The 142,010-nt window shown below is 38.1% G+C and overlaps 13 protein-coding genes, 1 long non-coding RNA gene and 3 pseudogenes across 28 annotated transcripts in view; 10 read left to right on the top strand and 7 right to left on the bottom strand.

The window, feature by feature from the left end:
• The first annotated feature begins 24,031 nt into the window (after nt 1-24,031).
• LOC135625598 (ADP,ATP carrier protein 1, mitochondrial-like) lies at nt 24,032-31,387 on the top strand. 4 transcript variants are annotated; one of them, XM_065130611.1, is made up of 4 exons: nt 24,032-24,158; nt 28,979-29,504; nt 30,199-30,570; nt 30,821-31,387. In XM_065130611.1, exons 2-4 carry the CDS (start codon nt 28,998-29,000, stop codon nt 31,115-31,117), a joined length of 1,176 nt encoding a protein of 391 aa, XP_064986683.1. In that variant the 5' UTR covers nt 24,032-24,158; nt 28,979-28,997; the 3' UTR covers nt 31,118-31,387. The 4 variants fall into 4 exon arrangements, with proteins under 4 accessions (XP_064986683.1, XP_064986684.1, XP_064986681.1 ...); XM_065130612.1 differs by lacking the exon at nt 24,032-24,158 and adding an exon at nt 24,159-24,290; XM_065130609.1 differs by lacking the exon at nt 24,032-24,158 and adding an exon at nt 24,408-24,687.
• A 542-nt stretch (nt 31,388-31,929) lies between these two features.
• LOC135625597 (uncharacterized) lies at nt 31,930-37,746 on the bottom strand. Of its 2 annotated transcripts, XM_065130608.1 has the most exons (5): nt 37,627-37,746; nt 37,134-37,417; nt 36,839-36,974; nt 33,311-33,472; nt 31,930-32,828 (listed from the first exon to the last, which is right to left on the bottom strand). In XM_065130608.1, exons 2-5 carry the CDS (start codon nt 37,319-37,321, stop codon nt 32,337-32,339), a joined length of 978 nt encoding a protein of 325 aa, XP_064986680.1. In that variant the 5' UTR covers nt 37,322-37,417; nt 37,627-37,746; the 3' UTR covers nt 31,930-32,336. The 2 variants fall into 2 exon arrangements, with proteins under 2 accessions (XP_064986680.1, XP_064986679.1); XM_065130607.1 differs by lacking the exon at nt 37,627-37,746 and having other exon boundaries at nt 37,134-37,616.
• Nucleotides 37,747-37,778: 32 nt separating this feature from the next.
• On the top strand, nt 37,779-40,973 carry LOC103970021 (serine--glyoxylate aminotransferase-like; annotated as a pseudogene).
• A 6,980-nt stretch (nt 40,974-47,953) lies between these two features.
• On the top strand, nt 47,954-49,399 carry LOC135624172 (anthranilate O-methyltransferase 3-like). Its single transcript, XM_065127579.1, has 4 exons — nt 47,954-48,063; nt 48,160-48,564; nt 48,646-48,918; nt 49,010-49,399. The coding sequence occupies exons 1-4, from the start codon at nt 47,983-47,985 to the stop codon at nt 49,370-49,372; spliced, it is 1,122 nt and encodes a 373-aa protein (XP_064983651.1). The 5' UTR covers nt 47,954-47,982; the 3' UTR covers nt 49,373-49,399.
• A 2,847-nt stretch (nt 49,400-52,246) lies between these two features.
• Nucleotides 52,247-53,304, top strand: LOC135625942 (uncharacterized). The gene is made up of 2 exons (XM_065131098.1): nt 52,247-52,624; nt 52,702-53,304. The coding sequence occupies exons 1-2, from the start codon at nt 52,247-52,249 to the stop codon at nt 52,918-52,920; spliced, it is 597 nt and encodes a 198-aa protein (XP_064987170.1). The 3' UTR covers nt 52,921-53,304.
• LOC135625943 (uncharacterized) lies at nt 53,037-60,648 on the bottom strand. Its single transcript, XR_010492208.1, has 3 exons — nt 60,365-60,648; nt 53,299-53,452; nt 53,037-53,176 (listed from the first exon to the last, which is right to left on the bottom strand). It is a non-coding gene; the product is annotated as an uncharacterized LOC135625943 (long non-coding RNA).
• Nucleotides 60,649-61,868: 1,220 nt separating this feature from the next.
• Nucleotides 61,869-63,138, top strand: LOC135624310 (uncharacterized). Its single transcript, XM_065127786.1, has 2 exons — nt 61,869-62,311; nt 62,572-63,138. The coding sequence occupies exons 1-2, from the start codon at nt 61,897-61,899 to the stop codon at nt 62,985-62,987; spliced, it is 831 nt and encodes a 276-aa protein (XP_064983858.1). The 5' UTR covers nt 61,869-61,896; the 3' UTR covers nt 62,988-63,138.
• Nucleotides 63,139-64,881: 1,743 nt separating this feature from the next.
• Nucleotides 64,882-70,989, top strand: LOC135625596 (uncharacterized). Of its 2 annotated transcripts, none has more exons than XM_065130605.1 (5): nt 64,882-65,079; nt 65,241-65,529; nt 65,689-65,824; nt 68,979-69,140; nt 69,624-70,989. In XM_065130605.1, the coding sequence occupies exons 2-5, from the start codon at nt 65,342-65,344 to the stop codon at nt 70,515-70,517; spliced, it is 1,380 nt and encodes a 459-aa protein (XP_064986677.1). In that variant the 5' UTR covers nt 64,882-65,079; nt 65,241-65,341; the 3' UTR covers nt 70,518-70,989. The 2 variants fall into 2 exon arrangements, with proteins under 2 accessions (XP_064986677.1, XP_064986678.1); XM_065130606.1 differs by having other exon boundaries at nt 65,161-65,529.
• A 403-nt stretch (nt 70,990-71,392) lies between these two features.
• LOC103969735 (chloride channel protein CLC-f) lies at nt 71,393-83,425 on the bottom strand. Its single transcript, XM_009383386.3, has 9 exons — nt 82,850-83,425; nt 81,679-82,081; nt 80,040-80,234; nt 78,386-78,840; nt 78,202-78,306; nt 75,945-76,178; nt 75,593-75,814; nt 75,116-75,348; nt 71,393-71,879 (listed from the first exon to the last, which is right to left on the bottom strand). The coding sequence occupies exons 1-9, from the start codon at nt 83,216-83,218 to the stop codon at nt 71,804-71,806; spliced, it is 2,292 nt and encodes a 763-aa protein (XP_009381661.1). The 5' UTR covers nt 83,219-83,425; the 3' UTR covers nt 71,393-71,803.
• Nucleotides 83,426-94,135: 10,710 nt separating this feature from the next.
• Nucleotides 94,136-96,896, top strand: LOC103969734 (aspartyl protease family protein At5g10770). Its single transcript, XM_009383385.2, has 2 exons — nt 94,136-94,286; nt 95,436-96,896. The coding sequence occupies exons 1-2, from the start codon at nt 94,184-94,186 to the stop codon at nt 96,692-96,694; spliced, it is 1,362 nt and encodes a 453-aa protein (XP_009381660.2). The 5' UTR covers nt 94,136-94,183; the 3' UTR covers nt 96,695-96,896.
• A 2,516-nt stretch (nt 96,897-99,412) lies between these two features.
• Nucleotides 99,413-105,837, top strand: LOC135625855 (uncharacterized). Of its 2 annotated transcripts, none has more exons than XM_065130960.1 (4): nt 99,413-99,534; nt 100,621-100,943; nt 101,522-102,674; nt 103,199-105,837. In XM_065130960.1, the coding sequence occupies exons 3-4, from the start codon at nt 101,895-101,897 to the stop codon at nt 105,266-105,268; spliced, it is 2,850 nt and encodes a 949-aa protein (XP_064987032.1). In that variant the 5' UTR covers nt 99,413-99,534; nt 100,621-100,943; nt 101,522-101,894; the 3' UTR covers nt 105,269-105,837. The 2 variants fall into 2 exon arrangements, with proteins under 2 accessions (XP_064987032.1, XP_064987031.1); XM_065130959.1 differs by lacking the exon at nt 99,413-99,534 and adding an exon at nt 99,593-100,552.
• A 453-nt stretch (nt 105,838-106,290) lies between these two features.
• LOC103969732 (chlorophyll a-b binding protein 8, chloroplastic-like) lies at nt 106,291-107,626 on the bottom strand (annotated as a pseudogene).
• A 1,522-nt stretch (nt 107,627-109,148) lies between these two features.
• On the bottom strand, nt 109,149-111,359 carry LOC135625975 (zinc finger protein ZAT9-like). The gene is made up of 2 exons (XM_065131150.1): nt 110,605-111,359; nt 109,149-110,509 (listed from the first exon to the last, which is right to left on the bottom strand). Exon 2 carries the CDS (start codon nt 110,505-110,507, stop codon nt 109,290-109,292), a length of 1,218 nt encoding a protein of 405 aa, XP_064987222.1. The 5' UTR covers nt 110,508-110,509; nt 110,605-111,359; the 3' UTR covers nt 109,149-109,289.
• Nucleotides 111,360-113,146: 1,787 nt separating this feature from the next.
• Nucleotides 113,147-114,625, bottom strand: LOC135625976 (photosystem I chlorophyll a/b-binding protein 3-1, chloroplastic-like; annotated as a pseudogene).
• A 4,437-nt stretch (nt 114,626-119,062) lies between these two features.
• On the bottom strand, nt 119,063-123,964 carry LOC103969731 (uncharacterized WD repeat-containing protein C2A9.03). Of its 4 annotated transcripts, none has more exons than XM_009383382.3 (10): nt 123,755-123,964; nt 122,683-122,784; nt 122,356-122,523; nt 122,191-122,277; nt 121,034-121,168; nt 120,805-120,915; nt 120,576-120,667; nt 120,396-120,501; nt 119,968-120,054; nt 119,063-119,772 (listed from the first exon to the last, which is right to left on the bottom strand). In XM_009383382.3, exons 2-10 carry the CDS (start codon nt 122,770-122,772, stop codon nt 119,359-119,361), a joined length of 1,290 nt encoding a protein of 429 aa, XP_009381657.2. In that variant the 5' UTR covers nt 122,773-122,784; nt 123,755-123,964; the 3' UTR covers nt 119,063-119,358. The 4 variants fall into 4 exon arrangements, with proteins under 4 accessions (XP_009381657.2, XP_064986672.1, XP_018675541.2 ...); XM_065130600.1 differs by having other exon boundaries at nt 122,683-122,787; nt 123,755-123,947; XM_018819996.2 differs by lacking the exon at nt 122,356-122,523 and having other exon boundaries at nt 123,755-123,946.
• Nucleotides 123,965-128,182: 4,218 nt separating this feature from the next.
• On the top strand, nt 128,183-134,589 carry LOC135581364 (zinc finger protein CONSTANS-LIKE 10-like). 6 transcript variants are annotated; one of them, XR_010492127.1, is made up of 7 exons: nt 128,183-128,318; nt 129,413-130,022; nt 130,888-131,112; nt 132,363-132,667; nt 133,832-133,953; nt 134,054-134,130; nt 134,220-134,589. XR_010492127.1 is itself a non-coding variant. In XM_065130599.1 (6 exons), coding segments are annotated over exons 2-6 (1,203 nt in total). In that variant the 5' UTR covers nt 128,183-128,318; nt 129,413-129,473; the 3' UTR covers nt 134,056-134,589. The 6 variants fall into 6 exon arrangements, 2 of the variants coding, with proteins under 2 accessions (XP_064986671.1, XP_064986670.1); XR_010492126.1 differs by having other exon boundaries at nt 134,054-134,134; XR_010492125.1 differs by having other exon boundaries at nt 133,832-134,130.
• Nucleotides 134,590-137,617: 3,028 nt separating this feature from the next.
• LOC135625595 (rhamnogalacturonan I rhamnosyltransferase 1-like) overlaps nt 137,618-142,010 on the top strand; it is a 4,540-nt gene continuing 147 nt past the window's right edge. The window contains exons 1-8 of the mRNA XM_065130597.1: nt 137,618-138,574; nt 139,359-139,426; nt 139,543-139,631; nt 139,752-139,917; nt 140,012-140,301; nt 140,384-140,588; nt 140,671-140,828; nt 141,442-142,010. The exon at nt 141,442-142,010 is cut by the window's right edge and continues 147 nt beyond it. Of these exons, the coding sequence (XP_064986669.1) occupies nt 138,244-138,574; nt 139,359-139,426; nt 139,543-139,631; nt 139,752-139,917; nt 140,012-140,301; nt 140,384-140,588; nt 140,671-140,828; nt 141,442-141,730 (1,596 nt within the window). The 5' untranslated portion in view covers nt 137,618-138,243 and the 3' untranslated portion in view covers nt 141,731-142,010. The remainder of the gene's footprint in view (nt 138,575-139,358; nt 139,427-139,542; nt 139,632-139,751; nt 139,918-140,011; nt 140,302-140,383; nt 140,589-140,670; nt 140,829-141,441) is intronic.

Genomic DNA, 142,010 nt, shown 5'->3' with positions numbered 1-142,010 from the left:
GAGATCGATGAAAATTTTATGGTTTGAAGATGTGTAGAGATGTGTAGAGATCTCCAAATTTATTATTCTTGAGAAGGTTTGAAGAAGGTGATTGTGATGTATGTTTCAAAGTGTTTGACTTTTCGACAAATCGAAGCAGAAACTTGCTACAACCAACGTAGGCTTGATAAGAAAAGAGAAGAGGAATTGAAGTAGAAGAAGTTTTGCTTTGGCTTAATGTTTTGGATCAAATCCTCACATTTGTGATTCTAATGTTTCTGAGGCTAGCGTTAAATGTTTTTGTTGTATAAGTACACTTTGTGTCTAACTAAATGTTGATGGTGATTATGAACATATGTGTTTTGTGGAGGCTTTAAAGGACTTCTCATGTTTAGGATTTTAGAATATTAAGTTTAATTTGTATAATGATACGACCTTGTAATCAATGTTAGTTTTGTGGTTGTATAGATTTTCACACTTGTGGATTTATGATGTGGTTTTCGTTTAGTTGAGTTGGCTTTGGATTTTACCAATCTTTGAGTGTTGTGACGTATGATTATACCTACAAAGTCTTATAAATTGTGGATTATGGGTGTGAATTATGACTTGAATTATTTTTAATTTCCTCAAATTTAGTTTAGATTTTCTATTAGATTGTTGAATAAATTTTAATATTGTGGATTTTAAGAAAGGGTCGCACCTCCTGAATGTGATAATTCGGGGGGCGCGACAGAGGTGGTATCAGAACATTATTTGAGGATCACTGAAAGATATTTGATACATTTGATGTGCCAAATTATATTGAGATTTAGTAAATTAAAAAGCGAGCGATGAAAATATTTTTGATATCTTTCACGAATCTAGGATGCCAAGGACATCTGGTCCTCTTGAGGAATGAAGTCGAATAGGTAGTGAAGTCGAATTTTTAAATTTTAGAGGATTGCTTACTGAGATCTAGGATAAACTGTGTGTTCGAAATAACCCAAATTATGATTTGAATATCATGAGAAAAGGGTATGAATTAATGATATTGATGGCCTCTATCTATGTGCAATTTGATCTATTCAACAAATTTAAAAAGGGCATGTATGAGATCTACATTTAATCTACTTGAGGAATGAAGTAGAAAAGGGATTTAAGTCGAATTTTCAAATATTGAAGGATGACCTTTTGAGTTTTGGGATAGTGTATGTTTTTTAAATGACCCAATTATCAATAACCAAATCCTGAAGCATGGTCATAATTCAAAGTATGTGATAATCTGGATTAGATTGTTGATTACATTTTAGTTTTATTGATTTTAAGACAAGTTCACATCTCTTGTATGTGATAATTTGGGTTGAGTGACAATGGCGGTATCGGAGCATTATTTATGGATTACTAAGATATTTGATTTATTTGATGTGTAAAATTATATTGAGGTTTAGTAAATAATATAGAGATTGATGAAAATTTTATTTGATGTCTTGTAGGAATCTAGGATGTCATCGAAATTTGGTCTTCTTGCTTCATCTTCTCGTGGGTCCTGTTGTCACCTCCATGCTCTCGTTGCATTTCCTCGTGTAATTACATCATAATCAGATTCATGCAAACCCTAATAATAATAATGTCATCAATGATATTATGATTATTAGATGAAAATTATGATTTGATTGTTATAAGAAATGGGCAAGACTCAATGATATTGATGGCCTCTATCTATGTGCAATCTGATCTCTTTCACAAATTTAAAAAGGATAACTATGAGATCCACATTTAATCTACTTGAGGAATGAAGTAGAAAAGTGATTGAAGCCGAGTTTTCAAATTTTAGAGGATGGCCTTTTGAGTTTTGGGATAGTGTATGTGTTCTAAATGACCCAATTATCAATAACCAAATCCTGAAGCAAGGTCATAATTCAAAGTATGCGGTAATCTTGATTAGATTGTTGATTACATTTTAATTTTATGGATTTTAAGATAAGTTCACACCTCTTGTATGTGATAATTTGGGTTGAGTGACAAAGGCGGTATCGGAGCATGATTTATGGATTACTAAGATACTTGATTAATTTGATGTGCAAAATTATATTGAGATTTAGTAAATTATATAGAGATCGATGAAAATTTTATGGTTTGAAGATGTGTAGAGATGTGTAGAGATCTCCAAATTCATTATTCGTGAGAAGGTTTGAAGAAGGTGATTGTGATGTATGTTTCGAAGTGTTTGACTTTTCGGCAAATCGAAGCAGAAACTTGCTACAACTAATGTAGGCTTGATAAGAGAAGAGAAGAGGAATTGAAGTAGAAGAAGTTTTGCTTTGGCTTAATGTTTTGGATCAAATCCTCACATTTGTGATTCTAATGTTTCTGAGGCTAGCGTTACATGTTTTTATTGTATATGTACACTTTGCGTCTAACTAAATGTTGATGGTGATTATGAACATATGTGTTTTGTGGAGGCTTTAAAGGACTTCTAATGTTTAGGATTTTGGAATGTTAAGTTTAATTTGTATAATGATACTACCTAGTGATCAATGTTGGTTTTGTGGTTGTATAGATTCTCACACTTGTTGATTTATGCTGTGTTTTTCGTTTAGTTGAGTTGGCTTTGGATTTTATCAATCTTTTATTGATGTGACGTATGATTATAACTACAAAGTCTTATGAATTGTCGATTATGGGATAGTGTATGTGTTCTAAATGATCCAAGTATCAATAACCAAATCATGAAGCAAGGTCATAATTCAAAGTATGTGATAATCTTGATTAGATTGTTGATTACATTTTAATTTTATAGAATTTAAGACAAGTTCACACCTCTTGTATGTAATAATTTGGGTTGAGTGACAAAGGCGGTATCGGAGCATGATATATGGATTACTAACATATTTGATTCATTTGATGTGCAAAATTATATTGAGGTTTAGTAAATTATATAAAGATCGATGAAAATTTTATTTGATTTCTTGTAGGAATCTAGGATGTCATCAAATTTTGGTCTTCTTGCTTCATCTTCTCGTGGGTCCTGTTGTCACCTCCATGCTCTCGTTGCGTGTCCTCGTGTAATTACATCATAATCACATTCATGCAAATCCTAATAATAATAATGTCATCAATGATATTGTGATTATTAGATGAAAATTATGATTTGATTGTTATAAGAAATGAGCAAGACTCAATGATATTGATGGCCTCTATCTATGTGCAATCTGATCTCATTCACAAATTTAAAAAGGATAACTATGAGATTCACATTTAATCTACTTGAGGAATGAAGTAGAAAAGTGATTGAAGCCGAGTTTTCAAATTTTAGAGGGTGGCCTTTTGAGTTTTGGGATAGTGTATGTGTTCTAAATGATCCAATTATCAATAACCAAATCCTGAAGCAAGGTCATAATTCAAAGTATGTGATAATCTGGATTAGATTGTTGATTACATTTTAATTTTATGGATTTTAAGACAAGTTCACACCTCTTATATTTGATAATTTGGGTTGAGTGACCAAGGCGGTATCGGAGCATGATTTATGGATTACTAAGATATTTGATTCATTTGATGTGCAAAATTATATTGAGGTTTAGTAAATTATATAGAGATCGATGAAAATTTTATTTGATGTCTTGTAAGAATCTAGGAAGTCATCGAAATTTGGTCTTCTTGCTTCATCTTCTCGTGGGTCCTGTTGTCACCTCCATGCTCTCGTTGCATGTCCTCGTGTAATTACATCATAATCACATTCATGCAAACCCTAATAATAATAATGTCATCAATTATATTATGATTATTAGATGAAAATTATGATTTGATTGTTATAAGAAATGGGCAAGACTCAATGATATTGAAGGCCTCTATCTATGTGCAATCTGATCTCTTTCACAAATTTAAAAAAGATAACTATGAGATCTACATTTAATCTACTTGAGGAATGAAGTAGAAAAGTGATTGAAGCCGAGTTTTCAAATTTTAGAGGATGGCCTTTTGAGTTTTGGGATAGTGTATGTGTTCTAAATGATCCAATTATCAATAACCAAATCCTGAAGCAAGGTCATAATTCAAAGTATGTGATAATCTGGATTAGATTGTTGATTACATTTTAATTTTATGGATTTTAAGACAAGTTCACACCTCTTATATTTGATAATTTGGGTTGAGTGACAAAGGCGGTATCGGAGCATGATTTATGGATTACTAAGATATTTGATTCATTAGATATGCAAAATTATATTGAGGTTTAGAAAATTATATAGAGATCGATGAAAATTTTATGGTTTGAAGATGTGTAGAGATGTGTAGAGATCTCCAAATTTATTATTCTTGAGAAGGTTTGAAGAAGGTGATTGTGATGTATGTTTCAAAGTGTTTGACTTTTCGACAAATCGAAGCAGAAACTTGCTACAACCAACGTAGGCTTGATAAGAAAAGAGAAGAGGAATTGAAGTAGAAGAAGTTTTGCTTTGGCTTAATGTTTTGGATCAAATCCTCACATTTGTGATTCTAATGTTTCTGAGGCTAGCGTTAAATGTTTTTGTTGTATAAGTACACTTTGTGTCTAACTAAATGTTGATGGTGATTATGAACATATGTGTTTTGTGGAGGCTTTAAAGGACTTCTCATGTTTAGGATTTTAGAATATTAAGTTTAATTTGTATAATGATACGACCTTGTAATCAATGTTAGTTTTGTGGTTGTATAGATTTTCACACTTGTGGATTTATGATGTGGTTTTCGTTTAGTTGAGTTGGCTTTGGATTTTACCAATCTTTGAGTGTTGTGACGTATGATTATACCTACAAAGTCTTATAAATTGTGGATTATGGGTGTGAATTATGACTTGAATTATTTTTAATTTCCTCAAATTTAGTTTAGATTTTCTATTAGATTGTTGAATAAATTTTAATATTGTGGATTTTAAGAAAGGGTCGCACCTCCTGAATGTGATAATTCGGGGGGCGCGACAGAGGTGGTATCAGAACATTATTTGAGGATCACTGAAAGATATTTGATACATTTGATGTGCCAAATTATATTGAGATTTAGTAAATTAAAAAGCGAGCGATGAAAATATTTTTGATATCTTTCACGAATCTAGGATGCCAAGGACATCTGGTCCTCTTGAGGAATGAAGTCGAATAGGTAGTGAAGTCGAATTTTTAAATTTTAGAGGATTGCTTACTAAGATCTAGGATAAACTGTGTGTTCGAAATAACCCAAATTATGATTTGAATATTATGAGAAAAGGGTATGAATTAATGATATTAATGGCCTCTATCTATGTGCAATCTGATCTATTCAACAAATTTAAAAAGGGCATGTATGAGATCTACATTTAATCTACTTGAGGAATGAAGTAGAAAAGGGATTTAAGTCGAATTTTCAAATATTGAAGGATGACCTTTTGAGTTTTGGGATAGTGTATGTTTTTTAAATGACCCAATTATCAATAACCAAATCCTGAAGCATGGTCATAATTCAAAGTATGTGATAATCTGGATTAGATTGTTGATTACATTTTAGTTTTATTGATTTTAAGACAAGTTCACATCTCTTGTATGTGATAATTTGGGTTGAGTGACAATGGCGGTATCGGAGCATTATTTATGGATTACTAAGATATTTGATTTATTTGATGTGTAAAATTATATTGAGGTTTAGTAAATAATATAGAGATTGATGAAAATTTTATTTGATGTCTTGTAGGAATCTAGGATGTCATCGAAATTTGGTCTTCTTGCTTCATCTTCTCGTGGGTCCTGTTGTCACCTCCATGCTCTCGTTGCATTTCCTCGTGTAATTACATCATAATCAGATTCATGCAAACCCTAATAATAATAATGTCATCAATGATATTATGATTATTAGATGAAAATTATGATTTGATTGTTATAAGAAATGGGCAAGACTCAATGATATTGATGGCCTCTATCTATGTGCAATCTGATCTCTTTCACAAATTTAAAAAGGATAACTATGAGATCCACATTTAATCTACTTGAGGAATGAAGTAGAAAAGTGATTGAAGCCGAGTTTTCAAATTTTAGAGGATGGCCTTTTGAGTTTTGGGATAGTGTATGTGTTCTAAATGACCCAATTATCAATAACCAAATCCTGAAGCAAGGTCATAATTCAAAGTATGCGGTAATCTTGATTAGATTGTTGATTACATTTTAATTTTATGGATTTTAAGATAAGTTCACACCTCTTGTATGTGATAATTTGGGTTGAGTGACAAAGGCGGTATCGGAGCATGATTTATGGATTACTAAGATACTTGATTAATTTGATGTGCAAAATTATATTGAGATTTAGTAAATTATATAGAGATCGATGAAAATTTTATGGTTTGAAGATGTGTAGAGATGTGTAGAGATCTCCAAATTCATTATTCGTGAGAAGGTTTGAAGAAGGTGATTGTGATGTATGTTTCGAAGTGTTTGACTTTTCGGCAAATCGAAGCAGAAACTTGCTACAACTAATGTAGGCTTGATAAGAGAAGAGAAGAGGAATTGAAGTAGAAGAAGTTTTGCTTTGGCTTAATGTTTTGGATCAAATCCTCACATTTGTGATTCTAATGTTTCTGAGGCTAGCGTTACATGTTTTTATTGTATATGTACACTTTGCGTCTAACTAAATGTTGATGGTGATTATGAACATATGTGTTTTGTGGAGGCTTTAAAGGACTTCTAATGTTTAGGATTTTGGAATGTTAAGTTTAATTTGTATAATGATACTACCTAGTGATCAATGTTGGTTTTGTGGTTGTATAGATTCTCACACTTGTTGATTTATGCTGTGTTTTTCGTTTAGTTGAGTTGGCTTTGGATTTTATCAATCTTTTATTGATGTGACGTATGATTATAACTACAAAGTCTTATGAATTGTCGATTATGGGATAGTGTATGTGTTCTAAATGATCCAATTATCAATAACCAAATCATGAAGCAAGGTCATAATTCAAAGTATGTGATAATCTTGATTAGATTGTTGATTACATTTTAATTTTATAGATTTTAAAACAAGTTCACACCTCTTGTATGTAATAATTTGGGTTGAGTGACAAAGGCGGTATCGGAGCATGATATATGGATTACTAACATATTTGATTCATTTGATGTGCAAAATTATATTGAGGTTTAGTAAATTATATAGAGATCGATGAAAATTTTATTTGATTTCTTGTAAGAACCTAGGATGTCATCAAATTTTGGTCTTCTTGCTTCATCTTCTCGTGGGTCCTGTTGTCACCTCCATGCTCTCGTTGCGTGTCCTCGTGTAATTACATCATAATCACATTCATGTAAATCCTAATAATAATAATGTCATCAATGATATTGTGATTATTAGATGAAAATTATGATTTGATTGTTATAAGAAATGAGCAAGACTCAATGATATTGATGGCCTCTATCTATGTGCAATCTGATCTCATTCACAAATTTAAAAAAGATAACTATGAGATTCACATTTAATCTACTTGAGGAATGAAGTAGAAAAGTGATTGAAGCCGAGTTTTCAAATTTTAGAGGGTGGCCTTTTGAGTTTTGGGATAGTGTATGTGTTCTAAATGATCTAATTATCAATAACCAAATCCTGAAGCAAGGTCATAATTCAAAGTATGTGATAATCTGGATTAGATTGTTGATTACATTTTAATTTTATGGATTTTAAGACAAGTTCACACCTCTTGTTTGTGATAATTTGGGGCGAGTGACAAAGGCGGTATCGGAGCATGATTTAAGGATTACTAAGATATTTGATTCATTTGATTTACAAAATTATATTGAGGTTTAGTAAATTATATAGAGATCGATGAAAATTTTATTTGATGTCTTGTAGGAATCTAGGATGTCATCGAAATTTGGTCTTCTTGCTTCATCTTCTCGTGGGTCCTGTTGTCACCTCCATGCTCTCGTTGCGTGTCCTCGTGTAATTACATCATAATCATATTAATGCAAATCCTAATAATAATAATGTCATCAATGATATTATGATTATTAGATGAAAATTATGATTTGATTGTTATAAGAAATGGGCAAGACTCAATGATATTGATGGCCTCTATCTATGTGTAATCTGATCTCATTCACAAATTTAAAAAGGATAACTATGAGATCCACATTTAATCTACTTGAGGAATGAAGTAGAAAAGTGATTGAAGCCGAGTTTTCAAATTTTAGAGGATGGCCTTTTGAGTTTTGGGATAGAGTACGTGTTCTAAATGACCCAATTATCAATAACCAAATCTTGAAGCAAGGTCATAATTCAAAGTACATCATGCATTTTGGTAGCACTAAGATGTGTAGAGATCTCCAAATTCATTATTCGTGAGAAGGTTTGAAGAAGGTTAAGTTTAATTTGTATAATGATACGACCTAGTGATCAATGTTAGTTTTGTGGTTGTATAGATTCTCACACTTGTGGATTTATGATGTGGTTTTCGTTTAGTTGAGTTGGCTTTCGATTTTATCAATCTTTGAGTGATGTGACGTATGATTATAACTACAAAGTCTTATGAATTGTGGATTATGGGTGTGAATTATGACTTGAATGATTTTTAATGTCCTCAAATTTAGTTTAGATTTTCTATTAGATTGTTGAATAAATTTTAATATTATGGACTTTAAGAAAGGGTCGCACCTCCTGAATGTGATAATTCGGGGGGCGTGACAAAGGTGGTATCAGAACATTATTTGAGGATCACTGAAAGATATTTGATACATTTGATGTGCCAAATTATATTAAGATTTAGTAAATTAAATAGCGAGCGATGAAAAAAAATTTTTGATATCTTTTACGAATCTAGGATGCCAAGGACATCTGGTCCTCTTGAGGAATGATGTCGGATAGGTAGTGAAGTCAAATTTTTAAATTTTAGAGGATGGCTTATCGAGATCTGGGATAGACTGTGTGTTCGAAATGACCCAAATTATGATTTGAATATTATGAGAAAAGGGCATGACTCAATGATATTGCTGAACTCTATCTATGTGCAATCTAATCTCATTCAACAAATTTAGAAAGGGCAACTATGAGATCCACATTTAATATACTTGAGGAATGAAGTAGAAAAGGGATTTAAGTCGAATTTTCAAATATTGGAGGATGGCCTTTTGAGTTTTGGGATAGTGTATGTGTTCTAAATGACCCAATTATCAATAACCAAATCCTGAAGCATGGTCATAATTCAAAGTATGTAATAATCTTGATTAGATTGTTGATTGCATTTTAATTTTATGGATTTTAAGAAAAGTTCACACTTCTTGTTTGTGATAATTTGGGGCGAGTGACAAAGGCGGTATCGGAGCATGATTTAAGGATTACTAAGATATTTGATTCATTTGATGTGCAAAATTATATTGAGGTTTAGTAAATTATATAGAGATCGATGAAAATTTTATGGTTTGAAGATGTGTAGAGATGTGTAGAGATCTCCAAATTTATTATTCGTGAGAAGGTTTGAAGAAGGTGATTGCGATGTATGCTTCAAAGTGTTTGACTTATCGGCAAATCGAAGCAGAAACTTGCTACAACCAACGTAGGCTTGATAAGAGAAGAGAAGAGGAATTGAAGTAGAAGAAGTTTTGCTTTGGCTTAATGTTTTGGATCAAATCCTCACATTTGTGATTCAAATGTTTCTGAGGCTAGCGTTAAATGTTTTTGTTGTATAAGTACACTTTGCGTCTAACTAATTGTTGATGGTGATTATGAACTTATGTGTTTTGTGGAGTCTTTAAAAGACTTCTCATGTTTAGGATTTTAGAATGTTAAGTTTAATTTGTATAATGATACGATCTTGTGATCAATGTTAGTTTTGTGGTTGTATAGATTCTCACACTTGTGGATTTATGATGTGGTTTTCGTTTAGTTGAGTTGGCTTTGGATTTTATCAATCTTTGAGTGATGTGACATATGATTATAACTACAACATCTACTACTCCTTTTAATTAGAATAAAATGAAGAAGGAATTGGATGTCCATGAAAGAGGAGGAGACATCAAAGATGAAGTTGGTGGTAGGGCAGTTGAGCGACAGACAGCATAGAGACACTTGCAAGTTGTGATCCATTACACATCGAGGAATGGTGTTTAAAGAAAAAACATGTTATGACCCTTTTTCTGAGCTTTTGAATAATGTTTATTGAGTCTGTTTAGTCCAGTTGTGTATTGAGTCGATTTGGTTCAATTAGAGTCAAGTAGAGGTTTATTTAATATTTATTTATTATTAGAGTTCAAGTCCTGATTGACTCTGGGTGGAACTCTATAAATAGGGATGTAACTGCTTTTTTCAAAAATCTATGAAAAATACTATTTTTGTCTTGTGACAAACCCTAGGAGGCCGATCCCCTCGAAGCGATCAAGGAGGGCCGATCCCCTCGAAGAGATCAAGGAGGGTCGATCCCCTCGAAGTGATCAAGGAGGGCCGATCCCCTCGAAGTGATCATTATCATCCCCATTTCTATCAGAGCATTTTCATTTCTTCCATTTCTTCTACGATAAGATCTTAGGGTCTTATCATTTGGTATCAGAGCCTACGATAAGATTTTAGGGTCTTATCATTTGGTATCAAAGCCTACAATAAGACTTTAGGGTCTTATCATTTGGTATCAGAGCAACGATCCTCGGCGTAACCCGCTGCAACCTTACTTCCCTTCTTCCCCACCACCACTACAAGGCAACTCTTTCTTCACCGTTGTCGCTGTTTCCCCGGCCAACGACCTTCGACCACCGCTCAACCTTCTCGCTGTCTCATCTCGCTCAAAAAAAAAAAAAAAAAAAAAAAACAAAGGAAAAAAGAAAAGAAGAAACACGAGAGGAAGAAGAAGCCGCAGCCACCCCTGCGTCCCCTACTTCCGGCCAGCCCACCCGCCGCTGCTGCTCACGGCCAGCGCCCACCATCGCCCCGCTTCCCGGCCGGCGACCACCACCGCCGCTGTTACCCGGCCAGGAGACGACGCTGCCAGCGTCCATCCCAGCCCTACTGCCGCCGCCCGCCTCCCCTTGCGTCGCAACGCAGCCGCTCGACTCTTCTCCTCGGCGATCGTTGGTGACGCTGCTCCCAGCCGCGCCACCACCGCTGCCTCTCTACCGCAACCCTAGCCGAGCCCCCCCCTTGGGTCGCAGCCGCAGCCGCCTGTTGCCGCAGCCCCTCGTTGCAACGGTTGCAGAAACAGAGTTCCTCTGTTGCCGCAGCCCCTCGACGATCGCAGCCGCGCCTCCACCAGCCGCGCCGCCTCCAGCACTCCTCTTCCCCTCCAGCGCCGTCGCCGACTAGCCGACTCATCACCGCTGCGGGCCACCGTGCGACGACCGCCGCACGCCTCCCAGCAGCCGATCCTCCTTGCTCTGCATCCGTAGTGCCAGAAACAGGGCAACTCACCGGTTGCCCTTGTTCCCAACCGTGACACCGCCGACTCCTCCTTCTCCACCGCTGCCGCTGCTTCTCGGCCGCACGATAACCGCCGCGCCGCCGTTGCCAGCATCGCCAGCGGCTCCGGCTGTGGTGCGATAGAAACAGAGCACCCTGTTTCCCATCTCCAGCATCGCAACTTCCCGGCCAGCGACGACGCTCGCTGCCTTTTTCTCCACCGCCAACGCTGCGCTCCGGCCAGTGACCACCGGTGCTGCCAGCCACCGCAGCCTTCTCCTCAACCGCTCGTGATCCTTCCGGCCGACTCCTTCGGTGGTGCGACAAAAACAGAACCACAATGCAGCAACAAAAACAGTGGCACCCTCTGCTGCCGTAGCCGTCGATTGTAACCACCGTCGTCGCTCCCGGCCAACGACCAACCCCTCGTTCTGCAGCAGTCGCCCTCCAACAGCGAACGCAGCAACAGCAGCAAGTACGCTGCCTTGCCTCAACCCCAGCAGCGCACGCAACATCGATTCCTCTTCTCAACCTCGGTCGCATCAACGCTGCCTCCCCCTTGCTTAGCATATTCTGCCACAACCACAGGTTGCCATCACCGCAGCCTCAACCCCGTTGCTCGGCTTTGGGTCGCAGCAGCTACAGCCACATCAACGCAATCGCCTTCCAACCCCGGCGCTCTCACCTCACGCAGCGATAGAAACAAGGCAGCTACTCTTCCTCCAACGCAGCGACCGCAGCACTGTCCTAGGCATCCACCTCCTCGGTAACTTCGCATCTACAGTGTCGATGCCCTTGACCGACACCAAAAACAGGAGTTGAGATTACAGATTTGCAGTCTTACGCAATGGCCATTGATAACTCGGTGAAAGCACAAATGGAAGCATTGGAAATCAGAATTGAGAATCGACTGCAAGAAACACTTAATGATTTCAAAAAGAGCCTAATGGAGAGCCTCAGCAAATTTCAACAAAATGGGGGCTCAAGTTCTACATTGCACAGATCTGGAAATACTAGTAAAGGGCCCCAAGATTGTGACACAATCTACTCATACATGAAGGTGGATGGACAGCTCTCAAAAATTTGTCAGACTTCTACAGTGTTGGAATATCAAAGCAGGTTTGAAAGATTATCAAATCAAGCTAGAGATTGGTCGGAACGACAACTTCTGGATACATTTATTGAAGGTCTTATTCTAGAGATCCGGTGTGAAGTTAAGGCTCGTCAACCACGCACTATGATAGCTGCGATCTCATTCGCACATCTACATGAGAAAAAAATCAACAGGGAAAATCATGGAAACAGAAGTGACAATCACCAGATGATCAATATGCCACCCACCATATCTATTCCCAACCAAAGCCTTGACACCCGAGGACTAACCCAAGAAGAACTCAAGAAAAATTCAGCAAAGGGTTTGTACTATGATGAAAAGTGGAGTATGGAGCACCAACATAAACAAGGGCAGCATATGTTGATTGAGCCAATTGGAGAGGAACCAAAAGCAGAAGAGTTGGATTCCGATCATGAAGGTATAAATTCTAATGAAGATGTTGAACCTACCGTACATACAATGCATATATTAGCCGACTACTCTAACCTGCAAACTATGAAAGTTGGCGAAACTCTAGAACATCAGCCTATTATAGTTTTGATTGATAATGGTAGCACTAACAATTCTATGGACAGTGAGACTGTTGACCGATTGGCCCATCACATTGAAGACTATGATAGATTCGAAGTAAAGATCATTAATGGACTGATTTTCACTTGTGATAGCAAAGGTTCAAAGATAAAATTGATTATACAGGGCCAGAAGTTTTATGCAAAAATTACTACACTGAAAGATCGACCTGTTGCTTACACTCTCGAAAAGTGGAGACCATACTTACTTGATCAACAGGTTGTGATGCGTTGCAGATAGTCTATGGCTAAAGTGTTGAAAGAGAAGCTCCCTGAGATTGATGCTACTCAGCCTTGAGGACAAGGCTGATTTGAAGAGGGAGGAACTGTTAGGACCCTTTTTCTGAGCTTTTGAATAATGTTTATTGAGTCTGTTTAGTCCAGTTGTTTATTGAGTCGATTTGGTTCAATTAGAGTCAAGTAGAGGTTTATTTAATATTTATTTATTATTAGAGTTCAAGTCCTGATTGACTCTGGGTGGAACTCTATAAATAGGGATGTAACTGCTTCTTTTCAAAAATCTATGAAAAATACTATTTTTGTCTTGTAACAAACCCTAGGAGGCCGATCCCCTCGAAGCGATCAAGGAGGGCCGATCCCCTCGAAGTGATCAAGGAGGGCCGATCCCCTCGAAGTGATCATTATCATCCCCATTTCTATCAGAGCATTTTCATTTCTTCCATTTCTTCTACGATAAGATCTTAGGGTCTTATCATTTGGTATCAGAGCCTACGATAAGATTTTAGGGTCTTATCATTTGGTATCAGAGCCTACAATAAGACTTTAGGGTCTTATCAAAACACCCACTAAAATAACAAAATAAACAGCGGATACCATCCTATTTTAGGTGTTTGGCATCCCGGTTTAAGCACAAACTGATCAATACTGTTTGAAATTTGCGGTCAAAGATAGTACACAAGTCATGGTAAATAATGGTTAGTTCGGACTGTTCCATAATAAATTAAATTTCCTGATGTAAGTACAAATGGGAACGAAAGATGGTGTAAAAGGAATGGGGAATTTTAACTCTCAACAGATGAAGTAGGATGGTAGATAAAGAGAAATGGGATGGAAGATATGCAATATCCAAGTGCTCCAACAGCCAAGGAACTAAAGGTTGGACACCTGCCTTGCATCATTATCCACTTAGTGCAGTAGTATGAGCTTGAAGTGTTGTTACAAACCAATAAGGTACTACACATTTTGTAAAATTAAGCAGTTGGCCTGATATGGTACACTTTGTAAGGATATGCTGTGATATTTGGATGCATGCAGAAAATTGATTGACCAATCACTGAGATAGTTTAAACAATTCCATTTTCTGAAATATCAGAGAACTTTTTTTAAATAAATAATTGGGTGTTTGATAAGATCCTAAAGTCTTATCGTCGCTCTGATACCAAATGATAAGACCCTAAAAGTCTTATCGTAGGCTTTGATACCACATGATAAGATTTTAGGGTCTTGTCATTTGGTATCAGAGCAACGATAAGATTTTAGGGTCTTATCATTTGGTATCAGAGCAACGATCCTTGATGCAGCCCGACGCAGCCTTGCTTCCCTTCTTCCCCACCACCACTACAAGGCAACACCTTCTTCACCAGCCACCCCTGCGTCCCCTGCTTCCGGCCAGCTCACCCGCCGTTGCTGCTCTCCGGCCAGCGCCCACCATCACCCCGCTTCCCGGCCGGCGATCACCGCCGCCGCTGTTCCCCGGCCAGGAGACGACGTTGCCAGCGTCCATCCCAGCCCTACTGCCACCGCCTGGCTCCCCTTGCGTCGCAACGCAGCCGCTCGACCTCTCCTCCTCGGCGATCGTTGGTGACGCTGCTCCCAACCGCGCCACCACCGCTGCCTCTCCACCGCCGCCCGCCTCCCCTTGGGTCGCAGCCGCAGCCGCCGATTGTCGCCCTCCTCGCGGCGACCGAAATAGGGCAACTCACGGATTGCCCTTGTTCCCAGCCGCGTCACCACCACTTTTCCCAGCCGCATCGCCGCCGCTCGATCACCCAGCCAGCGACCTCTTCTCCTTGCATCCCCATCTCGCTCGAGCGAGAAGGACCGCCGGCACCACAGCCGTAGCCGCCGGTTGCCGCAGCCCCTCCTTGCAGCGGTTGCAGAAACAGAGCTTCCTCTGTTGCCGCAGCCCCTCGTCGATCGCAGCCACGCCTCGAGCGTCGTCGCCTTCCAGTCGACCCACCACCACTGCCAGCCACCGTGCGGCGACCGCTGCTCGCCTCCCAACCGTCGCTCCCCCTTGCTCTGCCCCCTTGTGACCGAGAAACAGGGCAATCCTCTTGCTATTGTGAACACCGGTTGCCACCACCGTCGCCACTGCTGCCCAGCCAGCGACGACGCCGCTCGCCGCCCAGCCTGCCACGACTGCTGCTGCCAGCCACCGCAGCCTTCACCTCAACCCCCTCGATCTGCACTGTTGCTGCAGCCCCCTTGCTTTGCATCTTTGCCGCAGCCGCCGGTTGCCACCACTGCAGCCTCAACCCCGACCGCTTCAACGCCACCTCCCTCTTGTTCTACCTCCGCTGCTGCAGTTGTTGGTTGGCATCACCGCAGCCTCAACCCGGCTGCTCGGCGATTGCTTCCTTGGGTCACAACTGTCACCTTTCAGCCTCGGCGCTCTCATCTCACATAGTGACAAAAACACAGGGTAGCAACTCTTCCTCCATCGCAGCCACTGCAACGGCGAGTCCTTTCCGGCGCTGCCCCCAACCACATCACCATCGTTGCCTCCCAGCCCTCGGCAGCAGCGATCCCAGCGACTGCAACAAGCATCGTTGCCTCTCACCAGCGCCTCCTTCCGCAGTGTGACAGAAACAGAGCAACGTTGCCTTCCATCCACGCCGTCGCAGCCATCACAGCGGTGAGCCCTTGGCGGTGCTGCCCTAGCCGCACCACCATCGCTGCCTCCAAGCCCTCAGCAACAACGATCCCTCTACGCAGCGACCGCAACAAGCATCGCTGCTTCCCACGCGGTGACCGCAGCTACATCCCTGCATCCTCACAGCAACCCTTCATTCTCATAGTGTTGCCACCGACTGCGTCACAACAGCAGCACCGAATAGGGCAGTGATTGATGCCCTTGACCAACACCAAAAATAGGAGTTGAGATTACAGATTTGTAGTCTTACGAAATAGCCACCGATAACTCAGTGAAAGCACAAATGGAAGCATTGGAAATTAGAATTGAGAACCGACTGCAAGAAACACTTAATATATCAAAAAGAGCATACTGGAGAGCATTAGTAAATTTTAACAGGTGGGAGCTCAAGTTCTATGTTGCACAGATCTGAAAATATAGGAAAAAGGCCCCAAGATTGTGACACAAACTACTTACATATGAAGGTGGAATTTTCGAGATGGAAAGATGGAGATCTGACCAGTTGGATCTCTAGGGTAGAAAATTTTTTCTATTTTCACAGAACTCCAGAAGAATCCAAGGTGGAAATAGCCTCAATCCAGCTCGATGGAGATGCACTCCAGTGGTACGATTGGTATGAAACTGTTTACGGAGTTCCTTCGTGGGAGAAGTTCAAAAGAGGGCTTCTTGTTCGATTTGGCCCATCCGAATATGAGAATGTTGATGGCCAGCTCATCAAAATTTTTCAAACTTCTACAGTGTTGGAATATCAGAGTAGGTTTGAAAGATTGTCAAATCAAGCTAGAGATTGGTCGGAACGACAGCTTCTGAATACATTTATTGAAGGGCTTAATTCGGATATCCGGTGTGAAGTTAAGGCTCGTCGACCCCGCACTATGATAGCTGCGATCTCATTTGCACATCTATATGAGAAAAAAATTAGTAAGGAAAGATCAGCAAGGGATTTGTACTATGATGAAAAATGGAGTATGGAGCACCGATGTAAACAAGGGCAACTTCTGACGATTGAGCCAATTAGAGAGGAACCAAAAGTAAAAGAGTTGGACTCCAATCATCAAGGTATGAAAACTGATGAAGATATTGAAGCCATCACACATACAGTGCATGCATTGGTTGGCTACACTAACCCACAAACTATGAAAATCGGAGGAACTTTGAATCATCAACCTGTCACTATTTTGATTGATACAGATAGCACTAATAATTTTATGGACAGGAAAGTTGCAGCCCAATTAGCCCACCACATTGAAGGCTGTAATATATTCGAACCTGATGGACAGATTTTAACTTATGATAGCAAAGGCCAGGAATTTCTTGCAACGATTACTACACTGAAAGATCGACCTATTGCTTACACTGTCAAAAAGTGGAGACCATACTTGATCAACAGGTTGTGATGCGTTACAGATAGTCTATGGCTAAAGTGCTGAAAGAGAAGCTCCCCGAGATTGATGCTGCTCATCCTTGAGGACAAGACTGATTTGAAGAGGGAGGAACTGTTAGGACCCTTTTTCTGAGCTTTTGAATAATGTTTATTGAGTCTGTTTAGTCCAGTTGTTTATTGAGTCGGTTTGGTTCAGTTAGAATCAAGTAGAGGTTTATTTAATGTTTATTTATTATTAGAGTTCAAGTCCTGATGGACTTTGGGTGGAACTCTATAAATAGGGTTGTAACTACTTCTTTTCAGTAATTTATGAAAAATACTATTCTGTCTTTGGACAAACCCTAGGAGGTCGATCCCCTCGAATTGATCAAGGAGGGCCGATCCCCTCAAAGCGATCAAGGAGGGCCGATCCCCTCGAAGCGATCAAGGAGGCCGATCCCCTTGAAGCGATCATTATCATCCTCATTTCTCCCCTTTCTCTTCTCCTTTCTTTTACGATAAGACTTTAGGGTCTTATCATTTGGTATCAGAGCGAGGATAAAATTTTAGGGTCTTATCATTTAGTATCAGAGCCTACGATAAGACCTTTAGGGTCTTACCAGTGTTCCTCTGATCCGTCAATTGATTGAACAAACTTTAGTTTTGTCCTAGAGAGAACAAGAATTGTCCTATCTTGACTATTTGGTGAATCACTCAAGCAAGTTCAAATTTTCTACTCGGATTTTTAGAAATTAAGTTTCTATCAGACTATCAAACATGGTTCTTTCGTTGTTTATCATTTTTCAAACCTTTTGAGAGTTAAGGCCTCTTGATACAATGCCAGAAAGCAGAGCAAAGAACTAGCTTCTTCTTACGAGCTCTAGAAATGTGTATATGTGTTTTTAACGGACTTTGTTACTTTTTTGTCTTATAGTTAATCAGACATGGTCATGACACATGAATCTGATTATTTTGTATTTTTTCCATGAAAAGGGTAGATGCTTGAAGCTTTTACTGATGTACTCTAGAAGAGTTCAAAAGCTTTGCTAAATAGTTTGCCAATTTGTCTTACAGTACATGCAAGTATTCTCCCAATACAAAGATATCAAAGTTTTGCACTTTTCATCCATGGCGAATGTCTTCCGAGGGTTCAATGATGAGCTAAGCATTATCATACGTTTTTTTTTTTAGGTTAAAAATTCCTTTTCTATATTACTATTTTGTTCTAGATGATAACGTGATGAGTTGATTTAAGCAAGAGAAGTAAAATTTAGAAATCACGTGAAGAGGTACGTTGGAATGTGGTGCTGCGTGGAGAACCTTGTCCCTAGCCATATATACTATGACATATATTGGGATGAGAAACCAGAATGGAAACCTGAACCACCTTGAACTAGTCAAGATGTTAATCCACCTTGGAATTGAAACATTATATTTGCTTGTCAAAAGACCGTCGTCTGAAGTTTCAGACATAATTATACCTGTTGAAAGTATTATTCATCCTATAAATGAGAATTTTTTTATGTATTTTCTTGCTCAAAAGTTATTTTGTTTGTACGGAATAAAAATCGGGAGGTTCAGTTCCCTGAGGGAGCAATTTTGAGTGTCCATGGTTTTAACAGTCAACTTTTCAGTATTGTGTTTTTATTTATTTGTTCTCTCTCTCAAAGAAGTTGACAACTCAATGTGGCACTTTTGGGACGATGTGTATATTTTAGACAGATGAGGTTTTTAACGTCTTATGTTTTGTTTTTCTCTCTCTCACTCCCTCTCCCACTCTTTGTATATATACTATCATTCATTGATCATTACATCCTACTAATAAATCCTCCTTTTCTGAGGTAGAGGTAATTTGTAGTAACATTAGATGGATTCATATAAAGGATATTGTGTCTAAGAGGGGAGACCTCTTTAGATCTTTATCAACTTTATCTAACATATTTTGGAGTTTTTATTTTTTATTTTTTATGTATCTCATAATTTTTGTGAAGAAAATTGATATGTTGATTGTTGTTTTATTTCTTAATAGAAATTTAATTTTTGAAAAAAAAATCCTCCTTTTAAGTATTACAGAAGATGGGCTGCTCTATTTGGCCATCGGTGCATGTTTTAGTAGATCATGATTTCTTCGATGCTCTAATACTTAGTCTTGCTAACAATCTGATTCCTTCATCTCCCATCATAAGTCAGGTCGTAAAGCAGCGGTTCTAATTCATGTGTCTTAGATGCTTTTCAAAATATCGTTTGGCAACTATGTTGACGTTGATACTAATATAGAATGGTCCTCGTTTGTGGTCGATGATCTTCTCATTCATAACAGGGTTATCTTAGTTATTAATTTCTTATTGTAGCTTATTGACTGCACACTAGCAATTAGTAGTTCATTGCTTATAGCTTCATCAGATGCATAACATATGTGATGACCTATGATCTGTTTGCCCTATTTACTATAGGGAACTCTTTAGAGAAAAGTAATGAGGATAAACAAGCTCGTCCTGAACAGGCATATATTGGTGGAATAGCTTATAGTGGCTATGCACGAAAGGTCATAATTTCCACTAATTCAAGCAAAATTTGGCTAATTCTCTGCATGCATGCTACACTTTTTAACTGGTTTTCAAGATGAACTTTCTTTTACCAAGTTTATAGTCATTTTTCTGATCAATAGCATTACTACCTTGTATGTCTCAGAAATAGTTTCTTCCTAATTGGATTTTCGATCAACGTTCACGCATAGATCTGGTCAGTCAGGAATATATGTTTGTTGATTGGTTTCTTCTTCCTTTCTTCTTTTGATGAGTGTGGGGATTTGGAGATGTTCCCAAATTGCCATAAAATAATTCAAATCCATGGTCGAGTTGGTGAACAAACATGTATCATGATGCATAGTGTATTATATGGGACATTCAATATACGTTCCAAATAGATGTCTTCATTATATAATAGATTATTGATCTAGATGGTGTGGGTCGACATTTGTAATACCCTATGTATGGACCTTGGGTGATTGGGTTTTAATATACACACAACTACGAAATAAGTAAGATGCTCATTTTTGTCCAGTGTTACAGTGACACAAGCTAAAATTTTGAAGCTGCAATATTGAACTAACTGATGAAATGGTATGTAGAAAAAAAAAGGGTAACTTAGGCAAGCATACAGTTGCTGCTTTACATTGTATGTTCACATTATCCCTGGCTTTACAGCAAAGCTTGGTAGTCATAGATTTTTTATCAGTGAATATTGAAATTGTCCCTTACTGATAAATAACAAAGAGGTCTAAATGATAAATCACTTATTTCTTGTTGTTAACCACCTTTCTATGGCCTGTAGTATGTACATGTTGAGCCAGTGTATTGACTCCTGAGCATGTCCTGATTTTTTTATTTGTGATGGTTACTGAATTGAACAATTAGCATTATATTCAGCTTCTCTATTTTAATAGGAAACTTTACTATGTCATCGATGCAGAATGTCTCCTCTTAAGTTTATGGGATGTTTTATATTTAGTTAAATTCTTTTAAAGTTTTGCTATCAACAATGCTTGTTGTGTAATAAACTCGACAAATTTTGCAAGTTTTAAGTTTGGTCAAAAGATTTAGATTCTGCATTGTAGTTGGGTTTTCATTTTAAGCAAAAAGAGAATAGCTTTTCAGTTTCTTGGTTTGGGGTTACTGCTTCTAGGACTTGCACATCTTTCTTGATTGTAGACTTTTCTGTCACTCTAGTCATTACTAATCATAATGTGTTGCAGATTGTTGGAAAAATTTTGCACAAAATGCCCACCCAGCATGGTCATGCACACGCATAGAGGACCATCCGGATTACCTAACGGAGGCAATTAAAGCAGCTGACTTTAATAGGTCCTGTTAAGGGCTCTGCAGAGCTCAGATTTTGATGGTAACTATGAGATTGGTTGTGAGATGAGTATATAATTTACAGGCATGACTGAGTATGCTTGTCAGAACGGTCGTATGATGTGGTGTGCATATGTGTATGATGTTCTTGCTTATTGGAAGGGTTGAAGGAAAGCTCGTATTAGTTCCTTCTAACAGTAGTTGACTATCAGATGTCAACTACGATGAAACCCAGCTTCAAGCTCTCTCTCTGTTTGTCTGATTCCCTGGAATGATTGTACATTTCAAAAAATTTCCCTGCACAATTGACTGCAATAACTAGTGGCACATAATTTGCCTAGGATCTTCGGGAGTGCCTTCCAGGATAAAAATCAGCCTTATATAGTGTTCAACTATAATAGAAAAAACAATTGATGATATATGTTTAGCAAAAGAGTATAAGCTATTTGTTTTTGAACATTTGAAGTGTGGTTTATAAGGGCTAGAACTTGAGGTAAATTTTATTTGTTTATTTTTTGAAGGCTGATGGTGAATATTAATATCATTATGGAGTAAGTGATAATGCGTTAATGAACAAAATCACATAGTGGAAGTTGACCCTAAACTCCATACAGCATTGGTGTTGTTGATCTTATAAATTGGGTGCGCATGCTTTGTTGTTTTATAATTTTAACAAAAAATTTTAATAATTTTTGGAGTGAGTCGATGGAAGACCTTTGGCGATGTCCTTATTAAATTTATTTTTAAGCAAGAGTAGAGTTCTGTATTCTCTTCTTTTTTGAAAGAAGGAAGTTGACAATTTGTGGGTCATTTAATTGGTTGTAGGTTGTCGAAAGATACGATCTGCTAGCCATGCGAAACAAGGAACATTAATTATGTTAGGTTGTTCTTCCCAAGTTAATCATAAGTATAGATAGTTGGTTATATAGAAAAGGGTACCCTTTTTTTTTTTGTCTAATAGACAAGTTGTTGGAGGAAGTGGATATTGATGACACTGGCATGGGTGCAAGTTCAATTTTTATCATGGATGGAATATGGGTTTCTTGGTTGTCTAGACAAATCAAATATATTGTTTATCTAAGAAAATATATATCGGTGGGAAAGTAATTGAAACGTGAGAATAACATTTAAACATTGAAGGCTAGGTAAGGAAAGGAATTTGGGACTTGGATATCTTCCAGACTGTCTCCAAAATATTTTATCATTGTTCCACTCATCAACAGAAAGTGGCCACGTTTGGTGCACTTTCTGAATTCACACACATTAGACTGTCAAATGATATAAGAATGATAATATCACAAGGTTGAATAGAGTTCCAAATAGGAATGCTGCAGTGATTTTTGTGTTAGAAAGATAGGAAAAATTAAAGAGTAAGAAAGAAACATCGTAGGGCAATGATATAGATGAGAGTTAAGACCCGATGCTCCGATAAATAAACCAAGATACATCCTTATTTCTTTTACTTGTTAGTAATCCTTTTGGGAATGAACCCAAACAATTTCAGCTCAATATAGTATTCCAAGACTGCACGATGTCAGCTGGCATCATCTTTTTTCCTGGTTTTAAGAAGGTTGACTTACTATCTAAGAATTGACATCGCATTCCAATCAGTAAATGCATCTAATGCTTAGATCTCTAGATGAGTCAATAAAAAAAACTCTATTAATTGCACGGGCTTCTATTAATATCGGGTCTCGAGTTGGGCCAATGTAGGATGTGCTATCCCTTTAAGTAGAGCGACTCTATTGATGTGCAGTCACCTAGCTCACCCGGGAAGAAACAACGACTTATGTAGGGAAAAATAATAATAATTTAACCAAGTGACGACTAAACATAACATAACCAACTCTATTGTATTTTTACTGTGTCGACACTATCAAACGACGAAGTATCGCCATCGGGCATCGACTAAATGGATATGTGACAATTCATGCACTTGTCATATCTTTTCGCACTCCATTTCCACCGTGCTACGGTGATGATTTTTTTTTGTTTTTACACATATACCTTTTATCAATTTCACAATACTTTATTTATTTTAAAATTTAGATATAAAATAATTTATAGGTGAATATTTTTGGAATTTTTATTTTTATTAATTTATATTATATATATATATATATATATATATATATATATATATATATATATATATATATATAAAGATAAACGATGACATGAATTATCGTTATAAATATACATATAATTGGAATGTGACGGTTGTTATCGTTCTTTGTAACGGTTGCACGTGCTCATACTGATTCTCCACGTTATAGAGAGAATTCAGTTACGATCATCCCGTATATTATATGTCGTTGTAGAGGGTAACACGATCAATTCATGACGATACCGTTATGTCACGTTGTCCGATGATGATTCTGTGTTCGTGATGTCTTTATGAAGACGGAGGAGGAGATTGTATTCCGTTACTGGATCGTTTCGAGCAACCCGGGCCTCGCTCTCATCGACCTGTGATACTAGACACTCCACTCCTATATATTCTCCTCTGTCCTCGTCGTCATATTTCTTGAAACGTCTCGTTTGTTCTGTGTCTTCGCTCTCTTGGAGCTATGCAGTTGCTTCCGAGTTGTTGTTGGTGATGTGATCCGTATCTTTACGCCAGGTGGCGTCCTTCGTGAGGTGAGCGGCACCGCGAGTCGAACATTTGCGCGAGGTAATACGTTCTTCGACCTTTCACATCTCGTCGGTTCCGACCGGCTTCCCCCGCGTGATTGGGTTCCACTGCGTCTCCGAGTGACGAAGGTAATCGGCGTAGCAACGGGTGATACAAGGACAGGTGGTAGACTTTTGGACACTGCCACGTGGACCTTTCACAAGGTATTGGTCATCGGTGCTTTGGTGAGATCCGACGGTAAGCGTATCATGTCGCATAAATTTTTCTTTACGGAACTTTGTATGCACCCACAGAGAAAATAGGAATCAGTGCCATTTAATACGCGAGAGGACCTCTCTCAGCCACGCATTGTCGCCTCCTCTACGCATTGTCTCCGAACAAAGAGGGAGCGGCTTCGGAAGGGTAAAACCTTAATCTCATGTGAATTCTTCCTTGATTTCTGGAGATTTTTGTCTATTTTCATGTTTTCTTCGTTTATCTGGTTGCTGATCGTGTATCTGACCGGATCGATCGGGTCCTGTGTCTTCCATTTTGGTATTTTCGAGTCGCTTTAAAGATATTTTCAAGTGTTTTCTCTACTAAATTATGGATCGGTGTGATCTTTGATTAAGCAATCTGTTAGACAGACATCTGTCCTTGTTTCCAGATCGGTATCATTCTCGTCTTTTTTGTGTTCATTTTTTGATCGATCTAGCGCTGGGAATCTTGTTTTAGAGACGGATATGGTGGGTATAAGGGTTGGTTGTTTAGATCAGGTAGATCTGCAACGGTTTTACGGGTGGCCTTGTTCTATATGCTTGATTTTCTTTGCTGACCGTTGTATGCACCCTAAGAAAAAAGAGGAATCACTGCCATTTAATTTCATCCCGTTCTTGCGTTTCTGTCGCCTCTCTCCTTTGTCTCCGAAAAAAGAGGGTGCCGCTTCGGAAGGGTAAAACCTTAATCTCATGTGAATTCTTCCTTGATTTCTGGAGATCTTTGTCTATTTTCATGTTTCCTTCGTTTATCTGGTTGTACCTGAGCGGATCGATCGAGTCCTGTGTCTATCATTTTGCTATTTTCGAGTCGATTTGAAGACATTTACATGTGTTTTCTCTACTAAATTATGGATCGGTGTGATCTTTGATCAAGCAATCCGTTAGACAGATATCTGTTCTTGTTTCCAGATCGGTATCATTCTCTTCTTTTTGGTGTTTATTTTTTGATCGATCTAGCGCTGGGAATCTTGTTTTAGAGACGGATATGGTGGGTATAAGCGTTGGCTGTTTGTAGTGGAAACCGTTAGATCAGGTAGATCTGCAATGGTTTTAGGGGCGGCCTTGTTCTTTACGCTTGATTTAGTATATTAATCGCATCTGATCTCCTTTTTTATAAGGATTGTAGGCTGTTTCAGGGTTCTGGTTTGCAAATTTGGTCCCTGATAGCTTTTGAGGTGGTAGACATCTCAGATTTGCTTGGGGATTTTACAACTTGGAGCTTGTAGCTTCTCTAATTATGATACGTTTATTGATCTATGACTTGCAGTTTTTTATGTGGCTAAATTTATAGTACATAGACTTGGCACCGATAATGCTGTAGTTATTTACTTCTAAAATCAAGTATTTGTTTTGATGTGGAGTAGCGTGGTTTATATATATATTTGCTCTCTTTTACAAGTTATTTAAACTATTCCATTGGAGATCGTCCATTTTATTTATAGAAACCCATGGTGGTCAGGTTTATGATCTATGAAGCTCTGTATTTTGTGTGATGAAACTTTAAGGTTAATTTTTACCGTTGAAATTGTTAACTGTTGTATTTTATATTCTTGGTCATCTGCAATTCTTCATGATGAGGTATTTAATTTGGTAAACGTTTCATTTGTTTGTGGCTGTTTGCTTTCTTCTCTTCGTGTATTGATTGTTTACTGTATTTTATGTGATTCTTTATAGCACAAATGTCTGCACATTTCCTTTATATAAAAGTACCAGCCTTGTAGGTTGTTCATAAAAATTGTTCAGTTTTGCAATTCTCATGACAATATCCCAATTATCACATTTTTTTTAATCTCATAATCTTAAACATTAATGCCTCTTTTTTAGTCTATTTTTAGTTAATTATGGTATGGTCAGACAAAACTACTTGTATACAGTTAAAACTTCAGTATAAGAGGAAAAATATATTTTCAGGGTTTTTTCTTTTTCTGATTGTTTCCTATCCTCCGACAATCCATTTGTTAGGATTTTCTGGGTATTCACACAATGCTAATATTATAGAAAAAGTACTACTTTACAGTTAGGATTAAATTTAGATTAGGGATTTGGAAAAGGTTGGGAGGATGAAAAGGAGGCACAAAGATCTGTTAAGCTTTCTATTAATATGGTTTCCATGAGGTAAAAGGATACAACATCTAATGTTGAAGTATTATTCAGGATAAAGGAACACTTAATTTGTCATTGTGGTTAATGAAGTTCCAAAATCAACTGTTGTTTAGTGTTTTAAGGATTAATGTATATATATATATATACATATATATATTTCAATCTCACATCTTCTAACACTCTTTCTCACAAATTCTCTTGATCAATATCAATGAAAATCGTTCGGAACATGCTGCAAAGCTGCTAATCAACGTTCAGAAAAGATAAATCCATTATCCCTGCCTTGTTAGGATATTTTTTATTTAAATAGAACTAAATTTGCATTTAGTTCTAACTTAAATATCCTCAATTAGGTTTTTTCCTGATTTGTATATATTTTCTGAGATTTTTTGGGCACTTTGTGGAACTGTCAACATGTCCTGATGTATCGTGTATCGTTATGTCAGCACAGATTGGTACATTCCGGACTGGCCAAAGACCAGCACTGTCAGTCAGCATGAAATTGCAGTCCTTGGATTTAACAAACATTACCAGGATATAATTAATTGGAGTGCTTCACATCTTTGTGGCGTGTACCTTGTTACATCTTTTATTATTCTGTCACTATTTTTTTGTTGGGGATGATATTATGTATATTACCTTGTCGATGATCCCTGTTGGGTATTCATTGTTGCATTTTTAGCTTCATTTGTTCAGACCAAGGTTCGCCGTACCGTACCGTACCGGCGTTTCGACTCGGACTCGGTACCGGTACGGTACGGTATACCGCTCGGTACACCCAGGTGTACCGAGACTGTAGCAGTGCTACAGTACACTGCTACAGTGCTCGGTACGGGCGGACCGGTACAGGGCGGTCCGCGTACCGCTAGCCTGTCGGACCAGTACGTACCGCCCGTACCGGGCGGTACAGTCTGGTACGGCAAACCTTGGTTCAGACCTCTAAAGATATCTACCTTTTTATCCATATGAGTTATAAATTAATAGAGATGCATGAAGCCTACACAAAAATTGTCAGCTGCATCTTCAATGACCCATTGAGTTGAAGAATACAAAGATAGCAAAGCTGCAGCACTAGTTGCATCAGAGTTTTGTAAAGGATGAATTAGTAAATAGCCTTCATGTCTCATAATGTTAACGTTATCATGAAGTTCACTTGGAACTAACAGTAGAGTTGTACTGGAAGAACTGTTTTCTTTTATGATGATTTGTTCCTCCCAATTTTGTTCATGCTTTTACTTGACGTGGCATGTACCTTCATCATCCTGCTCTAGCATTGACATGCTGCTGCATGTAATATGGTGCAATGGCTATGATGGCTGGTGCAGTCTCAAAATTTCTCAAACTATATTTGTGTATATGCCTTTGTGCTAGTATACCATTGGTTTGAACATGTCAGCATGCTAGCATACCAATGGTTTGAACTTTGAACATGTCAACTAACATAGGTTTCAATGGATGAGATTGTCTATCTATAATTTTGTTTTAATTGTGATGCATGACAATTGATTGCTATGATCCTACTTGATGCAATTACAGATAACAAAGGCCATATGGTCTCAAGGAAACTCAAAATAATGGCCGTATGCCATGGAGAAACTCAAATTTTCATAAAGAAGAAGATCATAATCCCATACTGTATTGACTACTGTTATTAGGCTTCCATTTATTATGTTATGCTAACAAAAATACTTATATAGCAAAAGAAAGAAAATAAAAGTAACAATCATTTAATTTTGTTACATTTTCTCTTCCTTCCTTTTCCTAGTCATATAATGTTAATATTCTGTCATATAAATTCTAATTTGATTCTCCGTTGTTGCCATTATGTAACTTGGTTCTTGTATTGTTATTACAATCCCTTAATATTTTACGTAGGAAACATCAGTATCCTGATCTAACTAAAATTTATACAAATCTGATAAAAAAAATCATTTCCTTGTATTCTAATAAAATAACATCGTGAACACTTAGAAAATAGTAAAAACCTATGACTCAAAATTTAACCCATATTGTATTTAGAAAATACAGCAAATTCAGAAAATTTAAGCCTAACACTTCTTGATGCAACCTGGACATAATTAGAATCAGTTAGTATTTCGGCTCACACCGATTGTCACTTTGAGAGGCTAATCATGATGTATAGTTTTTCTTAAAAAAGCAAGTTCCTATTCTGGTTTGCATTGTGTAATCCCATGGTTTTTTAAGATCATCCTTTTTTTTATCACTGAAACATCATGGATAATTAATTTAGCAAGTCAGCTTGCTGAATTGTTGCAGCATACTAGTGATGCATCCATCTATTTATTTGCATGCATATATGTGGTATCAATTTGATGCATATGCATGCATAACAATATGATGCATTTCTTGGGTAAACGTAAGCTAATAGTTGGAACAGAATGACTAAGTGTACTGAAGGAATTAATTTTCTCTTGTTTGACAAAAATTGAGGACCATAAGTTAAATCAGCCTGCAAATATATTTGTTCAGATTGTTGATTCACTTTTTCCAATTTCATTGTCTTATTCTGGTGGCACCAGAATATCTAGTGCTACTTGAGGAGGTGTTTAAAGAGTAGGATTTAAGAGTTCACTATTCCTTGTCTTTTTGATATATTTGATTCAATCAAATACCGGGATATCTAATTATTACATTTTTTATGTCCTCTAATGTACATTGTTTGTTCATCTGACTTCTCTCTAACTCACTACTTTAGACGTGTTGATTCTTTGAAGGAATATTACAAGTTGGTTATTGCTTATGCTTTGAGTTCATATGGCAGTGACTATGTTATATTTATCTTAGTAATGTTGCTTGAATCTTGGAAATCTTTTCCAGAGCTTAATAGTTATTGTTGTGTAGGTTATTTTATCGGCACACCATGGCAGATCAAGTTAATCACCCAACAGTAATGCAGAAAGTTGCTGGCCAACTGCATCTGAGGTCCAGCTTTTCTCGAGATCCACAAGCTTTGAACTGCAGCCTGTATAGCCCCTCTTTGTATCAGAGATGCTTCACAACAGTAAACTGCACAAATGGGGGATTTCAGAATCCGTCAATGGCAGTTTACAGTGGTACCTATGAGCTACCCATTGTAACATCTGTCTCACCTGTTTTTGCCCATGCTCCTGCGGAGAAAGGCTTTGCAGGCTTTGCTATTGATTTCCTCATGGGGGGGGTTTCTGCTGCGGTCTCCAAGACGGCTGCTGCTCCTATTGAGCGTGTGAAACTTCTGATACAAAATCAGGATGAGATGATCAAGGCTGGGCGCCTCTCTGAGCCTTACAAAGGAATATCAGACTGCTTTTCCCGAACAATTAAAGATGAAGGTGTTTTGTCTCTGTGGAGAGGGAACACAGCCAATGTCATTCGTTACTTTCCCACTCAGGTAGACTTATATGTGGTTGTGTTACATATTTACGCAATTTAACCCCAAACATTTGTTCATATAAAAATTACCATAAAGGTGCATACAACTGGTGAATTTAAGTTTGCATCTGCTTCTTAAGGTGTCTGGTCATTAGCAGGCTGGTTTTGGCTCGGTTTTTTATGGCCTTGTAACTACTTTGTTATTGCTTTTTTTCTCTCAGAATTTCTTCTTGCTGTGTCATTATACATTTCTCTTCTAACATTCTTGTCACTGTAGTTGATATTTGTCTGAAGTATCAAAAAGATGATATAGCAAGCATAAGTCTTCATTAACTGTGATTTCTATGTAACTGCCTTACATATTGATCTGTAAGTTTGTCAGCATAGCGGTGGTGACTAAAATTGCTGAATCTGTGTGTAACCATCAAACTTCATGCTGCTTGGTTATGGCTTTTGATGCAAGTCCTACCTCCTCAACCAGTTGTTACAATGTGTCATTGGAACATCAGTCAGTTGAATTAGTCAGTTATAATTTGTACATAAGAGAATGTATAATTTGTCTAGTCAGATTATAATCTATGAAACAAATGGCAATATGTAGAAATTGATTTATTGTTTCACTTTCTGGTATAAAAATTATCTTTCTTACCATCATGTGTATTGTGCTTTTCTATCGCTTTAGTTCTACTTACCAAAGGGTTTATTGCTTCCAGGCTCTGAACTTTGCCTTTAAGGATTACTTCAAGAGGATGTTTAATTTTAAGAAAGACAAGGATGGATACTGGAAATGGTTTGGTGGCAATCTTGCTTCGGGTGGTGCTGCTGGTGCTTGTTCCTTGCTTTTTGTATACTCTCTAGACTATGCTCGTACGCGTTTGGCAAATGATGCAAAGGCCGCGAAGAAGGGTGGGGGAAGGCAATTTAATGGTCTTGTTGATGTTTACCGGAAGACCCTGAAGTCCGATGGCATTGCTGGACTCTACAGAGGATTTAATATTTCATGCGTTGGGATTATAGTGTATCGTGGTCTTTACTTTGGAATGTACGACTCTTTGAAGCCAGTACTCCTCACTGGAAGCCTGCAGGTAAATCTTGGCCTTGTGTGCAAATTCTACTTGCTTCATATTCTATCTTTCGGTGAAATATTAGATGTACCTTTTTTTCGAAACTTGGTTCCTAAATTTTATAAGATAATCTTTAATACAGGTAATACACGGCCTTACTTTTCAGAAATGTAGATATAGCAGTTGGAGTAGACATTTTTTACTTTAAGATATGTTATTCTCTGTTGCAATGGATTTTTTACTTTTTAACTATTTATCAAACTGATTGCAGGATAGTTTCTTTGCGAGCTTTGCCTTGGGTTGGTTGATCACCAATGGAGCTGGCCTTGCATCTTATCCTATTGACACGGTAAGGAGAAGAATGATGATGACCTCCGGAGAAGCTGTCAAGTACAAGAGCTCTCTGGACGCTTTCTCCCAAATTCTGAAGAACGAGGGAGCCAAGTCCCTGTTCAAGGGTGCTGGTGCAAACATCCTCCGTGCTATAGCTGGTGCCGGTGTGCTTGCTGGTTACGACAAGCTGCAGCTGATTGTCTTTGGGAAGAAATACGGCTCTGGTGGTGCTTAAGGATGCATCGTCATTTTTTCTCATATGATGACGATTTTTATTTCAGTATACATGCATCTCCGTGCGAGAAATTCTTGGACGTCAATAATTTTTGGTAGTGGGAGATCCTCCCTACAATTTTCGGGTGGAGTTCTGTTCTCCGAAACCTTGATTAGCCTATTATGATTATTAGATACTGCTTTCGTGAAGTTGCGATGACGGCGGAGTGATGATGTCTGTACTCTGCAAAGCTTTTCCTTGTTAAGAGATAACTAATCTGTCACTTTTCTACATCTTGTTATTTGTCTTCACTGCAGTTTGTTATGATATTGGGAGCTGGATAATTAGATATGTGAAACAAAACAATAGTTAGTTGTCGCCAGGAGTCGTATATTTTTATGCAAACAATGTGAAACAAAACACTATATAGCGGCTTGCAGTGGTGTTTTGGGGAATTGATCAAGACAGATCCATTTCCTCATACAATTACCATAAAGGTGCATAGAACTGGTGAATTTAAGTTTGCATCTGCTTCTTAAATTGCATAAATATGTAACACAACCACATATAACTCTACCTTAGTGGGAAAGTAATTAATATGAATATTCTATTTTTATATGAATCTTCTATTTCTGTAGAACATAATATTTTAATTAAATTAAAAGTAATTAATTTTTCTGTTTGCAATTTGAGGAAAACAACTCTGAGACCATAGTGATGATGATACAGCAGTGATGTGAATTAGACAGGTAATGGGTTATGAAGATACAATCACATAAAATGGATTCTTAGTACTCTGCAAAGTCAGTATGTATTTGTGAGAAAAGATCATCTAAGAAAGCAACCGTGCGCACAAACAGACTTTTACTAGAAAAGCTAGATAGTATCACTACTCTGAGCTTTGCATTGTTTCCTTAAGCCCACCGCTCCAATGAACTGTTGGTTTAAGAGCTTTGCTTCATAGCGACGACACAAACACCGACCAAAATACAGATGCATACACTGCTACTAGCTGGACCTTTCATATAATTTATGATAAAAGCCCTCCAACAAGTCAAACTGATCTCTGACTAGTAGTATTTGACGTTGGTGTGTTCACTGCTTGAGATGTTGCTAGTCGGGCGTGCTATCTTGCATACAGAGATGCCTTTGGGCAATATTAAATCCATAAAGAATCTGATCAAAACAGAATAATTGTGCATATGCAGATTCAACACGATGACATATGACAGGAACATGCTCACCGTCGAAATGCATTGCTCTCATGGGCTGCTGAGCTTCCCTGCGAGTAGTAAGCACGACGACGGACACTCTCTTCTATCGTAGCACTCCCTCCCTTTTCAGCTCCATATATGCTATTTTGGGCAGCAACCAAAAAATTCTTGCCTCTTGAAAAGCTTGCCCTCATTGCTTCTTGGGCATCAGCCTCCGTTGCTCTCTTCAACCGCTTCATCCTTTGCTCCTCGTGGAGTTCTGCATCCAGTTGCATCTCTCTTAGCCGAGCTGCTCTCTCTTCCTCCGACATCTTTGGTACAACCCGACGACGGTTATATCCAGGTTGTTCTCTTTGCCTGTTGGTTTCCCTGTTCTTGTCTTCCATGCCAAGCTCAGAATCAGTATGATGTTGTTCAGATGCAGAATAATTAGACCTTGTACCATCTTTCTCGTGAGTGTATCTCGAATGCCTTTTCTTTTCTTTCTTATCTTGCTTCTTCTTTTTCTCATCTTCTACCTGTAAAATTGAAAAGATTAGTGATTCAATTGAAGATGTGGTATGCTTATAATTCGAACAACAATTCTTCGTTTGTATTCTTAAGCCACATAATCATTTGAGAGACACAGGAAAGAAAAAATAATTTTTAATAGTAAGAAACTTATAAAATATTGATTCTCTGACTTGGGAGGTTCAGTTTGCTGACAGCCTGATACGGAAACAAAGAACAGTGATTCATGAAAAAAGTTAATCTATCAAATAATGGCATGGAACTAAAAGGATGAAAGGGTTTTTGGCCACAGCTTGCCATCATTTGAGCAAACTGTGGTGATTTTGGCAAACGCATTAGCACAAAACCAAGCACAGGAAGGTGTAATTTAATAAAAGAGTCCAACAAAATTTTGAGATCTGATAATTGTAACTATGCAGATTATTTAGAGAAGAAACATGTTTATGGACATTCTAGCATCCATAAAAGGAAAACAGACAAAACCACTTACAGATTTCTGAATCATTGCCATCTTTATGGGATTATTCTTTATTCGAGCAAGTGCTTCCTGCTCACGCTGACGGATAAGGAGCAAAGGGTCAGAGTGAAGTTTCCTCCAAGTATCATTTGCAGACTGAGGCTTATCCTCAAATAGAGCTCCAGGAACGGCAGCCTGACATACATTAAGAACTTATCACATGTTATATTACATCATAGGAACAATGAGGAAGGTGCATAATGAAAACCAAAAAGTATTGATAAAAAGATGTAACGACAGTACAACATACGAGCAGTTAAATTGAGAAACAAGATGACAACATTAAACATTAATATACCAACATATAAGACGGCTAGTTTTAAGAAATGCATAAAGCACATTCCAACTTTTCAATCAAGAAGTGATGCAAGCAAGCAAACAAACAAAAATGAACTATAATAAAAGGCAACAATGGATCTACAGGAATAATGAACACTTGATATTGTGCATGTCTCATGATATAGCAAAGAAACTTTCCACATGTATAACATGGTGGCACAGTATTACACTGCGTCCAACAGCTAGCATATCAAAAGACAGCATGCAAAAGCCTCAATCAGACATATTTAGTAAATACTTATTTTACTCACCTAAATCTACGGTAAAAGCCAACATTGTAACAGTACTCAGTCCATTTCATCCACAAATACAAATGTTTATTTGTGAAAGATGTAGTAAACAAAAGGAAAAATAAAACAGGCTCCAGAAAGAAGAGTATAAAGGTGGGTGTACAATTACAGTATCCACAATGGCATACAACATTTTTAAATATATCTTGCATATATTAATATATGATTTTTCACAAGAGAAACTTCCTATAGTCACACACCCCTATTCTGATCCGCCGGAGGATCATTGTTGTGTTTTCCATATAACAGAAATTGTCTGCTGATGTACCGATAGCTAAAGCAGCATAGCTACAATGGATCAATAATTTTATTCTTAATGAGGTGAAGAGTTGGGACTTGGTAACACCACAGATAGCAAGGAAAGAGACGGGGAGTGCTCTTTTTGCTACTCCTCACCTCAACTAACCTCACCCCTATCCTCATTCTCAGGTGGATTATTGTTATGTTTTACATAAACTAGAAACATTCCACTGATATACCAATAGCCAATATGGCTTATGAGGACTTATCTCCAGGTAAGAAACTGGAGAACCGGGATTTGGTAACACCACAAATAGCAAAAGCTAGCTGCTACTGCACAAGACAGAACAACATGCTATATGGGTTGAGATTTCAAAGATAGAAGTGAAGGAAAGCAACAAAAAAAGAAGAAAGAAAGAAGAGGAAGGACACAAGCACAGAGAAAAAGAAAGAGAAATGTAGCATAATGATGAATTTCTACTGTAAGAAGAAAAATTAGCATTCTGATGCTACTCTTGAGGTGTATTTAGTTCATAATTTTCCTAGTTTAGTGTAGTTGTAGAGCTTGCAAACAATCAAAATATGTTGTTTTAAAAGGAAAAAGTTCATGGAGCACTAGCAAAAAAATGGTTTCTAGCTATCTGTCCTAGCCATTTTTTGCCCATGTGGTCAGGAGTATAGGTTGAAAATTACTTTATCTCTTTACATAAAATGAAAAAAGTTTATAAGAAAAGCATATCTCTAAAATTTTAAGCACTCAAACTCTGGGACACTTCATGCATCTAGAAAATGTCAATCCATGAAGCCACAGTATAGGAGCACATTGCTCAAGTCACATATAGGTGTCGGAGCTTAAAATGATATGTCGAGTATCCTGCTTACCACTGCAAAAAGGTAAAATATTTACTGTTAAACTATTAAATGTGACTGTCAAATATTTTATTTATTATCACCTTGATAATGCACTTACAATCATGTACCAGCCATGATGAATCAACTATCTACTCATGGTAAATTGACATATGCATTTTTTTGTATAATCACATATATTTATCAGGTTTGATCATTGATGACAGCTGAAGTGGCAGTTTCCGAAGATTTTTGGGAACGGTGAACATGATCAAGGGTCAGACAAATCGTAGTGAAACTTAAAATAATTAAGAGAAAAAGGTATGGTGAACATGATCGAGGGTCAGACATATCATAGTGTAGCTTAAAATAATTAAGAGAAAAAAAAACTTGAGCATGCTCAAGTTTGTGATAAAAATTCTTCTATGTTTCACATTAGTTCTTTTATGAAAAAGTAGACAAAAACAAAAAAGCCTCCGCTATTCCAAGTCCATCTTTGAACATGAAATCCCTAAGGCAACTTATCAATATAGTCATTAATATATAATTGGGTTAAAGAATTTTGGCCACCTTAAAATTAATGTAGGTGTTGCCCGAAATTCCATATCTACTGGAGTTCTAAAAAAACTAAACTATTACTAATAAATAATTCGTAAGAGACATGTATGACTGATGTCTTCCGTAGCCAAAGTGATGGAAATTCTTAGATGTTACTGAATACTCTGAAAATGGGTTTTCCTATTGACAAAATTCAACACAAAAAGAAGTTCCATGAAATAAGAAGTGCATCTGGTGCCTGAAGCTCCCAGCAATATGAGGTGTAGGGAAGGGTAATGTACACAGTTGTAGCCCTAAAAATAAAGGTTCCATAAAATAAGAAACAAAAGAGAAAGATATACATGATTATGATTATCATCCAGTGATACTAGAGGTCAGCAAATCATGGTTACAAACTTTTCATATCGTGGTATGATAAAGTAATAACTTGTAGCAAACAGACAAAGCTTCTCATGCTCATCCGATAAAGTTGTAGATTGATGCCAAAGAGAAATCTCTTTAATATAATACTAATTTTATAAAAAAACTCTAATGTAAGATAGCCAAAGAAAAATCCCTTAAATCAATTTAGTAGAAAAGTTCATGATGCATTTATTAACCAGCTATTAGAATGGCATTCATTATTAAACATAACTTAACGTACTCAAAATCGTGAAAGAAAGCTTTTATTTCTAGTAATGCTTATTTGGATTTTTTTTCCCTAGTACTGATTATTAGGTTTAACTAGCAATGATGAAACAATCTCCAAATATCCTGTGCTTCAGGACTTTCTTGCTAGGAACTGTCTGACTGGGCAATTAAAGATACTTTGAGAAAGCATGTATGGCTTTTCCTTGCTTCAGAAACAATAACGTGTAAATAGTAATAGAGCAAAGAGATGATAAACCAGAGGGATAGAAACCAATAAATATTCTTAAGTCTCCATATGATTAAATTTATTGTTGTCTCCACTCTCCACACATGGAAAAAGTATTGTTAAGTCTCCATATGCTTAAATATCTCATTCGGGATTGTGATATTTCTTTGATGCAACCTTCTATAAAGTTATTGTTCAAGTACATGACTGTATTCTGAAGCCCCGTTCAAGATGTAGAAAATTGGACGTTCAATTGATGCCTAACAACATCGCCATCACGATATACGCCATATCTTTATACCCAATCATGATGATTCACAAAAATGAAAATCATGATAAAAGTACATAATAATCCTAAAAGAATTGTACCTTGGAGGAACTAGCCTCGGATGTGGAGGTAGTGGAAGCCGCCGCTGGTGGTGCTTGAAGAGCCTTGAACCCATCTGAGCTCCCCTTTCCCACCGCCAATCCTGACTCGTAGAGAAAATCCAACCTTTCTTGCCTCCTAATCGGATCAATCCCAGACAATAGCACCACGTCAGGAAAGCATGGCGCTAAGAAACAATCAACGAAACATTTTTTTTCCTCAAACAATCAAACAGAACCCTAACCCTAACCCTAAAATCAAGAAACTAAAGAAGGAAACTTGGGGATCGGGGCTTACGGGACGAGGCCGGCCTGTTCCTGGAGGAGGCGGAACTCGGACTTCTCGCGCTCGTCCTGGATCTGCTTGCGGAGCTCCTCGAGCTTGCGCTGCTCGGCCTCATGCTTCTGCTCCGCCTTCCACACGTTCTCGATGTTCCGGAGGCTCCCGGTGTGCCATCCCTTCTTGTTCAGAAATTTCAACGCCATCTAGTCCTCCAAGAACCCCTCGCGATCTCCTCTTGTTCGATCTTTTTCTTGCCCTTGTTGATCTCTCCTTCCCTCTTGTCTTCGATTTGGGAGAAACTAAGGGAACAGGGGATGAGGCTAACTGGGAACACACTTGAAAATATCTTTAAAGCGACTCGAAAATAGCAACATGGAAGACACAGGACCCAATCGATCCGGTCAGATACACGATCAGCAACCAGATAAACGAAGAAAACATGAAAATAGATATAAAAAAAAAAATCTCCAGAAATCAAGGAAGAATTCACATGAGATTAAGGTTTTACCCTTCCGAAGCCGCTCCCTCTTTTCTCGGAGACAATGCGTAGAGGAGGCGACAATGCGTGGGTGAGAGAGGTCCTCTCGCGTATTAAATGGCACTGATTCCTATTTTCTCTTAGGGTGCATACAAAGTTCCGTAAAGAAAAATTTATGCGACATGATACGCTTACCTGTCGGATCTCACCAAAGCACCGATGACCAATACCTTGTGAAAGGTCCACGTGGCAGAGTCCAAAAGTCTACCACCTGTCCTTGTATCACCCGTTGCTACACCGACTACGTCCGTCAGTCGGAGACGCAGTGGAACCCAATCACGGTGGGGGAAGCCGGTCGGAACTGTGTGGAACTCCACAAAGCCTGCTTTCTTCCTTCTTTTTTGCATATGAAACTGCTCCGTCAACAACTATATTTATACCCTTTTCTTGTCAGAAAAAAATTTTCTTAACCATTGTAGATAAATCATTGGCCTGCATCGCATCATAATGTATGTAATTAGATTTTGGCTTTGGCTATCAGTGGATTTCATTAGTTCGATATAGTGGAAGTGAACAAGTGTTTGATTCACGTCATGGGGTCAAATTGATCGAGTATTCTTCCTCGCACTCGTCACAGGCATCACCTTCAAAATTAAATGTTGGGAGGGTGTCTACAAATCAATTCCAAGTCTCGTGCGAGGATCGAAACTGAAGTTTTGGATCCTAAAAGTGAAGGAAAATACTATCGAATTAAGAAAAATCTTATGTTGACGTGATGGGTCGGGTTGATTGGATTATATGTGTCGAGTCCCGATATATCAAGAAAATATTGGATAACATGGATGCAGTCCAAGGCTAGATAAACTTAATATAATATAATACCTCCAAACACTGACTAAATCCAATCAACCCGACCCATCACCGATTATTTTCTTGAATTGGATGGAGGTGGAGTTTCTTGACCACTTCAATTCAATTTCCTAACATGTTCACTGCAATCTAATGGAATTACAGCAAATTTGCTTCATTTATATAGATTAAAAACAGAGCTAACCGTATCAGCTGAATGCTTCTACTGTCAAACTGAATAGATCCAGAAAACATTGTTGGTTTTTCCTTGGCTTCTGACATAACTGCTGCTGCTGCTGCTGCAAACATCTGTGTTCCTTTGTCTATGTATGCCATTTTCTATTGGTCATATGTTGAACATTTGAGATTTTTTTACCAACAAGCATAAGAAATGAAGCGGAGCTCAGCATTCCTGTTGTGATCTTTTGGGTGGAGCTGGGCTGAGGTTGTCTCCATTTAAGCAAAGCCATCTCTCTCCTCCGTGGAAATAGATTTCTTCTATGGACCAGGGAGGAGCCACCTCTTTGTTCCAGGGCCGGTCAACATCCCCGAGCCAGTGATACGGGCAATGAACAGGAACTGCCGCTGTCCCGGCCCTCACAAAGACTCTTCTTGAGGGCGTCAAGAAGATCTTCAAGACAACAACCGGAACCCCCTCCTTGATCCCAACATCTCTGTTCCGTATATCACAAGGATATGCTTCATAAAGATTGGATTTTAGCCAGGAACGGGGGCTTGGGACTCACAAACACGCTATCATCTGGTGATAGGATCGTATCTTTTCTCATCGGCCAGTTTAGCCTTGTGTGGATCGATCAACAGCAGAGCCTAAACTTCAATCTCAATGTCATAGAAAGCGAGTGGGGACGAGGTGCCAATCTCGACGTATTGGCATCCAAACTAGCAGCCGACCCGTCTCATTCCATCAAGGCTGTTTGCATTGTCCATAATCTGGCAGCTGTGAGGAAACTTCTCGGTATGTCCGAGATGCTCCTACTTTTCTGCAACAATGGCTTGAGCTTATGCTAACGCTACAACCGTGGCTCTGCAGATGAGTATGGTCATCCTGCATTGGTACCGGTGAACGGAGTTTCTTCCATATGTTCTCTTGACTTGCGAATGGATGAATGGGGAGTCGATGTTGCCCTGACAGGGTCGCAGAAGGCTCCGTCGATGCCTACTAGGATGGGAATTGTATGTGCCAGTCCTAAAGCCATGGAAGCTGCTAATTCAGCTAAATCTGTGAGAGTGTTCTTCGACTGGAATGACTACCTAAAGTTGTACAAAATGGGAACTTATTGGCCCTACACACCCTCCATCCAACTGCTGCATGGGCTGAGAACAGCTCAGGATCTCTTTTTTGAGGAAGGTTTTGACAATGTGACTGCAAGGCACAGCCGACTTGGAAAAGCAACAAGGTAAACAAATAGTTGAGGTTTCGGAAGAACAAACATGCTACATTGATATACTATAATTGCAGATAATTATTTGCTTAAAAGATGATTGATTATATGCAGGCTTGCTGTTGAGGCTTGGGGATTGAAGAACTGCACACAGGAGGAATGGTGGTTCCACCTAGTATTAACAGCTCTGCTGTGGTGGTTCCACCTAGTATTAACAGCGCTGATTATTGTGAAGAGAGCTTGGACTGGTTACAACTTGATCATGGGGCTTGGCCTGAAAAAAGTGGCAGGGAAGGTGTTCAGGATAGGACATCTCGGCAAGCTTAATGATGTATGTCTTCCTTTCTTCCAGCATGGCTTCTTTTCTTCTAACTAGCATCTCATATATGGAATTTGAATAAAGGTACTTAGTTTAAGAAACAAGAAGCATTTGTTGTGTTTTGTATCTATCTGAGGTTACTTTAAACTCAAATTAAGAAACACAAATTTCTTTAGAGATGGCAAATGGAGATATTAGAGTAAAATTTGGATGAAGTTCACACAATAATTCTGCCAAAACATATTCACTCAGAAAATTTATAACAGTAGCAATAATTTTAACAGTTATAATAACCAGAAGAAGAATAAAATATGATGGCTTTAGATTTGATTGGCATGATAATCATTATGGTAGCACTAGAAAAAAAAAAGGCTTGTTTTGGGACAGATTACATCATATACAGTTTGTACATATTCCTTTAATGCCACAAATAACTGAATTTTCTTACCTAAAGAAGAAAAAGAAGAAAAAAAATTATTTTTTCTGTTTTGAAGGTTATGTTTTGCTGACTATCATTTTTTGTTGCAATTGCTGACTATCATTCATGTTTTGATGAAATGGTACTCAGAGATGTAGGATATCCGGTCAAGCTGGCAAGTGGAGTGGCTGCAGCAGCTGCTTACCTTCAAAACACCATCCCTATGATCCCTTCCAGGATTTAACATCTCATCAATTTGGTTCTATTGATTGACCTAAGAAGAACCAGAATTCTCAGTACATACTTTGGAGTCTCAACCTAAATGTATATTGATAGATATACGATCTCTGTATTTCTTTTACTATTATTCAGAACAATTAATCGTATCTTCTCGGTTCTTTGTGTTTATTATATTTCCTCAACTACAAATTTTACCATGCATGCACATGTAGCCTGCTGATATTACATAAGCTTTAACCAGAGTTTCTTGAATCTTCTTGTAAACATCTCAGAATGATCCAAAGCCATGATTGTGCAGCTAAACTATCTCTAGTATTCAGTGGTGTAAACTTTCCACACAAGTATGTATATTATTGATGTTTCTGAATATTAACTCTTGAGCTGTTTCAGACAACATGCAAGATTGATGCATGTCATTTTCACTCATCCATTATTTTGATGTGAGTTGAGGATTTGCATTAAGTTCCACGTGAAATTGTTTTCGCTGAGGGCCTGCATCACTCTGGAAAGAGAGAGCAGTGGCATATTGTGTCGTCACATGACATCTTTGTCACTGTGATGATGATGGTGACTTGAGATCCACAATCAACCTCATGGCTCCATGGATTTTGTTTTCTTCTCCAGTGATGGATAATAACTCAAAGGGACCTGTCAAAATGATAGATTTAAGATCCACACTCAACCTCATGGCTCCATAGTTTTGTTCTTGTTTTTCCTGGAAACTAATCAAGTAGCTGTTCTTTAATGGCTACTGGATCCAAAGGAAAGAGTAATTTCCCTTATGCCTTCTTCCTCAAAGGGAAAAAAAGGAAGAAGAATCCCTCAATTCAGATCAAGCAAATCAAAGTCTAGAACATGTATTTGATCATTCTTAGTCTAAAAATTTGAAGACCCCACTTTGGATGGATTTCTTTTTGTGCTGGTTTGAAGAAAATTATTCTTTTGCAAGAAAATATAAGATCAAACCCTGTAGGTTTTCTAATCTATATTTTGATTGAAAAAAAGGGTATAAAACTGTTAATCTTACTTTCAATCAACATAATGTTTTAGAGAAAGAAAATAGAATAATCCTGGAGAAGTCACCACGTGCTGAAGTTGCTGACAACTCACTTTAAAATGACTACTGAGAATTAAATATTTTCATTAAATCTGTTTTCCTGTTTTCTTTACCTTATTCCTGAGTCTTGGACTTCCTGCACTAAATAGCTTTCAAAAGCCTTAAATTATCAAACAAGAATATACACAGCTTAAATAGTTCCAAAATCACTGATCTTATTACTGATTCTTGGAATTTTCCTGTTGTGAAATAGTCTTAAAAACCTTATATTAGAACATAAATATACACACCCAAAATTCTTTACTTCATTCCAATACTAAGGTAAGCTTAGCAGAGAACAGACTGGTAGACACCATGTTCTTTGCTCATAGATTCAGTTATGTATCAGAAAGTTGATGTTGCACACAAGTGTGGAAGTCACACCCTCGTAAGCTTACTACTAACTCATTAGCAATTCCAGTGAGGGGTAAAGCTGCATCTACTCTCAACCCAATCTCTCGCTAGAAGTGGCCTTCATGTTCTTTCTCTACCTCTTTCCTTCACTCTAAATAAATCCTCTTCCTATCTTTCTTACGTCTTCTCTAACCCATCACTTAGCCTTCTCTCTCAATTGCTCTGTCTGTTCTAGGCCCGGTTCTTCTGTGTCTCCATTCTCTCAGCCTTTTCTGCTTCTCTCATTTGCGTTTGTGTTCTTGAACGCTAGTGGTCGGGTTGATACCTTGTCCACTGTTTCTGCTTTGTTTTCTGTGTTTGTTGACCTGAAGCTGCCATGTCGTTGGCCACTGGAGAGAGTGCTGAGAAAGAAGCGACCTTGATGGGGAGGGAGGAAGAAGATGGAGATTGAGAAGAAGGTCTGCTTCTCCTTTAACCTCACCTTCTTGCTATAAGTGTGGTCTGATATCATTGTGTTCTTCTTGAATTGATATTGAAGTGCAGGGTGATGACAACCTGAGGCGGTGGAAGGAGCAGCTTTTAGCAAGTGTTGATTTGAGCTCTGTGGGAGGCAGTCATGCTTCCTTTTTATTTTTCTAGCATTGTGTTGTTGTTCAAAGTGCCATTTTGTAACCAAAATTTGGTCTAGTACAAGTGATAAATTGAATGTGCTGACAAAAAGTTGCCTTGTGTCTTCTACAAGCATTTCCTAATTGCTTAACATATTAGGATTACTGAAGTAGATCAAGACCTTTATCACAGTAAATCTTTTTTTTTTCCCAGTGTTTAGTTAAAAATATTTATGTAACAACCATTACTAAAGCTTATAAATATATTGGACTTTTTTTCTAAAAATTTAAGCTTTGAGCTCACAAGTGCCAATGAATCTCCATTTTGTTTATTAATAATGATGTTACTTTCTTGCATCAGTTTGTTGATGACGATGATGGCAAGTGTTATTGGGAGATCAATTACACCTCCCACATCCATAGGGAATGGCCATTGATTTGTTGAAAGTATTACTTCCTTTCTGAAGAATTCTCATGTGTAGTATTCAGCAGTTTGAGCAGAATCCAAAAGGTCATAGAAAGAAGTGCTTACTCTTCTCTTCCTTTTCCTTGTCTTGTGAGATTTCTCGTTTTTATTTGTAGTGCCAGTCTGCCATTCTATTGCGAGTGAAATAACCAATTTCAGCTTCTTACTGTGAGATTATCAATTACCTGTAAATTATTAGTTAACTAAAATTATATAGCAATTCAGGTGTGATGAGGGGGACTTTTTGAGAAGCTCTACCAAGATTTGCCGAGGTAAAAAAGATCAAATCGTTGGATAGAATTGTTAGTCATGTCCAAGATTTGCCAATGGAAAAACAAGACTTGGTTTCACCTCTCTCTCCTCTCTCCTTGTTGTTCTTGGGTTTCATGTTTTGCTTTCTTCAGATGGCAACAAGCCAGCAAATAATCCATGAAAAAAGAAACTTCAAACAAGAGAAGAAAGATATCTGCAGCCCCAAAAAGTACAGTTCAATTGCAAGCAGATGCATGCTTTTAAGTTCCATAAAAGATTTTGAGGGGAAATGCATGTGCATGAGGCCATTCATAATTTTTTTTCCCCCTCTATGATGGTCAAAAGCTCTCGATGAAACCCTAGAAAACATCAGTTGCAAGAAGATGTTTCAGAGGTCAATAAAAAGATTTTGACTGGAACTGCATCTATTCATGAATTGCTTGGTTTCCTTCCAAGACATGGCTACACCTTATATATTTTTTTTTAATTTAATATTTTATTATTTTTTTTGTCAATTTTACCGGGTTATTTTTACAATATTAAGTGTATTATAATAGCATTAATTGTTATAACATTTATAGAAAACCAAATATCTCCTATATCTGGGTAGCACATCATCTTGTCAGAAGAGGAATCTCCCTAAAGTTGGAGGGAACACCGTCCTCGCTCCTTCTCTCTCTCTCTCTCTCTCTCTCTCTCTCTCTCTCTCTTTGTAAATTACTACCGTAATGTTCTTACTGCCTTACGTTCCTTGTCAACATGAAAGAAACTAGCACTCATTTGAGGGCCATCGAAAGTACTACCATTCTCTTTCCTGACTCCCTTTGCCGCCCTCCTCCTCTCCTCCTCCCACTCCTTTCACCCTCACCCCAAATATGAAGGCGGAGGTGGAAGCTCCATCCCGCAACACGCTTCCCCTCGAGGTGGTACAGAACTCTCTCTTCGGTTCTCAGCGACAATTAAGTTCACGAACAAGGTAGGGAATTCTGGTGAAGACTCCAACAGTAGTCGATGGCGTACATGGGAGAGCCAGGCATTTCATTTCTGCTCCTGCTAGTATTTCTTCCTCTCTCTCTCGTTTCTCGTTAGGAGATGGAAAGGCCTGCCTCCGGAAATTTAAGGTAGATGGAAATAATTGCAATAGAACTCGAATGCATTCCAGTGTATATATATCTATCTCTTGATGTAGCTCTTCTTCTTCTTGGAGGAAGTGCAAGTAGAGTTAGATAGTTTTGATATTGTTAGTCATCAGTAAATTCTTGACTTATCTCCACTCCCTTTACACATCTTATATCATTTAATTGAGTGAAGAGATGGATGGAAAAATAGCAAACTAATTCTTACACAAGAATTCTTCTTTGGTCTAATAATTTTGTGAACAAGAATCTACTGTTAAGATGCTGAACTCAGATCATTTCAGCAACTCATGGCATGGAGAAGAAGATGATGCATCATCTACATATCATTTTTACCCTTACAATGTACTTTGCACCAACCACTCTTGTGTTATATAATCATTTGCATATCAACATTAACTCTAAGCATGGAATACTGTTATCAGAATCCAAGGTTGTCGGCAAGGTGAACCCCACATTGGCCAAGAGACCTTGTAATTTGCAATCATAGTAATATGATACATTTGGACTCATGGGACAAGAGTCTGCATCAAAAGTAAACTCAATATTAGTTATCAATCACAAGTAGCTTTTATGGTACCAGTGTTCTTGAGCTGTTGGTTTTGACTTCAAGTGGGCAACGGGGGCAGGATTTGGATCCATTGTAGAGTTTGTGATGGAGGGTTGGCTAGTGACAGGTGAGTGTTATATATATATATATATATATATATATCATCATTTAGGGTTTCATTGTTGGGCACAATGCTTGCAATGTGAATAGTTACATCAAGGACAACACTGTTTTGCATTTGAGGAGCACCGCAGCATCAAATGCAAGGGGTTGTCACCAAGTCCATATGGTATCTTCAGGACATCTTTAGTGAAACAAATGAGAAAATAATATTCATTTTTTTTCGAAAATAATTATGGTAATCCACCTAATTTTCAGTTTCAAACAAAATGATAAGAACAAGAAAATGGGGTCCATGGTGTATGTGTCAACCCCACTCACATAGTTTGAGGGGCATTGGGAATCACTTGGAGGAACAAAATCCAACTTAGAAATAGGACTTTAGACTGGCAGGTTGAGTTGATTGATTATATTCCAACCCAAGCCATGATTTTAAGTAAATTTATGTGTAATAAAAATTTTGATCCAACTCAAGCAGTAAATTTTGCAGGGATTTTTCTTTTTTTATACAAAAACACATATTCATAAAATATGGTATAGTTTTACATTGGTCATTAATAGTCTAATGCAATTCTCCATCTTTTTTATTTGGAATTTGGATCGATATATATATATATATATATATATATATATATATATATATATATATATATATATATATATATATATATATATATAATTTATTTATGCAAGTATGTATTCTTACAAAGTTTGAAAATAGTATATTTGCCATTACAAATTCTAACATAGCATATATCTCTAAATATTAATATCCTTCAAATTCTTCACTATTTTGTTGTGGTCAACATTAAATTTATTGAGTTATACCTAGAAATACAATATCTATAGTGCTCCTAATATTTTTAGCATCATGATGAATTTTTAAATATTATAAATGTAAATTAAAGTATTAGCTAATAATTTGCTTATGATAGTTAAAGAAGGTTATTTTATAATAATATAAAAGTAGGTTATGAGATTTTGGAGGGAAAAAATACTAACTCTATAGGGATATGAGTGATGACCATATATGAAATCTCAAAATAAACGTAAAATACTAATAAAATCATTAAATATTTGAGTTCCATGCGTATACTTGTTTGGAATTGCAAAAATATATCCTAACATCAGATGAAGATCTCATGAAATCTTTATTTACTACAAAAACCTCTATAAGGGGCTTACATATCCGAGCTAGCTTGGACAAGTGACTCACGTTGAATCTAAAAAGCCAAGTTAATGCCTCATGCAACTAGGAAGAATAACAACCCCAACCCTTTGGTCAAAGCACTTAATGTTGAGAAGGTCAATTTCAAAGGTGTTAGCTTGTAAAAATTTGGATAGTTTATCGTAAGACCGTGAACTCAAATCCTATCTTCATCGCTTATCCTTTAAAAAAAAAAAAAAAGATTAACTTCAACATATCAAAATGGAGGACTAAGTTGGGTTCCCCTGTGACTTATCTTAATGATGATGTCTTCCCAATCTGAATGGGTTTGCCAAGATGGAAATTGTCAAAGTGCCATGTCATAACAATTGATTCCTTGACTTCGCTTCCACCGGAAGGTCATATAATAGCATATCTGTGCTGCTTGAGCACTTTGATCGAGCAGCAGCATTTCATCACCCAGTTGGCAGGTATGAAAACAACATCAACCAAAAATTGGCTGCCTTCATGCTAATGAATTCGATCCATGATCGTCGATGATGATGTGTCAGCAACCCATTTAATTAAGTTGGATTCGAATGACTTCTAAACACGACTGCCGGTCAATGTTTTTACACCTGCAATAAAAACAGTGACTGCAAGCATAAACGTAAATCTCAATATGAACCATCCTGACGCAACTGCAATTGATGGTCGATGTTTCTTACGTCGAAGGAGGACTAGTACTACAAGCATAAATATAAACCTTCCGATGTACGAAGCATAACTGCAACATTTGTCATTGACTTGACTTCAGCTAATTGTACTGCTACTCACAGCTTGGAGTTTTAATTGCACAGGCTAAGTGGTGGAGACGGAGATGACGATATACAGGCCATGTGCAGCACGCTGTAATGAGGTATAGTTTCACATGTGATCTGGGAATTAAAAGAATGGCACCTGTTACACGCATCATCACTCGGTAAACAAGCTGACATATGCATTGGTGTGACTCAGACCTTAAACTGATGGAGATGTGGGGATGAAGATGGAAGAAGGAAGTGTAATATATACACGTTTGCAGAGAGATGATTTCTAGTCATTGCGAATAGATCCAAAAGCTTGAGAAGACAATTTCGTGCATGATATCATCGACATGGTTGCATGGCTAGGTGTGAACGTGACACCAGAAAAGAGCAAGTGACAATGCAGGCAGAGAGATAAGGCGAGCACTCCACGTCACCAGACATCAACAATCATATCTCGCGCATCTATCGCATCTTAAAGGGGGTGCGTGACGTGCAGTCATCTAGAAGATGGTGATGTGAAATGAGGTAAGGCTGATCACTTCCTTCATCGCCTGTATATATACAACTGGATCTCCAAAGCTCAGCGCACATCAAGCACAAGTTCTCAGAAGATACAGATATGGGCATCAAGGTTGAGCAAGTCCTTCACATGGTGGGAGGAGCTGGAGAAACCAGCTATGCCACCAATTCCACGCTTCAAGTTAATCTCTCCTAATATTTACATTTACATAGCTTAGATGATGTCGTAGGGTTTATTACATGAATCATCACCTCACTGCTTGTATTATATTCTCAGGAGAAAACGTTATATAGAACGAAGCCGATATTGGATAATGCCATAGAAGAGATGTATAGGACACTGCTCCCTGAGAGGCTGGTGGTGGCCGACCTCGGTTGTTCTTCCGGCCCAAATACCTTTCTGGTGGTCTCCGAAGTGCTCGGTGTCGTCGGTGAGCTACGTCGAAGGCTGGAGCAGAAGCCGCCGGAGATCCAGTTCTTCCTCAACGACCTCCCGGGGAATGACTTCAACAACGTCTTCCGGTCACTGGAAAGGTATGGGAAGAAGATCGAGGAAGAGAAGGGGGAGCTGCTTGTGCCCTACTACGTCGTGGGCGTGCCCGGCTCCTTCTACGGGAGGCTCTTCCCGTGCACAAGTGTTCACTTCTTCCACTCTTCCTACTGCCTCATGTGGCTCTCTCAGGTCAGTTTCCTCTGTACACAGTATATATACTGGAGCTCTCTCTATCTTACATGATCGAACGCCATGAAACAAATATGTTAGGTTCCTCAAGCACTTGAGAGTGATCGTGGTGTTCCACTGAACAAGGGGAACATCTACATCACAGAGACGAGTCCACCACAGGTTGTGGAAGCATATCAAGAACAGTACCGAAGAGACTTCTCCTCGTTCCTCAAATCTCGTTATGCCGAGCTGAGCGTGGGAGGGGGAATGGTATTGACATTCCTAGGAAGAAAGAAGCAACACCCAGCCATGGGCGATCTGAGCCTTTTGTGGGGACTCTTAGCGGAAGCTCTTAACTCCATGGCCTCAGAGGTAATCTTCTTTCTCCTGCTTGCACCTCCCATTTCCAGTACCCATCTGTAGGCCGCTTCCGACGCATTGTAGTGTTCATCGATCAACTCAGGGAGTCATCGTAGAGGAAAAGGTGGACAGCTTCAATCTGCCATTCTATGGACCTTCGATGCAGGAAGTGAAGTCGGTGATCCACGACGAGGGTTTGTTCGATCTGGACCAAGCACAGATGTTGGAGTCCAACTGGGACCCGTTCGATGACTCCGAGGACGATCTTGTGTTCGACAACGTAGCGAACGGGAAGAATGTGGCGAGATATATACGAGCGGTGATCGAGCCGTTGATCGCACATCAGTTTGGGGACGCCATACTTGATGAATTGTTCTTGAGATATGCCGATAACGTTTCCAAGCATTGCCTCAAGGCCAAAACTAAGTTCACCATACTAGTCATTGGCTTGAAGAGGAAAGCTTGAAAGTATATATATATATATATATATATATATATATATATATATATATATATATATATATATATATATATATATATATATATATATATATATATATATATATATATATATATATATATATATATATTGTGGTGCTTGTTATTGGTGAGCATATTATATATAATATATGGTGTATCTCTCATTGAATGAAAACTAGTCATATGATTGTCTCTTGTCGTTTCGGTAATGGATATCTGAAATGGGATGTTACTCATCAGAAGCATAGATTCAATGTAATTGATCAATAGCTAAGGATTCATCTAATAATTTTATATTTAAAATATTAGTTTGATGATAATATATCAAATTTATTTATCAAAGGTTGAAATTTTGAATCAGATTTTGATTACTTGAAACCTTATTTGATTTAGTTTCGTAATTAGATTGATCATAGATGTATAAGTTTAAAATGCCAAAAAGAAGTTAATTATATAAGTTTAAAATTCTAATTTTAAATCAATAAAAAGTTTTATATTCTCTCTCATATTCGAAGGAATGAAGCATAGATCGTTCCTATACGAGTGTTAGAAAATTGAAAACGCAAACTATCGGTGTTTCATATATAAAACTTACATAGAAATCTTTGAAGAAATATACATGCATAAGATAAAGAAAAAAGAATTTGACTGTATTTGGGATCTAACGCGACGCCATTGTTCTATTCCGGTGAGCGATCAAATATTGAGGTGACGGACTGAACTCATTTATCAAAAATTAAGAGTTCAAAATATTATCTAATAATTTTATATATAAAATATTTATTTGGTGACGATATACGAAGCTCCTTTTTATCAGAAGTCGAGAACATAATATTTGATCCAATAAACTTGAGAAATGATATACGAGTCTTACTCATCAAAGTTTTGAAACATGTAATAATTTTACACGTAAAACATTAGTCTGGTGAAACATCACTATATCACCGAATGTTTGAGGTTGAAACTTAATATTCTGCAACAACATAAAGGAGGATTTTAATGGCAAAAATGACTATGAAGCTTTGAAAGCTCCCATTTATTAGTCGATGAAGTGAGTGATTGAAATAATGCATTCAACAACTTTTGTTGGATCCATACCCCAGTGCGAAATAAATGGGGACATGCATCGGTACCAAATCCAGCCTAGTCGATAATGACCCAAGTCTCGAGTCACTGTAAATTAGGCTAACAGCCAAATCAAATCGGGTCTCATATGCAGTCGGGTCGTCGTCGTTATATTAATTTTGTTTAATTAGATTACCAATAAATTTCTCGTGCGTGTTGTTCTGTCTGATGTGATGCGTGTCAGAATGTACAGTAGAGCTCAAAGTCATGTCGTTACTATGCTGCCCATCCGACAAAGTGACAGCGAAATCTCGCGACGGGATTTCGTCCTGAGCATAATTCCAAAGCAATTGAATTGAATTGAATTGTGCGTGGTACATGGTGGGTCCAATGATGACGTCATCATTTTTAAATCTCCCATCTCACCCTCCTATCAAATGGATTTGATAGATACAAATCATCGGCAACTTCTCTTTGTTGGGACATCGGATCGGTTAATATAAATAATCCCGTACAGATAATATATGTAAGTTCGAATACACACACACGAGTTATATATATTATTTAATATTACAAAAAAAATTTCTATTTTTTTCTAAAAAAAATAAATAATAGATAACTCGGTTTGCTTTGGCATAAAGCGTTGACTTGAGAGAAGAAAGAATGACAGGTTTGAAAACTTTTCAAACCGATTTAGATTTTTTTAAAAAAATTTTATCGCAATCCTTTGTTCTTAATAACATTCTAGACCGCTAATTCGGTCGAACCAAAAGATATATTAAAAATATCAAGTATTTTTCAGTTATCCTCTTTTGACATAAACTCTACTAGTAGATTGATTAAAATAATAGAAGATAAGAACAATAACGAAAGAAGCCCTTCGTTCTTCTTAAGTCCGCCCTTCGTTCTCCTTAAGTCCGTCGACTGTTGGCAGATCAGCGAAGACTAAACGGCATTGGTCGCTAGCCGAAGGCAAGGGCGAAGCTTCGCTTTTCTCAGCGGCGTTGGTCGCTAGTCAAAGGCAAGAACGAAGCTTTGCTTTTCTCACTACTCTGATACCATGATTAAAATAATAGAAGATAAGAACAATAATGGAAGAAGCTTCATTGAAAAGGTGAAGTAGCTTAGCTTGAATACATTAACATGTTCCTCTCCTTGGGAAATCTTATCTTCTATTGTAGATAACTAAAAATAAGAGTCCTCCAAAATAGAGAGAAAACACTATATGCCCGCCCCTAGTTCACTTGTTTTTTTATCATACAATGATAAGTTCTTTAAGGTCATTACAGAAAACCATCTTTCTTTTTTTTTTTTTTATGGTGATGAAATATATTCTCTACTCTAATACAAATCGATCTTGATTTAAAGAAGACAAAAGTAATTTGTAATTGGAGGGAGATAATTAACCTCTTTTGATGTTATCAACTAAGTTAAGATAGTATAAGAGTTGACTTTGCTGAGGCATCACATTGCTTCTAAACCTTACTTTGATCCGGTTATAGTGTATATTCCCACCGGCTTGATTGCACCGGAGATCATCAGGGTCACACATGGTAGCTTAGGTACGTCGAGATAGTCCAAGCTGATCTACCGGATACATCGGCACGAAAAGACCAAGTGAGTACACATTGCTCCATGTCAGTATCTCTCAGATCACGGTGAACATGCCTGATGAACACTTGCAAATTATCTTAATTATCTCTAGAAAGCTCGTACGATGACAGTATTGCTTTTCAACAGTGCAATCTAAGTAATCTTTTTGTGGACATCACAAGATAGAAGAATCCAGTGGCTAATGAAGTTTGGATTACAGATAGGGACTTCTGTGGACCAGCATCTCTGGAACTCACTGTCTCCGATTCTTGCACTCGGCAGAGTTTCTTGGCATTCCTTTGACGATCCTCTCTTTGTTGTGAACTCTTTCGATGGATTTGGAGGCTTTCCTCTCTTCCTGAAAGATCCACCTGCAAATGACATCTTTGATAGAAGCATTCAGCCTCCAAAGAAGGAAAAAGAAGAGGACTTATGGACTAATACAAGTCCTGCTGCTAAAGGCTTACCGTCAGAAGCACCACAAGTTCTCAGAGGAGACATGGGCATGAAGGTAGAACAAGTCCTTCACATGGTTGGAGGGGCGGGGGAAACCAGCAATGCTCTCAACTATGAGTTTCAGGTTGGCTCCTCTTCAACTGTTTGCATGAACTTGAAGTGTATAGCATATCTGATCACTGGCTTGCAACTACGTTACAGGAGAAATCACTTTTTATCATGACGAAGCCGATGCCGGAGGATGCAATAGAAGGGGTTTACGAGCTGCTGCTCCCTGAGAGAACGGTGGTGGCTGACCTCGGCTGTTCCTCGGGCCCTAACACTTTTGCTGGTGGTCTCCGAGGTGCTCGACGTCGTCAGTGGCATGTGGGGAGGCACGGGGCCTCAGGAGCCACCGGAGATCCAGTTCTTCTCGAATGACCTCCCCGGAAAGGATTTTGATCACGTCTTCCGCTCCCTGTAAGAATACAAGAGGAAGGTTAAGGAGGAGAAGGGGGATATGCTTGTGCCGTACTATGTTGTGGGACTGCCAGGCTCCTTCTACGGAAGGCTTTTCCCATGCAGGAGTGTCCACCTCTTTCACTCCTCCCCCAGTCTCATCTGGCTCTCTCAGGATACCCTCTGCAATGGCTACTTGTTCTTTACACCTTGAACAAGCTTCACTTTCTTTGGATTCCTGCATGCGGTTGGTCATATTACATGGAAGTAATACCATTAAAAATTGGTGTATGCTCTGAATGTTGTATAGAGACTTGGTGCCATGTGACTAAATACCACTGAAAGGCATGATAAACTTACTCATCATAGAGAAGATGCTTCCAGATAGTATATTGTATCTATCGATCCATTGATGCTCTAGCGATCTTGAAATGTCAGGTTCTTCAAGGATTGGAGACTGAACAGGGTGCATCACTTAACAAGAGGAACATCTACCTTGCAGAGACAAGCCCACCTGAAGTCACAGAAACTTGTCAACATTTCTAAGGTGTCGTCATGTAGAATTTATCGAGAATTGATTCATGGTAGTTATCTAGGTGTTTATTATGTTCTAGGTAATTTTAGGCATGTTTTAAGAAATGACCAATGATCTAGAAGTAATAGGGTAGTTCCTATAACTACCTCAATCAAGGGTGGCATAGTGGAGTGAGGTTGTTACCACTAGGTCCTATAAATATGACCATAGTTCATGAAGTAAGAGAGAAGGAGAATATCTTGTAAGTGTTCTATGTCAATCCTTTTATTTTAAATACTACATCGATTTTCTTAAATCGAAAGAATTTTTTTTTTACTTGCTCCTCCATCCCCAACATTTGTGGTATCAGAACTAAGTTTCAATATGAACTAGGCATTATGGCTTTCAATGACAATTCTATGTCTCAACCCCTTATTCCCATCTTCTCGAGCAAATGTTATAAATTTTGGAGTATCAAGATGAAGACTCTATTCAAGTCTCAAGATCTTTGAGACTTAATAGAGAATGTATATGTGAATCTAGATGAAGAAATCAGGCTGAGGAAGAATAGAAAGAAGGACTCAAAGGCATTATTCTTCATTCAACAAGCTGTATATGAGATAATCTTCTCAAGAATTGCTTAAAGCAAGCTTGGTTGATACTTCAAAATGAATTTCAAAGCTCATCAAGGGTGATTACAGTAAAATTTCAAACTCTTCATCGTGAGTATGAAATTTTGTTCATGAAAAACAATGAATCGATACAAGATTTTCTTTCTCGAGTGACTAAAATTTTTAGTCAAATAAAATCTTATAGTGAACATCTTCCTGATCATATAATTGTTGCAAAAGTTTTGAGAAGTTTAACTCCGAAATTTGGTCATGTTGTTGCCGCAATTAATAAGTCAAAAGATTTATCTACATTTTCATTTGATGAACTAATGGGTTCCTTGCAAGCACATGAAGCAAGGTTGAACATGTCACTTAAAAAAAATGAAGAGAAATCATTTCAGGTTAAGGGGGAGTCTTCTACTTCAAAAGAAGATAAAAAATCAATAGAAAGAGGACGTGACAGAGGAGGATTTCATGGTAGAGGAAATGAAAGAGGAAGATGACACTTTGATGGACATGATGAACAAAGGTAATTAAATTATGATAAAAAAAAATTACAAGAGTGTAATTTAATGTCACTATTGTAAAAAGTTTGATCACATGAAGACATATTGCTGGAAAAGAGAAAAGCAAGCAAGTTATGTGGAGGAAAATGAAGAAAATAGTAAGTTATTAATGACTTATTCACAAGTTCATGATATCTCAAATGATATTTGGTTTTTGGATAGTGGATGTTCTAATCATATGTCAGGCATAAAATCAATATTTAGATATATTGATGAAACTCACAAGTTGAAAGTTAGACTTGGAGATAACAAGCAAATCCAAGTAGAAGGGAAAGGAATAATTGAGATGAAAACAAATCAAAGGAAGGTAAAATACCTTGATAATGTTTTCTTTGTTCATACTTTATCACATAACTTATTGAGTGTTGGACAACTGATAGATGATGGATATTCAGTTATATTTGATGATGGTTCATGCACTATTAAAGATAAAAAATCTGGTTTGATTACAGTAAATGTTTGCATGATGCAAAATAAGATGTTTCCACTTGATGTTTTAAATATTAAAAGGCATGCGCTTGTCGTAACTCAAAAGAATGAGTCTAATTTATAGCATTCAAGATATGGACACCTTAACGTTAAGGGTTTAAGGTTGTTAAATAAAAAAGGAATGATTTTCGAATTGTCCAAGATTAATACACTCGATGTATGTGAAGGTTGCATTTATGACAAATAAAGTAAAAAATCATTTCCTGTTGGAAAAGCATAGAGAGCATCTAATTGTCTTGAATTAATTCATGTTAACTTATGTGGACCTATAAATACAAAATCATTTAATTGAAGTCAATATTTTCTATTGCTTACTAATGATTATAGTCGCATGAGTTGGATCTATTTTCTGAAATCGAAATATGAAACATTTGATAATTTTTGAAAATTCAAGACACTTATAGAAAGGCAAAGTGGTAGACATATAAAGACACTTCGGACAGATAGAGGTGGTGAATTTTTGTCTAATGAGTTTAATTTTTTTTATGAAGAAAATGGTATTCGTAGAGAATTGACAGCACCATATACACCAGAGCAAAATGGTGTAGCTGAACGTAAGAATCGAACTATCGTTGAAATGGTAAGAAGTTTGCTTAAAAGAAAACACCTTCCAAATCAGTTTTGGGCAGAAGCAGTTGCAACAGCAGTTTATTTGTTGAATATTTCATAAACAAATGTTGTTATGAATCAAACTCCTTTTGAGGCTTGGTATGGTATAAAACCAAGTGTCAGCTATCCAAGATTTTTTTGTTGTATTGCTTATGCTTTGGTGAATTCATAAAATCATTACAAGTTTGATGAAAAATTTGAAAAATGCATCTTAATTGGTTATTCCTTACAATCGAAAGCATATCGATTATATAATCCTATTAGTGACAAATTTATTATTAACAGAAATGTTGTGTTTGATGAAAGGGCAAGTTGGAATTGGGAGACCAATAAAGGTGGAATACAAATTCAAATTCCAGCAGAACTAGACACTCTACAGAATCAAATGACAGATCCTACTCCAACAAGTTCATCGTCAACCTCACCCAATAGCAGTTCAAATTCTGATTCCTTAGATGAAACCTCTCGAAGAAATTTCATATCACTAACAGAAATTTATGATTCAACATTTGTTTTGTATATTTCAGATCCAATAACTTTTGAGGAAGCAGTTGAAAAAGAAGAATGTAGAAAAGAAATTAAGGAGAAAATCAAATCAATTGAGAAGAATGAAACTTAGGAGCTAATGGAGCTACCGAAAGAAAAGAAAGATATTGGATTAAAATGAGTGTTCAAAAGAAAGTTTAATGCAGATGGAAGTATTTAAAAGCATAAGGCTTATCCCAAAAGAATATTCACAGCAACAAGATATTGATTTTGATAATACTTTTTCTCCAGTTGCTAGATTCGAAACCGTGAGAACTTTCTTGGCTTTAGCTGCTCACTTGAGTTGGACTGTTTATCAATTTGATGTGAAATCTACGTTTTTAAAAGATGATTTACATAAAAAGGTTTTTGTTACTCAACCCGAAGGTTTTTTGGTTAAAGGACATGAAGAAAGTATATATAAGCTAAAGAAAACTCTTTATGAGCTTAAACAAGCTCCAAGGGCATGGTTTGTCTAATGGTTTGTCTCTATATTGATGATATTATATATATATGTTCATCTAACTCTTTTGTAGCAGAATTTAAAAAGTGTATGATGAATAAGTTTAAAATGTCAGATCTAGGTTTACTGTATTATTTTCTTGGGTTGGAAGTGAAGCAATGATCATATGAAAATTTTATTTCACAAAGAAAGTATGCAATGGATCTACTTAAAAAATCTAATATAATTAATTGCAAAGTTGTAGCAACACCCATAAATATAAATGAGAAACTGAAACTTGAAGATGGTACATGTCTGATAAATGCAAGATACTATAGAAGTTTGGTTGGAGGTTTGATTTATCTAACTCATACTCGACCAGATATTACCTTCTCTGTTGGTGTAGTATCCAAGTTTATGTATAGTCCAAGCAAACATCATTTTGGAGCTATTAAAAGAATTCTGCGTTATATTACTGAAACTACAGATTATGGTATTTGATATTCTCATAATTTTAAATGTAAATTATTTGGTTTGACTGATAGTGATTGAGCATGAGTTTTAAATGATAGAAAGAGTATTTCAGACAAAATTTTTAGCCTCGGAGTAGGAGTTATATCTTGGAGTTCAAAAAAACAAGCAACAATTATGTTATCGACATCGGAAGCAAAATATGTAGTCACAACATCAACAGCTTGTCAAGCAATATGGTTTAGAAGACTTCTTGAAGATCTTCATCAATAACAAAAAGAAACAACGAAAATATTTTGTGACAACAAAACCACAATTGCAATGACGAATAATCTAATATTTCATGGAAGAACGAAGCATATAGAGATACGCTATCATTTCATCCGAGATCTTGTAGTAAGTGGAGCTATAGCAATGAAGTATTGTGGAACGGATAAACAAGTTGCAAATATCCTCACCAAGTCGCTTCCAGTTCAAAAGCATATTTATTTTATGTCGTAAATCGGTGTATGTAACTATGAATCAAGGGAGAGTGTTGAGAATTGATTCATGGTAGTTATCTAGGTGGTTATCATGTTCTAGGTAGTTTTAGGTATGTTTCAAGAAGTGTCCCATGATCTAAAAGTTATAAGGTAGTTCCTATAACTATCTCAATCATGGGTGACATAGTGGAGTGAGGTAGTTACTACTAGGTCCTATAAATTTGATCATAGTTCATGAAGTAAGAAAGAAGGAGAATACACTTGGAAATATCTTGTAAGTGTTCTATTTCAATCCTCTTGTTTTAAATACTATATCGATTTTCTTGAATCGAAAGGATTTTTTTTATTTGCATCGTAGTATTCTATTTTTTTCTTGTTCCTTCGTCCCCAACAGAACTAAGCTACAGAGGTGATGGTAATATCATTTGCTGGACGGAGAGATAGGATATCTGTGGGGGCTATTAGCCAAAGCAATGAATGCTTTGGTATTTTTCACATACCAAAGAAAATAATGAAGGTGCATTATTAAACCATCGAGTAAACTTTCATGCTTGATCCTTCAGCACTATGAACAGATGAAAACTATCTACATTAACTATTTTCCGTACATGTTGTTGTTATTGATTTAGCAAATGATAAATATTGGGGTTTGGAGGATGTCCTGCCATCATGGAACAGTTGTTTCTTTCAGCTTGGATGTGCAGGATTCAATTCAAAGAAACAGCCACTCTGCTTATATAGATAAGATTGTATACATTGATTTGCCATATATACTGTACATTGATTTAGGAACCTTATTCTTTAATAGGATAAGGTTAGAGTTAACCTCTAATGCATGAAAATGATAAATGTCACTTTGTCCAATGGTAACCTCCGCCAGCATTCACCAAGAACACACCAATTTTTGCCTTTGAGATCAGCAACACCTAAAACTCTTAGGACTTAATCTTCTACACATTTGACCAATAAACAAGCAACTGGAAGAATGGCTCTGCTTAACCCATCACAAAATCCTCTTCTTACCCTGTTAGAAGAAGAATAGTTATCCTTATCACAATCTTTCTTCGCTTTCTTTCTAATAATTCTTTATAAAATATGATAGGACAGAAGAGAAGAGGGAGAATCAATATGCTTGGAAGTAGCAAAGATAGGAAAGCGAAGGAGAGAGAGCACCACACACTTGTTGTTTTCATGAAGGTCTGGTACGATCAAAGAAGAATACCAATGAGCAAGACATAGTTCATTTACATAGATAAATTTAAATAGATCCTGAATCATGACATGGTGGATTCCAAAGGAAATCAGAATGAGAAATGAGAGGTAAATTGAAATCCAGTGAAATAAACAAATACAAGAATGTCTAAAGAAATAAATAATAAATGATGTAGTCTTCAGCCTTTTTCTATTAGGTACCCAGTCTCAAGAATTATATCTTTATATCTTGATAACTGATTGATTGAGTTATTGCACATCAAAATCCAGGGAATCATACAGGAGGAAAAACTGGTCACCTTCGATTTGCCATTTTATCCACCTTCGATGGAAGAAGTAAAAGCGGTGATCCATAAAGAAGATCTCTTTGACATAGAACAAACACAAATTTTTGAGACCAATTGGGACCCATATGATGAATAAGATGATGATACTGAGCTCGACAGTTTACTAAGCGGGGAAAATGTGGCAAAATACATAAAGAGCTGGGTTCCAACCCCCTTGTCGCACATCAATTTGGGGATCATATACTTGATGAGCTATTCTCTAGATATGCAGCAAATGTTTCAAGGCACCTCCTTAAAGAGAAAACCAAGCATAATATATTTGTCATTTCCTTGAAGAAAAAAAAAGAAAAAAAAAAGGTGAAAGCCTGATGAAACAACAGCTGGATTTGCTTTTTGAGAGAATACGGTCAGCTCTATCCTTGAAAAGTATTGCATATAGGGTCGTTATATTGCAAATGAAGACATTTTGTTGATTACAGGCGTTTTTGGTTGTCTATTACGCACAATGAAACTAAAGGTTACATCCATAATTGCAACCTAAGATTTCTAATTGTCATGTACCACATGATTAACATGCTTCTAACATCATGAACAATCCATCTTATGCTTCACCAGCATTGCTTGGCAACAATGCGACAATGCTGAACACTCGAAAGAGTTTCAAGGCAGAGCACCATTTTTTCTGATATAGTAGTAGGATTAGTCTGGTTTTTGTGTCTTCTTGGCCCAGCAAGTCATCTGCTATGCTAAATTTTTGCTTCTTATGACAAAGTAAGTTCTGTGCGCCAAGCTAACCTACTATAAGATAATGGTCATTACCTAATCCCACTCAAGAAAAAACATAAAACAAAAAGTGGGCACGGAAACAACCACCAAAAAGAAATTTGAGTCGTTATGTGAAGTTGCAGAGAAATTAAGTAAACAAAAGATTTAATTGTTTTTGTCCTTCTCATTGCTTGATTAGAGATCTAATTGAGCACTCACTAAGAAGGAAAAAAAAAAAAAAATCCAACTTTCTACCTACACAGCGAAGCTTGTCTTTTGGAGAGCATTTATTAGCTTTTTTATTTCGCCTGTCATCCTTATATATGTCACTAATAGCATCGCCCACCGCTATTATTCGCCCATCTAAAGCCCCATATACCGAGATTTGAACTCTATAGAACAACGGTAGATTAAGAGAGTACAACGAAGCAAATGTGACTGCCGATTGATAACCTGGAAGGTTCCGCTCGTCGAAGCCATCATCCACCACCTGGTCGTGGGTGCCGAACGACATCATCCGGTAGGTAGGCGGACCACCCCTCGCTATGGTCAACGAACAGGTTAACTTCATTCGAGGCTGGAGCCACGCGATCGGGTTCCGGAGATCTACACCGCCGCCGGAGGACCATTTGAGGTAGCCGGCCCGAAGAGGATGAGGTCGAGGAGCGCGTACAGCTGCCGCCGGCTCTCTCTCTCTCTCTCTCTCTCTCTCTCCCGACGCCCTGGATCCCACCGGGAATAACGAATGAGTTTATCAAAGGGAAGACTTTTGACTGGAATTGCCCTTTCATAATTGCACATATTATTATTATTATTATTATTATTATTATTATTATTATTATTATTATTATTATTATTATTACTATTATTAATATATATATATATGTATATATATTCTGTAAAAACCTACATATTTAGATTTTAAACCTTAAAAAAAATTAATAGAGATAAAAACCTCATCCGCAGCACCATCTGTCTCTCCATCGTCATCATCCCTCATTGTCTTTTTTTTCTATAAATTTTATTTTTTTAAATAAACTTTTATGTTTTTAGCTTATTGGAAATTTTTTAAAAAATAAATGGTTGAACCAATGATCAATAGACTAATTAACTCGTTATTTTTTGTTAATCATAAATATAACTAAACATAGTTAAACAATTTAACTCTTTTAACGACATGGAAAGTTAATTAAAACGGATTATCTACAGCTGCTTTAGATCATATATTCTTGATATCCTCACACCTATATTGATGATCATATAAAAATCAGATGTGCTCAACAGAGTTATCAAGCATGTCAAATAGATACGTTTTTTGAACTATGTGATAACCTAATAGATGAAATTAAAATATAAATTAAAAAAAGTACATATAAGTTAATAATGATTTAAAGTATTTGCGTAATTCTTTTGCGTACAAGTTAGGTACTTCTCATGCGGTTACCTTCCCGAATTGGAAAATATAATTAATGACTTACCTTAATGCGCTTATTATAACAATTTTATCCTCTAATTTTATGCGGTAAACGCAGCTGGAGATCTATCGCTTTCATTGTATCTGATCTCCGAATCAGTTACATTGAACCTGGTCGCCACTCAACCAGTTCAATGCTTTAAGACTAATTCTCGCTGCCTACTAAAACCCACGCAATTCGTTACGGCCACGACGAGTTCGCATGTCACACGTGAACGTCCTGCTGCTGTCACGTGATCACACGTGAAACCTGTGGCCTCGACCAACCTCAGTCACCGTCACCTGCCAATGCTGACCCGCAATCACTACGTGCCATAAGATCTAACCGTTGTTCGTCGAATCGACGGTTGGCACGACAGGGCTCACCAGCCACGAGCTGTGGGCCATGAGCCATGTCATCTCCCACGTGAGCGTCGACCATATCCATCCCGTCTCGGAGCTCGTCGACTGTAGATATCTTCCCCCCCCCCCTTCTTCCGAAGAAGTAGAAGTTTTCTTTTGGGAGTTAGGCATGAGGAAGGAGGGAGCGGTGGGGAGATACAAAAGGGCGACAGCGCCGCTGGACGAGACAGCCAGGGCGCGGCTTTGGGATTCGGCAGGAGGCGAGCCGGCCGAGGAGTCCCCCGACTCGGCAGACGAGCTGGCCGACCTCGTTGACTCGTTCTATGACGTCGAGGAGGATCCGGAAGCGAGGGACGGCCGAAAGCGACGATCAAATGGGAGTAGGTTGAGGTCGTGGAGGGAGGAGGGGCTCCGGGGCGGAGACTGGTGGCGCTCGCTCGAGGCCGTGCTGGGCGAGTCGGAGGGAGACTCGATGTCGGGTCGGATTCGAGCAACGGCGGAAGGGGCCCTCGAGGTGGTCGGGTCTACGAAGGGGGCTAAAAGAAGGGTCGTCAGTTTGCTCCGAAAGAAAGGGTTGGATGCTGGTGAGTCTCTTTGGTATTATTAGGTTGATAATATTGCATAGACATTGATGATCAAGGCCTTGTGTCCATTGTTTGGATCCGGCCAAAGCAACAATCTAGAAATCCTTGGAGATGTACATTTGACGTGAATTCCTACAAGAATTTGTCGTGAAAATTCTAGAGAAAAAGATTCTGTCATCTGTTCGTTATTATGTTAAGCAAGCAAACTTGTTTCTCCCATAATATCATCTCTTAGACTAACTGAAGTCTTCTTCTTTCAGGGCTCTGCAAGTCCTCATGGGAGAGAGCTGACAGAGTCCCTGGCGGCTACCACGAGTACATCGACGTGATCACCAGGGGCGGCGCCCGCTACATCGTGGACATCAATCTTGCCGCAGAATTCGAGATCGCCAGGCCGACCACCGACTACGTGATGCTCCTCCGCGTCCTTCCGGCGGTGTTTGTCGGCAGCCGAGACTTGCTTGAGCGCGTCGTGAATCTGATGTGCGCCGCCGCAGCGGAGTCCATCAGAGGCGCGGGCATGCAAGTGCCGCCGTGGAGGCGGAGGGAGTATGTGCGAGCAAAATGGTTCAGCTCCTACGGGAGGACCACCGGCGGCGTGCTCGCAGAGAAGGGTGCCGTTTGGGTCGCGGGAGAGGCGGCAGGGGTCTCGTGTTGGTGGTGGGAAGCTGTGTAGGGTAGATGCTGCTGGGTGCAGGGAGATGCCGGTGAGCAGGGAAAACGTGGCCATGGCACGAAGGGGCATGCAGAGACAGTGCGGCATTTAGTGTCGGATGCTAATCTCTTTAATGAAAGACAAGAACACCTTCGACCTGAAATGATGTAACTCTGTACGTTTGTAGAGAAGATGAAGAGAGATGGAAGAAAGGGCTTTCACTTACTGTTCATAGCCTTTTGTTTGTTTTAGTTGGTTCATCATATTTGCTTGACATTATACATGAACTTAAAGAGCAAGTTACCCAACTTGAAGAGAGAATTGACCCTCCAAATTTCTTTGTTTATGTGTCAAACTCGGATGTAATTAGGAGAATTTTGTTCCCATTTTAGTGGGTAATCTATTTATATTTTTTTTAGTGGAAAAGTTTTTTTCTAATGCGAAAGAAAAAAGAAAAAGTCCTTTTTTTATCATATCATATAATAAAAATAGCTTTATGTCCTTTCCTTTTTCTAGATCAACAAATTTTGACATCCAAAATCAATCATTATCTGGACGATAACACTTTATACCTGCATTGGCATAACCTATTTATCATTATAAAATTTAACATAGCATTTATATTACTCCAAATATCAGTATCCTCTTCTATTGAGAAACTCCACACTAATAATTTCTAGTCATTGTTGGTATCAAGTTATTTGAGTTACCACAAAATTTATAAATGTCAAAAACATTTTAATATATTTAGCTTTGTGTCGGTGATAAAAAAGATATTGGTATAAGTTAGAATTTTAATTAATACTTAATTTAGCTCACATTATATATAATTTAGACATAAATAAATAAATATATACATATATATAATTTATTTCGAAATTTTTAAATTTTAGATTTTTGGGATAACACACTCATTTGATAATTGATGATTATAATTTTTAATTTCTCGTGGAAACCCAGTTAGATCGAACCGCCCAAATCGATTTAGTGTTAAACCGAATCGATTATATTATTTTTAAATAAAATTATACTATTTTACTTTCAACCAAACCGATTATGATTTTAAAATTTAACCTTAATTAACTCAAATTCTCATAATTGTTAATCGTTAATCTTTTTATATGTATCAAGGTTTCATAAAATATTTCATTTGAGAGTTCTTTAGTGATCTTGAATGAAAATTAAGAATATTTTAATATATTTCAAAATAAAGGACGATAAGTCCTTGTTTATTTTTTTACATAATCTTAAATTAAGGCATATAATTCTTGAAAAATATTATAATATTATTTTATTTATCAGAATTAATGATATAAAAAAAATCTTAGTTAGAATATTCATGAATAGATTTATAATTTTTTTATCACTGAATCAAAACTTTATAATTCTAATAAAAATTATTATAACTCAATTTTAATTAATAATAAATATACACTTTACTATAAGCCTGAAGGTGTTATAAAATTATTAGTATGAGAATTTGAACGATTTTAGATGAAAATTACTAAGGTCTCATCGTATTTCAAAATAAATTATAATAAAAATCCATATATATATATATTCATTTTATCTTAAACTTAAGTATATATATATATTTTTTAAAAAAATATAATAATTTATTAGGAAAGGAATGATAATAAAGATAATACATATTATTTATGAATTTTACAGTAAAATGTCCTTGCTATAGGCTCATCCGAATCAACCAAGTAATCGATCCGGTTGAACCAAGCCGAGGAGCCTCACCGAACCCGAACCTTTTCACAAATTCACATTCAGTTCACAATCGCCGAGCTCAAACCCAAGCACGGCTCGATTAATTGTGTGGCTCAGATCAGTACTCCAACCATCAGATGCCGACCTCACGGCTCAATTCCTATGATATAAAAGATCGTGCTGACCGAGTGAGAACTCTGTGTCTCTGGAAGCCTCGGCACGGCGGAACCCTTGCGCTCGCGAGATTGCGCCTTTGGTATCCGGTCTTCCTTTTCGCACGGCGGAACCCTCGGCACGGCGGAACCCTTGCGCTCGCTCGCTCGCTCGCCTCGGCACGGCACGGCGGAACCCTCGGCACGGCGGAACTCTGTGTATCTGGTCTTCCTTGCCCGTTGAGGTAAGTTTCCTTCTTCTAAACACTAGCTAGTTTTCTGATACCTTTATCGCGCTTGAAATTTTTTGTATTGTTTCTGTGAAGTGCGTTGGCCTTTGATTTGATGACAACTTGAGCTAGGGTTTTCGTTGTTTTCCATCATCTGATCAAAATCGCTCAATTAGGGAAGAAAGATCAAAATCGAAGACAAGAGGGAAGGAGAGATCAAGAAGGGCAAGAAAAAGATCGAACAAGAGGAGATCGCGAGGGGTTCTTGGAGGACGAGATGGCGTTGAAATTTCTGAACAAGAAGGGATGGCACACCGGGAGCCTCCGGAACATCGAGAACGTGTGGAAGGCGGAGCAGAAGCATGAGGCCGAGCAGCGCAAGCTCGAGGAGCTCCGCAAGCAGATCCAGGACGAGCGCGAGAAGTCCGAGTTCCGCCTCCTCCAGGAACAGGCCGGCCTCGTCCCGTAAGCCCCGATCCCCAAGTTTCCTTCTTTAGTTTCTTGATTTTAGGGTAAGGGTTAGGGTTCTGTTTGATTGTTTGAGGAAAAAAAATGTTTCGTTGATTGTTTCTTAGCGCCATGCTTTCCTGACGTTGTGCTATTGTCTGGGATTGATCCGATTAGGAGGCAAGAAAGGTTGGATTTTCTCTACGAGTCAGGATTGGCGGTGGGAAAGGGGAGTTCAGATGGGTTCAAGGCTCTTCAAGCACCACCAGTGGCGGCTTCCACTACCTCAACATCCGATGCTAGTTCCTCCAAGGTACAATTCTTTTAGGATTATTATGCACTTTTATCATGATTTTTATTTTTGTGAATCATCATGATCGAGTATAAAGATATGGCGCATTGCGTGATGGCGATGTTGTTCGGCATCAATTGTCCAATTTTCTACATTTTGAACAGGGCTTCAGAATACATTCATGTACTTGAACAATAACTTTATAGAAGGTTGCATCAAAGAAATATCACAATCCCGAATGAGATATTTAAGCATATGGAGACTTAACAATACTTTTTCCAAGTGTGAAGAGTGGAGACAACAATAAATTTAATCATATGGAGACTTCAGAATATTTATTGGTTTCTATCCCTCTGGTTTATCATCTCTTTGCTCTATTACTATTTACACGTTATTGTTTCTGAAGCAAGGAAAAGCCTTACATGCTTTCTCGAAGTATCTTTAATTGCCCAGTCAGACAGTTCCTAGCAAGAAAGTCCTGAAGCACAGGATATTTGGAGATTGTTTCATCATTGCTAGTTAAACCTAATAATCAGTACTAGGGAAAAAAAATTCAAATAAGCATTACTAGAAATAAAAGCTTTCTTAAACGATTTTGAGTACGTTAAGTTATGTTTAATAATGAATGCCATTCTGATAGCTGGTTAATAAATGCATCCTGAACTTTTCTACTAAATTGATTTAAGGGATTTTTCTTTGGCTATCTTACATTAGAGTTTTTTTATAAAATTGGTATTATATTAAAGAGATTTCTCTTTGGCATCAATCTACAACTTTATCGGATGAGAATGAGAAGTTTTGTCTGTTTGCTACAAGTTATTACTTTATCATACCATGATATGAAAAGTTTGTAACCATGATTTGCTGACCTCTAGTATCACTGGATGATAATCATAATCATGCATATCTTTCTCTTTTGTTTCTTATTTTATGGAACCTTTATTTTTAGGGCTACAACTGTGTACATTACCCTTCCCTACACCTCATATTGCTGGGAGCTTCAGGCACCAGATGCACTTCTTATTTCATGGAACTTCTTTTTTGTGTTGAATTTTGTCAATAGGAAAACCCATTTTCACAGAGTATTCAGTAACATCTAAGAATTTCCATCACTTTGGCTACGGAAGACATCAGTCATACATGTCTCTTACGAATTATTTATTAGTAATAGTTTACTTTTTTTAGAACTCCAGTAGATATGGAATTTCGGGCAACACCTGCATTGATTTTAAGGTGGCCAAAATTCTTTAACCCAATTATATATTAATGACTATCTTGATAAGTTGTCTTAGGGATTTCATGTTCAAAGATGGACTTGGAATAGCGGAGGCCTTTTTGTTTTTGTCTACTTTTTCAGAAAAGAACTAATGTGAAACATAGAAGAATTTTTATCACAAACTGTACCTTGAGCACGTTCAAGTTGTTTTTTCTCTTAATTATTTTAAGCTACACTATGATATGTCTGACCCTCGATCATGTTCACCATACCTTTTTCTCTTAATTATTTTAAGTTTCACTATGATTTGTCTGACCCTTGATCATTTTCACCATTCCCAAAAATCTTCGGAAACTGCCACTTCAGCTGTCATCAATGATCAAACCTAATAAATATATGTGATTATACAAAAAATGCATATGTCAATTTACCATGAGTAGATAGTTGATTCATCATGGCTGGTACATGATTGTAAGTGCATTATCAAGGTGATAATAAATAAAATATTTGACAGTCACATTTAATAGTTTAACAGTAAATATTTCACCTTTTTGCAGTGGTAAGCAGGATATTCGACATATCATTTTAAGCTCCGACACCTATATGTGACTTGAGCAAAGTGCTCCTATACTGTGGCTTCATGGATTGGCATTTTCTAGATGCATGAAGTGTCCCAGAGTTTGAGTGCTTAAAATTTTAGAGATATGCTTTTCTTATAAACTTTTTTCATTTTATGTAAAGAGATAAAGTAATTTTCAACCTATACTCCTGACCACATGGGCAAAAAATGGCTAGGACAGATAGCTAGAAACCATTTTTTTGCTAGTGCTCCATGAACTTTTTACTTTTAAAACAACATATTTTGATTGTTTGCAAGCTCTACAACTACACTAAACTAGGAAAATTATGAACTAAATACACCTCAAGAGTAGCATCAGAATGCTAATTTTTCTTCTTACAGTAGATATTCATCATTATGCTACATTTCTCTTTCTTTTTCTCTGTGCTTGTGTCCTTCCTCTTCTTTCTTTCTTCTTTTTTTGTTGCTTTCCTTCACTTCTATCTTTGAAATCTCATCCCATATCGCAAAAGGAGCACTCCCCGTCTCTTTCCTTGCTATCTGTGGTGTTACCAAGTCCCAACTCTTCACCTCATTAAGAATAAAATTATTGATCCATTGTAGCTATGCTGCTTTAGCTATCGGTACATCAGCAGAACATTTCTGTTATATGTAGAACACAACAATGATCCTTCGGCGGATCAGAATAGGGGTGTGTGACTATAGGAAGTCTCTCTTGTGAAAAATCATATATTAATATATGCAAGATATATTTAAAATGTTGTATGCTATTGTGGATACTGTAATTGTACACCCACCTTTATTCTCTTCTTTCTGGAGCCTGTTTTTTTTTCTTTTGTTTACATCTTTCACAAATAAACATTTGTATATGTGGATGGAATGGACTGAGTACTGTTACAATGTTGGCTTTTACTGTAGATTTTGGTGAGTAAAATAAGTATTTACTAAATATGTCTGATTGAGGCTTTTGCATGCTGCCTTTTGATATGCTAGCTGTTGGACGCAGTGTAATACTGTGCCACCATGTTGTACATGTGGAAAGTTTCTTTGCTATATCATGAGATATGCATGATATCAAGTGTTCATTATTCCTGTAGATCCGTTGTTGCCTTTTTTTATAGCTCATTTTTGTTTGTTTGCTTGCTTGCATCACTTCTTGATTGAAAAGTTGGAATGTGCTTTATGCATTTCTTAAAACTAGCCGTCTTATATGTTGGTATATTAATGTTTAATGTTGTCATCTTGGTTCTCAATTTAACTGCTCGTATGTTGTACTGTCGTTACATCTTTTTATCAATACTTTTTGGTTTTCATTATGCACCTTCCTCATTGTTCCTATGATGTAATATAACATGTGATAAGTTCTTAATGTATGTCAGGCTGCCGTTCCTGGAGCTCTATTTGAGGATAAGCCTCAGTCTGCAAATGATACTTGGAGGAAACTTCACTCTGACCCTTTGCTCCTTATCCGTCAGCGTGAGCAGGAAGCACTTGCTCGAATAAAGAATAATCCCATAAAGATGGAAATGATTAAGAAATCTGTAAGTGGTTTTGTCTGTTTTCCTTTTGTGGATGCTAGAATGTTCATAAACATGTTTCTTCTCTAAATAATCTGCATAGTTACAATTATCAGATCTCAAAATTTTGTTTGACTCTTTTATTAAATTACACCTTCCTGTGCTTGGTTTTGTGGTTATGTGTTTGCCAAAATCACCACAGTTTGCTCAAATGATGGCAAGTTGTGGCCAAAAACCCTTTCATCCTTTTAGTTCCATGCCATTATTTCATAGATTAACTTTTTTCATGAAGTACTGTTCTTTGTTTCCATATCAGGCTGTCAGCAAACTGGACCCCCTAAGTCAGAGAATCAATATTTTATAAAGTTGCTTGCTATTAAAAATTATTTTTTCTTTCCTGTGTCTCTTAAATGATTATGTGGCTTAAGAATACAAATGAAGAATAGTTGTTCGAATTATAAGCATATCACATCTGCAATTGAATCACTAATCTTTTCAATTTTACAGGTAGAAGATGAGAAAAAGAAGAAGCAAGATAAGAAAGAAATAAAAAGGCATAAGGATCATCACCACAGTAGGTCAAAGCATGATAAACGCTCATTGAGACGTTATTCTGATTCAGAATACACAAGTGATACTCAGGAAGAGAAGACAAGAGAGCGTCAAACATCTGTACAGCAAGAAGGTAGGTCGAAGCGTCGGAAACATTCATCAAGAGATCATTCAGATTCTGAAGATGCTAAAGAAGGTGCAGAAGGGAAAAAAAAGAGTGATTGCCCGACATATGAACATTACCAGCACAGAAGTTCTAAGTATGATAAGCATTCTCTGAAGGATTATTCAGATTCAAGAAGGGCAGGTGAGTGTGAGGAAGAGGGGAAGTATCGTCATACAATATTAGAGTGTCAGCAACATATCCACTCAAAGAACGAGAAGCACTCATCCATAGGCCATTCATATTCAAGATACACTCACAAGGAAGATGGGAGAAGGTCTAATTATTCTGCGTCTGAACAACATCATACTGATTCTGAGCTTGGCATGGAAGACAAGAACAGGGAAACCAGCAGGCAAAGAGAACAGCCTGGCTATAACCGTCGTCGCGGTGTACCAAAGATGTCGGAGGAAGAGAGAGCAGCTCGGCTAAGAGAGATGCAACTGGATGCAGAGCTCCACGAGGAGCAAAGGTTGAAGCGGTTGAAGAGAGCAACGGAGGCTGATGCCCAAGAAGCAATGAGGGCAAGCTTTTCAAGAGGCAAGAATTTTTTGGTTGCTGCCGAAAATAGCATATATGGAGCTGAAAAGGGAGGGAGTGCTACGATAGAAGAGAGTGTCCGTCGTCGTGCTTACTACTCGCAGGGAAGCTCAGCAGCCCATGAGAGCAATGCATTTCGGCGGTGAGCATGTTCCTGTCATATGTCATCATGTTGAATCTGCATATGCACAATTATTCTGTTTTGATCAGATTCTTTGTGGATTTAATATTGCCCAAACACTATCTCTGGATGCAAGATAGCAAGCAGTGAACACACCAACGTCAAATACTACCGTTCAGAGATCAGTTTGACATGTTGGAGGGCGTTTATCATAAATTATATGAAAGGTCCAGCTAGTATAGCAGTGTATGCATCTGTAAACCAACAGTTCATTGGAGCGGTGGGCTTACGGAAACAATGCAAGGCTCAGAGTAATGATACTATCTAGCTTTTCTAGTAAAAGGCTGTTTGTTCGCACGGTTGCTTTCTTATATTATCTTTTCTCACAAGATTTGTGAGTTCATTCTGCTGATTAAGTGATAGATTGTGGTGATGGTTCCCCCACAAATACATACTTTCTTATATTACCTTTTCTCACAAGATTTGTGAGTTCATTCTGCTGATTAAGTGATAGATTGTGGTGATGGTTCCCCCACAAATACATACTGACTTTGCAGAGTACTAAGAATCCATTTTATGTGATTGTATCTTCATAACTCATTACCTGTCTAATTCACATCACTGCTGTATCATCATCACTATGGTCTCAGAGTTGTTTTCCTCAAATTGCAAACAGAAAAAATTACAAAAAATTACAAGACGCCCGTGAAATCCAAGAGCTTATTACCCAGCACTTACAAGCAACCCACTCAGGTTAACAGCACATGATTTTGTTGCTGGGTTTAAAACAGTTGCCAAAAAACCAACACTTCTCGAGGTTATAATAAATAATACAACATCGCAGACTTCCAACTTATACTACAAAGAGCTCGTATAGAATTGATTCACATGGCACCACGATTCATAAAGCACTTCGAACCACGTTGTCTTTTTGCTTAAGTTAATCTATAAAAGAAGATTACATTTGGAGAACATTATCATGGAAAGCATAGACAACTGACATTGGCCTATACAGGGTTCCTCTACTTACAACAATCGGAGGTAAATCGTACAAAACTTGCCCATCTAACCAGAAAACCCATTTGTAGCACAAGCTGATCTGACAGTTGTTACGTTTCATGTTTGCAGTTAGCATTTTGTTTGAAGACAAAAGGCAGCAGCAGGCCCAGTGAAAAATAGAACTGCCTTAGAGAAAGGGAACGATGAATTATGGAGATCGTCGTTCAGCTGTACTATGTATCAACAAGACTAATAATTGTGCCCTACTGATGTTGAGGCATTCTAATTCACCACCTGATATGCTGCATAATATCAATGCCCATTCATGGCGCTTTCCTGAAAATCTTTCCTCTGCTGGTCGATTGTCCTCCAACGGTCAACCTCCTCTCTGTGCATCAAGGGCACGTTTCAGAGTCAGAATAATTAATGCAAAGTCATGAGATAGAAGTAATCATAATGCTTATAGAATACATGAGTTAGCCTTGCCAAAAATACAGACGGAACTAATAATCTGAGAAACCAATAATTCCCACATGGAAATTAGGCTATAATACATCAAGGCAAACACAGAAATTAGGCTTGTAATTTATGTCAAAGATGTTCATGACTTTATGTAAAGCATCACAAAGCAAAAAATGTCTAGGACTTTGTTGCAGCTTGAAAAAGAGTTAATGTGATAATAGATTCAAGCAAGCACCCAGAAATAGCCTGGACTTAATGTGGAAGGTATCTGAGAAATTAATTTCCTTATTCATAAGCAATATTTGAATAGGATGGGCATTGTAGAGCTACGGTGAAGCTTACTGGTGTCTTCTGTTTAGGTATGACATGCAACACTATACTGATAATCAAACTACAAAATAGTATATATAGATCAGGTGTACAGGTTAAGGCTGGCAGACCCAGCCAAGTAAACGATAATCAGATATATTTGAGCAAAATTAAGACAGATGATCACTAGCAACAGACCAAATTGGTAGTACTTGAGAACGGAAAGGAATTGTCACTTAATGTACCAAAAGTTTGAGAAGACAACAGATAATATATATATATATATATATATATATATTATATGGATAAAATCTCTAATACTTGATAAAATGACCTTGTGAAGGTCAGTATACATGATCTTTCCCTCGTGTTCGGCCATAGTAGAAACCCCTGAATTTAGGCCGTTTGGCATTCCAGTCCAGTTCCAACAATGCACCCCTCAGACTGAGCAAGCGGAACTAATTGGTGCTGCACATTAGAACTCACTAAAGCCCAATTCACATCATTATGCTCGATAAAAGGAATGAGGACAGCTCCAATAGAAAATTATGGTTTTCGTTCAACAGCTACACTAACACTGTAAACTGGTTTCTTAGCAGCACTCTCGCTTCAGGAGCCACACCCCAGTATTTAATCAAGCCTTATTCATTATCCTTGTAAAGGAATCTCCTTCATTTGATGTCAGCTAAGAGCTATCAAAAACCAAAAGGTATTATCTTATATAATGTTTGTTCAATTACTCTTTTACCCACAAATGTAATATAAGTGTTAGGCTCAGCAATAATGATATCCCCCAACATATCAAAACTGGCTGTTACTCCACCAGTTGTAGGAGATGTAAGAATTGATACATTGAATTAACTTTTTATCTGAATGATAATTAGATGAAGCAGAAGATATTTTAGCCATTTGAATCAAAGCTCAAACTTCCTTCTTGCATGTGTGCTCCTACAAAAGCATACACACAATATATATATATATATATATATATATATATATATATATGTATATATATATATATACATATGTATATATATATATATACATATGTATATATATATATATACATATGTATATATATATATATACATATGTATATATATATATATACATATGTATATATATATATATACATATGTATATATATATATATACATATGTATATATATATATATACATATGTATATATATATATACATATGTATATATATATATATACATATGTATATATATATATATACATATGTATATATATATATATATACATATGTATATATATATATATATACATACTTCCTTCTTGCATGTGTGCTCCTACAAAAGCACACACACAATATATATATATATATATATATATATATATATATATATATATATATATATACATATGTATATACATACATATGTATATATATATATATATATATATACATATGTATGTATATACATAAATTGCGATCTGCTGACCGTTACATTCTACATAGAAGTATTTATCATTGTCAATCATGATAGTGATACAATAAGACCTCATATTAGGACTTTCTCAAATTTAAGCAGAAAAGATTGAAACTATCACTTTAAGAATTAAGTTGCAAATCTGAACTAATTTACTACATAAAAGAAGAGATACCATCCAAACATGCACTCTTAAGAATACAACCTTATATATAACTACTAAGAGATCTTGTAGAAGAAGACTTTACCTTCATGGTAATCTAATCACCTTCAGAAGTTGCACCAATATAAACAATAGAACTCCATTAACAACCCTTAAAAACCAAACAACTTGTCTAACTTATACCACAATTACATGAGACTATAAACCAAAGACTCAAACAACATTGTAGATTACATAGAAAAACTGTCAAATAAAGTGACAACTATACAGTTAAAAAAACGAGTAGAAAATCCAAATATATTACTGACTTTGTGAGGATGCTTGATTAATCCTCTTCTTTTATAATTGGAAAACGAACAGGTTGGCAAAAACTCCAAATGCTCTACTATAGAGAGGATACCATTATAAACAAACATTAGGACTGTAACATGTCCTGCCCTTATTTTTTCTTTCTATTCTGGTGTTAGATTTTCACAATGATAGCCTACTTCTGCAAATTTAGCTTTGAGTACGAGATATATGATGCCCCTGTAGTTCCATATAGGTATGCCGAAGGGTTTTACAAGCCAATGAGCATAAATATTTTGTATTGTGTTTGCTGCTGAGAGCCTTAGACTCGGTGCTCTGTACAAGCTGTTGGACCGATCAACAACAACTGCACTCCTAAAATCATTTGTCATTGCCAATACAAAGATATATCAATATTGTCTTTTGATTGTGGACCTTTATGTTGGGGATGGAAGGGTGTATGATGGGCATTCGGCGTCCTTTTCCTCACATAAATTGTAAAACTGATTTTCCTGTCCTGAACGGCTAAATAAATTGCATAATTAGACATTCTCAATCAAACTTCAACAAGAGTGACTGAAATTAAGAAACAAAGAGGTATGTATAGCTCCCTATAGTAGTTCTTTTGTCACTGCTAAAACAAGAAAACATAATTAAGATTTTCTTTTCCTACCTGGATTGCTGTTCACATGTGCTACTGCTAGGCATATGCCACTGCATTTCTTGGGATGCAATAGGCCCTTTTTGTAGAAATTTCTTTCTGAAGCATTTCTATCTGTTTGTTACTTAGATGATTGACATACAAGCAATTTTGGGGAATGTTTCTAAGCTCATTCTCTTCTTCACTTCCTCTAGTTAGGACTTAGCAAGCACCTCAATTGTCTTAGTTAACTAGAAGCAAGAACACAATCTGATCCAAAACAAAGAAACAAGAGCAAGAAACTAACCGAAGACAATGTCCAATTGAATCATAATAAAGAAGACCAATAAGTCTGCGTTTCCGGTCATTTCTGCGGCGCCCACCACGCTTGACTACTGGCAGCTGCTTGATTCCTTTGGCTTCCATAAGCTGCTTTGCAGTTGTCAAATCTGTGTCAGGGAAGCAGGTTAGCAATCCACTTTCTCTACTCCGATACTGAAGCCCTCGAGTAAGGCAGGATGAAATAGTATAAATGTTTACCTGCAAAATGAAATTGTATAACTTTATTGAAAGAAAAAGGAATTATGTTCCAACTGATAGTATAAAGATGTTTATTATAGCATTAACACTTGTAAACGAATATGCATGAAACTACAACTACTTGTGTAAATACCACATTAACTGTTGATCAAAATCTTAATCATTTTCATGATGGACCTTTCTGTCAGTGTTTTTCCATATGTTGACCAAAGGTAAATGCACAAGAACATTCAAAGTGCATTACATCTGAGATTGTTGAATCCCCCTTGGGTGTATCAGGAACCTCTCCACCTGTTTCAAATCCTTTCCGCTGAATATCACCAAGTGTAAGAATTCCCTCAAGAAAGTCTTCATGATCAACAATAAGAACACAAGTTTGTTGGTTATCATGCATAAGCTTGATGGCCTCCTTTAGTATAGTGGTTCGATAAACTTTAACATAATTCTTTGACATGGCTAGAGAAACCTGAAGAAAATAGGAGCTACGAATTAAAATGAGGCCCAACAAGAGAGAGTGCACAATTTTCAGCTGACTAAACTATGCATTAGCTAATTAAAAAGAAAAACAGCAACTACCATTAAAGAGAAAATCAGACCTTAAGGTCATCCAGAAGCACTTCCTCATTAATAGTTCCATGGCTGTGAATGTCAGTTTCCAGATGAGAAAGTTCAAGACCATCTCCTCCATCAGATTGCCTCCAGACACTATTTTTCTCTTCAGTGGTTGATAAAGAAGAATAACCACGCCTGGGGGACCTTGTCTCTGTTAAATCACTGTCCTTTGGCTGGTTTGCTACAGAAGGAACCCATATCGCTAAACCAACTGCACCCTATTAACAATAATTTTGAGACAATATATCCAAAAGAATGATATATGTTTTCTTTTTCTGCATATAGCAGGTAGAACAGGGAAAAATTAAGCTATTATATCATATTCAAAGAGAAAATATATAATTGAACATTATGCTAGGATGTTAACTTTATTAAACATTAAAAAAACAAAAGAGTGCTGTAACCTTAATCATTAGTGGGAAAATAGCGAACTCATGTATGACTTATTGATTGCATAACTTGAATTTCAAAGGCTGCTGCGATTCATAACAAGTCTGTTTATACTACATTGGAGAAACAACATAATGGATAGGTTAAGGAATCAATTAACAACCAAAAGAGATTCCCAAACTCAAATTAACAAACAGGCTTGGAGTACTCTAGAACAAGAATTGTTGGTGTACAGCATGGGAGGGTGCCAACACCTTTCTAGTATGATATACATGATGTTATGCTAGTTAACACACCTCCTATGCCAACTGACTTTATCCGGCCAAGTTGTGTCAGTATTATAGCATGACACAACCTATTTCAACGCAACACAGTATAGTCTCGACACCAATTAATTTGCCAATGTAAGTAATAACATTTAACACCACAAGAAACTTTTAAACAATTTATTGTAAGTGTTTTATGTACTTCCATACTTGCATATGAACAGATTCTTGTGCCTCTATGTTCAGCATTGACTTTGCAAATGATAAAAGTTTATCAGGAGACATAAAATAATATTACTAACTATTGACATGTGAAGACCAATGTTAAAATGGATGCATTCCCCAAGAGATAGGGCATCAGATGACATAAAAGTATGCATAAAGGCATTAGAACAAAAGTAATAATATGCAGAAAGGAGAAAGAAGCCACAGTGAAAACATGTTCAAAAGCCACTTATCTTTTTAAAATTTAGAAATAAGCAGTCCAATGGTAGACCTTGAAATCAAATGAAGAATAGAAATTTCACACTTACAGCAGCAAGGGAGTGATAAAAAGAGAAAGGGAAAGAATGAGCAGAAAATGATGGGGGGTTTCGAGGATTTCCAGGTTTACACTTCACAGTAAAATATTCCAAAATCATACTTCCCATACTATTGCACGTATTTAGATGTCAACCTAAAACCCCTCGTATCATGGTTTTGTGGCTGAACATGAGAACAACACTATTTGGGGTTTATTAACTTCTTTGAGCCTAATCAACTGGCCCAAAATGCTTAAACCCAAATTAATAGTAGTAAGTGCCTTACAAGTCAATCCATATCCTTACCCACTTCCGGTATGGGACTAAACCAAAATGTTACACTTTCCCTCACAAAGGCTTAACGTTCTCGTTAAGGCCTAACATAACATAATGCACATGAGGTCAAGCCCAACGGTGGCTCCACAGTATGATGTGTCCTCTATTTTGATCCACTGCTAGCCCTTGCCTACTGAAGAACCTTATCATGTCCAACACTAGGTCACTTTAAAACAGGATTTTATCTAACACTAAATCTATGAGTACAATTAATATTAGTTTCATAAGGCATGTATTTCCAAATTTCATTTCCCAACCAAAAATGGTTTTGAAAAAATTTCATCAGTGGAAGGGTAAAAAAAGAGAATCACCCAAAGCACCAAGCACCTAGATGGCAAGAACTAGTTGAACTATTGATGTTAGTTCTGGTTTTTGATCTGAAATCTAAAATTGGCAAACAGCCGAAGCTAAGCCCAGAGAAGTAGGCATTCCAATAAATTGATAGTATTGATTATCGTCCTAAACAATATGCAGGAAAGGCTTATCCCACCAATGCACAATGCCTACTCTGTAACAAAAACAATTTACTAGAGACAATTCGCTTGATGTCACTATTGAATATAACACATTATGTCCTAAGGGGGGAAAAGGATAAGAAGAAATATTAGAAGATAGACAATTCTAGAAAAGCATGGGAGTTATTTGTCAGGAAATGGATGAAAAATCTTGCTAAGACAGTAAAAATGGACTACTAATATCTACTGTAAGAACAAATTCTGCTTATTTACCATAAGCGGAAGCAATATCCTGTAGTCCTTTGTTAGCTCAAAGAGCAGCAGAACTGAGGTTAATGGAACTGAACAAACTGAAGCCAGTGTAGCAGCCATTCCCACCTGTATGATAGAAAATTCAAAGTTACTTGCACGAAATATGATCTTCTTTAAGTTTCCTAACCAGCTGGAAAAAACTTACTAGTGCATAAGCCTGCGGCTGAGCAACTGCACCATTGCCTGGAATTGCTGAATTGATAAATTCTGCAGCTGAACCTCCAAAAACAGCACCAAGAGCAGCACCGATCATCAAGCTAGGAGCATAAAGACCACCTACAAGACCAGAACCCTTGCAAAGAGCAGTTGCTACTACTTTTGCACCTACTAGTTGAGTTAACAGCCATATTCCTGGTGCTGATGCACTTTTTCCTGTGTGTAAGATTTCTTCAACATTGGTGAAACCCCAATATAGAATACCAGGATACTTGAGAGCTATTAAGCCTGCTCCTAAACCACCTAAAGCAGGCAATATAACAGCTGGTAGGGCAAATTTGTCCTTTAAAAATTCAAAAGACTTCGTGAACCAAACTACCAACCGAGTGAAAGCCACACTTACAGCCCCACAAAGCATGCCCAGGATAAGGTACAAAGGCAATTCTGCATGTGAGAAATTGTGAAACTGTAAATATTTGAGAAGCAAGACCATAAACTAATGCAATTAGCTTGTTGTGAAACAAGCACTGATCTTTGTTGCTGTTGTTATAGAGAAACTGTTAATATTTATTATTTAGTATTTGTCAAACAAATGTCATCTACAAGTTAAATGTCGACAAATATGGGCCCCAAAAGAAAAGACTAAGAAAATATTAATTTTCTGTTTCAAAGAAATGATATACAAAAATCTAATTTGCTGTCCATTGCTACAGAAGATTCCACAAGGTTTTTAAAACACATAGAGAAGCATCCCCATCCTATGGATTCTGTGACAATCCAAGCTACACAAGATACCTAACAACAAATAATGGCTGTCTCCACACCAAATTTAGATGATGAGCTATGGTCAATATTACCAAAAAAACAAGAAAAAAAAACATTGACCATTCCAACACATTTAATTAGCTGTAACATTTAACCTCTATTAGCATCTGATGAGATACAAAGGCTGTTAGAAGTAAACAAGTAACCCATTGTCTTTCTGTATGCCATCTGAAAAGTAGTTTGAAAAATTTTCACAAACAATACAGTTTTCCACCTAGAAAACCCAAAGTTCACATGATAAAGAGCTGTGTTAAGATCATTCCATTGGCAAATATAATAGCACCATACGAAAGTGAAGACTTAACACTGAGGCTTCTAATTGAAATAGCAGATGAATGACTAGATCCAACTCATGATCCATTTGTCATCCATTTCTTAGGTTCTATTTGGATTGGTTTTAAAACTGTTTATGCAATTCAATGGGAATTGGTTGAGTAATATAATCTTGCTTTCTTGCTGTTGCCCAAGCATTTAATTTGTCCAATAACATTAGACAGAAAAATGAACAAGAACCAGGATACAGATTATTGTATGAAGGTGTTTAATGAAATAATATTTAAAAAAATCCCTGTTTCAATATGTTGATCGTATTATATTCTTTCATAAAGTGAAATCTGGTTACTCAGATATAACATAGTATCAATTTTCCCATCATATTGACCAGAGATTCCTGCCATCACTAGAGTTGCAGGTTAATGTGGACTATGCCATAGTGCAAACCTCAAGTGACTTCCATAAACAGAACCAAAGTTTCCACAGCCAGATGTTTGATAACTACCAATGATAACATCAAGCTGTTCTGGGAAAAGATAATATACCAGCAGCAGATTTTAGTTCATATGCCGGCACAATAAAGGCTGGCTTCTCCCCAAGTAAAACATTTGATACTGTAGACGAAATAACAGATGCCAATATTATCATAGCAGTTGTAAATGGAGGTGAGTTTTCTGCTCTAAGTGGCCTCAGTACAGTTTCGATGGCAAAAAAACATCCAGCAACAGCAGCATTGAAACCTGAAAATCCACAAATGATAACAAATATTACATCATCATAAATGTCGTTATACGCCAGAAATAAATTGAGAACTGACATAAATGACAAAATATTAAAAAACCTAAGAAAGAGGAATCAAGATTTTCAGTGAGAAAGTATTAGTGTAGCTAAGTAAAAAAGAAAACTTTACACAACAACAAAAACCAAGAATGTCTTCCGGCAAGCATCCATCTAAAAACAAAACTCTCGATAAAGATAAGAGGAGACCAACATGAAAAAATAACAGTTTATTTCTCACACAAATTTCTTTTTAATTTTGTCCTCACATTTAGCAAGTTATCCCAATTCAACAATATGTATTTCACTTGCTAACAATTATTGCATCTACATGGTCAATTTAGAAAATAAGGATTTACACAACCGCAAAAACCAAGAATGCCTTCCAGCAAGCATCCATCTAAAAACAAACTCTCGATAAAGTTAGAGGAGACCAACATGAAAAAATAACAGTTTATTTCTCACACAAATTTCTTTTTAATTTTGTCCTCACATTTAGCAAGTTATCCCAATTCAACAATACGTATTTCACTTGCTAACAATTATTGCATCTACATGGTCAATTTAGAAAATAAGGATTTACACAACAGCAAAAACCAAGAATGCCTTCCAGCAAGCATCCATCTAAAAACAAACTCTCGATAAAGTTAGAGGAGACCAACATGAAAAAATAACAGTTTATTTCTCACACAAATTTCTTTTTAATTTTGTCCTCACATTTAGCAAGTTATCCCAATTCAACAATATGTATTTCACTTGCTAACAATTATTGCATCTACATGGTCAATTTAGAAAATAAGGATTTACACAACAGCAAAAACCAAGAATGTCTTCCGGCAAGCATCCATCTAAAAACAAAACTCTCGATAAAGATAGAGGAGACCAACATGAAAAAATAACAGTTTATTTCTCACACAAATTTCTTTTTAATTTTGTCCTCACATTTAGCAAGTTATCCCAATTCAACAATATGTATTTCACTTGCTAACAATTATTGCATCTACATGGTCAATTTAGAAAATAAGGATTTACACAACAGCAAAAACCAAGAATGTCTTCCAGCGAGCATCCATCTAAAAACAAAACTCTCGATAAAGCTAGAGGAGACCAACATGAATAAATAACAGTTTATTTCTCACAAATTTCTTTTTTATTTTGTCCTCACATTTAGCCTTCCAGCAAGCATCCATCTAAAAACAAAACTCTCGATAAAGTTAGAGAAGACCAACATGAATAAATAACAGTTTATTTCTCACAAATTTCTTTTTTATTTTGTCCTCACATTTAGCAAGTTATCCCAATTCAACAATATGTATTTCATTTGCTAACAACTATTGCATCTACATGGCAATTTAGAAAATAAGGATATACCACCATGCAAGAGCCAGTAAAATTTTCTATTTGTACCTGAAGCAATTCCAGCAGCTGCACCAGCAGCAACAAGAGCAATCCTCCTCTCTCTATTATTCTCCATCATTTCTGAACAACCATTTGCACATGATTTACCAATATCAACACTGGGGCCCTCAGGACCTAAAGAACAACCTGTGCCCAGAGTAACCGCAGCCTGGATAGCTTTTATTGTTGGAAAGATTGCTGCCAGCAAGTCAACACCTTGTCTTTGTGATGATCTTGACTGCTTTATCTGCTCAAAGATTTCAAGTAGACCGTGCATCATTCCAACAACAACTCCTCCTGTGACTGGAATCAGCAATATTCTATGCCAAGTATCAGCCAGCCTTTGCAGGCGAAGCCAAGCAGCACCCTCATTTGGGGTACCTGCCCATGCCCATTCATGTATCACATGCACCTATTTAAGAAAACATCAATTTCATTAACTTCAGAACAACTTGGATTTATAGGACATTGATTCTGCAGGAATCTAAGAACACATGATGGAATATCATAAACTTTTTTAATTTTCAAGACAAATTCCTGAAATTTCTGGACAAAGTTATGGAAAATAAAATTAGTTAATTATTTAGCAACTGCAAGTTCAAGTGAAAATTAAGAGTGGGATTCAACTTTTATCATACAATCGGATATCTCATTAATTGAAACAATGCTTTCTTAACTAATCTCAGCTAGAAAACAGTATATGTTATTCTTACAAGGTCTGACAAAGAATATGAAAAGGCGGACATGATAAACATAAACATTACTTGGATTCAACGAAACCAAGCAATGATTTCTAGCAAATGTCATATTCTCTATACACAAGAAAAACTACATCTGACAATACATTCTATGAAAAAGTACAATGAGATCTGACTATATCCTCCATGAACAAGGGCAATCAGATCTGACCTGATCCTCTATAAACAAGTATAATCATATCTGAGCTAGTCGTCACAATCAAGATTGCTCTCGTTCCATGCTTAACAAGATCTAAGGATGGAAAGATTTCAGACAAATTATATAATCAAGAAGCATTTGGCTTTTTGATACTTAAATCCAATAAACGCAAACAGGAAAATGCCAAAGAAGCAAACTATCATTGATGATCACGTTAGGAACCAACAACTAAATAAATCATATGTTAACATCACGAGGAGCGAGCGAAAGGGCGGGTCCTCACCCCACGGTTAAAGGCAGCGACACAAATACCAGTAGCTAGGCCAAGGAGGCACCCGATAAGCAGCAGCGCCCATTCCGGCGGCGCCCCATCGCTGAGGGCGTCGTGAGACCTTCCATCCGGCGGCAAAGGAAACCCACCCCGATCCAGATGCCGCCGGCTATGACCCCGATTCGAGAGCCCCCGATCGAGGTGCCGCAGAAGATCCCCGATCCCACTCTTCCGAGCTGACGACGGAGTACCCGTGGCGCCTGCCGACGTCCCCGCCGACCCAGAAGATGGCCCCTGGGCCTCCAGATCCAGGTTGGACGCCGCGGGGGCAGATCTGAGGAGGGCCTTGTGGTCGTCGAGCTCGAACTCCCCGCCGGACATCGCCGCCGCCGTCGCCACCTAGGTCGACGAAACCTAGATCTGCATTGAGGCGGAAGGATCGGAGGGCGGTCGCACGGATCAAAACCCTAGGAGATCTGCGTCGTCAAGCAACGAGAAGAAGGGGCAGACGAATCGACTCCTCTTCGTTTCCTAAAGGGTATGTAAATAGGAAATGAGAAAAAGGGCCCTTTAACTGTGTGTGTGTGTGTATATATATATATATATATATATATATATATATATATATATATATAATATTGTGTACACGTATTAACTTTCGTTTAAATATAGTTTTCGCTTTGGGAAATAATTTAGTTGTGTTTCTAAGAATTATTCAATCGGTTGAATTACGTGTCTTGTAATCTGAGAAAATTATGGGACCCTTCTGGTCAGTCAGGTAAGACGGGGGTAATGTGTACACTGGTTAAAGGATTTCGTTTACTTTTCGGTAGTGCAATAGAGGAGCTTCTTCTTAGCCGTCATGCTAAGACGCGCGTCTTCGGGAATCACACGGAACGCCCCCATCACGTGGGGCCGCGGCGGTAGACTTGGCGAATTCTGGCGCGTAAGAGTTTCGCGTAAGTGGAGGTTGTTGTCATGGGATTTCTGTGGCTAACGCACCTACAACACAGCTTCTGTTGCTGATGGTTGTAGGAGCGGGACCCACACGTCTTCACGATCTATCATTCGTCACATAGGTGTTTGATGTTTCACGCGTGATACTTGAGTTTGCCGCAAAACCTCGCACGACGGGGGGCCAGCAGTGTTGTTCGGCAGAAGACGGGTCACACCACGAGCTGCGAATGGGGAGTTGCCCAGGTTGTACGAACCATTGGGGTCCGCGCAGAACGACGCTGATTAGTGGCGGATGGATGCAGTATTAGGTGGTGGTGAATGATTGACGTCTACGACTGCTACTTGGAATGTCTCTTGTACGTAATCTTAGTCTAATGGTCTAAATGACTTGGATGCATTTCTATAAATAATGCAAGCTCTTAAATTCTTTCGATAACTCATTCTCAGACTATAATTATGTTAACATTTATTTAAATATGGATGAATACATGTTGCGTACATGCACAAATACTTTTCTCTCTACCATGCACCTTTGCCACCACATTCCATCGACAAGGAGGCAGGGGCAAATAAATAATAAACAACACCATTCAAATAAACAGGTGGAAGTTGCTGTCGTGGATGATGTCTATGATATACATCCGACCGATCGAAGCCCACCATGGAGCAATGTATGGCCACGGTTCAAAGATTTTGTTAATGGGGTATTATGACATGGATGTGCACCGACATGCAGGATGTGATTTAACAAGGGAGGTCATCGACCAAAGCAGTGTCTTGTGATCGATCGGTGCACCTCACACCATTTGCAATGGTATGGATGCTGTGTATTTTTCTGCATAAGTATGGAAGAACTCCCCAGGCTTCTCTCTCTATCTCCACTCTCTTTTTGGGAGCCCAAAAAAAGATAAGGTTAGCTTTCAATATAAATCTTTATGTAGCTTGCTGAATTAATCGTGTGCCACATATCAGATTAATCTAATGAAGAAGAAGAAAACTCAAGATTCTGGTGGTGAGACCAAAGTTATATGCAGACGACAAGTTTTACCTACAAGCAAGTTTCTTGATCACATCCCAAGGGAGACAGATGTTCGTAGACTATAGTCATCAACTTGCAAATCCAATGCCAAAAATGTCATCAAGATTTATATTGAGGTTGTCAATTCTGCTTTTGCACTAGATTTTTCAGTATTGCTTTGATGTACTTGGAACTTGGAAGTTGCCTTTGATCTGGGCCTCCTCCTCCTCCTCCTCCTTGTCACTGGCTGCAAAAATGCATTCTTATGATGTCACCATTGAAGCTTTAGCATTTTTCTTATCTGAAGATTTCCTTTTTCAGATTTCTGAAACTATTCATTCTCATGGTATTTTCCTTTTGAGGATTCCAAATCTCTAATGTTTCTTCAAAAAATGATTTTCATTTTTCACCCATCTGGTTGAATACAAGTGACTTTTTCCTTCACTCTGTGAGTGTTACAAGGCAAACATGCCTGAGGAAATGTCATGTGGAGTGTAGCTATAATTATGTACTACAATACTTCAATTTCTACTCCTGAAAACAAATGCATCTACAATTACATAATCTATCAGCCATTTATGGGCTACTATAATTCTGATGCTCTAAATTCTTCTTGCAAGTGCACGAGTCACTGCTGTTACAGACTATCCGGTCCTACACATCTTAAGGAGCCTAAAAAACCTGTGAATTCACATCAGCAATGCACATGACAAGAGAACCTATTCTCATGAAATAATTTTTTATAAAAAAAAATTATTATTAGACACAAATTTAATATCAAAATTAGATTAAGTATAGTAGATTCAAAACAGAAGGGGCATATATTTTCAATATGATAATCACATTATCCTCTTTTCCTCTTTTCAAGTTTACTGTAATTATTAAAAGTAGAAAACTATCAAAAGGCAAGAGAAAAAATCTTTATGATCGTGATATGATCCTTCCAATGTCTTATCTAGGTAAGAATAAATAGCTTAGAAAAAGAAAATTAGAAGAGTCCCTCTCATCAAGATTATCTCGTAGAAATTCTATTATAATTAGATTTTTTTTTTTTCTATTGACCGATAACTATAATTAAAATTTAATCAAATCTATAATATATCTTAATTAAATAGAACAACATAATCTAATATTCTCAAATTTAACATATTAATTATTAAAGATATAAAAAGATTCAAAATAAAAATAAATAAAATACAATTTATTTAAGAATAATTTCACCCAATTAGATTCTGAAATTAAAAAAAAAACATTTTTACACATGCTAATTTAAAAATAAGCTAATAAATTTAATAAATATACTAATATTATATTAAGTCTGATTAATAATATGAGTCATAGTGATTATATGTTATCATTATCATATTTTTCTTTTATATACTATAACATTATAAGTCTTTCCTAATTTAGTACAAAATTACCCTTGTAATTTGTCTTATCAAGATAGTTCTATTATTCACATTCCACCATAAATATGTATATACATTAATAATAAATAAATAATTTTTATTATATAATTATAATATTAATTATAATATTCACTCAAGTATGTATCATCGTATTTTTTATGGGTTGCCCATGGATCCAATTATAAGAAAATCTTCTTTCAAATATTTTAAGCTATAAGACCAATGTGAATGGATCAATAATCATTATAGTGGAACTCAGGTTCATAATTCATATTAGTTATTTTTAAACTTTTTTTTTTAATTACAAAGTCCTCTATGCTAATATGGTTAGAACTATTATAGTACTTATCTTTTTAAGAGAAGAAAGTTACTTTAATACATTAAAAAAAAATCTTCACTGACATAGTAATTGAGTTTGGCCTCCCGAGATAAAATTTTATAGTGATAAAGCTTGATTAATGGCATGTCACAAAATCAACTTATATTGATGATAATGTAATTTACATTATATTATTCCTATAAATTATCCTAATAGCTAATGTAAACATAAATCATAAAGTGGACTTTCTAGAGATAATTTATAATATCAACATCTAAAAATATCATTATTTTTTAAGTTAATCCAATTTCCTATATTTGAGCATATAATCGTTCATCCCTCGCAAATATCTTATTCATTCATTGATAATTCTAATATCTACATAATATTCTAATTATAAAACTAATACCTGATATAATATAAATTTAAGCATATAATAGACTTTTAATCACACATGCATAAAGAATAATTTTTTATTTATTATTTTATTTAAATATTTTCTAAGTTAATAATCATACTCCCATTATTCTTTAGATATAAATATTGATCAATAGTATTTTTCTTAAATTTAAAGAAAATAATAGTATCACGAGATTTTATATACCATTGTCTAGAAGATTGTTTATAATTATAAATAGATGTCCAAATTTTATAGGCTAAAATTTATATTTAGTTTTTCTATATGAATCATTTAGATTAATTCATATAAATTGTTTATCTAGTTTTTATTTAAAGAAATATTTTCACATTCATCTGATGTAACTTAAACTAATAATAAGTCGCTAATGTCATCATGATTATTAACGAGTTTATTAGATAAACTAAAGAAAAAATCTCATTATAATTAATATTTTCTTTATAAGTAATTTTTTTTATCATAAATCTAACTATATATCGTTTCATATTAACCTTTGAGACATGTTTAATCTTAAAGACCCTTATATAATAGACTCTTTTATAATTATTAAGCAATATGATAAGTTTTCAAATATCATTCTAATTTATTAATCTCAACTCTTTTTTTATTGTATTATATTAATTTTAAAATTATTACTTTTCATAACTTGTAAAAATAATAAGGAAATATTATACTCTGATTCTTATGAATATATCACATAATCACTAAAATGATATCTCTTTTCTTTTGAGATTTTCTCAAAACTATTCTACAAGTTACCAATAACAATATTAAGAGTTAGTTATCAATAGTACAAGTTGTAATTAGTTCTTTCATTAAGTACCAATTAATAACTTATCAATAATTATTAAATCAATCATTTAATATTTCAATGTGCTAGTTATATTTTGAAATAGTAACATATCTGGTATTCATATAAAATATTATCATTATGAATGATTGAATTATAATTATCTTTATGAAATAGTGGCGTTATTTTTGGGTATAAGGATATCAAAAATAGTATCATTAACCCTTTACATAATTTTTTAAAATATATTCTCTCTTGAGATTATCTAAATCTATTAATTATGTATGTCATTAGCTATTATGAATATTATTTTTAAATATAATTTAATACTAATTTTTAATATAATTTTTTAAATTTATTAGTCTAGTCCACTTTAATGACTAGAAGACCAATATAATAACATAAAATATAATTTAAAACATCATATAAATGATAAAATATTTATTATAATTTATATCTCATAAGTTATTTTATTAAGCCACTTTGGCAACTAATATAAGATAGAACCAAGAGATATAAGTTATAAGTAATATTCATCAAAAATTTTAATCTAATTTATGTAGAAATAATTTGATAATAAAACAATAATTATAATAATTATTGAATATTAATCATTATAAAAAAAAACTTAACTATAATCATGATAAACATAAATCATATATTTATATGAAAAATAAATATTATTTTATAATTTCAAACATATGCATATATATAATACATAAATATCCAAAAATAATAATTATAATTTAATTATCATAAGCAAAAAATTCACCAATATGTTATATGCGAAAATTATAAATTATATTTTTATTTAATATTATATGAAATTCTAAATTAGGATAAATAACCTTATTTAATTGGGCAAGCCCGTGATTAAGCTATCCAAGTTAGGCTCATATATTTGGGTCAAACATCAACTCAATTAGGCCACTCAGAATTGAAGTTGACTAAGATCAAAATTCATCAAAATCAAGATTCAATCAATCTTAGATTGATCGAGGTTTAAATTAGTCAAAAATTTAATTTTAAACTAAATTAGCTCTAAATTAGTCTACAATCATAATATAATCAAACTATACTCAAAATTTACATTAGGTCAAAGACAAAATTAACTAAAGTCAAAATCAAAATTTGGTCAAAATTGAAGTCTAACCCGATGTAAATTTAATGGTCGTAACGAAGAAAGTTTAAATAAAATCAAAATCATATTTGAACAAAATTAATACCCGCTATGTCAAAATTAGGTGTTGTCTCAATCACATGATTCCTCACGGCTTCTGCATCGTGTGTATGGTCGATGGGCAACCTCCTTAGTCTCAACCTAACTAACGATTAGTATCACGGACAATCCACAGTCACTCATTATGACATGGTCGCGCTCTCTCCAACGAGTAATACACGATTCCTCGTAGTATCTTCATACATCCTAGAACTCCCCCGATAGCACATGGTTGGATACGAGTTTGGGATAGTATTAGGCGCTAATTGTATATCATAAGTTTGCACGTTAAGCTTATGGAAACTTACAATCACGTCCAACACTCAATGAGCAATCGTTTTATAGACTAGTGACCGTTTGTTTGCCTTGTAAAGTTATTATTTTCTTCTTCCTCTTTTTTTCTCTCTTACACATTGAATGTTTATTGAATTACCTATAAAGCTAACTTCTTCACGAAACATTATAACTTATCCATCACTCGTTTTCGAACTAATTGATTTTCTCTTTTACCGGTCCTATGGGATCTATGCGAAGTTGCAACTAAACTGACCATTTGTAGGCGGATAATGTAAGGAAGCCTCATGACTTAAGAAATCTAAGCTAAATCCATGATATTGGGATAAAGGTGCTTCATGATTTAGGCATTTAGGAAATCTCAACTAAGTCTGTAACATTGACATAATGGTACCTCACAACTTAAACAATCCCAGTTAAGTTTGTGACATTGTCACGAGAGTACCTCATGACGTAAGTAATTTCAACTAAGTTCATGATATAGTGCCCAAACGCCATGATGCTATTAATGCTTAACCCATCGTTGCAAATTAAGTGGTCTCTGACGACTCCAACAACCTTATAGTAGCTGCTTGTAGCGGTCGAGTACCATTGCAATAACCCACCCATCGTGAGATTGCTGTATGGATTAACATTGTGATACTCAACCATCATACACTGTCGAGCTCCATATCATAACATCCTCTTTACTATCAACTACCCACTAGTTCGACGACTAGAATCTAGATGCCACCAATTTATACGTCGTCGCTTTTGCTATAGCACTATCGCTCCCCTGCACAATAGTCGTTGTTGCCCATCGCAATTATAGTTGACTTTTTTTTAGGGATCGCTCAACATGTTAGCCTGCATACAACTACACCATTGGTGGTTACACATAATAGGGCAGGTAACCAAGGGTAGGTCGCGACCCTCCATAGAGCTGCTGCATGTTAGCAATAACAAATGAGTTCTATACCATCAAGTGCAACCACTGAACATGTGGTAGCACCTCTCCCCCTTTTCGTTGCCACTACCCATCACAACATTTGACATCATGGGACTATCACCGTTGACCGTCATCAAAACCTGAATCAATGCTAATAACCAAGATTTTACGATTGTAATTCCCTATGATGTCATTGATAATAGTCCATGATATGAATTACGTGAGCACGGAAATCTCCATCGCTCATAAACAGATGATTAATTTCAGAAGAAAAGACTCAAAAGGACTCTACAAGCATCATACAGTCAAAATAAAAATAATAGTTTAATATAATGCATAAGTAGATTAAATATATATATATATTTAATATATAAATAGTTTTAGTTTATTTAATGATTTATGATAATTTAGATTTCAATGACATGATTTTAATATTAATTATAAGAAATAAATTTGTTATGTAAAAAATTAGTGCCAGAATTTTGTGATGGTCTATCACATCCTATCCTATAATTGATAGGATGTGGCAGTGCCACAAATCAGATACGTCTATCACACGTTGAAGATGGTCTAATAAGTGTTCCCTCCCTGCTCTATATTTCTCTGTTAGTGGGGAAGAAGATAAAACAACGAGTCTTTTCATGGAAAGAAGTAAGTCTTTAGAATAAGAGACTGCAATCCTTAGGAGAGTTATAAGAACACACACCACTTTGTCTTGAATGTTGACATCTATCTAGACATTACAAGTAATGTGTCAGCCATCAAGCAGTTGCAATGTGGATATCAGCTGACGAGAGCAAAGACAAATGATGAACAGACTCCAGGAAACTGATTGAATTTAGCAACTTTTAATCTGCCGCCACAGCAGCATGATTGAACACATCCGCTTAATAAGTCTTCTCCTAAGATGTTGATCTACTACTAGTGGTATGCTGCTGATGCAGCAGTTTTAGAAGCATGTCCTCTCGGAGTACAGACTGTACTGCTTTGCATAATGAAGATTGAATGTGACCTCCCTCCCTCCCTCCCTCGGGAAAGACCATAAAGAAGAAGTCTTTTTAAGTCCAACTAGTTAGTGTTAAGGGTAAGAACGCCAAAAAGTGTCAAGTCTGATCCAATTATATTTGACAAAGTAAAAATAATAATAATAAAAAGTTTTAGGAATCAATCTCGATTCTGTTTGATTTTTGGCAAATATCAAGAAGAAAAGATATAAAAAATATGATTACATTTGTTCTTCATCTTCTACTTGGTTTTTAATATATGATTTTAGCTCTTAACCAGCTTTACTATCGATCATCTTCCTCCTCCAATATCTTATTATTGTGTTTCGATCTATCTATTTGTAGTAAGTAAAACAAATACCATCCATGAAACTTTGTCACGAAGAAAAGGAGGACCAGATATATCTTTCATCAAGAAAAGAAATCATCATCCAAAAGTCGGAGCTTCCATATGACTTGCAGCTTTTCTCAAAGTGCAAAAAAGTAATTGGAAAATCTTGTTGACACTCGCTGCTGGCTTTGATATCCTGTTAGCATGTTTTTGTTTTTTTGTTTTTCTCCTAGAATTCAATATAACAGAGGGTTAAAAATCATTGTTCTGTCTTAAAAAGTGTCAAGAATCTTGATCGACACTGAAGAAGAGAGATTCCCATATCCATTCGCCCAACCATAGATTCCTTTTCGAAGGTTTGAATGAAGATTCTCTTCTCTCTTCTCTCTTCTCTCTTCCTTCCCAAAGACGCATGACGAATCGACAAGAACCCTGTTCAAGAAAATTAGTCGGTAGAAACAATCCACCAAAGACAGGGACGCCGATAGGACCGGCCATCAGCACCTTCGATCGGTCACACTTGCTGCAATTTTCAGATCCCGTGGGATGTCAAAGTTAACACAAAAGGCAAGAGAAGAATTCTCGTGCAGGTAATCCAAGTCTCGGTCTTCATTATTTGAGCGTGACAACTAACTAAATGATGGCAACACAATCATCTAAATTTCTCATCCTTATCCCCATCTTCTTCCCACCCCGCCCTCAAACATCACGGAATGATTTCCATCCCGTCTGACCATCGGTCAACTGCATGATCGAATTAGTTAATTCTATTTACCAACTACTCATAATCTTTATGACGCCTATGACCTGACCTGACATCTTCTTCACACTGTTTTCTCTTTTCTCTTCACTGTCATTCAGCCTTTGATTGGTAGTACATCCATTCAACTTCAATCTTTTGGGTACCGTGATCACGATCGCTTAGCTACTAGTAAGCACAAAACCGTATGTACCATTCGCCAGTTCCTTTCCAGTTGAAGTTTCAAAAGAAAAGTGATTGATAGCCAAGTATTGCAACACCTCTTGTGTTGTTAAATATACTACTGTTCTTGCTGCAAAATTCATAGTATTCGGACTTCAAATTATTATGCGCTTTATACACCACCGGAAATAATTAAAAATAAAGAGAAGAAATATGAAGTCGAACTTGATATAAGTAAGTGATCCCAATGCATCTTTTGCTCCATTATCCAATTGCTGAAGACTAGATTTTTGTCATGTTGTCTCCCCTTGGAGTTTAATAATATATAACCAGTGTACAAAATGAAGCCATAGCCACTAAAGAAAGCTTAGTAATAGACAATTAGGCAAATCCTTTTGAGTTGGTTGCTCGTCGATGAGCAGGTCATACAATCGATTATTTCCTAAAGACCGTCATTAGCAGTTCCAAATATGATATTAAAGAAAGAAGAAGAAGAAGAGCATCATCATCATGTTGCAAAATTGCTTGTTGACCAACAAATGATTGTTTATTTATCTTCCTTGAGTTGCAACATTGTTTTTGTGTTTTTAAGAACTACAAAGATAGATAGATAGATAGATAGATAGATAGATAGATAGATAGATAGATACAAAAAAAAAAAAAGAGGAGGAAATTTTTTGTGAATCCATGCTAGATATAGTCGTAGTAATAATAATAATAATAATAATATATATACATGTTAATTGATGAACACTTGATCCGCTAGATATAGATTTAAATCCTAATGCTTTGGTTACCTCCGGAAATCTTCAAATTATAGAAAGGCATCCGCTAGCTAATTCCAAACATGTCACATGGTGGTTGCTCTTTCTTTCATACATTTTATCTACCGATTATTGCCCCCTTTTTTTTTATTTTTCTCTTTTAATTCATTCCTTGTATGTCGCTCTCTCTCTCATTCATGAGACTTTTCGTGCACGCAACGTTCATAGAAGCAAAAGGCACGTCCGCTACTCGACCGGCCTCCCTCCCTCCATGTCATATTTGTCTTACCACTGACTGATGCATGATGCAACGCCAAATACATCATCCAATTTGAACCACTCGTTGATTCATATCTCCTGATATACGATTGAAGGGCACGTATCTGGAATCCATCTTTTTTCCTTCCCTTTTATCATACATACTATAACACCTCTCTCTCTCTCTCTCTCTCTCTCACTGGATACAAAGCCTAAACCACCAGTTGGATCCTCATACCAACAGGATCCATCATCTCAAGATGCATCTTCTCAACCTAAATAGCTCAGTGACGGTGGAGGAGTTGGGACCACCGGAAAGTGAGAGCAATTACTAACTAGGTAGGGCATTTGCAGACGGATGGAGGCATTCATTTGTTGCGTTGCTTGGTGTAGGTTAACAACTCGTTGATCCCTTCCCTAAAGGAACTTGTTCCGTGAAGAAGAATCTCGTGGGGACTCTCCAAAAGTGTTTCTTCTTCCCCACTCTTTTTTTTTTCTTCTTCTTCTTCTTTCTTTCTTTATTTTCTGGTTTCTATTACTGCATGTCGCCACTCAACTTCGTGTTGTGTTACGAGTTCCACCTACCACTCCTTCTCGAGAAGATGAAAGCGACTTCTCAGGCTCCCACCACCAATGGAGCGAGTACCTGATTTGCTATATAGAGACCACATTGGGTGAGTTCAAAGTACCTCCCAAAATCTACGTCTGGGTCGAGATGGGGTTGCTTCTCTCTCTAACTTTCTTCCTTGTGCTCACAGCAGCAGCAGCAGCTCCCTCGGAAGATGCTTCCCACAGCTCGTGCTCTTCCAAATTCAGTGGTACTTCTCCTTTATTTCCTCATGTTTGTGCTTCTCTTCCTTTTAAATCGAGATACAAGAATAGAATAGAATAGAATAGACCGAAAGGAGAATTCATTTTGTGCTGCTTCTTTTAATTTTCTCTTGGTGTGCTCAACTGATCGAAAACTGTATAAAGCTCTCATTCGATCATTAATTTTTCAGAGATGCTTCTTCCAAGACTACACATATTCCATCAAGGAGACAATTTGGTGTATGCATAGGTTTGCCGAAACATAATTCAGCAGAATAGAAAACATCGATTTGAATGAAAATTAGTGCCGAGAGACAGATAATCAAAAGTAATATACAGCATCCTTTTGCTCAATCAATCTCTTTCCCTCCAACGATTTGATGCTTCTCAAGTGTTAATGGCAGCTGATAGCAAACAGTTAATTAGGTTGTTGCTCATGGACCATCCAAGATGTGACAAAAAGATTAGCTCATCATCATGTCAATTAAAAGGACCAAATAGTCCTCCAATAATTAAATTTCTTTGCTTTATCATCAACAGCCAACTCTACCTACTTAATTAAAGAATTAGTGTCCATGCAAGAATTCTTTAATTTAGTACATCTCATGTCCTCCTCAAAATTATCATCCTTCTCTTTTTTGGTTCCTAAATAATTGTCTTTTTATTTATTTTTTTAAGTCCTACGAGAATATTTCAATAGGAGGAGTATTTTTTTAATAAAAAAAAACAATTACAATCAAATAAAGTATGACTTCACTTATTCCTCGATAATGGATTAAATAAATTAACATTTTCACAAATTCAAATATAATTTCTCTGTACTAACTTACTTAATTTAATATTAATGAACGAAATTAAGTTAAGAGAAACACTTTATCCGGCCCTGCATCAACAAAACTATTTATGTTTTTCATCCAATCCATTAATCCAGCAGGCCGGCCCATATAAAGACATGGGCTTCGATCAGATTGCTTGAACCATGTATTTTTGTGTGTTGAATTAATTGAGCTGGCTGGACCCGGTCGACCTCAATCGATAAACCTACGGGACCTGACTGCTGTATCCTAGTCTTGCCTACGTTTGGTGACGTCGAACCGTATTAACATGTTTGATATATTCGGACGTATATGACGCATCATTTGTTCCTCCCTCCACAGGTGAACTGCACCTCCTCGACGGCTCCGGTCTCCGCCTCACTCTGCACCACCCCAGGAGCCCCTGCTCCCCTGCCCCCCTCCCCGACCTCCCCTTCTCCACCATCCTCTCCCACGACGAGGCACGCGCCACATATTTCGCCGCCCGGCTGACCAAAACCGTACCACGAGCCGCGTCACCACTCCTCCAGTCGGCCGCCGTCTCCGTTCCCCTGTCCCCCGGAAACTCCATTGGCGTCGGCAACTACGTTACCCGCATCAACCTCGGCACTCCCGGCAAGTCCTACTCCGTCGTCGCCGACACCGGCTCCTCCCTCTCCTGGCTTCAGTGCTCCCCGTGCAAAGTCGAGTGCCACCCACAGGAAGGCCCTTTGTTCAACCCTAGCGCCTCCGCCACCTACAGATCCGTGCCCTGCTCCGCGTCGGAGTGCGACAGCCTCGAGTCCGCCACCCTCAATCCTGCCGCCTGCACCATGTCCAATGTCTGCGTCTACGAGGCCACCTACGGCGACGGCTCCTTCTCCGTCGGGTACCTGAGCAAGGACACGCTCTCTTTAGGCTCTGGCCGTCGGCTCGCTGACTTCGTCTACGGCTGCGGCCAGGACAACGAGGGCCTCTTCGGCCGCTCCGCCGGTCTCATCGGCCTCGCGCGCGACAGGCTCTCCATGCCGTCGCAGCTTGCGCCAACTCTAGGATACGGCTTCTCTTACTGCCTCCCCACCACGGCGTCCTCCGGGTACCTGTCGTTCGGCTCAAACAATCCGGGGCGGTTCTCCTACACGCCGATGGTGTCGAGCTCGTTGGACGACAGCCTCTACTTCATCAGGCTCACGGGCATCACGGTCGGCGGGCGAGGTCTGCCGGTGTCGGCGTCGGCCTACACCAGCACGCCGACGATCATCGACTCCGGGACGGTCATCACGCGGCTCCCGATCGACTTGTACGACGCGCTGAGCAGCGCGGTCTCGGCGGCGCTGAGGGGGTACAGGCGGGCGCCGGCGTACTCGATACTGGACACCTGCTTCAGGGGGAGCCTGAGCAGGCTGGCGGTGCCGGCGGTGGACATGGTGTTCCAGGGGGGCGCGACGCTGAGGCTCGCGGCGAGGAACGTGATGATCGACGTGGATAGCTCCACGACCTGCCTGGCGTTCGCGCCGTCCGGTAGTGTGGCGATCATCGGCAACAAGCAGCAGCAGACCTTCAGTGTGGTGTACGACGTGGGCAGGTCGAGAATTGGGTTCGCTGCCGGTGGTTGTGGCTGAGGGAATGCTGCTGATGGTATTCGTTTACGTGTGCATGGTGTTCGTAGTACGTGGATAGGAGAAGAGTAAAGTGGAGTGTGGCGTGACAGAAGTTGGAGGTGATGAATTATTAAGGTGCACTATGTAGGGCTTGATTGATTGTCGATGCAAGGTTTTGGGCGACAACATCTGTTGGATCTAATCGAAGTGAATCTTGGCGTAATCGAATGGGATTCAATGTTTGTGCTTCCCAAACGACGGGGATCGACCAAGTGATAAGGATGGGATAGGGCGACTCCAATGATAAGCATAAAGCATAGTAGGTATTCATGTCGCATTGGGATGGTGGCGGTCCCGTAGACCAATTAATGTCGATGCCAATCCGGTCCGTCGGGTGGTCCTCGAGACCGAATGGAACCCAACTGTTTCTAATTACAACGAGATCAGTTTGACTTTTGTTTCGATCCTATTTCAGGTCAAAGGCACATCGATGCTATGCTATGCTATGCTATATATATACAGTACTTGTGTTTGTTTGTTTGTTTCTCTACCGGAAAAAGGAAAGCGCTGTGCTATAACACTATCAAATGTTAAATCTTATGGCAGTCAGAATAGCATAATTATTTTTAAGGAATGGTTGGAAACGAATACTTTGCCAATGTTAAATCTTATGCAGTGATACACCTTCCTAATTAATCTATCCATCGAGATCTCCACCGGTGTATGCATGCATGCATGTCATACAGACACCTTCCTAATTAATCATCAAGGGAATGATTAAGAACTAACTCTTCGTCCCCCATTCGAGATGGTGGTGCCATCTTTCGGAGGTTCCATTTCCATTTGTTAAGAAGCCCCCACCCCCACCGCCACGAGCATTTGGGATGTTCTTCCGTTGGCTTACATACATCACACGGCCAACTAAGTCAGACTGGTGTTACTTTAATCAAACTTGGATCTGCCGAACCATCTGATCTCCCTTCCATCCCCACTTTGTTGCAAGCACAAGTCAAAATTTGGCTTTCTTTATGAGGGGGCGGTACTCCGAGAAACAACGCTTCCAGACCTCCATTTCAACCCCACCCACCCAAAGGAGGAGGAGAAGAAGAAGACTAGGATAAGAGAAAGAGAAAGAGAAAGATAGGAAACTAATAATAATTTCATGATACATTTTTCCTATTTTATGATGCAAACCAAAATAAAAAGGCAAGAAGAATATTATGGAAATACCAAGTAAACGTCCAACGAAAACAGAAAAGAAAGAAAGAAAGAAAGAGATGCCAGATTCCAACTCATACTGAATGCTAGAGATGTTGATCGGGTAATCTCAAGGACTTCAAAATCTATATTAAATTAACAGTTGGAAATCTTTATTGATGGTTCGATATTACTGGAAGAATTGATAGAGATGATGAGCATCTGCTATATGCTAAAACATAAAAAATAATTCTACGTATAAATCAATCGATACATCAGACAAATATCTCAATGGATCATTTTTACTCCTCCCCCCAAAATCTCTTTTTTACTCCTCGATAATAACTTTAAAATAAAAAAAATTGGAAGGATCATTTTTTCTTTCTTTCTTTTCTTTTAAATAATAAACAAAAACTCATTTCCATTCAGTTCCATCAAGAGATGATGAGTATCTGTCTATTCTTCCTTAGCAAATATTCCTAGTTATTTTTCTTTCTCTATCGAAACAAACTCTACCATTTTATTTTCATCTTAAACATTTCAAAAACATGATCATAGATAGATCGATCACCTGATCTTAGAAACCAGCAAACCAGCTACATAAATGATCGGCTAAGGGGATTACAAGTACAATAATCATCTTTCACTATCTCCAAATTATCCAATAAAACATTTAAGTTGATTAGAGTTCAAACTCTTGCTACAGCATTTTGTTCATCTACTAACTATTAGTTCGTCCTCCATGGTGATCTATTCAAATAATAATAATAATAAGCGTAATATTTATGGGTTGATTCCTCAGTCTTGAGGTATTTTCTTTCTTTAAAGGACAAATGTTTCAAACTGTGATCACTGTAAATGGGAGAAAGAGGCGACCTTAGTCAATTTAAAGATACTTGTTAAACCAGCTGAGTCTAGAGTGGACCGGTCAACTCTTCATGGTCAATAAAACCAATTAATTGAATCCAATTTGATATTTCTTAGATTCAGTAACTCAATCAAACCGGTCAAAGATGTAATTTTTTTTGTTTCTCAGCTTATGCCACGTTTAGGAGGAAATCAATTGATAATTTCTTGGTAAATTCACCTGAGGAGTCATGACAAGTCTTGCGTACATTAAATTAGTCCATTATACCTGGAAAAAGAAGCACTGTTCTAGAGAGATGTCGGATCTGCCGAGAAACTGGTGTCTGAATGAATGCATTGACCCAAGTCTTCTCAAACTTCGTGAGAGTTTAAATGATTACACTGTTATTAGAATACATTCTGGTCCTTGTAATTTGCAAAGCAATTTCCCACAAGCATTACGATGGGAGGCAAACAGTTCCCATAGAATTTAGATTCAGTAAAATAACAAGCAAAGTCTCGTTGCCAGTAGTGAGAGAACCATAGAAGAATGATATCTCTCCATGGTTCAAATCTATGGCCACATCTTAAGGCTATTACAAATTTGATTAGCTCACAATGTCAGCATAGTAAGAGAGAGAGAGAGAGAGAGAGAGAGAGAGAGGAAACACAAATGATAGTAGAGTAGGTGCATGATATGACAGCTCCTTCAAAATCCCTTCATATCCTTTGCCTCTCTCTCTCTCTCTCTCTCTATCTAAGTTGCTGTTTATGGTACAGTTTTGCTTTTAGTGGAGAACCTGATGCCATGGATATGTGTGAGTGGATGGTGCTTTCTGATCTCTAATTTCTTCCTATCCATTAACTGTGATGTGTAAAGGCGAGGAGAAGAAGGTCTCTTGAGCTATACAGACTTCATCTCTTCCTGTCATTTGAGATCCATGAAGCCAGCTTGATTTGTTTGAACTTCCTTCAGCATCCATGCATGGTTATGGCCAGCTGGTGAAACTTGAGATGTGATTTTATGCATTTAGTTTCCTCCATAAATTTCTCTTCTTTCTTCTCTTTACCCCCAATGATTTTATTCTGAGGATTCTGTGAGGTACTGGTTACACATTTTCTTTGGGATTCCAATGTGATGGCTGACTGTTTCTGCTAGCATCAGCCATGTTCTCGTTGGATCTTCCATCTGATTTCTCTCTCTCTCTCTCTCTCTCTCTCTCTCTCTTACTCTCTCCCCACTCCAATCTTTGGTTGCTTCAATTAGATCTTGGATTTATGTGGAGTCTCTGGTTCCTCCAAATGACAATGTTGCCTTCAGATTTACTGCTGATGGGCTTCCTATCACTCATACGCTGCTTTTTTGTTTGATTCTGAGATCTATTAGAGAAACAACTCTGTAATATCTTGGCCTGCTTTTCCTCTCAACTTGTATAAATTTCCAGTGATCTTCCATGGAAATCTTTCGACAGTTTTCCTACTCATGAGATGTTCTCTTGAGTTGCTCTAAGCTGCTGCTTCTCCCTCTTGACTTGGAGAACAATTTCCCACCCTGGTTCATCTCTTCATCATTTCATGTGATGGGTTTCTTTGACAAAGTCTCATCCTCCCTCCCTTGGTCTTTTCCTGATTTGACTGTGTTAGTTCTGCTGCACATAAAATGACACTTTGTAAGTTTCAACTTTCACTTCACCTTGCATTCCTCTTTCCATAAAAAGCCTTGAGATCTTAGGCCTTTAGGCAGCCTAACTCTCAACTTCATTGGTCTGAGCCCCATGAATCCAGTCTCATGTGTACATGAAATAATGCTCTCCGACTCTCCATCTTGTACTGCAGGTCCATGATTTCTACGTTGAGTTCATACCTTTGCCCTTAGCTTCATATCTTCTCCCCTCATTTTGCAGGCATCAGATTCAGTGAAGAGAGGAGAAAATGGGTGGTTGGTTTTGTGTTGGTCGCTGGTGATCCTGTTGTCCTTTCGAGGGGTTATATGGAAGCTCAAATCTTTTGTTATGCTGGAGGCTAAGCACACTACTGCAGGATCATCCAGAGATCATTGAGAGGGCCTTCTTTAGATGTTATCCACTGAAAACCCTGCAGGTCCTTCGTGTTCCTCCAAGCTTCCAGCAGTGAGAACTCATGTGAGGGCTTCTCCTGACAGCCTTCCCTCCCAAGAAAGAGATCCTGTAGTCCTTCAAGAGAGAAGAATCCCAAATTTCTCTATAAGGTAACACTGGTTCCTCTGGAGACATTATTGTTGGTATTATCAATCAGAACCCTCCTTTTTCTCAACAAGTTCTTTCTTTAAATCTTCGATTACAAATGTAATTTCTGCATCTCTAGTTCAAATCAGCACTTTTCCATATTGTTCTTTTTCCTGGAAGTGGCTATTGGTGGGCATGTAATTTGCTCTGCTTTGTTATTTTGTTTACATTCGGTCTCTGGGGATTTATCAACACCAACTAATTGGTTTTGCTTTGTGATTTTATCTCTCTTAGTTGCGTTTTGATCAATGAAATGATATCTGTGGGTGTTCTTTTGAGATGTCAGGGTTATGATTTTTATTCATAGTACAGTTTGTCTGTGGGCTTAACTAATCATGCTGTCTGAAGCAAAAGGCTGTCCTTTTTGTTACTAGTGACACAACTCTGTGTCTGATTCCTTGATCACAAAGAAAGATAGTATAGCAATCAGCATATGCCATGATTAAAACAAGTTCATAACAATATTTGGTTTGCTTAGGACTTGTTCTGAAACTTGTGATTTGGTAGCAGAAACTAAACTTATCTGGTGTTTTCCATTCAGAGATTATGTTTTTACATCACGGAGCAAAGGAATTGAGGCTTCTTGGCCATTCGCTGCACAGTTCTTGCAACCTTACTTGAAGCACGGTGTCAATGATTTATTGCCACCATTCGAGAACCCTGATACAGTGAGAACTCAGAGTCTCTGCAAGGTAGCACAATTGGTTCAGCCTGCTGCTTGTTCAAAGCCAGAAAGAATTGAATCACACTTTGATGTTCTTAAGCCTGCAGATGCTGGCCCTTCTGATGGAGCACTTGCTAGCGTTTGACAGGATCCAACCATAAATCCATCACCAGAAGACGGGAAGTCTGCATTTTGTCGAGGATTTACTGTGAATGAGCTGAGCCATAGTGATGATGGAACTTCTCTGACAATGAGAACACCTCAACAAGCTAAAGAGATTTCAAGCCAGATCAGTGGACTTCCGTGCTTGGTATCATTAAGCGGAAGCTCCTCCAAAACGCAGTTTCAGCCAGAGGTTATTGATCTTGGCAATACTCCTGAGAAGTTGTGTGAACCTTTGGAAAAGAAGAACAGGTTGATACCCAAATTGGATACCATCTTGGAGACTAGTAAAGCAGAAGATCTTGCAGAAATGCATTCTATAGCTTTGAATGTTTGCCCTGTTTGTAGAATATTTTCCTGCACTTTAATCACCACTTTGAATGCTCATATGGACCAGTGTCTTTCCATGGGGTCTAACTTTAAGGCGGCGACGACGAGTAATGTTCCCGAACATAGAGTGAAGCCAAGAAAGAGGAGGTTGATGATGGATATCTATGCCACTTCTTGCCATTGCACTCTTGAAGACCTCGATAAGAGGAATGGTACAAGCTGGGCTTCTGAATTATCACTAATTGCAGCACCAGTTAATAGCCTTTGTGCTGCTCACACCAAAAGGCCAGAGGTGTCACCAACTGATTCTACAAATAATGGAAATGGAGCAGTTTCTGCCGATCCAAATGGTGTAAAACTTAGGATTTTATCTAAATTCAAAGGTCAAAAATTGTCAAAGGAGAGCTTTAAGTTGAGGAAGCATGCAAAAGAACCAAAGGAAAACAAGGATAAGCATTTTGCATCGAAACACTTGGAAAATAAGAAACTGAAGGCACAGAAACAGCAATTGATCTCATTGAATATGCTGCAGTCACAGGTATTTTTATCCTCGCATGCCATTGTTCATGTTTATTCTAAGCAGAAGAAAAGAGAGAATATTAAATTCTATACGTAATTTGGATATATCAAATTGTGTTGCACAAGGAACTCTTTTTTACTTCTTCAATTAGATACTTCATTTTTTTTTTTGCATGATCAAATCATAAATCTATTGAATTCTGAAGCAAAATCAATCCAACATGATTATATTTATAGCATCTAGTTTGATGGCCTTATTAATGTTGCTCAAGGTACCTTTTCTCTTAATTTATTTGGAGTTGCAATTGATGGTCAATTTTTGGCCCTTTCAAAGTAATGAAATTTTCTAATCAAGTAGATGGTTCTTTTTAATTTTTACTACAACCTTTTATTTTTTTGAGATGTTCAATGGCAACATGCAACTTGCAGTTTAATGTGATACAAGATCTAGTTTACATGCTCAATGTGATATTTTTACCCCAGATTTCCATTCCATAGCAATATTGCAATTTAATATCATGAATTCTATAATGTGATAACCAGATTCAAGCTGCAGCCCAAGTAGATTGTGAGACAGAGAATCATCAGAAGAGTGATAAGTCTCCATCACATGTATCAGATTCAGGAGACCATGAAAAAAGAGCAGATATCCTGCAAAAAATGAACAAAAAGGAGAATTGTAGTACCTTGGAGGATATGGAATCTATAACCAGCGAACTCCAGTCCATGAATGGAAACTTGACTGGTTCTCCAGGGACAGAGAGAGTTAATTTCCTGCATAATCCAGTTCATAGCATGGATGAAAGTAAGAGAGATTCCCCTGAGCTACCTTCAAGTTCCAGATGGCCTTCTGAAGGTACTAATTTGGCAAATGGTATTATCCTGAAATTGTCAAGATCATCAGGGAGCTTGATATGTTCATCAGTAATGAAATCAAAAGAGACTGACATGGCAACTTGGGAGGATTCTGATAGCAATTCGAACAGCAAAATGGTTCTTTCACGGAGTTTCTGTTCATTGTTGAAGGATGAAACGAACACAACTTCGAAGAAGAATACTGTCGTAAGGAGTCGAGTTTGTTTGCAACCTAGGAAACTTGGAGCAATTGAGAAACCATTTATCTCTAAAAAGTTTCAAAAGCACAGGACTGATATGAAAAAAGGAGAAAACTCACCATCTAACAGTGCGGGTGTGTGTAGTCCTACTGTTAATATTCACCTTCTTAGAACAAGAGAGACAGGAACAATGGGATCTCATCAATCTTATACTCCAAGTAGTATTACAATGTTTGGAGGAGAGGACATGAATGAAGTATCACCAAGCAGAAGAAATGATACAGAACATTTAAACATAGTGGAAGAGCAGAAAAGCAATACTTCGAATAATCTTTCTTCAGGAGCTGAATGTTCTGACACTGAAATTGAAACTTCTGACTCTGGAGATTATGCGACTAGAATTTCCATGATCAAAGCTGTTCCTGAAAACTCAGAAAAGACTGAACTACCTTTCAGCACCAAGTTGGGTTCTCCTTCATGTGTAGAACATGCACAGACTACATCTGAAATTGAAGCCCATGCAGAACAATTGAAGCAAGCATTTGATGAGCAACAGAGGTTTTCTGGTGAAGGATCATCAATTGAAATTGGAAACCAAGAGATCCAAGCCAAAAAAGATTGTTGCACAATTCAGCTTAAAGAATGTCAGGCTGAGACTCTTTCAGTTCAGGAGTCTAGTGGTTGTTTGACTGGTCATGGTGATGAGGGGCTTGAAATGCCTGAAAAGAATTCATCAATTGACTCTGTTAGAATGAAAGCAATTTTTTTCAAGAATTTGTCCGGTGAAGGGGAACCATCTGGATCACCTGTGTCAACTGATTCCAAATCCCAAGTTTCAGAGGTAGAACCATTGTCCATAGCTGTTAATACCCGAGAGAGTATACATTTAGCAACTCCATCTGCAGAAAGCATTGAAGCAACTCAAGATAGGAACTTGAAGAATTGGAAACAAGAAAACTCAAACATCAGACCACCACATCAGTCAGTTTCCGTGAAAAGTCCACTAGATTTTGCGGTCAAGATATCTTCACCTAGGCCATCACCTCAATCACAGATTCATTCTGTTTCCAGTCCTATACTAAGGTTGATGGGCAAAAATTTGATGGTGGTGAACCATGAAGAGATTGTGCAACCTCAAACTACTGCATTGGATTGCACACAATACGTGAATCATTGTGCTTCTAGCAACAATCACTTGAAGCGTGAGATTTCTCCATATCAGCATAATCAGCTTTCGAGTGGATCTCCAGCCATTGGCTCAGGTTTACCAATGGGTGATCACCAGATGCCCCTAGATCTCCCTAGCACCTCAGTTGGTGGCTTTGCATGGGCTTCACTGCAAAATGGTCGTAGGGATCAACAAACTCAGCAGAGGAAATCGAGTACAAAGCTCACCTCATCTCATCATACACTGGACAAGGTGATTGTGATCGATGGCTCACCCAAGCATGAGGCTGATCTAAAAGGCTGCCTATCAAATTCGGCAAGCACTTTGCCTAATAGGCCATTTTCCTGCTATCCATTGCAACATCATATTAGAGATTGCCCAAGAATCTAGTTTCCGAATGCATATTCAAGTGTCAGTGCCAGTTTCATGAATCAAGGAATCACTTCAGAAGGACATAACCTTTTTCTGTCAAGCCCCACCGTGTTCCAGTCTCCTACAGGTCAAAAGGGACCTTTGATGTATTACTCACGAATCCCGCATTGATCCTACATTTTATTGTGAGCATAAGAAGGTTTCCCCTCAAGTTTCAGAATGCAATCTTCTTCAGTATCTGCGGAGGCCAAGCTGCCAATTATGCAGAGTTTCTTTGGCAGATTGCTTCTAGTACAGCTAGAAAGTGACAGTTATCAAATGAATCAAAAGCTGGCAAAAACTTAAGAATCAGAATCTCAAAATAGATCATGTATTTAATTTGTTGTTTTCCAGCTGGTTTTGAAACATTTTCCTTCTTTACAATTTCAGTGCATTGGACTTTAAGCAAAACCTAATGTGAAGTGAGAATAATCAGTGCATCACCAATGGCTAAAAGTTTCTCCTGACAATGGCTAAAAGTTTCCATTGCAGAGTGAACAATGTTTGTTCTTCTTGTTGCTAAGAAATTCTGAACTGGAACTTGTGTATTCTTATTCTGCTTTTGCTCAGCAACTTGCATTATGCATCAAATTCTGATCTTTTATAGATTTTGGGGATGGTTCATATTATGCAATGCCGATATCCTCCATTTTCTGCTTTAAATTCCTCCTGCAGCTTATCAATAATGTGAGACTGCACTTTTCTAATATCAATATATGTTCATGGATTACCTTTCAGTTTTATCCAGTGAATACAAGTTATTGAGACTAGTAAATGGTAAGCGGACACAAACTGGTGCACCAGTAGTTCTTAGTAAACACTGTTAGGAATCAGGATAACATCATGGGGGAATATTATGGTGTTCATGAAGGATTAACACGAAATCCTAGAACTAGGTCGAATGTGTTCCGAGGATTCTTCATATGTAAGCACATCCATTTCCTAGTCTCTTTCCATTATGTAACTGGTTTTTGGGTTGATTCAAGGCTTTACATGCTCATCTTATACTTGAAGCAAGAAACAAAAGGTTTTTTCACAGATGAAATTTCAACAAACATGACTGGTACTGCTACATGATAGTAGAATATGACTTGCACCCTCGGATCTCTATCGAACAATGATACAGTCAGTCCATTGCAGGATGATGCTAACGACAAGTGTCCGCTGAAAGACACAAGATAAAGAATTCTGTGCAGGTAATGTTCAGATACAGAATTCTACCAGCAGAGAGGACCTCCTCCTAGTGGAAGTAGAGGCTGGTCAGGATGTTGTTGTGCACTGGATCAGCCAAGTGATCCAACAGGTTGTGAGATGGCCCAACCCCGGTGACAAGCCCCCCCTGCCCAGAGTACCCCAGTATGGCCAACATAGCCAGCGTCCCATTCTTCACCTCCTTCAGCTTCAAGTCCTTGAGTGACTTGTCATCCTTCCCAAAGCCAAGAGGGTTGAAGAAAGGTCATCCAGGGTAAGCAGGGTCTCCTGAGCCACCCAGCCCCTTCTCCAGCCCTAAGAAGTACTGCTTTCCCATGGTGCCCGGCTTTGCCCAGTCCTGGAACCTCCTGTGCTCCGCAAACCCCATGAGCGCCATCTCCAGCACGAAGAGAGTGTAGGGGTCCGCCCAGTAGACGCATGTTCCTGCAGGTGGCATTGCCCCGGTCTTGAACCACGGAAGAGCAGTCTCGGCTGGTCTCATGCCGAGCTTCCCCAGAGTCTCCGGCGCGATCGCACCTGCGGCGCCGAGCATGGCGAACCTTCCGTTGATGATCTCCCCTTAAGCTAGCCATTTGGGCTCGATGAGTCTTCCGGTGCCGTCGGGGTCCGACGGGCCTAGTGGATCGAAGCCATAGTCACCAGGGAAGCTGCAACGTGGGACTCTAACGCATGAATCATTGTCCACAGCCCGCAGAAACAGTGGTGGAAGCGTAGGTTATGCTCCATGTCAGGAAATATAGTCGACCTTCCATCCAAGTAAGAGAGGGATTGTTGGGATGCAAACCAGAGTTGCCTATGTGCTCCTTTTGACAAGTTGACAAGATGATTCATGTCAGCGAAGAACAGTTTATATACAACAAGTCATTAAAGTCGCCCAAGAGTGCATTCAGTGATGTTTTCCCAAGTCTGATATCAAATCTAATGCATGAAATATATCTGCTCCTCGCATGAAGTTTGAGAGATGAAAATATGAACAAGCGTATGGCCTTCAGAGGGGGTGTGGAAGCTGCTCGAAGATGTGGAGGGGTCTTCCTCCTCCGAGGAGATGTCTCCCAGCTTCCATTGGAGAGAGAAGAGCTTGAGTTGCCATTGGTTTGTCTCCCCTCAGAAAGAGAAGCAATTCAAGAGAGAGTTTGCAGTGGCGGTGGGAGTGGCAATCTAAACGAGACACAGAGATGGAGTATGGAAGATGAGGAAGGCTCCCATTAAACTGCCCGATAGGACAACACCACCTGGTGTGCCAAGTGGGGAGGCTATGAATCATATTTGAGATCACATCCCACAACCTAAGGCTGGAGAGTAGGCTGATTGATGATATCTTTAAGTGGTTTGCATGAAATCTTGGCGAAAGAGTGTCATTATAATTCTTTTATACGTTCAATATCATAAAACTCCTATCTGTCTGTAAGCGTTAAGAGGACATACTTTGAAGGGTGATATCATAGGGGTAATGTATCAATTCAAAACTGCATGTAACTTTTTCTATCAAACACAATAATACTATTTTATTTATATGCACCTATTCATGATTTCTTTCCCCCATTTCAAGATATATAATAAAGAAATTATTTTCTAATATCTGCTTAATTTCTTCGTCGAATAAATATTTTTTTTAAAAAAAATATATTATATTAAGTGACGTATACGAGGTTGATACTTGGATTCGAATATGAGATCCATCATTCATAAAACAATAATGCATGCATTAACTAATATGAATATTCCAACAAATACATCGATTTTATATTGTAGAGACGCTCACTTTTAAAAAAAAAAATTATAATTGGATATTCTATTTTTTATAATTCTCTCTCATAAGTTGGAAGTCACTTATAAAATCAACATAATACCAATCTGATTAAAAAAAGAAAAAGAAAATGAGAAGAAGTGGCTGACGGAATGATGGAAAGAAAGACCAATGCTTCTCAATAATGACACAAATAAATTTCTGTCTATTTATAGGGATTAGATGATGCATTATTGTACCTATTCAAAGGTTCATGCACTTGCGTTAGTAGTGACCTTATTCAATACAAACTTTCATTTTCTTTTTTTGCACCTTCTCATGGCATCTTTTCCTAAAACAAGATCCAAGATTATAAATTAAGTATATTTTATAACAAAATATAAGCTTGCTTTTTAGATTACCAAATTCAGATGACTTCAGTGATTATGTTCTTTCCAATAAACACTGAGATTAAAATGCTTGAGTTAGTAAAATTTTCCTCTACATTTCATACATTCTTTGGTGCTGGTGTTGCTTTAATGTCATATTAATGGTTCCTCCTCTTCTTCTTTCAAAGATAACAAGGATTGTGCCGAGGAGATCCTCTTTATATCCTTGTTTGCTTAATTGAAATATTTTAGATATGCAAATAACTCTATTTTGTATTAAGTGAACCTTCAAACTTTATTATGTATACCGATAATATATATATTACTTTGGTTTAGAGAGCCAACAGCAAATCTTATCATTCCATCCTTGAAAATATTTCAAACTTGTGAAACTCTCACTAATCAAAAGATTAACTCTTCTAAATTTAAAATTTATTTTTCTTGATGAATATTACGAAAAGTAGTTTTTCTTTTACATACCTCCATACTCTTTATCGCACCGAGGCAAATGGTACAATATTTAATTTCTGCATCGTATGTGACTGGAAAACAAGTGCATGTATTTTGAAGGCGACGATGCTGAAATCTCGTCGTTAAAACCAGTAGCCAATAATGCAATCGAGGATTGGAGATGCAGTCTAAATCTACTATTCTGGGTGTGGTCTCCTTGTGGTTAGGGCTCCGGCACCTCGTTGAGGTCGAAGTCAAACAGCCCACGTTTTGCTCCCTTGTCGATTTCAGATGAGTGTGGAGAAGACGATGGAGCTCGATGCTGCAGCTCATTGAAGTGCCGTCTCTTGTGGCCCCCGAGTGCCTGCCCGCTTCGGAACGTCAGGTTGCAGTTCGTGCATCGGTGTTCTGCCATCTCCGCTTTGATCACTGCACCGTTTCCATGGATCAAGTCCTCGCCTTGCTTCGTGTTGGAACCTTCCTTCTCGTTAGGGATCGCCGCTGCTTCTTCGGGATTGCTCTTCTTCTTGTTGTGGCTGGCTCGGTGTCCTCCCAACGCCTGGTGAGATGAGAAAGTCTTGAAGCATACACTGCACTGGTACCTTCGAAAACGAGCAGATGTGCCGGACCCGTTCACCAGTTCCAGCTCTTTGATCCTCCTCTTCTTTGTTCTCTTGGAGCTCGATATCAGTTCGTTCCCGTAGCTGCCGGCGTCCATGTCATCAGATTTCTGATCCCAACCGATCCCATCGGTGCCAGCAAAACGAGTGCCAGCGATCTGTTTCGTATCAGTGTCTTCCACCTCAGTGGTGATGGTGGTCTCCGGACGCTGCGGCTTTCCATCAGCCAGGAGCAACAGGGTATCAGCGGCAATCGCGTCGTCATCTCTGTCACCAGCCGTCCCTTTCCGCCCTCTTCTCGCGGTTGACCACTTGGTGGTGGGCGGCACTCTCGCGATCGACGAATACGCATCGGGTTGCGGCTTCTTCCTCGCACCCGGAGGCGGATTAACTCCTCTGTAGTCTCTCTCCGGGTGGCACCTCAGGTGGCCAAACAGTGATTTATCGGAGGGGAAGGTCTTCCCGCACTCAGGGCATGTTGGGACCACCGCCCTCCTGTTTGCATGCTTGCGTTTGAAGCTACCACAACCCTCGTCGACCGCCTCTTTGACGTCCGATGCAGATTCGGCGTTAGCATGCTCATCGCCGGCAAGCTCCCCGTCAGCACCACCGGTGGATTGGTCAGCTATCACACCACTATCACCAGATGGAGACACCGCCTCCTGAGCCGCTGTTTCCCTGTCCTCGTCTCCGGTCTTGGGGCACTTGATCCGAAGCCGCAGGGTGTTCTTGGTCAGCTCCTCGGGGGCTTGCTCTTCTGCGGTCACTGCAGCATCCCAGGTCATATGGTGGCTTCCACCTTCCATGAGACGAGCTGCCATTCCTGAGCAACAGATGAGAGCGAGGGATCAGACGTGAAGGCACGTACGTGAACTGAAGACACTATAATGGTTTCAGCTCACGAAGGAAATAACTTACTCTCTGGTTGATGGCAAGAAGCTGCCTCTTCCCTATCTATCAGTTTCCGAAACCCAAAAGGTCATAAAACAGAGCCGAAGCCACAGCTTCCCACGAAAGACAGCGACGACAGCACAATAACTACGACAGAGGACACCTTCTTTGGTTACCAACAAAAACTCAAACCCAGCTTCGTCAACACCTATTTGGATCCCACAACGAGACGAAGAACAAGAGCAGCAACCTCAGCTGAACATGGCGTGATCTCCAGCTGGAGCCGCCTTCGACGCATACAGGATCTATCAACTTCGAGAAAACAAAATGACGAGCTCGAGGGAAGCAGATTGGATAAAAAAGACACCCATTTTTCGTTGGATCAAGAGAAGAAGGGGTTGGGGGGGGGAGAGGAGGCGGGGAGCCGATCGATGGAGCTGGCAACTCCCTGTGCTCTTCTCCAAAGTCCAAAAAGGCGGAGGCTGCAAAGAAGGAAAGCAGGGCTGGAGACAGTGGCGAGGTTGTGAGAGGCACAGGGGGGAGGAAAGGGGGAGAGGAGGGGTAGGAGGAGGAGGAGGCGAAGAAGAGTGATTCGGAGATGGCTGTAATAACAGTAATGGAGGAAGAGGTGGAATCCCGCAACAATTAATCTCGCCCCGCGACCATCGCTCGGGGGTGCCTTCCATGCGTTATACTGCTCTGTTCGTGATGGTGGTGAGAGAGAAACCGACTTGTGGAGGACGAATGGGAGCCGTGCGAACAGAGCAGAGCAGTATAACGCATGGAAGGCATGAGTCGATTTCTCTCATTCGTCCTCCACGAGTTATGCTGCTCTGTTGAACAGAGCAGAGCAGTTGTTCTCTCACAATTGTTTCTCTCTTCTCTGTTCAACAGAGCAGTATAAGTCGTGGAGGACGAATGAGAGAAACCGACTCGTGCCTTGCATGCGTTACACTGCTCTGTTCGTGATGGTGGTGAGAGAGAAGCCGACTCGTGGAGGACGAATGGGAGCCGTGCGAACAGAGCAGAGCGGCATAACGCATGGAAGGCACGAGTCGGTTTCTCTCATTTATCCTCCACGAGTTATACTGCTCAGCTCTGTTCGAATTAGCGCACCAAGATCATAGAATTAATTAGTGCAACAGCAAACTCAAACATCAGACCACCAAATCAGTCAGTTTCCGTGAAAAGTTCACTGGATTTTGCTGTCAAGATATCTTCACCTGGGCCATCACCTCAATCACAGATTCATTCTGTTTCCAGTCCTATACTAAGGTTGATGGGCAAAAATTTGATGGTGGTGAACCATGAAGAGATTGTGCAACCTCAAACTACTGCATTGGATTGCAGCACACAACAGGTGAATCATTGTGCTTCCAGTAACAATCACTTAAAGCGTGAGATTTCTCCAGACATTGGCTCAGGTTTACCAATGTGTGATCTCACCAGATGCCCCTAGATCTACCTAGCACCTCAGTTGGTGGCTTTGCATGGTCTTCACTGCAAAATGGTTGTACGGATCAACAAACTCAGCAGAGGAAATCGAGTACAAAGCTCACCTCATCTCATCATACGCTGGACAAGGTGATTGTGATCGATGGCTCACCCAAGCATGAGGCTGATTCTAAAAGGCTGCCTATCAAATTCGGCAAGCACTTTGCCTAATAGGCCATTCTCCTGCTATCCATTGCAACATCATATTAGAGATTGCCCAAGAATCTTGTTTCCGTACGCATATTCAAGTGTCAGTGCCAGTTTCATGAATCAAGGAATCACTTCAGAAGGACATGACCTTTTTCTGTCAAGCCCCACCGTGGTCCAGTCTCCTACAGGTCAAAAGGGACCTTTGATGTATTACTCGCGAATCCTGCATTGATCCTACATTTATTTTATTGTGAGCATAAAAAGGTTTCCCCTCAAGTTTCAGAATTCAGTATCTGCGGAGGCCAAGCTGCCGATTATGCAGAGTTTCTTTGGCAGATTGCTTCTAGTACAGCTAGAAAGTGACAGTTATCAAATGAATCAAGCTGGCAAAAACTTAAGAATCAGAATCTCAAAATAGATCATGTATTTGATTTGATGTTTTCCTGCTGGTTTTGAAACATTTTCCTTCTTTACAATTTCAGTGCATTGGACTTTAAGCAAAGCATAATGTGAAGTGAGAATGATCAGTGCATGACCCACCTAGTTCCTCTTGACAATGGCTAAGAGTTTCCATTGCACAGTGAACAATGTTTGTTCTTCTTGTTGCTAATAAATTCTGAACTGGAACTTATGTATTCTTATTCTGCTTTTGTCTCAGCAACTTGCATTATGCATCAAACCTCCATTTTCTGCTTTAATTCCTCCTGCATCTTGTCATTAATGTGAGACTGCACTTTTCTAATTTCAATATATGTTCATGGAGTACCTTTCAATGAATTAAGTTGTTGAGACTAGTAGATGGTAAGCGGACACAAACACTGTTAGGAATCAGGATAACATCATGGGGGGAATATTATGGTGTTCATGAAGGATTAACACGAAATCCTAGAACTGGGTCGAATGTGTTCCGAGGATTCTTCATATGTAAGCACATCCATTTCCTAGTCTCTTTCCATTATGTAACTGGTTTCTGGGTTGATTCAAGGCTTTACATGCTCATCTTATACTTGAAGCGAGAAACAAAAGGTTTTTTCACAGATGAAATTTCCACAAACATGACTGGTACTGCTTGCTACATGATAGTAGAATATGACTTGCACCCTCGGATCTCTATCGAACAATGATACAGTCAGTCCATTGCAGGATGATGCTAACGACAAGTGTCCGCTGAAAGACACAAGATAAAGAATTCTGTGCAGGTAATGTTCAGATACAGAATTCTACCAGCAGTGAGAACCTCCTCCTAGTGGAAGTTGAGGCTGGTCAGGATGTTATTGTGCACTGGATCAGCCAAGTGATCCAACAGGTTCTGAGATGGCCCAACCCCGGTGACAAGCCCCCCCCTGCCCAGAGTACCCCAGTATGGCCAACATAGCCAGCGTCCCATTCTTCACCTCCTTCAGCTTCGAGTCCTTGAGTGACTTGTCATCCTTCCCAAAGCCAAGAGGGTTGAAGAAAGGTCCTCCAGGGTAAGCAGGATCTCCTGACCCACCCAGCCCCTTCTCCAGCCCTAAGAAGTACTGCTTCCCCATGGTGCCCGGCTTTGCCCAGTCCCGGAACCTCCTGTGCTCTGCAAACCCCATGAGCGCCGTCTCCAGCACGAAGAGAGTGTAGGGGTCCGCCCAGTAGGCGCATGTTCCTGCAGATGGTATTGCCCCGGTCTTGAACCACGGAAGAGCAGTCTCGGCTGGTCTCATGCCGAGCTTCCCCAGAGTCTCCGGCGCGATCGCACCTGCGGTGCGTAGGTTATGATCCATGTCAGGAAATATAGTCTACCTTCCATCCAAGTAAGAGAGGGATTGTTTGGATGCAAACCGGAGTTTGCCTATCTGCTCCTTCTGACAAGTTGACAAGATGATTCATGTCAGCGAAGAACAGTTTATATACAACAAGTCATTAAAGTCGCCCAATAGTGCATTCAATGATGTTTTCGGAAGTCTGACATCAAATCTAATGCATGAAATCTATCTGCTCGTCGCATGAAGTTTGAGAGATGAAAATATGAACAAGCGTATGACCTTCAAAGTGGGGGTGTGGAAGCTGCTCTAACAACGAACGAAGCCCTTCTTGGAGAGTCGATAGATGTGGAGACGGAAGGCTGGAGAGGTCTTCCTCCTCCGAGGAGTTGTCTCCCAGCTTCCATTGGAGAGAGAAGAGCTTGAGTTGCCATTGGTTTGTCTCCCCTCAGAAAGAGAAGCAATTCGAGAGAGAAATATGAGGTGTTTGCAGTGGCGGTGGGCATGGCAATCTAAACGAGACATGAGATGGAGTATGGAAGATGAGGCAGGCCCTCATGAAACTGCCCGATAGGACAACACCACCTGGTTTGCCAAATGGGAGGGTATGAACCGTATTTGACATCACATCCCACTGCCTATGGTTGGAGAGTAGGCTGATTGATATCTTTAAGTGGTTTGCATGAAATCTTGGCGAAAGAGTGTCGATTATAATTCTTTTATACGTTCAATATCATAAACTCCTATCTGTATCTGTCTGTAAGCGTTAAGAGTACATATTTTAAAGGTGACATCACAAGGGTGATGTATCTATTCAAAACTGCATGTAACTTTGTCATGATGATTCTTTCTATCGAACACAATAATACTATTTTATTTATATGCACCTACCTATTCATGATTTCTTTCCCCCATTTCAAGATATATAATAGGGAGGGATATTCTTTTTTTTTTTTATAATTCTCTCTCATAAGTTGGAAGTCATTTATAAAATCAACCTAATACCAATCTGATTTAAAAGAAAAAAAAGAAAGAAAATGAGAAGAAGTGACTGATGGAATGGTGGAAACAAAAAGACCAACGTAATTACAATGCTTCTCAATAATGACAACTTTTTCTACACACTTAATGCCATAAATAAATTTCTGTCTATTTATAGGGATTAGATGATGCATTGTACCTATTCAAAGGTTCATGCACTTGTGTTAGTAGTGACCTTATTCAATACAACCTTTCTTTTTTGCTTCTTTTTTTTTTGCACCTTCTCATGGCATCTTTTCCTAATACAAAGATACAAGATTATAAATTAACTTTATTTTATAACAAAAATATAAGCTAGATCAAATCTGAAGTATGTTTTAGACACCAAATTCAGATGACTTCAGTGATATGTTCTTTCCAATAAAATTTTTCTCTACATTTCATACATTCTTTGGTGCTGCTGGTATTATTGCTTTAATGTCATATTAATGGTTCCTCCTTTTCTTCTTTAAAAGATAAAAAAAAATGATTGTGCCAAGGAGAACCTCTTGATATCCTTGTTTGCTTAATTGAAATATTTTAGAAATGCAAATCACTCTATTTTGTATTTAAGTGAACCTTCAAACTTTATGTATACCCATAATATATTACTTTGCTTTGGAGCCAACAGCAAATCTTATCCTTCCATCCTTGAAACAATATTTCAAACTTATGAAACTCTCACTAATCAAAAGATTAACTCTTCTAAATTTAAAATTTATTTTTCTTGATGAATATTAAGAAAAGTAGTGTGTTTTTTTTTTTCTCTTTTACATACGTTGATACTCTTTATCGCACCGGAGGCAAATGGTGCAATATTTAATTTCTACTATTCATTTGTGACTGGAAAACAAGTGCGCAAGTATTTTGAAGGAGACGATGCTGAAATCTTGTAGCTAAAACTAGTTAGTAGCCAATAATGCAATCGAGGATTGGAGATGCAGGCAGTGTGGTCTCCTTGTGGTTAGAGCTCCGGCACCTCGTTGAGGTCGAAGTCAAACAGCCCATGTTTTGCTCCCTTGTAGCTCTCAGATGAGTGCGCTGAAGAAGATGTAACTCGATTCTGTAGCAGCCCATTCGCTCCCTTGTCGCTTTCAGATGAGTGTGGAGAAGACGATGGAGCTTGATGCTGCAGCTCATTGAAGTGCCGTCTCTTGTGGCCCCCGAGTGCCTGCCCGCTTCGGAACGTCAGGTTGCAGTTCGTGCATCGATGTTCTGCCATCTCCGCTTTGATCACGGCACCGTTTGCACGGATCAAATCTTCGCCATGCTTCGGGTTGCCACCTTCGTTCTCGTCAGGGATCGCCGCTGCTTCTACGGGATTGCTCTTCTTCTTGTTGTGGCTGGCTCGGTGTCCTCCCAGTGCCTGGTGAGAAGAGAAAGTCTTGAAGCATACACTGCACTGATACCTTCGACAACGAACAGATGTGCCGGACCCGTTCACCAGTTCCAGCTCTTTGATCTTCCTCTTCTTTGATCTCTTGTAGCTCGATATCAGTTCATTACCGTAGCTGCCGGCGTCCATGTCAGCAGATTTCTTATCCCAACCAATCCCATCGGTGCCAGCAAAATGAGTGCCAGCGATCTGTTTCGTATCAGTGTCTTCCCCCTCAGTGGTGATAGTGGTCTCCGGACGCTGCGGCTTTCCATCAGCCAGAAGCAACAGGGTATCAGCGGCAATCGCTTCGTCGTCTCTGTCACCAGCCGTCCCTTTCCGCCCTCTTCTCGCGGTTGACCACTTGGTGGTGGGCGGCACTCTCGCGATCGACGAGTACGCATCGGGTTGCGGCTTCTTCCTCGCACCCGGAGGCGGATTAACTCCTCTGTAGTCTCTCTCCGGGTGGCACCTCAGGTGGCCAAACAGTGATTTATCGGAGGGGAAGGTCTTCCCGCACTCGGGGCATGTTGGGACCACCGCCCTCCTGTTTGCATGCATGCGTTTGAAGCTGCCACAACCCTCGTCGACCACCTCTTTGACCTCCGATGCAGATTCGGCGTTAGCATCCTCATCGCCGGCAAGATCCCCGTCAGCACCACCGGTGGATCGGTCAACTATCACACCACTATCACCAGATGGAGACACCGCCACCTGAGCCGCTGCTTCCCTTTTCTCGTCTCCGGTCTTGGGGCACTTGATCCGAAGCCGCAGGGTGTTCTTGGTCAGCTCCTCGTGGGCTTGCTCTTCTGCTGCCACTGCAGCATCCCAGGTCGTATGGTGGCTTCTACCTTCCGCGATACGAGCTGCCATTCCTGAGCAACAGATGAGAGCGAGGGATCAGAAGTGGAGGCACGTACGTGAACTGAAGACACTATAATGGTTTCAGCTCACGAAGGAAATAACTCACTCTCGGGTTGATGGCGAGAAGCTGCCTCTTCCCTATCTATCAGTTTCCGAAACCCAAAAGGTCATAAAACAGAGCCGAAGCCACAGCTTCCCACGAAAAACAGCAACGACAGCACAATAACTACGACAAAGAACACCTTGTTCGGTTACCAACAAAAACTCAAACCCAGCTATGTCAACACACCTATTTGGATCCCACAGCGAGGCGAAGAACAAGAAGAGCAACCTCAGCTGAACATGGCGTGTTCTCCAGCTGGAGCCGCCTTCGACGCATACAGGATCTATCAACCTCGAGAAAACAAAATGACGAGCTCGAGGGAAGCAGATTGGATAAAAAAGACACCCATTTTTCGTTGGATCAAGAGAAGAAGGGGTGGGGGGGGGGGGGAGAGGAGGCGGCGAGCCGATCGATGGAGCTGGCAACTCCCTGTGCTCTTCTCCTCAGTCCAAAAAGGAGGCAGCAAAGAAGGAAAGCAGAGCTGGGGACAGTGGCGAGGTTGTGAGAGGCACAGGGGGGAGGAAGGGGGGAGAGGAGGAGGAGGCGAAGAAGAGTGATTCGGAGATGGCAGTAATGACAGTAATGGAGGAAGAGGTGGAATCCCGCAACAATTAATCTCGCCCCGCGACCATCGCTCGGGGGTGCCTTCCATGCGTTATACTGCTCTGTTGGTGGTGGTGGTGAGAGAGAAACCGACTCGTGGAGGACGAATGGGAGCCGTGCGATGGGGATTGATGAGATTGCGCAGGGATTTGGAGTGCCTAAGTTTCCATCTAATCCGACTGCAATTAGTTACCACAATCTCTCTCCATATAATTCTTTTCCATCCTTCGCACCCTCCTCTCCTTTTGAACCCCTCTCCATTCTCCGTATCTTATCCTCCATATGCACCGAAGCCACGAGCATAATTCCCCTCTACAATGAATGATATTGACAATCTCAAAGCTGGTGATGAATCCCTGATTCAACCCCATCCGATGATATTGACAATCTCAGTCTTGTGTCGAGTCAACTTGGACTTTTCCGATGACTGGTTTGACATTGGCAGGCTTCACAGATTCCTGCAATTAATTGCATCCCTGCTGTTTCTGCGAACGAGTCACCTAAGAGAGAGAGGAGCATATGCCGAGATAAGAAGGGATTAGGCATGCTAAGAAGAAATCACCCCCTTTGAATATTTGATGATGGGATCACATCCATAAGTATATGGCAAGTAGCATAATGTGTACAGTGATTAAGGCATCTCTGTTAATATCATGCCATTGGTTACATCTTTTCAGGCTCTGATGATGGTGCATTGATTAACTAATTATCAGAAATATGGTGAAAGAAAATTAAAGGTAAACATATACCTCTTTGAGAAGACTGGAAACTGGCAGACTTCCATATAATATTATTCACTGTCTTCTCACTTGCCATAATTTTCCTTTGAAGCTTTGTTCACAGTTTAAAATCCTCACTTGTTTCCATCATCTAAAATCTGTCTATCTTCACAAGTATTTAGAAACATACAAATAAATGATTTTATTTCTGTGCGGTGAGACATCATTCATGCAAAAATTACATTGGTATTGACGGATTCAGTCACTTGCAGAACCATAGTTTTAGTCTACAACTCTGTTGATGGAGAAGCGCAGGCAAGTGTCTAGAAGATGAAAGGAAGAACACCAAGTTACCATGTTGAAAGCAAAGACAGCTCATCATCAACACACAAGCAAAACCTTCAAGATCAAAATACATTAATTTGGGACTGACAACAAAGATATTTTATTGTGAAAAAGATGAAAACAAGAAACATGGAGATAATCTTTTGAAGGATAGCTTCTGGAGGCTACCTTCATTTCGGTTTCTTTTCAATTTTGATGTGATCTCACAGGTGCATTTGTACATTCCATTTACATTGAATGAGTTCAAACTTATTGAAACTTAACAGGCCTGAAAAATGCCACCTCCTTTTGATCCCTAACCGATGCAAAGGGTCGGAGACATCAAACAACTTAGGGCGCATGAGGAGCGTGATACGGTAATTTACTTTCGTATCAAAGGAGTAAATCGAGGTATGAGAAATTATGAATGCGGTTGTATTGTAGGAGACTACCATAGCTGCGATCCCATACACCTATAAAGAGAGCCTCTGCATCTGGACTGAATGATATACCGGAGATCTCACCAAAGAAGTCCAGTTCTTGTCGCTCTTTGTACCCGCTTCTTACATAAAAAATGTGAACAAAGTCTGCAGGCTCAGCCATTGCCATAAACTGACCATCAGAGGTGAAGCGGATTGATCTTATTGCACCAAGATTGCCTCTCAATACAGCAAGAGATTTGGAGAGATTCCTAACATCCCAAACACGGCAGGTCTTGTCTTGGTTACCAGTGGCTATCGTATAGCCATCTGGATTCCATGCTGATGCGAAGGAGAAGTCCAGGTGGCCTCGTAAGATCTGGACAGTCTGCAAAAGACCAGATGTCACTAACTTGATACTGAATCAAATTCTTAGAATTGGTTGTCATTACCAATACTAGGATGACAATGCGTATCTCTCAAAACTTTTTTTTTCAAGTTTAGGATTTCAAGTTGCAGTGGTAACACGGGTTACTTAACCCCAGTTATCATCCTGAATGAAACCAAAAGTCACCCTACTCACCTTTCCTGTACAAGAATCAATCAATGCACCCTCAGGGTTGTCTCCGACGACAACAAGAAGTTTTCCATCAGGACTAAGAGATGTATGCTGCCAATGAAAAAAAGAGGTGAGAAAGACCCAACAAAAACTAGCAGCATAGGTAGCAACTACAATAAGAAGGAAAAATAATCCAACATGAAATTCCATTGCATCTATGTGACAAAGCTACTCAAATTGTCTAGATCACCAGAAGGAGCAGAATAAACACAATTGGTGTCTCCATCACGAGTTCATTAGTTATCAGCGGATTCACTTAACCTATTCGGGTTGTAGAATACTGACCCAGATCTATAATCAACCCACCATAAACTATCACAATGAATTCACAACAGATGTTCACACTGCCAACTCTACAAAAGAGGAACACAGAAACAAATAGAGTGACTCACATTAACCGGCCAATCGAAGTGAAAATGCTTGCAAAGCTGGAACTTCTCCATGTCAAAGTCTCGAACTCCAGAGTCGTTATTTGAAGCCATGAAGTGAAGAGCACCGCTAAATAAATTTTAATATTCAAGTCAGATCAAATATAGAAGGAAGGAAATTGAAGTGTTACAAAACATAACTACCTGGAACTGTTATATATCTCAATGGCATTTGTGATTGCATTGTCATCATATGTTGCCCGGCAACAAAAGCTTATTCCCTCTCGATCTAAATACTGATTTCATATCAAGGTAAAAGAACATCAGATGATTGTTTTTCAATTCTTTTTCTCATTATTGGATAGATAAATCAGCAATCTCATATAATTTATCCTTGAAAAATATAGCAATAGAGAATGATAAAGAAGATTACTTTACAAATAATTTCTCCTTGGAATCCACCTGCTACTAGCAACTTGTCCTTTACTGCTAATGTACTAACTTGAGTCTGAGAAAATCCTTCAGTTAAATTTCCTGGGTGTTTCTGAGACCAAATTACAGGTAATTGTAAACTTGAAATTGTCCAACATGAACAAAAAAATAAATGGACTAATTTCACATGGCTTCAATAAGTACTTGAAACCATAGCCAAGAACACACACCTGACGTGGTGCCACATGCCCTGCAAGATTCAGAACTTCATATTTATTACGAGTTACAGCTGACCAATGAACCAAAGAATAGTGTGACATCAAGTAGACATCATGCTTGGAAGTAGCCCAAACCAAATTCCTTAGCTGCAAAAATATTATATAATACTCATCAGCCGCAAATTCCACTCAGATTTACCTAAATTAAGATTGGCAACCTGTATATCAAATCTTATTCTGCCACCTTAGCAAGTCATAACACCAAATTGTTTTGTATAAACACATCATGGTTGAGAAAGACCATTATTTTGTTAGGATACAGTATATATATATATATATATATATATATATATATATATATATAGACACACACACACACACACACACACACACACACACATCAACACCTCTTTTTCCTATTGAAATCGAGCTAACAACTTCATAATAGCTGAATGCAACAATTTTTATTATTAACATTAAAGATCAACCATACATCAGTACATAATTTTTTCACTTATGAATAAAGCCTCAAAGCACCTGCATAATAGAGAAAATACATTTGCACCATATAAGCACAAATATACACAAATACATGGTTTATTCACTTTTTAATAAAGAGATAACCATGTTTCCACACTGTAAATCCAAAGCATGGAGAACAACCCTCCTAGCATGAATATCAAAGCCAGAACTTCCAACTCTTCTTGGGTCATTTTTCTTATGAGTAACCAAAAGAGATTTCAAAGAACTAATAATAACTTGGGGATTTAAATGCTGAAATCAAATGCCCATGAAGAACATGACTATATTGAGGAGGAAAGAGGAGAAGAAATTTTGATTTTATAATCCGTTAAGACAAATTGTGATACTAAGTTCCAAACAAACCCCAGTATTCACTAGCCAATATTGCATCAATGAACTTGAATTATATATGTATGCCAATTGGACTCTCAAATAATTATCTTTCACAACTTTAATTTTGTCGATTGGCTGATCAAATTGTAACTGAAAATTTACGATGCCAATAAAATGCTTGCCATTGACCAGATAAATAAGATGGTAGTGTTAAATCCTAATTACAATAGATTCAAAATATCCCTATCGCAAAAGCAATCTGGTTAAAGGAATCGAAATAGCAAAAGCACCAATATCTACCATTTCTTTCTTACCTGGAAATGAAGAATAGTTGATCTCACTGATCTCGAATTTCTCCTGAAATCATAATATACACCCTCTTTCTCTGTTGGCTTGCAATCCTACAAGCAAGATTACCGTTACAAATAATGAAAGAAGATAGTAATTAAACCGATCAAGAGTTTTTTCAGGTTTCCTGCCTTCTCTGATTCTACTCCAGAATTTTGAACATTCTCATAATTTTTGTACTGTTCTAGTCTAGTTCGCCTATAGTCCTCCCTTGAAAAGTTTAGCCTATCCCATGGTATTCCTTGGATATCTTTTCCTTTTCTTGTTTGAGCTGCTGAAATATCAGTTACCTTGCCATTCTGGAATTAAAAATTCAAATCATTCTCCAATGAATATCAAACAAAGAATAAACTACAATGAGGCGAATAATGGAACCGCAAAATGAAAGATGTTGGTAGTAGCTTAAATCAGAATGAATCACCCAAATAAGAACAAAATGAAAGTAGAAATAAACATACATATTGATCATATACTTCATCGTCAGAATCTGCTTCATTCACCCCTCTTTCTTGAAACTCTGCATCCACATCATCCTTTGCATCGCCCATCTCAGGGTATTTCTGCTATTTCATCAACAAGGTACCAAGACACATCTATTCTTCAGAACAATATACACTAATCGACAACTAAAAATTATGAATATGAAAAAGCTGATGCTATAAGCCCCTTGAAAGTATATGAAACATGAAAATGGAAAAACGTAACCAATAGACTCCTCGAACAGTTACTACATTACTCAAGTCTCTCCTCAGAATGCCTGATGCTATGAGCTCCACGTGGCTTTATCATATCTTGTTTAATGTAACTATGGAAGTAACAAAAGAAGCACATAATATAAATGTTGCGCCACAGAAAATGGCAGATTGTCATAGCTAGAAAAAATTTGCAAGTAATCTATAGTAATACAAATCTGCACAAGTTCACAATACTAAGTTATGTATAATATTAACTTTGATCTTCCTGACTTCCTGTGATACGATGGACGAAAATACAGCAACAAAATATCTAAAGACAAAAAAAAAAAAAAAAAGGGACTAGAGAAGCTTTTATATTACTCGAGCCATTCAAAAGATGATATCTTCGTTAGCACAAACATAACTAGACCTCTCGATTGATAAACTAGAGCAAAAAAGCCATTCATGTTAAAACAAGATAAATTGCTGCATTCGAGTAGAAGGATTGGATTTTCTTTCACGCTTATTCTATAACGAAATGATCTGTTCCAAAGCGCCGCAAATAACGCGATTTGGAATAAGAAGCACACATCAAGACATATCGTTCACCAAGAACAGTCACACCCTACGAAGAAAAATCAGAGAGTTTTTTTTTGTTTCTTTTTAATACACCACGATCAATTAATTCAAACAAAGAAATAAGTATAATTTCACACCTCGATTCCATACGGATAACCACCACCAGAAAAGAAGAGACATCAGAAAGACCAAAAAAATCACAAATGAAAACCCTAAAAAGAAAAAAAAATCCCATCCCGGCCGGAGGAATTCCAGGAAATAAAAACCGGATTTTTACCGCTCCGCACTTCCTCTAGGGCTGGGAAACCTTGAGTCGGCGATCGACGCCGATGCCTCGCGTCAAACCAGGTTTGGGCTCCAAAAAAAAACCCAACGACTTGCCAGCGGAATCGGAAGGTTTACGAAACGAATAGGATTCCCTTTCGCTCCGCCTTTTGCGCATTCTTATTTCATTCCTCCGCCAGGAAATGATACGGCCTCATCGCCCACACAATAAAGAAAGCGACGGGGATAATATCGAGATGCCGTGGACACACTATCAGTGTCCGTTTTTACTATAATACCCTTTGCGGACGATCGATCCCAAACAAAAAAACCTTTCTTTCTTTCTTTATAACGGATTGTGACAAAAAAGAAAACGATGATTATTGGTCAAAATTACTCCTTTAATTAGTTTATAATCGAATGCTAATGAAACACGAGATCCTTTCAAACTGAAATTGACACGAAAAATATTTGGCCAGTGTATTATTATTGTAGATATTATTAGTATTTAATTGATATAATAAAATTTTAATTAAAGTTCGATCGGCTCATTTATGAATATTCTATTAGCATTAAAAAAACAATTCCCTCTATAAGTAGTATGTCAAGCAAAATAAATCAGGATGATCATATTTGATCTCAATTTTTTTAATTATATATATATGTAAGAGAGCCGATGATATCCATCCATGAACATCCATCACATCATGATAATAATGTGATTTTATTTAGTCTAATAAAATAGTGATTGGACATGAATCGGTACATAAATCGTAACCTTCTTTGAAATAATCAAAACACATGCGCAAGTCAAAGGCATGATGGAAGCCATCAAATCAGGAATTAAATGGACGGTTGAGATGGGGCTTTCATAACTATTTGACGTCAGCATGTGAGTCGACTGGATTGAACCGTCTCATGCTGAGTCGGACTGCGGCCCCACTTGTGGCAGGCACCCAAGCAAGAAGCACGAGAAGACTGGTGTTCCATTAATTACAAGGAGTTCCTAACTACCAGAAATAGAGATAATAAACATATAAAATAATAATAATTACAAGGAGTTCCTAACTACCAGAAATAGAGATAGTATTGGCATCCCCACTTCCCTCGCTTGCGTGGATTAACAAATAATAAACATATAAAATAATAATTATTATTAGTGACAATACACTTTTTACCTTTTTTTTCTTTTAAATTATAGAAATAATATGGATACCCTCATAACAAGTCATACTCAACATATATCTCGAGTCATGTCTGGAATAACAAATAGTAAGTCACCCAGATGAAAACTTACGTCGTTCAGAACAAGGGAGATTAGTCAGTCACCCTGATAAAAGCCTTCATCGTTTAAAATAAGGAAGGTCTTGACTAACGTATGATCAAAATCTTTCTAACATCGTTTAAATCAACATATATGTCACATCACCTTTTAAAAATTAGTTAAAAACTTCAAATTTGATCAAATTAGATAGAAATTAAGTTACAGTCATAATATAGTAAAACAGTAAATATTTAGATCGGATCAAAGGCAAAATTGAGTGAAGTTGGAATCAAAATTTGATTAAAATTGATCTTTAACCCAAAAATTGATCAAAACCATATTTGCGACCAAAAACAACAGACCTAAAGTAGGAATTAGATCAAAATTGGGTTCAAATTTAATTGATTTGGGATGAAGATCCAAATTAGGTTAAAATCCAATTAAAACTTAGGCCCATAAGTTTGGGAGAGATAAATAAAAATTGACCAAAGTCAAATAGATCAAAATTAAATTAGCACGGAACAAATTGACGTTGCTGCGATTACTCAATTTCCATACAATTGGGACTTACTTAATAAACTCTCTCATGAATTAGACTCCCCTCTTATATGTATATGTATATATATATAGTTTAATATTTGATTAAGAAATATTGTAATTTATATATATTTAAAAATATAAATAAATATTGTAATTTTTATATATATCAAGAATAAAATATTAGGATTTTATTCTTAAAAAGTATTTTAATTTATGTATGTAAAAGAAAGGTGATGCATTTTTTTTAAAGTGTCCCTTTTTCATATTTCCCAAAGACATAGTCTATCTATTTACTATAATTCCTAAAATGCTCATCGATAAGACAAACGAAGCAATACTTGAATAAATGATATAGACTTGTCATTAGGTGAATTGTTTCAATCCTCCATATATGAGATTTATATAGTTAGTTATAGTAATTTTGAATAGTCTTATAGTGCTTTTGATACTTTCACCAAAGCATCAAAAACCAAATAAATGAGGTAAATGAGTTCATACATTAAAATAAGATTTCAAATAGAAATTAATTTATATGCAAAAATAATAATAATAGAGTTTCAAATACATATCTTTATTGGTTCCAAATAATGAGAAATTTACGTGAATTATAATGTTTTCGAATAAATGTGCAGTGTTTTTGGTACCTCCATCAAATATTATAAATTTATTTATAAGTATTGTAACTAAAGAATTAGATTGATTCAGAGTAATTATCTTGACAGGTGAGGTGCATTTATAACAAACGAGAATTATTTTTTAAGAAATATGAAAAAGGAGGACCTCTCAGAAAAGGTGATGAGTTTTTTGATAGGAAATTCTTAAAAAGAAAGAACTTATTTGAAAGTTAAATTAATAAGTGAATCTATGGCTAATAACTTAACCCCACCAAATAAGTTGTGTTTTCAATATATATATATATATATATATATATATATATATATATATATATATATATATATATATATATATATATATATATATTAGTAAGCATCAATTCTATGTCAAACATGACACAATGTTAAAAACGAATGATATGTTAAGCAAAACACAGTGAATATAAATTTAAAAAAAAATCATCATAAAATATTCTAACTGATGGCGAAGAGCAAAGAGATGTGACACATAGCTACACAAATCCAAAAAAAAAAATGATATCATCAAGCATTTATAAAGATAACATCATCTATTTGTAAGCCTTAATTTGATTCCTACCCTACAGTGCAGAAACTATAGTTAAAAACCCATGCACACTGCTTCCGACAGCAATAACATTTCCATGTCAAAGCTGCAATGTCTAACCCTGACCAGTGAGTGGGCAGTAAATGATTTGGTGTTCACTTTTTGAGCAGGATGCCATCTCTCACAAACAGTAAATGAAAGTTCTTGAAGGGAGGATCACGTCATCCAAGAGTCTGTATAACCAACCAAGAACTCAGTCAGAAGGTTTTTCATTATTACAGTAAATGAAAGTTCTTGGAGGGAGGATCACATCATCCATGAGTCTGTATAACCAACCAAGTACTCAGTCAGAAGGTTTTTCATTATTACAGTAAATGAAAGTTCTTGGAGGGAGGATCACATCATCCAAGAGTCTGTATAACCAACCAAGAACTCAGTCAGAAGCTTTTTCATTATTACAGTAAATGAAAGTTCTTGGAGGGAGGATCACATCATCCATGAGTCTGTATAACCAACCAAGAACTCAGTCAGAAGCTTTTTCATTATTACAGTAAATGAAAGTTACTGGAGGGAGGATCACATCATCCAAGAGTCTGTATAACTAACCAAGAACTCAGTCAGTAGCTCTGTGAAGGCGATGACAGCCATCTTCTCGCATAGCAAGGCGTCGATTGGTGACTTGAGCTGACTCGTAATTTTCGTTATGATCGATGCAGACAGAATTTTCCAGAGGTGACGACGACGATCTTAGTTACACAAGGCTCTTTCATCATGCCGACATCACCACTTTGATCCACTCGTTCCAGCCAAACGTCGCCCACCACCTTCCGGTCGCCACGACAGCAGCTCCAGCGCGCTTTACGAGCGCTCTACGGATAACAATGCCAGCACGCGTGATCCCCCCGTCCGAGCCGTCCGATTCTCATCCGACCGCCGTGGTCCGCCCGCAGCTCTCTGTGTGCTCCCTTCCCTTTCCGGATAAGGTGACGATGCGGACACCACCACGATCCGTGCACTGCCCATCCGACGGCTATGCCTGTTTCTCGCCTCGACTTCGTACAGAATCGATCACATCCGTCCACGGTTCTTCTTCAAGAATCAGGAAAGCACACCGAGCGAATGGAGCCCGCCGTCACGGCAGACGCTGCTCACTGATTGGATGACTGTTGATGACTGGGCCCCGCCTTGTCGATCATGGCCGAGATGGGCAGCTCGGTTAATTTTGTGTGGATGTGGGGGTATTATGGCCATCGAACGTCTCCCGCGGGTTCGGTGTACCGTTCCTCTTAGTCGCGTGCCGTGTTTACGTGGAATAAAATGTTGCTATAAGCCTCCGAAGACACTTTTGTTACGGTAATGCCACCGGAAAGTGCAAAGGCCGTGCACTTTTCGCGGGCCCCGGTGGGACCCAAACATATCTCCCCCGGCTTTTAGTTCCAGGGGGTCTGCCTCCTCTCATCTCCATCTAAATTTACTCCGCAAAGGGAATCGGATCTTCTCAAATCGTTCATCCTACGCTAGGGTTTCTGTTCCAGTTGCCAGGGACAAAGGACGCAAAGGGAGCTTGCGGTCCGGGAGAGTCTTTTTGGGATCGGTAACGACTTGATTAGAGTCTTTTTTTATCTTCTCTTGTTGTCGATTTTGCGTATCAGCAGCATAGAGTGAGTGCTTTTTTAGGAATTTTCTGCTATATTGAGGCGTTACTCAACAATGATTCGATGTTGAAGTGGGAAAATTTTGTTTTTTATTGATGTTTTGTTGGTTTTGGGTGCTGATGCCAATAGCGGAACTTGTGGTGAAATGAGGAATTCATTTGGTTGTTGAAGAAAAGTCTGCTCTTTTCTGTTTTTTGCTGCTTGGGGTGTAAATTACGGATTTATATGGTTTTTCATTTTAATTTCGTCTTAAGATTTGCTACTTGTCTTCTGCCGTAGGATGTTTGGATTTGATGGAAACTTGAGTAAGATTATGTTGAATATATTATTCAATTGTGGCCTTGCTGGCTTGGGAAAGAGAACGATATGGCTCTTCAGATCAGTTTATTTCTTATGTGGGTAAAGTTTTTTTCTTAAGAAAATTATTAGCTGTGTGATTCAAGATTAAGCTGCTGTTTTAAGTCTAAAAAGTTACTTAAAGTCCATCAAAATATTGGAGATGATATTTCTAATGCTTTATGATATAAGTCTAAAAAGATATTTCTCCTTCCAGTTAACTTGAATATATATATATATTTTTTTTCATTGTACACTTTTACCTCTGGTTAGGACTGAGTTGAAAAAGAAAGTTATGCCACAAACTTTTTAGATCAGAAATAGTCTTTCAGGTACTAAAGATTCGGGGCTAATAACTAATTGAATAAGGGAATCATAAAATTGGAGGGCTGTGCTCATGTTGGTGAGTTTTCTTTGTTGTCCACCTCCCCTGGTGTACTGTGCTGTGAACTTTCTTTCATAATTTGGGTAATTGCTTTGAAGATGATTCTTTCGTTGATTAAAGTCCTATATATATATATATAAAGATGAGTTATCTTTGTATGTATATATATACATACTATATATATATATATATATATATATATATATATATATATATATATATATAATCTTTGATTTTTTTTGCTTGCGGATTCTAGAGACTTTGATGCTTATGAAGTTTCTCACAGAAGAAAAAACTTGTTTTATATTACAGGAATTGTTCTGGAAACCCACTGTGTTGATTTGGTTAACTATCTTTTCACGGTGAACCAAGCATGGGTCGTCTTTGTGATTTCTGCACAGAGCGAAGATCTGTTGTCTACTGCAGGTCTGATGCTGCATCCTTATGCTTGTCGTGTGATCGTAATGTGCATTCTGCAAATGCGCTTTCTCGGAGGCATTCACGTACACTATTATGCGATAGATGCACCACCCAACCGGCTATAGTAAGGTGCACAGAAGAAAATGCTTCACTTTGCCAAAATTGTGATTGGAATGATCATGGTAGATCAGCTCTGACTTCAGAACACAAGAGGCAAACAATCAACTGCTACTCAGGCTGCCCATCAGCTGCAGAGTTTTCTAGAATTTGGTCCTTCTTTGAGTTTCCTGATATGACAGAGCCTGATTGTGAGCAGGGATTGATGACTATTAATGAGAACAGTGCTATCAATTGTTGGAGACCACCAGAGGACAGCAGCACTATTAATATTGGCAGCACTCTAGAGACAAATGATAACAGGACCAATCCCGAGTCATCTGCAGTAAATGCTTTTTCTTGTGTTGCTGATCTACCAGCTGGTTCGATGAATTCTACATCCAAGGTGCATTAGGATTTTCAAATGCATACTAGCAGCTTCATGCTACTGAGTCCATTGAGATGCCTATTTATTGTGCATGATGTTGTAGAATGCAAAAGTCCTTATACTTTTTTAGATGGAGCTTCTCTCCACAAAGTTGATAGTTGATGTTATTCTTTTATTGATAATTGATGATTATTCGTAATAAGCATATAGATGTGGTGTATCCTTTATCTGCCCACTGCAAAGCATCTGTATCAGATTGCTAGATTCCCTCTTGCATTTTTATTTTATGATCACCCAAGGGCTTTCATTTTTATCTCTTTTATTATTTTCTTCTTTGCATACTATTTAAAACTGAGTGTTCATGGAATATTCTTAAAATAAAGAAGTGCTTCTTGAATATGCATGTACTCTTGATTAGTGCAAGTTAGAACTTTGTACTGCTTAGGCTTTCATTTTTATCTCTTTTATTATTTTCTTCTTTGCATACTATTTAAAACTGAGTGTTCATGGAAAATAAAGAAGTGCTTCTTGAATACGCAAGCATTCTTGATTAGTGCAAGTTATAACTTTGTTCTGCTTAGTAACGAATGCTACAATGATGTTATTGAATTCTGGCATATCTAGATTGTCGTTGCAGAAACTTCTATTAGAATATATGGCATTCATTTTTTGTCTTTTTATTGTTTGATATAGTTGATACACTTTTCCACCAAGATTGTTTTTCAGCTCTGAAAAATATGAAGAAAATCAGTGCTTTTATTTGATGAACAATATCTGAGAAATTCAAGGGAATGGTTGCTCTCATGGTTTACAATTGAGCATATCTTAGAAAATTCTTCACTAATGTGATTGCTAATTGCTTTTAAGGCTTACTTATGTGCAGATAAGTTGTCCCGGGACAGAAGAAATTGCATTATGCAAAGATGACTTCTATGAAGATCTCGCTGTGGGTGATGTAGACATGACATTTGAGAATTATGAAGAATTCTTTGGTGTATCTCGTGACCAAACAGGGGATCTTTTTGATGATGCTGGAATTGATAGTTATTTTGATATGAAGGAAAACTCCACTTCCAATTCCATTTGCGATGGCGAATTTGCTGAAGAGGTATATGCAACATTTTTCCTGTTATAGCGCATTGGGAAATGAAAACAATAAGAAAATCTTTTTTAAATTCTTGTTTACTGCTTGCAATGGGGTCATTCATCTGCCCAGCTTCTTTATTGGGTGCATACTAGCTCTACGAATTACCTAATCTATCTTTTGGCTTGTTGCCACATATTGGGAACGACGTTTTGTAGGCCATATGTCTAGCAGAAAGGATCTATATTAGTTTTTACACTATTTCATATATAAATACTTTCAGCACCTGTCACCTTTTAAATGTATAGCTCATGGAAGAGGCAGTGTTGTCTGAACAGTAATTTGATAGAACTGGAATCAATAGCAGGGCAGAGATAAATGCTATAATGTAAAAACCTCAAACCAAGCAATTATTTATTTAGAGAAATACCTGGTTTTTTTATTTCATGATTTTTTAGATTCTTTTTATTTTTCAGTTCTATTTGTGAAGTTTTCTTTATTCTTTTATGCCAATTACGATCTGAATGACTTGATCGGGTGTCCCACCAATCTTGTCACTGAACACTGACTGATACAATCCTACATTCTTGTTTTGAAGTTTTTACTCAAGAGATGGCAAATTTTTAGCAACCCTGTATAATCCAACATATACTGCACCTTACGGGGTTGATAATTTACAAGAGCAAATGTGTGTCACTTAATTTAGGGAAAACTCTTTTTTGTCAAAGGACCATGTTAATTTATTTCCAGGGTGATGCTTAACAACCTAAGCATGGTTTTCCTTAGTCAAACTACCTGAATATGGCATGGGTTCCATTCTAGTATAAAGTTCCTAGTTTATTAGGTTTGTATTGACACTACTGACATCAAACAGACCATGTCAATTTATTTCCAGGGTGATGCTTAACAACCCTAGCATGGTTTTCCTTAGTCAAACTGCCTGAATATGGCATGGGTTCCATTCTAGTATAAGTTCCTAGTTTATTAGGTTTGTCTTGACACTACTGACAACGAACACTTTTGCTTTGTACAATGCACTGACTAGTTGCAGCAGCATCCGAGAACAACAAAGTGACAGTTAGACTTGTCCAAATACAAGAATGTGCTGCTTGATTAAGAGGAACTTCTCAATCGTAACACATGCTTTTATTTGCCATTGCAGCATGAGCTAATTAAGTTCAGCGCTAATTTTTTTCTCTCTTTTTTTGTTTCATCAAGTAAGAAGCATTGATGTTATCCTGATCATCATTCTTGGACGTCATTTTTCTGGGCAGGTTAAACAAATGCAAGCAACATGCAGGAATGTATTATCTGCTGATTCCGTGATGTCAAATCCAGGAGGACATGAAGATTCTAGCCTGGTTATAACAGGGCACCAAGTTCAATCCACTATAACATTTTCCTTTTCTGGTATGACTGGTGAAAGCAGTGCTAGAGAGTATCAGGATTGTGGGATGTCAGGAATGCTTGTAATAGGTGAGCCGCCTTGGTACCATACTGGTCGAGAAAGCTCCTCATTGCCTGCATCCAGCAGGGAAAGTGCTCTCATGCGTTACAAAGAAAAGAAGAAAGCACGCAAGTAAGTTCAGACCATGAGTAGCAATGGCGACTTCACAGAATCTCTATGCTTCGAGTTTCATGAATAAACACCTGTCATATATCACTTTAGACCTCTGGTTGCTGAGCTTAGATTTTGCAACTTGCAAAGAAAAGGTAACTCTATCTGCCATGGATTCATATTGTTTGATGATGCGATGTGCCAAAGCAGACGCATTGTTACACTTTTGAATTTCCTGGTGACTGAACTAAGGGTGACCACGGTTCGGTTCGAACCTGCCCAGAACCGGATCAACGGTTCAGTGGTTCCAAACTGAACTGGAGGTTCCGATTCCTAGAACTTGGAACTGGAACCAGAACTGGCAGATCCAAACCAGATAAATATGAAAAAAAAAGGAATAAAACATAAATAAGTTGTATGGTGTAGTGGTTATTTTTTTTTTTTTTTGCTTTTTAATTTATTTTTTTTGTTAGTACTTTAAGCTTAAAGCCTAATGACGTGAGGTTGAATCTTGGAGTAATTTATTTTTTTTGTTTTTTAATCAATCGAAACCGGTGGACTGAATCAGAGCTGAAACTACCTAGAACCGGTCCGGGTTCCGGTTCTCAATTTTGCAGAATCGAAACTGCGGTTCCAGAACCGGTCACCTCCTAGCTGAACCTTAAAAAGGGACTTTTTTATGCAACTAATAGACATTCTTTTTTAAGATGGTGCATTTTAACATAACAGAAGATAGTGATGCTATTAGGAGGGATTTATGTTGTTCTTAGCCACCTACAATTGAGAAGAAAGATCCTATATATATGTCTATAATTTCTGACACTCCTTCAGTTATAGTTAATATTGAAAATGGGAAGGAGAAAGAGTATGTGGATTAAGATGTAGGATTATTATAAATCTGCTTCGTTATGCCAGTGAGGACAGGGATTTCTTGTAACTTAAACTGGTCATTACTTGCAAGCAAACGTCCTCTTTGTGTAGCAAATACTCTCAAAACATGAATATCTTCGCTTAAGCATGTACCACTTATATGTGCTAACTATTGGATCTTTTTTAAGTCCAATTAAATATGAACTTTGCATGTACACAGATTCAGTTTGTGGTTTAGAAATATTACTCAATGATCATATTTCATGGGTATGCCACTAAATTTCATGCTCTTTTTTTCTCTTTCATGTTCAACAGGTTTGAGAAAAAAATCAGGTATGCTTTGCGTAAGGCTAGGGCAGATGGCAGAAGACGGGTGAAGGGGCGCTTTGTCAAAGCCGGTGAAGCTTACGACTACGATCCACTCTCCCAAACAATCTGTTGAGTACATCAATATTTTGGTGACTATGATGTTAATCTTTATTTATATATTTTGAGAAACCGAAAACTGACATCGGTTGCCCATCATCCATTATGAAGGATTTAATGGAACAGAAGATTAGCAATCTGACAGCAACCGGATATGCTGGATATAGAGTTAGTGCTTTCTAAGCTACGTAGGTAAATCTCCAGATTACAAATATTGTATTCAAGGATGACCACATTAATCTTGCACATGGTTGTCCTTCAATATTTCTCTGAACAGAGGCTGGTGCATATATGTGCTAAAATTTTGGAGAAGGAAAGCACTTGACCAGTCCATTCAAGAGCTGGTATCAGTTCATTGGCATTGGTGTGCCATGAGCTCCCTGCAGTGCCTTGATGCCAGATTCGGTTTCACTTCAGATGACTACCATAAAAAGATGTGTAGATAACTATACTGATTGAGAACACCTTGTATCTATCTTTCTATTCACTAGTGAAAGTATACTAGTTGTATATGCATCAAGAGGATCGGAGAGAAACTTACTTTTTCACTTGTAAATATATATACCTTTTAAGCCATGGCTTCAGGGCTATGAAGCTTGCTTTCCTGCCCCAGAGACATGCTTTGAAAATACAGTGTCTTTACACCAGTGCTTCTTTCTACTAGATGTGTGTTTTCACAGCTGTTGAGAGTGAGAATGCTATGATGCATCCATGATTTCCCAGCCTGATGCTAATGTTACGGTTGTTCTTATCATACACTCATTTAAAGCAGCTTGGTCCAGGAGCAAATCCTTCTCTGGCATTTACCACGGACCCATCCAAGACACATTACGCTCCGTGGATCCCGCTGTTCTTACCTGCAAGCAATCTTGAGAACAGACAAGTTATGTGGCCATCATCATCATCATCAATGAATGATTTCTTAGTGTAAGATGGGCCACTAAGACCTCTCTCTTGTGGAATCTGAAAACTACCCGTAAGTTTCTCCGATATGTTAATCTTGTGAGCCATATCTAAAATCAAAATGTCATTTTTCTTTCTTCTCATCGTTGACTATTTTCTCTATCAAGATCCAAAGACATACGGGCATCGATCGTATGATGATTTTTTCCTTCAAATATATATATATATTTTTCTACACTGACTTTGAGAATCCAATAATACTTATACAAAGCTAGAATAAGATAATGTAATGCTTATACAAAGCTAGAATAAGATAATGTAATGCTTATACAAAACTAGAATAAGATAATATAATACTTATACAAAACTAGAATAAGATAATATAATGCTTATACAAAGTTAGAATAAGATAATATGCATCTCGGTTGTCACCCATTCTCTTGTTAGAATGAGACAATGAAATCAAAGGCTAAAAAATTTTTTTACCTACCTTATATATGGGTGTAACTGTAATGCAAGGAATCTGAACACTCTTATTTTCTTATGGTAAAAAATCTAATCATATCTTTCGTAATAAAAGAAGAAGAAGAAGAAGAAGAAGAAAACATTAGTCGGTCACTATCATTATTTTCTTATGGTAAAAAATCTAATCTAATAAAAGAAGAAGAAGAAGAAAAAAGAAGAGTTCTTTAAGGGTTTATATTTAACTTAATTGTTTCTTTTGGTTATTTGATGGGTTTATGGTTAACCGTCTGTCTTTTAGGCCGATATCACCTCAATCATAAGCTATCTTCCATCAAAGTTGTGTATATGGATGGAGATAAATAAATGAGATGCCGGCAAAGTTTCATGGATTGACTTTTGCGATTGATGCAGCCAATTGAGATTGTTTTATATAGCACGAGTACCGCAGATGAGACTTTTGCGATGCCACATTCGAGGTGTGGTAGTGTGGAAGCGAAGGAACGAGTGTGCCGTTGACTGACTTTTTCTCTTACCTCTCCCTCCATCGCAAGTAAGCATATCCTCCCTCCATCGCAAGCATACAAACTCGTAGAACGCTAGTAAGTCTCAGTAGTAAGACACACACCAACTCACGTTTTTTGTGGATCACATCCTCTTTTCGATGGATTGACCTTCGTTTGTTCCAGGAATAATGTAAAAGGAAGACATCCTCCATATACATGAGAATGTTTAGCATCGAGACGTCGCTGCAATTTGAGAACATTACTCCTTGATTTTGTGTCCTAACGAGCAAAAACATCAAAACGTAGCATACGGCCAAAGTAATATAATTTTTTTCTTGTCTAGAAAAAGGAAGAAAAAGAAAGATAGATATAGGTGTGACCATGCAAATGGGTGCTCTACTTGTGCCGTGGCCACAGGCTTATTAGCTCTTGGGTCGACCGGAGGATGCTTGTGTGAAGTTTGACCTCGTGACTACATCGCTCTTCTCTTTCTTTTCGTTTGCGTTGACCGAAAATGGGCGAAGAGGTGGTGGTGGTGGTGGTCACGTTCGAGAGGATGCGACTAAGACGAGAGCTTTTCCTTCGATGGTCATCGAAATAACAAGAGAAGAAGAGTAATATTCCTCCCACCACCACCACCTCTTCTCTCCACGTTTTGTTGCTTCCTTGGCATGCGCACCACTCGAATGAATGGTAGCTTCACGTCGGATCATCAACCATCCCCATCTTATCTCATGTGATAGAGATGATGCAAAAATAGTGGGGACGAATGAATGAATGAGAATTAATAGGTATAATAGGTATAATGAGAATTTTTGTCTCCAAGCAGCCTACAACTTACACGTATAATAAATAGGTATTATTAACAAAAGAGAATTCCTAACCGCAAGAGTGACTCATGCACTTAATAGTTGGTTTAATTGTAATAATAATAATAATAATAATAATAATAATAATAATAATAATAATAATAAATTATTATTATTAAGTGAGGGTAGTTATTATTAAATTAAGCAAAGTATAACAAATATTATTATTTTTATTTATTAATAAAAAGAAAGATCCTTTACTCTGATCAAAAAAGCATTTTTAGCTAGAAATTCTCTTCTTTAAAATTTTATAATTACTTTTTATCTTAAAAGCAGCAAAGTGAGAATTCTTTAACTTAAAAAGAAGGCAGATAATTAAAAGCTCATTGTTCATTTTCCTATTTCTTTTATTATAATCGAGCCCCTATTTATTTATGTATTATTCAAGAGCTTTGAGCATCTTCTTATTTTTAACGTCCTTCTACTCGCCGGCTTAACTCACGACTCGAGGGCCGGGCGCTTCCGCATCGGCGGATCCGAATCGTGATCTAAGTCGGGTTGCCGTTCCCCAACGGGCTCTTTAGGGCTTTTTTGGTAATTCGGCCGAGAAAGGGAAATAATAATTCTTTTTTTGTTTTGTTGTTGTTTCGGCTTCCTTTCTCGTCCATACTCCGTCTGATTCTTCCACGCGTCTTCATCAGCTCGTTGATTGGACGGCGGGCCCATTCCAGTGAGCTGGCACACGTGAATTGGGTCTACCGAGCCCCTTTGGCCCGAGATTTAGGAATCTAAATCCGGAGAGATACGTCTTGCTCCTCCCTGTGTACCCGATTTTTCATTGGATAAGCCATCGGGGCCTCTGTGGGACCCGATTCCAGTGTGAGATCAGTTACGTCCGTGACAGGTTCAAGAATCATTCTCCGTCCACAATCCAACCGCGGTTAGAGGTCAGAGAGGGGGAGGAGAGAGAGAGAGAGAGAGAGAGAGAGACGTACGGATTGCCAGACCGCGTCAGTAGTGTCATGATATTACGCCACCGACGCCGAATCCTCCTTCCCTTCTTCATCCCTCCAAAGGCGACAAGCCCTTCATCTCCTGGATCGCAATGCGGAGGAACGGCAGAAGCCAATCCACCTCTGCTGCCTCCTCTTGACATCTCCGGACGCATAGTCTGTTCCGCCGCCGTAATCGCCTGCCGAGTCCCTCCAAATCCAGCCTGTCGCCTCTTATTGCCTCCCATCAATATACCAAGTCCTTTGGTCTTATTTGGGCATCTCGCCGTGGCTTATTGCGGTTGGAGATCCTTCGTTGCTGCATGAGCCAGCAGCAGGTGGTTGCCTAACGTGGGAAAAAGATCCTTTTTTTGGCAATTTGTTTCTGGGTGGATTTTAGTTTGAAAAGATAATTTTCGATTGGAAGATTGGAGTGTTTTGCAAAGGCGATATAAAGTGTTTCGGAGTTTTGATTCATCCTGCGAAGCTGCATTAAGTGCTAAGGTGAGATTGATTGGTCTATCGTCGATGTTGAAGGAAAATAGAGGGAAAAAAAAGGCGTCTTTTCTGGTTTTAGATGAGGTTTCGACGATTGGAGAGGGAAGGGATTTGTTCTAGAGTTGTTGTATATGGGGCGCGGTGCATATTGGATTCAGAGGATGTGTCGGTTCGAGAGGGCGATGGGATCTGAGTGCAGAGGAGAAAGGCACCACGGGATGAAGCCCGTAGGCGAGGGGAAGGTGGAGAAGCTGAAGAGCAGGTCCAAGCTAAAGCTTTGGATGATCCGGACGATGACGACGGTGCTGCTGTGGACCTGCGTCCTCCAGCTGACGGCCCTGGGGGGGACATGGGGGCCGAGGGTCTTGAAAGGTTGGCCATCTTGCTTTACCCCCTCGTTTTCGCCGCTCTCCTTGAAACAAGTCACTCCGGTTGTCGAGAAGATCGTCCTTCCGCCCAAAAGTGAGTTCTTTGTGCCCATCTCATCGATCAACAAAGAAAACCTTTACCATTAATTAGTTTTCAGCATCATGTTTTCCCTTGCTATATAAATAATAGTACCTATAGATTTTTAATACATTTAGTTGCTTTGATCACTTTGTTATATGATGTATAAACGGGAGATTGATTCAAAACAAAAGAATTAAAGTTTGATTTCTTGGCATATCATGTGTTTGTTGATGAAATCTGTTCTCTTTGAATTTGGGTTTTGATTTTAGCATTAGGTTCCCTGTTCTGTGCTAATTTCTAATACAACCCAATTGGTTCCTTACTTCATATCTATGACAAATTAAGGGTATTGAGGTGATACCTTGTGCTCTTTCATCGTTTCTTTCTTTTTTTTCTTTTTATTAATTAGCTAGCAATAATTGGTGTACCATCAATTTCGAGCTGGCTATGTGCTCCAAATTTCTGGCTGGTCCCCACCGAAAGGTGAGACTCCGAAATAGGATATTCTATTCGTTTGCTACTATTTGTGTTTAATCCCTTCGTGGTGGCACAATTTTACCTTTAAATCATCACTAATGATGTCGTCTCTACCTTATGGTGACATGCCCATGTATGTCATGCGCATTTTTTGAGTCATTTGACAACCTTGCTATCGCTAAAATAATGTAATTTTTAACTATGTTAATTAAATATATGGTGAAGCTTACTTGTTTGGTTGGATTGGATTGTCCTGACTCTTGCCGATATTTGATATAGTTATTTTCTCATTTGGAATTTCTGATGCATTCACGTATAGGAATCTACAGAAACAATGGGTATGTAATGGTCTCATGCAACGGTGGGCTTAATCAGATGCGAGGAGCGGTAAGGATTCAATTAAACTGTTAGTGGTCAATTTCGAATTTGTTTTGCTCCCTATCTCAAGCAATTTGATGTTCCATCTGCTTTGCAATTTACTGATGACACGATAATGTCTTCAGATTTGTGATATGGTTGCTATTGCAAGATATTTGAACGTGACACTCATAGTACCAGAATTGGATAAATCATCATTTTGGGCCGATCCTAGGTGTGTATGTCCTTCTAACCTAATATCTCATAGGGTTGGTCTTTCATAACTTGATGAGATAGATGCAAACTTGACCTTTTATTAATACTTACTAGAACTATTCATTGCTTGATGTGACAGTGAGTTCCAAGACATTTTTGATGTTGACCATTTTACCGCTTCGTTGAGAGATGAGGTAAGAATTTTAAAAGAATTGCCACCAAGACTAAAAAGGAGGGCTGAGCTGGGAATGGTGTACTCTATGCCACCTGTTAGCTGGTCTGATATCTCTTATTACCAAAATCAGGTCGGTATGCCTTTCTAATCATGATAGGAAACAGAGGTATTTAATAACAATGATATTACAGGTCTTCTGACTGTAATATTTATCTTGCAACCAGATTCTTCCTTTGATAAAGAAGCACAAGATTGTGCACTTCAACAGGACAGATGCAAGGCTTGCCAATAATGGTCTGCCTTTAGAGATCCAGAAGTTGCGTTGCCGAGTGAACTATGCTGCTCTGAGATTCACCTCTGAGATTGAAGAGTTGGGGAGGCGGGTAATCAGAATTTTGCGTCAAAATGGCCCTTTTTTGGTTCTCCATTTACGATATGAAATGGACATGCTGGCTTTCTCTGGATGTACTCATGGTTGCACTATTGAAGAGGCAGAAGAGCTGACAAGAATGAGGTATACATATTTCTTTGTTTTGTGCTTTTCTGGTGGATTGTTTAGGTTTTGATGAGTGACTTCGAGTAGCTAATCATCACAGATATGCATATCCGTGGTGGAAAGAGAAAGTTATCAACTCTGAACTGAAAAGGAAAGATGGTCTCTGCCCTTTAACACCAGAAGAAACTGCTCTGATTTTGGGGGCACTGGATATTGATCGCAATATCCAAGTGTATATTGCTGCGGGAGAAATATATGGTGGAAAAAGGAGAATGGCTGCCCTTTCTGATGCTTATCCAAATGTGGTGAGTGTAAACTGTAGTTTTTATTCAGTTATCTACCTTTTGGTTTTTATTTTGCCCGATTAATTTTTAAATTGATGAACAGGTGAGGAAGGAAATATTGCTAGGGCCCTCGGACCTTGGATATTTCCAAAATCACTCCTCACAAATGGCAGCATTAGATTATATGGTTTCTTTGGAGAGTGATGTCTTCATACCTACATATGATGGTAACATGGCTAAAGTGGTTGAGGGCCATCGCAGGTACTTCTATTCGTGTCTCATCACCGATATCTATTGGCCAATCATGGACCTTATTTGTTTGATTCACTCTAGACTTGGCTAATTCGATGGATGAAATTTTCTCTTCATCCATGTAGGTGGTACCACAGTTGACAATCATCTGATAAAATGTTACATAGGACCACCAGATCTCTGTTGTATTGACACACAAAAGCTTCTCTATTATGCCAGCAAAAAATGCCTTTGTAGTGTTAGCATACCAGAACCCTTGTAGTAAAATGTCTGAGATGAGTATATTAAACCTTGAGTATGCAGATGTTAAAACTGATGCTATATCCGGAGAAATGAAAACCAGTGTTACGTTGAATTCTTAATATCAGATTGGATCTTTTTGTTGAGTATAATTTATAAAAGGTATTGTCCAGCCAATTCCGACCAGTTGAGGAGTTATCTGGCATGATACTCTTTCTTTTTTTCGGAAGTAATAGTGGCTTAGATCCTCCACCTCTTAGCATTTATCAAAGGTCCTAGCACAAGACTGGAAAAAGTTGTTTCTTTTGCTTATTATTTTACATTTTTCTCGATCAAACTGGGATTTCTCTAAGATTATATCTTTCCTTTATATAATTTGCAGATACTTGGGTTTCAAGAAGACTATTACTTTGGATCGAAAGCTCCTGGTTGAGCTGATCGATCAGTACAACAATGGAACATTAGGATGGGATGACTTCTCTTCATCAGTTAAGGCAACTCATGCTAACCGAATGGGAAGGCCTACCAGAAGAGTGGTGATTCCTGATAGACCCAAGGAAGAGGACTACTTCTATGCCAATCCCCAAGAGTGCCTTCAACAGCCTGATAAGCCATGGACATCGCTAGTTCACCATGATGGTACTAATCTATCGAGAACACCATTAGCCTAATCCTTCATGAAGGTTATACACGTCGACCAAGATTGAAAAAGAGGAGATTTTGCTTCGAAAGGACTGATGCAATGCAAAGAGGTTGTTGCATCCGAGGTTCATTCGTGCAGCTGCTGAATATACATATTTATTACATATCTTTTTAATTCTTTAAAATAAAACCAATTCTTGTATAGAAAGATGACTGTGTTCAAGTAAGAGAAGAGCAGGATCACACCGAGGTAAATATTCAGTTGCATGTACAGGGCAGGAGATGGAACAGAGAATTATCAACTATCTA

This window comes from Musa acuminata, chromosome BXJ2-10 (genome assembly GCF_036884655.1).
Source record: "Musa acuminata AAA Group cultivar baxijiao chromosome BXJ2-10, Cavendish_Baxijiao_AAA, whole genome shotgun sequence".
Taxonomy (NCBI): domain Eukaryota; kingdom Viridiplantae; phylum Streptophyta; class Magnoliopsida; order Zingiberales; family Musaceae; genus Musa; species Musa acuminata.
The sequence above is the reverse complement of the archived record's forward strand: the minus strand, read 5'-3'. Positions and strand labels throughout refer to the sequence as shown.

Excerpts from the sequence above, each read along its gene's own strand:
- LOC135625598 (XM_065130609.1), top strand. The coding sequence starts at position 24,479 with ATGGTGGGTATAAGGGTTGGTTGTTTAGATCAGGTAGATCTGCAACGG. Across the intron at positions 29,505-30,198 it reads TTCGTTACTTTCCCACTCAG|GCTCTGAACTTTGCCTTTAA; the intron begins GTAGACTTATAT and ends TATTGCTTCCAG. Across the intron at positions 30,571-30,820 it reads TCCTCACTGGAAGCCTGCAG|GATAGTTTCTTTGCGAGCTT; the intron begins GTAAATCTTGGC and ends AACTGATTGCAG.
- LOC135625597 (XM_065130608.1), bottom strand. The coding sequence starts at position 37,321 with ATGGCGTTGAAATTTCTGAACAAGAAGGGATGGCACACCGGGAGCCTC. Across the intron at positions 33,473-36,838 it reads CCGAGGCTAGTTCCTCCAAG|GCTGCCGTTCCTGGAGCTCT; the intron begins GTACAATTCTTT and ends AATGTATGTCAG. Across the intron at positions 32,829-33,310 it reads TGGCAATGATTCAGAAATCT|GTAGAAGATGAGAAAAAGAA; the intron begins GTAAGTGGTTTT and ends TCAATTTTACAG.
- LOC135624172 (XM_065127579.1), top strand. The coding sequence starts at position 47,983 with ATGGGCATCAAGGTTGAGCAAGTCCTTCACATGGTGGGAGGAGCTGGA. Across the intron at positions 48,064-48,159 it reads CCACCAATTCCACGCTTCAA|GAGAAAACGTTATATAGAAC; the intron begins GTTAATCTCTCC and ends TTATATTCTCAG. Across the intron at positions 48,565-48,645 it reads GCCTCATGTGGCTCTCTCAG|GTTCCTCAAGCACTTGAGAG; the intron begins GTCAGTTTCCTC and ends CAAATATGTTAG.
- LOC135625942 (XM_065131098.1), top strand. The coding sequence starts at position 52,247 with ATGAAGTTTGGATTACAGATAGGGACTTCTGTGGACCAGCATCTCTGG. Across the intron at positions 52,625-52,701 it reads CTCTCAACTATGAGTTTCAG|GAGAAATCACTTTTTATCAT; the intron begins GTTGGCTCCTCT and ends ACTACGTTACAG.
- LOC135624310 (XM_065127786.1), top strand. The coding sequence starts at position 61,897 with ATGAGGAAGGAGGGAGCGGTGGGGAGATACAAAAGGGCGACAGCGCCG. Across the intron at positions 62,312-62,571 it reads AAAGAAAGGGTTGGATGCTG|GGCTCTGCAAGTCCTCATGG; the intron begins GTGAGTCTCTTT and ends TTCTTCTTTCAG.
- LOC135625596 (XM_065130605.1), top strand. The coding sequence starts at position 65,342 with ATGGCGTTGAAATTTCTGAACAAGAAGGGATGGCACACCGGGAGCCTC. Across the intron at positions 65,825-68,978 it reads CCGATGCTAGTTCCTCCAAG|GCTGCCGTTCCTGGAGCTCT; the intron begins GTACAATTCTTT and ends AATGTATGTCAG. Across the intron at positions 69,141-69,623 it reads TGGAAATGATTAAGAAATCT|GTAGAAGATGAGAAAAAGAA; the intron begins GTAAGTGGTTTT and ends TCAATTTTACAG.
- LOC103969735 (XM_009383386.3), bottom strand. The coding sequence starts at position 83,218 with ATGTCCGGCGGGGAGTTCGAGCTCGACGACCACAAGGCCCTCCTCAGA. Across the intron at positions 82,082-82,849 it reads TCGCTGCCTTTAACCGTGGG|GTGCATGTGATACATGAATG; the intron begins GTGAGGACCCGC and ends TTTCTTAAATAG. Across the intron at positions 75,815-75,944 it reads TGCTTCTGGATGACCTTAAG|GTTTCTCTAGCCATGTCAAA; the intron begins GTCTGATTTTCT and ends TATTTTCTTCAG.
- LOC103969734 (XM_009383385.2), top strand. The coding sequence starts at position 94,184 with ATGGGGTTGCTTCTCTCTCTAACTTTCTTCCTTGTGCTCACAGCAGCA. Across the intron at positions 94,287-95,435 it reads GTGCTCTTCCAAATTCAGTG|GTGAACTGCACCTCCTCGAC; the intron begins GTACTTCTCCTT and ends CTCCCTCCACAG.
- LOC135625855 (XM_065130960.1), top strand. The coding sequence starts at position 101,895 with ATGAGAACACCTCAACAAGCTAAAGAGATTTCAAGCCAGATCAGTGGA. Across the intron at positions 102,675-103,198 it reads TGAATATGCTGCAGTCACAG|ATTCAAGCTGCAGCCCAAGT; the intron begins GTATTTTTATCC and ends TGTGATAACCAG.
- LOC135625975 (XM_065131150.1), bottom strand. The coding sequence starts at position 110,507 with ATGGCAGCTCGTCTCATGGAAGGTGGAAGCCACCATATGACCTGGGAT.
- LOC103969731 (XM_009383382.3), bottom strand. The coding sequence starts at position 122,772 with ATGGGCGATGCAAAGGATGATGTGGATGCAGAGTTTCAAGAAAGAGGG. Across the intron at positions 120,916-121,033 it reads GGCATGTGGCACCACGTCAG|AAACACCCAGGAAATTTAAC; the intron begins GTGTGTGTTCTT and ends ATTTGGTCTCAG. Across the intron at positions 119,773-119,967 it reads TTGATTCTTGTACAGGAAAG|ACTGTCCAGATCTTACGAGG; the intron begins GTGAGTAGGGTG and ends GGTCTTTTGCAG.
- LOC135581364 (XM_065130598.1), top strand. The coding sequence starts at position 129,474 with ATGGGTCGTCTTTGTGATTTCTGCACAGAGCGAAGATCTGTTGTCTAC. Across the intron at positions 130,023-130,887 it reads CGATGAATTCTACATCCAAG|ATAAGTTGTCCCGGGACAGA; the intron begins GTGCATTAGGAT and ends ACTTATGTGCAG. Across the intron at positions 131,113-132,362 it reads ATGGCGAATTTGCTGAAGAG|GTTAAACAAATGCAAGCAAC; the intron begins GTATATGCAACA and ends TTTTCTGGGCAG.